General features: G+C 41.2%; 1 protein-coding gene across 6 annotated transcripts; it reads left to right on the forward strand.

The window, feature by feature from the left end:
- The first annotated feature begins 10,791 nt into the window (after positions 1-10,791).
- On the forward strand, positions 10,792-89,189 carry LOC124717119 (F-box/LRR-repeat protein 17-like). 6 transcript variants are annotated; one of them, XM_047243844.1, is made up of 8 exons: positions 10,792-10,940; positions 24,417-24,787; positions 35,306-35,474; positions 42,703-43,022; positions 55,773-55,961; positions 68,649-68,822; positions 79,976-80,200; positions 88,702-89,189. In XM_047243844.1, the coding sequence occupies exons 2-8, from the start codon at positions 24,420-24,422 to the stop codon at positions 88,832-88,834; spliced, it is 1,578 nt and encodes a 525-aa protein (XP_047099800.1). In that variant the 5' UTR covers positions 10,792-10,940; positions 24,417-24,419; the 3' UTR covers positions 88,835-89,189. The 6 variants fall into 6 exon arrangements, with proteins under 6 accessions (XP_047099800.1, XP_047099801.1, XP_047099802.1 ...); XM_047243845.1 differs by having other exon boundaries at positions 10,800-10,961; XM_047243846.1 differs by having other exon boundaries at positions 10,800-10,946.
- The last annotated feature ends 54,990 nt before the right edge of the window (positions 89,190-144,179 follow it).

The following is a 144,179-nucleotide window of genomic DNA, read 5'->3' on the forward strand; positions in this document are numbered from 1 at the left end:
AGAGGTTTTGTCGCCAGTATTTATCTTTGTGCCTGCAAAACGGCCTGTGTAGCGCTACATAATTCGACAGCAGAAGTTACTTGTGACAACACCTACCAACATTTTTCAGAGCTTCCGCTTACTTTGCACTCGATTCTAAGCCGCAGGTGGGTTTTTGGATTACAAAAACCGGAAAAAAAGTGCAGCTTAGATTCGAGTAAATACAGTACTCAACCCAACAAACCACCTTCTTAAATGTTGACCTCCACCTCAAAGATGGCTACATCAGTACATTTGTCCATATGAAACCTACTAACCACATGCAATAAATCTACTTTGACGGCTGCCACCCATTCCATACCAAAAAGTCCTTTCCATACAGCCTAGCCATATGTGATCATCACATCTGCAGTTACGAGCGGTTCCTCTTGAAATATACTGTGGGTATCACTGACACCTTCACAGACCGTAATTATCCTCCCAACCTTGTGCAAAAACAAATCTTCCATGCCTTATGTTTCCAGTCTCCCACAGCCCCCCGAAGTCTCGTCGTCTGACCACAGAGGAGAGTTTCCCTCATAACTCAGTACCACCTGGGACTGGAGCAGCTGAATTACATTCTCCACCAGGGTTTCTCATCGTGCCCTGAAATGAGAAATGTGCTGCCCGCTATCCTTCCCATCCGTCCCACAGTGGTAGTCCGCCATCTACTGAACCTACACAATATACTTGTCCATCCTTACACAACCTCTGCTGCCAACCCCTTACCTCATGGCTCATATCCCTATAACAGACCTAGATGTAAGATGTGTCCCATACATCCTCCCACCACCACCTTCTCCAGTCCAGTTACAAACATCACCTATCCCATCAAAGGCAGGGCTACCCGTGAAACCAGTCATGTAATCTACAGCCTAAGCTACAACCACTGTGCTGCATTCTATGTGAGCGTGACAACCAACAAGCTGTCTGTAACCATGAATGGCTACCAACAAACTGTCTCCAAGAATCGAGGGGACCACCCTTTTGCTGAGTACGCTGTCCAACACGGAATCCTTCATTCAATGACTGCTTCGCAGCCTGTGCCATAGGGATCCTTCCCACCAACACTAGCTTTTCTGAATTGCACAGGTGGGAACTCTCACTGCAGTATATCTTATGTTCCCATAACCCTCCTGGCCCCAGCCTTCATAAGTCATTTTTCTCACCCTTCCCTGTTCCCATTCTAGCACTATACAGCTCTCAGCCCACCAACACACCAAGTGCACTTTTTTGCAACCCCCCCCCCCCCCCTCCCTCCCACCTCTCCCTTGCCCACTGTCTAATTTCCCAACTGCACCTAGCTGCCCTACCCTCTATCCACCTCATTGTTGTGCATTCCCAACAGCAATTCACAGTCCCCCATCCCTACCCTCCTATCCCTCCCCCTCCCCGCCCTAGCATCCTCCTTATCCCCACCCAGTTGCCACTCCCATCATGCACTGCTGCTGCTCATAGTGTCTCTTCAGCTGCCAGTGTGTGTGTGTGTGTGTGTGTGTGTGTGTGTGTGTGTGTGTGTGTGTGTGTGTGTGTGTGTGTGTATGTATGGGCGCGCGCACGCACTCGCGTGCGTGGCCTTGTTGGCCAAAAGATTATATTGTGACAGTAATTTTGTTTGTGCCTATCTGTGGTTCTGCATCTCCACTATGTGGTGAGTAGCAACTTTCATGGAGAGGAAAAAAAAGAAAAAAAAAACACGTGGATTGGGATTTCCCAGTATGTTGACTGCTAGGCAACTTTCACAGTTCTTGCATAAGTGTTTTACAGGAGATGCAAGTAGGTTACCAGAAGTTCTGTGGTCATTAAAGTCGAAAATTCTGTCCAAGAACAACAGCAGTCAACAGATGACAGCTTCTCTGGACTCTCTTTATCATTAAAATTCAAAAGGAGAAGTCTTACAAAACAAAGCAGTGACCAGTGGTGAGAGACGAGTAGTCGTTGCCAACATGGTGACAAAATGGCAGACAGTCATGTGTGATCATATCACCTAGGGGCACAGCAAAAAAAGCTCACTAAACTGTCAGTTGAAGAGGTTATGGATACTGTCTTTTGTGAAATCAGAGGAATCTTGTTCATGAATTTTATAAAAAGTATAAGGACTCTTAATTCTAATGTCTGCTGTGACTCATTAGGAGATGTGAGAATAACCATTCAAAATAAGTGCAGTGGTCTCTCAAGTACTGGTGTCTCAGTTTAGGATAACAGTTCTTGACTGTATTCTGCCTGACAAATGTGAGAATTGTTGCATCAGTTCAAACAGGACACATTGGAACATGCTCCCTACAGTCAGACTTAGCTGTGACTGATTTCTACCTCTTCTCGAACTTAGAAAAGAGACTCGGCTAGAATGAATAACTTGAAGAAGCTGTAACAGGTCGATTGTAATATTTTAACTAGCTCAATTTCATGCAGAGACAATCTGTCAGTTCATTAAGAGATGGTGATTATGTATAGAAGTTAGGTGCTGTTTCAGGTGATTTTAATAAATGTGTTTTAACAAGTCCAGTATTTTGTTTATAGCCTCAAGAAGACTTCTTTGATAGCTTTCACATTTGATACAGCACAACATGTTCCTCAATAATAAGTGCTCCCCTGCCTCATGTTGTACACAGCACGAATAAAATTTTTGTAGAAGCCGTAATCTGACTTGTCTCCTTTAACCAGTGGAAGCTTCGGCTGAGTGTATTTATATTATACAGAATAAAAACTAACTGTGACAGTTCTTGATAATTATCGTGTCTCTTGTCTTGTACAGAGAGCTGGAGATAGACTACTGTGATGGAGACCAAGACGTGCTGAACAGAATTAGTGCCCAGATGCCAGACCTGAGGGTGAAGGGCACCCTCGAGGCACTCATCACAGATTATAGTTACGAAGAGAGTGACTACGTCACAGATGATAGTTACGAAGAGGGTGACTACGAGTGACACCATTTCCAGCATCTGCGCACACTCGGCACCTGGAGCTGGGGAGCTGTGGGACTGGCACACTGCTGGAAGCTGCGCGCTGGTGTTCCAAAGACCCTGACTACAAAACTCAGCCTGTGCTCCATTTTTTTAGTGTTGTCAGCTTCAGCAGGGTATTGGATGCCTGAAATAAGGAACGGGAAAAAAAGACAATATAACAATGGTGAAGATTTTAGTAACTGCAGATGTGTCAAGTGCCTCAGTTTTGTTTTAAATTATTCTATTTACTTATCAATGACTTGAGTGACTCTGTGTTATTGGAAATTCTACCAGCACAAATAAAAATTAGTTTTTGGAGTATTATGAGTGGCAGCCAATCTTTTTAATACTGTGTGGCTGAAAAATTTCCCTACATAATTCTATATTCGAGTTCTTGATTATGTAGTGATGTCTGCCTATTTTCACTAAATGATGTAATGATCACACTAAAAGGAAACTTGTGATTTATTATTATTTAAAAGACAAATAATTGTTTTCTTCCTTAAGGATTTTGTTGTGAGGTGACATTATTCAAAGCAACAAAGAAAATATATTTGAAGTTAAACGTAACAACAGTTGCCAAGGATGAACAGGCATGTGTTTGTGGTATGATTTGGTAGAGGGAAAGGGTTTGCACTCCTAGGCTTTGAGTGAAGGACCTCAAAGGATTAACTGTCTTCAGAGTCCCGTCTTGCCATATAAACTGTGATTTTTCCTAAATTGTAAAATCCTGTAGTTTCTGGAAAAGATTCCTACAAGAGTGCCTCGGTTTTTATTTTATTTATTTATTTTTTAAATGGCTGTAGGTGATGTATTTCACCACCTCTAATAGTTTTGCGCTCCTTATCATGATGAACTGCAATCAGTGTTTCTTCAGGTTTCCAGAATATCACCCATTGAGATAAAAATTTCCAATCTCTTTCCAGCCTCCATTGCCAGTTCAGACTTTCTGTGACAACTATATTTTGCCTTCTTACTTCAGTTACCGTTGTCTGGTTTTACACAGCTCTCCAACCTAGACTGTCCTCTGCTTTTCTCTTCATAACTGTGTAACTTGTGTGCCCTACATCCCCTCGAAGCTGTTAATTGTAGTCAAGCTTGGTTTTTCTTCAAAATATTAATACATTTCTCAGAAAAGTTTTTCATGCTGTTCCTAGTTTGTGTTTTATACTCTCTTTGTTTCTGACAGTTTCAGTTATTTTGCTGGACAAATACTAAAATTCATCTGCTGCAGGGTGACCAGTAGCAAATGGATCATTCTCAAATAAGCAGTAGCATGTTAATATTTAAGAAAAGGAAAATGTTATTTATTCAGTATCAGAAGTTAATGTTTGCTGTTATGTATATGGTCACTTACAAAAACTGTCATCCAAGTGGCAGCCAAACCGAAAGTTACTTATAAGTCAGGTCAACAGGCATTTGTCAATAAAATCTGTGTTGGCCATCCGAACTACTATAATTGTGAAGACCAAGACAGATCGCCAATTGTACGAGATTCGACCTCCGGTGTGCCAGGAACAAATAAACATTTATTAAGAAAATAAATGGAGAATAGATAATTGATAAGACCTGAGGCCAGTTAGCACTAGAGAATAGTTGACAAGGACTGTCTATAACCGCCAAGAAGTTATTGTTATGTAAGACATTCAGAAATTGTCATACGGTACACAGAGAATGAAGCAAAATCCAGTGCCTCTCACAGCTGGCATGCGAAGTCTTCGACAGCTGGTGTAAACACAGCAGCTGACAGTAAATGACCATCTTGGTTGCTGTCAGCCCCTCAGGAGGAGTATCTCAAAAAGTATTAACCCCGCAGCCCATGAAAGGTTAGATACTTACACAGTATAATTATTGAAGAAATGACATCAAATCCCTCCAACCCTAGTTGAATGGGTATAGTAACCAGAGTGGACCCATCTATAATTATGTTCGACAGTGAAATCAATGCTGATGGCTGTTTTCCTGTTTTTTATTTACCGATTGGATTAATATTCACAGTGTCATGAAAATTTAAGTTTCCTAACATTTATTGTGGCATAATTATTTGTAGACAGAAATACCATGAATGTTGGTGGACTTCGTATGTACTATGTAGATTCAGTTAATGTAATGCAACACCATTGAAAAAGTTATTTAAGTCAGATCTGTAGTGAAAATTTTCGAATTTTAAGTTAGTTGTCTTTATGTCAGTACGAGCGTGTTTATGAGCACCGAATAAATCTTTGTTTAAGCTATATTCAAAAGGCATTTATTCCTAACATTAAGTTCTTGAGTTTTCTTCTTGGAAGTAAAGGAAAAGTGTGGTAGAAGACGCCAGTGAGGTCTCGTCACTCACAAAAGCAAAGTTGTGCAATGGGGATGTGGGGAAACCTGAAGAATATAAGGAAATACACCCTTGCAATTGGTTGATTCCTTCAATGTTTGGCAGCGGCATTGGGGCGACAATTGGTTAATCCCATCAATGTTTGCCAGGAGCATTGAGGCAGAGGTGACAGGAGGTGAGGGTACTAGTGCTGCAATTGCACAGTTTCTACATTTATATATGTAACCATTTTCATCCATCATTATCACTTATTTTTTATTTCTGACATTCTGTTTTATGTTGTACCTATGACTGTTAAGATAACTTTGCTGTGGTGAGTGATGTTGTGGAAGAGACAAAATAGTTCAGGTGCAGATCATTTCTTTCCCTTACGAATCAGTAATTTTGTGTGACAAAGAAATCACGATCTCCATGCCTGTAACTTCCAGCAGGATGGTGTCGGGAGTGATTTGTTTACTTTTTCGTCAAGGCATTTTTGTACAGTGATGGACGTTTACCGTTGCCAAAGGTTGGCGTTCAGTAACATTATGGCTGCTGTTACGTTACTTTCTTAGGAGTATGAGAGGTCACTATTTATGAAATTAAAGTAAGTGTAATTCTCATCATTCTGCCTGAACAATATATCTTAGCTGAATTAATGAACAGAAGCTACTAACAGGTGGCAACCATGATTTCCCAAAACAACTACAGTTTTTGTTTCCTTCAAACATATGTTGTCAGCACCACAAGTGCACAAAATTTTCATAAACATTGTCATACAACATTTTATTGCACTTAGTTCCCTGCACTGGTTAAAAAAATCATAGGGACTAGTAGTACTTGTCAAGTATTGTGGTTTGTTCTCAGTGTGGAAACTTCGCGTACTCTGAAAGTGAGCAACATTTCAAACAAGTTTAAAAACTTATAAACAAAAGAGCTTTGTCAACATGCCTCAAGACACAAGGATTCTGTTATCAGATGTATTCTAGTATTATTATTATTATTATTTTACATTTAAGGCCATGGCCTTGGTATTACGCGAGAAACTGGCTGCTAAAAATGCAATAGATCTCAGAATTGACAGTGGAATGATGTTCTTGGACGAACACTTGAATTTAACATTTTTTGTGAAGTGTGAATATTGCCATCAAGGTAGTAATTGGAAAAACTGTGAAGAGCACTGTGTATATTTAGCATTGGGATGACAAAGTTTTCTCCCTTACTTTCTGTAATCTTACAGACACATATTTGTTCAAAAAACAAACTTATTGTAAGGATCTGATACAAATTGCCATTTCTGGAAAGAAACCAAACCAGATAAATCAATAGTGAGTATACTCGAAGAGCTGCATGTACTGTTAGTATAGGCTCATCCTTTGGAGAAGAAAGTTTTCAGCTGTTTTGGGGGAAAAAGGATTGGCATTGTCTGTTGACAACAGAAGGGCCTGGAATATCTATCTATCTTTCTCCCCCACCCCCACTCCCTCTTTCTGTTCCCCTCATCTGAGTCTCCAGGTATATTTAGTGATATTTTCTTTTGTATGTATTACAGTGTGTGTGTGTGTGTGTGTGTGTGTGTGTGTGTGTGTGTGTGTGAGAATGTAGATGGCCATTGTCAGAGTCAGTGAAATTCTTGTGTTTATCACCGCACTGTCCATCCTTCATTGGTGTTTTCATTATTTCTTTTCATTTGTGGATATGGACATTCTTAACTGATGTTTGCTGCCCATTTTCCATTCACGTATTTCTACCAGTGGCAAGTAGTAAAGCAATTATGATGTAGAGCTGCTTACTTGCTGCCTAGTGCCAGCTGAGACGTACCAGTACTCTCATGTACATGCGCCACTGTGGTCTCCTGCACACCTGTGTGTGCTGTTTCACGTAAACTGCTGTTCCACAGTGCTGTTGCTGCTTGTAGGCAAGACACTGGAAGTCAGAATTGTTCATGTTGGGGGGTCACCTGGCTGTTTCTGTCACCCCTCTAATCTTCCTCCTGGAGGTAAGAGGCAGTTTCATCAATACGCTGGCGCCTCAAACTTCTATCTGTCTGCCACACTCATCCTGGTAATCTGCCACTGCTGACATCTAGTATTGTCGTAGTCGGGTATATCTTTCATGTTCAGATATCCATAGCTAATGGGTTGCCCCATCTCACCTACATACATGAGTTTGCACTCACACCTGGTTTCATAAACTCTAGCAGCATTGTAGCTTGTCAACTGAACCTTTTGTTGAGCCAAGAACATCATCTGTTCTGTTGCTGCTTCGAAAAACCGGCTAGATACCTGCTCAGGAGAAAATTTTGGCCACATGTTCAGTGAACCCCTGAACATGTGGTGGTAGTGCGATGTTTCGTGCTTCCTTCTGGACTTCATTATTGCCTTCATGCTTTGCCACCATAGTTTTATCTAGCAGTCTCAACCTATCCAAAAAATCTACCTGAGGGTTTGGGGTTCAGCCTTCAAATGTTCTTCATTGTTTATCCTGTGGGCTCTCTTGGTTAAAGTGGGCAGGTTAGATTTCTTCTGCATAAGGTGATGGTGGGAGGAGGCATTTAGGTACCTTTCAGTGCTGGTGGCCTCTCTATATACTCTATGGCCAAGTCTACCCCATGGCTTTCAGTAAACCTACAAATTAAGGAAAGGCATTCTCTTCTGTCTCCATAGTGAACCATGGACCTTCCCGTCAGTGGGGTGGCTTTCATGCCTCAGCAATACAGATCGCTGTACCATAGGTACAACCGCCAGTAGTTGCAGGGGCAAGAGTCTTGATGATTGACTGATGTGGCTAATTTTTACCAAAGGCATGGACCTCTACTGTTTGCTTACATGATGACTGCATCCATTTGGGTAAAATATTCCAGATGTGAAATGGTCCCCCCATTCGGATCTCCAGGCGGAGACTACTCAGGAGGATGCCTTCACCAGGAAAAACAAAATTGGCATTCTGTGGAACACCCCTTTATCAGGCAGGTAGGCTAGAAAAATGAAATAGGGAAATGGATTGGTTGTGAATTAGTGAAGTTTGGTGGCGGGAGGAATAGGACTTGCGGTCATGTGAATACACGTTTATAAGTACAAAATTAAATAGGGGCAATGCAATTAACAATGAGTAACAAAACAGGAATGGGGGTAAGCTACTATGAAGAACATAGTGAATGCAATAATGCAGCCAAGATCCACATGAAGCCAACACCCACCACAGTTGTACAACTTCATATGCCAACTAGTTTCGCAGATGATGAAAAGATTGAAGAAGTGTATGGCAAATTAAAAGAAATTATTCTGATAGTTAGGTGAGACGAAAATTTGATAGTGATGAGAGACTGAAATTAGATAGGCCTAGTAGGAAAAGGAACAGAGGGAAAACCAGTAGGTGAATATGGACTGGGGGAAAGTAATGAAAGAGGAAGCCACCTGGGAGAGTTTTGCACAGTGCATAATTAAATCATTGCTAAATTTCTTTAAGAATCATAAAAGAAGGTTGTATGCATACAAGAGGCCTGGAGACACTGGAAGGCTTCAGATTGATTATATAGTGGTAAGACAAAGACATAAGAACCAAATTTTGAATTGCGAGATATTTCTAGGGGTAGATGTGGATTTGGACGACAAATTATTGGTTACGAACTGTAGATTAAAACTGGAAAACTGACAGACAGCACAGCAAAAAGTGAAAATAAATAGAAAATGTTTCTCTTTGACAACTCCTCCTATTCTGCAGATTATCTATTACTGTAATGGGTAAATGGTGATGGGCAGGAATTACTGACTAATGTATGCCTGTCTTTAGTTATGAAAAAAATAAAATAAATGTTGAGCACGGAGGCATATTTACAAAAGGGTGACGTCAATATACAAGACTCAGTACACATCATTACGGTTTATCATGCAACTGATACTTTGAACATGAAACTCACTAACTATTGGTATATCACATAGCATTGTTTAGCCTTATATACTTTGAAAAACTCAGAATGAAACTCAAAAGTAAAATTAAGCAGACGATCAAAGTAGGAATACATTCCAATTGAACTAGATTTGGGTATTCTCGAAAAACTCACAATGTTACTAGTGAGAGTTACTGGGGTAGGGGAGGGGGGGGGGGGAGGCAAATACGCTACTGTTGGAAAGGTAGGCCTACATCTTACACAGGTTAGACTATCATTACTAAAAACCTTAGGCCTACTTAGAAACATGTTAAAGCAAAATATCCATTTGACGGAGTCTTAAGCGATTTAGATCATTCCCTTACTTGCATTTATAGCATTCCACAATTCTGGAAGATGTTTAAAAAATGTCCTTTTTTACCATGTAATATGCTATACTTGGCCACATACTGAATCATGCCCCATATGTAAGATTTCAAAGTGAGAAGTCATCTAAACTACAGTGACACTAACGCACTGACAATCTAATAAAACAAGAACAATATTATGCAGGAAGGTACATATCTATGCAATTGTTTCTTTGAAATTTCAGTAATCATTCACTTTGAAATAATGTACACAAAACTAGTCACCATCAAGATATATAAAATAGGTTCTTCTAATGCAACTCATGACTGAGCAACAATTATTTATTTCGATTACAAGGCAAGTTGCGGACCTATTCTTCACCTGTTGCATGCTGCAAGTTCGTAAATTCTTCATCTAGTTGCCACGCAGAAGATAGATTGCAAGCCCTGATTCTTTCCTCACTGCACAAGTTTATGGGCTAACAAAGAACATGTAGTTATGTTTCTTTTTTTGCAAATGTAAACATTAAAAATGTGTGCCTGAGTTGAAAGCTGAAAATGTGACGAACAAGATGCAGTAGTAGTACACAAACAAGCATTGCTTCCAGAGTTGGTTGGTTTGTAGATTAAAGATACTAAACTGCAAGGTTATCAGTGCGTTTGAGGAGTTCGAGCGTCATTTGCTATTGATACAAACATAGTAAAAGTGAAATAATACGCATTACAAAGCCACCGTTTTCACAATACATAATTCTTGGTTAATCAAGTTACATCAACGAAGCCACATGTGTCGTATTACTCGATCAAATACACGTTCAAGAACAGAAAAAACGTTCGAAATTGCCTTCCTTACACTATGTTATTCATGTACGGACTGAAATTTTTAGTATTTAAATCAGCTGTTGTGTGCACACGACAAACATAATGGACAAGAAACAATCGCAAACGGTAGTATTCTAATGTTTCGGTCTGTTTAAGACGCCCGCAGGCCCCGCCCACTCCGGCTCTTGCAAAACAAGACGACCACCCATAGACGGAATTGGGAAATCGGTTTACGTTATCCGGTTTTGGGAGCCCCATGTAATCAGCATGACAGCGTAAGTCTAAAGCGCCACCTCCCTTTTTTATTACCTCCATCCCACGAACTGTCAAAAGTCATGCGCTTTTCGGCTTAATCAACTTTGCCGAAAGACGTGTAACAGAGGTGGCAACACTGATTAGCGCTTTGGTCGGCAACTGTGTTTGATATTCAACTTTTTCCCAAGACAGTGAGAGGGGGGGGTACAAAACAAGGGGAACCAAGGGTGAATCAGTTCTGCGAAAATATGACGCATGCGATAGCACGAACTTCATTTTGCGACATAGTGGAACCTTTTGCAATGTGGCACAAAGTATTTCTAGATAGTTTGCAGCTGTACTGCATCATAAGATAACAGACGGCAAGTGTACGCTGGTTGAATGTAGTTAGTTGAGAATCCGAAACCAAATTAGTTTTAAGAATAATCGAAACGTTTTGGTAGTCAGGTTAGCGTTGTTATAACTAACTAAGAATGACAAAGTTGCGAAGTGGAATGTAGTGTTAATTTCAATATTGGACGATTCTGTTATTTAAAGATGTTTCGATGAAAATGGGGTATTACGCTTAAGGAACTTGGCCGCATTTCCCCAACTTGGGCATGTTAAACCCTAACCCAAGCACCTTGGGTGACAGGTGTCACTTTCCGACGAGTTGTTGGCTTTTGGGAACGTGCCTTTCAGAAGTTGAATGGTTACTGTTTGTGTCTGCTGTGATTGCTGTAGCACGCTTGTGTTTACAGTCTACGGTTCGCAAGAAATAAATTCTCTCAGTAATACAATGTTTGGGTAACAATTGCCAACATTTAAACAAAATCTGGGCCCCGACCTACTCACACTCAATATTAGAAACGATCACTGTAACTTCATGGACTGAGGTTTGCCAGCAAATTTCAGTCATCAGTGACATCTCTCCCTACTGCAGAGTTTAAGGCCAGATAAAGATAAAATTTACTGCTTGCCCATGCTGCTCACTAGATAAGTGGCTCAGTGTTGCACTTACCAGTGAAAATTTTTTATGTGATTTGTTGTTGTGTATTAATATCATTTAATAACATCGCTTATCACTTATTTTTGTTTCATTTGTGCCGCAGTTAAATAATCCAGAGTGTGACAAAAATGCTAAGTTAAAATGTTTCTCCCTCCAAAGCAATTTACTTTGCAAACCTGTCTTTTCATATCGCAGTATGTTTTAAAATATAATATGTTACAAAGATCCTCATGAAATGACCTGACAATGTGATCTCCATGTAGTTTGCTGTGGGAAATAATAATAATAAATCTTTAGTGCATATCAGAGTCACATAAATACTGAATAGATTCATCCTTGTGGATAAAGTTAATATAGTTATATGCTATATTAGTAAAAAAAAAAAAAAAAAAAAAAAAAAAGGGGGGGGGGGGCAGAAAAAGAGGTAAATATTGTCTATATATACATAAAATGGGGTATGTTCCACTTAATATTGTGAAATATTATGTTTGGATTGTGAAATATTATTTGAACATATCTTAATGCCATGCATCAATACTGGATCAGGAAGCACACGAGATTGCTACTGACAGGTCCATAAAGTAGCTACTGACTGCTTTTATAAGGTTATGCAAATATAGTTGGAGCATCATTGTTCGTGGAAAATTAAATGACTTCCTGTCAGATAGCTGTGATCAAGCATTAATACTAGGTCTGGATTATTTGCCATGTAAAATTCCCAGCAGGAATGGAAGGAGTTAATGCAACAGCCATAGAAGGAGGGTGGGTGAGTATTTAATGTCCAGTCTACATTGGGGTAATTAGAAATGGAGCACATACTTGGAATGTTTCAGTAATGGAGAAGGAAACATACCCACATTGGGTTGAGTGATTTAGGTAAATCACAGAAAAACAGCCATGTGGGATATGTTTTTAGACTCATCACATCCACAGCTCATCTGATTCTAATGGGCAAATGTACACAGTAAAATATGCGTAATAGTTAAATATAGATCACAGAATAAAAGTCTGATGGCCCAGAATCATGAACAGTGATGCAATTATAGTTGTTTGAGAGAAGTTACATAAACTAGAATGAGAAATGGATAATTCATGTGGTTAAAGAATGTAGTTCAAGAAGAGACCTTTACGTGGTTGTGAAGAAAAGCTGTACTCTGTAGTTGAAACTCCATTACCATCAGTATTCTAAACTCATCCAGACCATTGTTAAAAATGAAAAGCAGAACATAGACATAAAGCTAAAAAATTAAAACACTAAAAAATGTGACTGCAGCAGTGTTGAATAATACGAGGTTTGTCCAGAAAATACGTATAAAAGTTGAATAATGTCTTTATGTTACAAGTTGCAGTCACTGCCAGGTGGGACTACTGCTGTAATCAATCCCATCAATGCTCAGTTCGAGTCAGAGCACTCTGCGTGAAGGTGGGAGTGTGCGGCAGCTTGTTGAGTTACCCTTTTTCCTGCCATCGGCATGGAGCTCTCTCTGATTGAGTAACAGCGCATCAACATCTTCTTGCAAAGCTAGGCAAGAATGGCCGTGAGATTTTTGAGTGTTTGAAACAGGTTTACGTAGACAATTCTCTGAAGGAACCAACCGTGAACAAGTGGTTAAAAAGGTTCCGGGATGGCCGAGAAGAAGTGAAAGATGACCATCGCCCAGGACGCCCGTTGACATAGAGTTCCGATGCAAATGTTGAATGAATTCGGGCTTGTGTTCTTAAAGACTGTAGATTGACAGTCAGAATGATTGCTGACGAGCTGTCAATCCCCAAAACAATCGTTCACGAAATCTTGAATTGAAGAAATTGTGTGTGAAAATCGTACCGAAGCTCTTGATGCCAGAACAGAAAGCAAAGAGGGTTGAGTGCTGTGAGGATTGGTTGGAAGCAGAGGAACGAGGGGACTTTCTCAACCGAGTCATCACTGGAGACGAGTCCTGGTTTTACGAATTCGATGTGGAGCTCAAATCTCAAAGCAAGGAATGGAAACTAGCAGGAGAACCGAGAACAAAAAAGTCGCAAAAATCAAGGTCCAATCTGAAGACAATGTTGATTGTTTTCTTTCATTCTAGGCGCATTGTTCGCAAGGAATTTGTCCCTCCCGGACAGAGAGTGAACGGAAATTTTTATGTTGAAGTTCTGACACGTCTCAGAGCTCGTGTGGCCCGAGTTCGACCGGAGTTGGCAAAAGGGGACAGGTGGATCCTTCATGACGACAATGCGCCCGCTCACACGTCGCTCGTTGTGCGCAAGTTTTTGCCTCGAAGCTCAATCACCGTGACAGACCACCCGCCTTATTCACCCGATTTAGCCCTGTGTGACTTCTTCATGTTCCCGAAATGCAAAATGGTGCTTTGGGGACGGCACTTGCGAGATGTGGAAGCCATCAAGGCGGAAACGACACGGCAACTGAACAACGTCACAAGACTTTCAGCAATGTTATTAACAGTGGAAACGACGTTGGCAGAAGTGTATCGCATCTCAGGGCGAGTACTTTGAAGGAAACCATATTGTAATACCCGAATAATTGTAAAATAAAGTTATTATTCAACTTTTGTACGTATTTTCCGGACAAACCTCGTATTAAGTAATAAACCATCAAAACTAGCACTCCTAATTAACTTCAGTGTTCAAAAAGTTGGTGTGACAGAAATCGTGACACTTTCAAATCATTTGCCACCAACTTCAGTTAGTATTCCTCTGTGACAGCAAACAGAGCGCCCACTAACGACCCCAAATACAGATGCATTGGATTTACTTGTGCAGGCACTGTGTGTATTGCAACAATACACCCCCTAAAGTGATTACGAGCACAAAATAGTTTTAATTTGCTGACACTGACGATATTTGGAGCAGAGTATTGAAAGTCTGATTCTGACTTGGTAGAATTACCCATAAGCAGTCTTAGTTATCAGTCAGCAGCTGCCTGCCGCTGTGGTCGAGCGGTTCTAGGTGCTTCAGTCTGGAAACGCGGTACTGTTACGGTTGCAGGCTCGAATCCTGCCTTGGGAATGGATGTGTGTGATGTCCTTAGGTTTTTTAGGTTTAAGTAGTTCTAAGTCCAGGGGACTGATGCTCTAGGATGTTAAGTCCCATGGTGCTTAGAGCCATTTGAACCATTTGAAGTCAGCAGCTTGGGGCTGCATGGGTACTTTACACTTTCACTGTGGCATCGGTACAGGCGTGCAACTCTCCAGTGCGGCCCTGCGAGTACGGGCTGGCAACGCTAGAGTGCGGGCCGGTAACACACTGAAACAGCTGGTACCACTCGGAGCCGACGCTCCTAAGCACACCTGAGCTACAGGCTGACGTCAAGACCTTGTAAGATCTGTAGGATCATGTTCTATACTGACTTAATGATGACACCTTAGGAGCATTACTTCAAATAAGCTTCGACTGTGTTGTGGTCATGTTTTAAAGTCTGTTTTCTATCTGATACCTGTAGGGGTCACAGGGATCATTCAGATGTTCGTGATTTGTTGATAATGTAACAAAAAATACAATTTCGATTCCAAATCGCATATTCTTAAGAAGGAAAAAGAAAGGAAAAAAGAAACTGGATTCATTTGAAATCATATTTACTTTAAATGCGCATTTTTAAGATTGACTCTGATATGAGGTCATCAATTTAGTAGCATGTTTGCTCCTGGTGTGAGAGAATTAGCCGTCTACATTTATCATAGATGCCCAGTGGATGCCCGGATGTGTAGAAATTAGTAAGTGAAACACTTTTCCTGCTCCTTTTCACATTGGAAGGTCCATTAACTGCCATTACAAACAATATACGTTCAATAACTGACCACACAAAACAAAAGTTTACACGCTTTGATGCTAGCTTAGACGCTGCAACTAGACTGAGTAATCTGACAGTGAGAGCAGACGCTTATAAGCGTCAGCCGCACTGGCTCATGGCTTGTTGTGACGCTTATAAGCGTCAGCTGCAGCGAAAGTGTTAAACATCTCTAAAAGTCATGGCTGCTGATAAATTTCGTCATTTTCAGGATTAAAAAACTGTTGTAGAAATGACAGTTATGTGGGAGTTTGCTTTAATGGATCTTTGACTGTAAAAGTGTCAACTCTCGTCTTCACAAGTAATAGTTTGAGCTTGGGGGGTAAGGGGGAGGGAGGGGGAAGCTAAGTACTTACAGCAGTATTCTTGTAAACAGTAGTCAATTTTTTGTAAAGCACTATTTGTATAGAACAGCTGTGACCAGCGCCGGCTTTAGGGTGGGGCGACTTGGGCGGTCGCCCAGGGCGCCGGGGCCCAAGGGGCGCCACGTATTAAACGCATGTAAAAAAAATTACAATTTACAATCACCCATTTCGCGAAATTAAAATATTATTCAGTCTCATTCAACATACGTCACTAATCTCACGAATGCGCGATGAATTTGGGGTAGCAGAAGAGAAATCATGCTGAATGCAATCTTCGTATTGTCTGCAACCATCCATGTTTGACGCAGGCTAGCACGGGCTCTACCAAAGCGCCTCTCTTATTTGTTTCAAGAACTGCAACAAGGAAGAGCCCATGCAGCCGCACCATCTCTCGTTCACAACAGAAACTACCGGTCGCTCCAAATAAAAGAAAATACAGACTGTGAAATATACATTACATTATGATTTAATTAATACGAATGTATTTATATCAAATATTTGTGACTTAATGACTTATGTACATTAATTAATAGATCATGCAATGCGTGCACTTCATTCATAGAGAATTCTCCCCTAACGTACTGAAATAATACAGCGCCACACAATGTTTGTTAGACTGCATATGTTGGCAGCGCTACGATTTGCACCCGCATGACAGTAATTATCAGTAAGAGTCGGAGGCAGCGGTCATGTTTTCGTGGCTGAATAATTGTGAGTGAAACGAGTGTCGTGACTGTGTCAACATTTTAATTTTCTGGTAAGTTCGAAAAACATTTTTATCTTTCAGTTCAGGTTTTTTTTCTAGTTACGTCTACTGATAGGTGAATTTCTTTATTTGTTATAGATCGAATATTGTGGTCGCGAAATACAGTAGTGTCCAAGCAATAATTTGTCAAATTATTAAATCATGCCAGAAGAGAAGGAAGTGATTAAAAAAAAGCTTTCTGGTTCAGAAAATCGGAAAAGAAAAGCTGAAAAAGAAAAAGTTCTTGAAGAAACTAAAAAGCATATGAATATTTATAAGTACCTTAAAGGAAATTCTAAGGCAAATACTTCAGATATTGAATCAAAAGTCAATGTATCAGCAAATATTTCTTCAGACTGTGAACAATTGTACACAAAAAATATACAATCACCTATTGAAGGTGATCAAATTGACCAGCGCAGTACATCTTTGCATGAATCCTCTGATATTTCTCAAAGTCAAAATCAACATATGACATCTGTGGTCGATGAAAGTATCAACGTTCTTGCAATAAAAGAATACAATGTTTCTGATGTAGGTACATGGCCAAAAGTACTTAATGCTAGAGATATAGATCGCATTATAATATGTGGACCCTCACAAGTATGTCTAAATAACTTTCCAAAAGATGAAAATGGGCGTCATTTCTCTTCAACTCATTACACAAGAAAACTATCAAACGAAGAAACTATCAGACGATGGTGGCTAATTTATTCTGTATCAAACGACTGTGTCTTTTGCTTTTGTTGTCGACTGTTTGATTTAAAGTCAACTACTAATTTGACTACCACTGTGGGTTTCAGAAATTGGAAACATTTAAGTGAAGCTCTGAAACTGCATGAAAATAGTCCTAACCACAAAAAAGCATTTACTCAATGGACTGAAGCTGAAATCAGGTTTAAAGCTGGATTAACTATTGACAAGGAAGAACAAAAGCAAATTTCTAAAGAAAGTTTACGATGGAGCAATGTGCTTCAAAGATTGATGCACATTACTTTGTATTTGGCTGAAAATAATACGGCATTCAGAGGGTTATCAGATAAATTATTTACCCCAAATAATGGAAAATTCTTAGGTCTTCTACAGTTATTGGCAAAGTTTGATCCAATCATGGAACAGCACGTCAGACTGGCATTGAGTGGTGATTTGGCTGACCATTATTGCGGCAAAAATATACAAAATGAATTAATAGAACTCAGGGCATCGCACCTTATGTCTACAATCGTATCCCGCATAAAGGGTTCAAAGTATTATGGAATCATAGCTGACTGTACTCCAGATATAAGCCACAAAGTACAACTTTCGATAACTTTAAGATGCGCCGACATAACAGAGGATGGCGCAAATGTAAAAGAACATTTCATCTCATTTCTGCAAATAGATGATACAACCGGTGAAGGTCTCACAGAAAGCATTTTAAAAACATTGAGTGATCTTGACCTTAACATTAATGACTGCAGAGGACAGGGCTACGATAACGGCGCGAACGTGAAGGGGAAAAATAAAGGCGTCCAGAACAGAATTAAGAAGTTAAATCCACTAGCTTTTTTTGTGCCATGTGGATGCCATAGTTATAATTTGGTATTGTGTGATGCGGCAAAATCATCAGTAAAATCCGTGACACTGTTCGGAATGTTACAAAAAATGTTTAATCTATTTGCTGGATCGGTAAATAGATGGAAAATTTTGACCGACCATTTGAAGATATACACCCTGAAAAATGTAAGTGACACACGCTGGGAAGCTCGAATTGATAGCGTCAAAGCGGTCCGTTATCAATTATGCGAAATGCATGACGCTTTGGTTTCCTTGGCCGATGCTACTGAACAAAGCGATGCTGCGGTGTCACACGAAGCGACAACACTAGGAGGACAATTAAGACTTCAGCTTCATTGTTTCTCTCGTGACATGGTATGATCTTCTGTTTCAAATTAACGTTGTGAGTAAAGCAAGTCAGTCACCCACAATCAACTTTGTCGAGTTTATGGGAATCCTTGACAAATGTTGCTCTTATTTGGAAACATATAGACAAACAGGTTTCGAACAAGCTATTGTAACAGCAACTGAACTGGCTTTGGATCTTGATACGCAGCCATCATTTAAACCACAAATGCGATTAAGACGTATTAAACGCAGGCCGGGTGAAGAGGCTGTTTATGATCAAATAACTGACCCAAAAAAGAAGTTTAAAGTAGAGTTTTTCAATGCGCTGTTGGACACCGTGCACATATCCATGAAAGAAAGATTTGAACAGATGCAAGAATTTTTTGCGACGTGGAGTTTCTTGTTTGACATTAAAAAAAATCAAAATAAAGAAGAACTAATACAATGCTGTTCTAAATTACAATAAAAGTTAACTGTCAACATGAAGTCAGATATTGATGGAAATTTGCTGTGCGACGAAATTTTAGGCCTGCAACACTATCTCGAAGACAGCCAGGCAACGCCTATTGAAGCCTTAAACTTCATAAAAAAGCATAATCTTCAAGAGGTATATCCCAACATCTGGATAACCTTACGTATTTTGCTAACGATACCAGTGACTGTCGCAAGCGGCGAACGCAGTTTTTCCAAACTGAAGTTGATAAAAACGTACTTGCGGTCTACAATGTCTCAAACAAGACTAACCAGTTTGGCCTCACTGTCCATTGAAAATGAAGTTGCAGAAAACCTGGACTTTGCTAATCTGATCAGAGACTTTGCCGACAGAAAAGCGAGAAAAGTAAAATTTTAGTCGTTTGTAATTGTTTTTCATTAGGTGTAATATGTTTTGTGTTCAGATGACTGACAGAAAATATAGGTTTATGGCTTACAGTTATATTAAATTCAATAAAAATATGCTACCCAATTCAAAATTAGTGTTTTTTCGTTATACATATTACCTCCTATATATAAAAATCAATTGTTGTGTGTTAGTCTCACCAAAACAAAGAAATGGCTTGACCAATTTGAATAATTTTTGTTTTGTTTTGTTCGCTTTAGTACAGGGGTGCTTCAGAAAAGAAAAGAAATATTTGGGATATACGAGCCTGTTTCAACCACATTTAACGCATCTTTTCTTTGTTTGGAACACGCAAAAACAATTTTCTGGAGTTTTTGTAGATGTACAGTGCAGTACTACGCAATATTTTTAGACAATTTCCCAAAACGTGAATGCCCAAACAATATATCACTGCTATACTGACTGTTACGGCAGCGACAGCAGCATGCTGGACTGACGTCACAGGCTACACAAGACTCACATGGAGCGTCTTAGCGGGCTTTCAGATTGTTTGGATTTCATTTCCATTTAAAAAAATAAAATACTCAAATTTACGATGGAAAAAACCATGTTATGATCATAAGATGACGCCATTAACCACTTAAGACGATTTCTAGAAAACAGTCAAATACCATGTTGCAAAGCACTGCCAGCTTCGCTATTTATACAATAAAGGGCGCCAACTGGACGACTCGCCCGGGGCACCTGGATGGCTAAGGCCGGCCCTGGCTGTGACTTCCCATCATTATAGATGATTAAGATAGCTTATTGCATCTCTGTATTGAACTTTCCACATAGTATTGCGTGTATAGGTATGATTAGGAACAATGTTGATATATTATTCCAGTTCTTAGAAACACCTTCAGTATGCCTCATATTTGTGGTACATATACTGCTGAGTGGAAGTAAAATTTAGTTCAGCCAATACCCAGGAATCATAATCCAAAAATACAAGGCACCTATAGACAGAGTAGCATATTGCATGCAGTATTTGAGCCTCAGAGTACATTCTTCATGACCAGCTGACAGATTACCTTAAAACAACCACGATAAATATCAAGCAGGCTTTGGAAATGAGCATAGTAAGTCAACTACGTTAATCAGTGTGACTGACAAAATCAAACATACTTTTGGACAGGTGTAAAGCAATCATTTTAACAACTTGATTGCCACATGTGTTAAACATAACCCAGGGAAAATTTTGTCTGTGTGCCACATGAACCCATGAGCGAGTGCGTGGTGTAATTTGTATACATGTAAAGAGTAGATTTCGTTATGTTACCATGGTAAACATGTATGGGCAAACTCAAGACTTTAATCTTAGTTTAATTAAACAGTGATAAAATAAACTTATGTAATATTGCCTAAGACGCTGCTTTGATTGAGTCACTGATGACACGGACAAGTATTACTCCACAGTAATAACCCATTTGAAGCATTAAACAGCACAGTTGCATCAGATCCCAGCCAATCACTTATTCAGTTACTAATTCTCTCATAGACAACTGCTTCATTGTAAGATTTTGCTGCTAACTCATAATTTGGGTCTTTTTCTCATATGGAACGTAAATTTTTTTCCCACCTAGCTCACTCTTTATTATATATTGCTGCTGCTTACATGGACATATGACAATACAATTTATCACTTTGTTAGCTGAGCAACCAGTAATGAAGGATTAGGCATGGGCTTGCCATTGCAAAAACAACAATGGAATGGTGCAAAACACTTTTATTTCCAGTTGGCGCACTTTATACGTAGGCCCGCCCACTCGAAGGTTAAGTAAATATGACTCACAGGTACATTTTCATTAAAGCTTCATGAAATAAAATTCCCCAGGGCATCAGGAACCTCAGTATGCCATGACAGCCAGACTGTTGCTTGATCTCAGCAGAGCCTTTGTTCTGTGTATTACGAAAATGAAGCAGCTGAATTTATGAAAGAGAGAAGTACTGTGGTTTGACAAATATCAGTAAATCCTTAGTGGATCAGAGAAGATGTCATGGGAACATATTTGCTGAGTTCTCTTGGGTTCTGTTAGTATCACTTACTTTCCTTACTGTACATCAATGATTTTGCATCTGTGCAACGTTTTTGTAACTACTACTTCTATGTCGACAACATCTAGTAATATTTTTGTGCCAGTCATAACAACATTGCTGCTGGTATATCAGTTATGATGGAAGACTTTTGTTCATTTTCACAATGGGTACAAAACTTTGGTTGTAAACTAAATGCTGAGAAGTTGCAGACAATCCTCATATGACAACAAAAGTTTGTCACTGGACCTTTTTGTGAAGTGATTCCTCCAATAATCTTTGATATCCAGTTACCTTATCCAAAATAGTAAAAGTTCTTGGTGTAATTGTGCATGAACATCTACATTGGGAAGAGTAAAGTATTGCACTGTGTTTGTGATAGTTTGTAGGAAATCTTTCTCTTGTATTCTTGCAATACGGTGGGATTTCCTTTGTGGAACAGATATATTTCTGGTAAGAGAGAACTTCTCTATACCTGCAGTTATTTACTTTTTTTTTACTGGCCATTGCAGCCAATGTGGATACTTTCGAAATTTGATTTAAATATTACAGAACTTAGAGAATTTTACATCTGCATTGTTATGTGTATAAACTTCAGCCCCGCTTTGGTCTAAAAATGCTCTTGAAAAATGAAAGCCCTCCAAAAAGGTCTTTTGAACATGTGTAGTCTGATGAGCTTTTGCGAGACAGCTTTTATTTTTATTAATTAGCTGAAATGATTAGCATCTAAAATCTTTCGCATGTACAACACTGTGTTCCCCGTCTCTGCTTGTAACTTGCAACAACGTGATTGATTACTATTTTAGGTTATTGGTACACACAAAGAATGGTCATTCCTTTTTTTTCCGTCGTTTGGTAGTTCAATACTTGAAATTCCAAAATGTCTCATCACTACCTGTGGTAAGGTCATGTCTGGGTTTGAACTGTGAAGCCTTTCTGGGGTATGTGCATGATCTTCTCCGTTTTAAGGAAGTCCAATAATAAGAGCTTATCCTTTCATATCAGGATAATGTTACTTGTTGGATTTCTGGATCTCTGTGCTTGTGTTTGTGTTGCAAATTGCTGTATATTTTAAGGACTTAAGTTCAATCTAATATTGCTGTATTTTATTATTTATTGTCTGAATATTCTGAAGAAAGATTGTTTGAGCTGTATGAATTCCAATATTGTGTAACCTTGTGTCCCCTGTCTGATTCTGATTTTTAACAAACAAGCTTTGTGCTGTGATGGAGTCTATCTTTTGTGAGCTGACTGTAGAAGTTTTTATGTTAATTGTCAAATTTTTCAAGCAGAGGCACATTTTGCATTTTTTTTTTTTTAAATACCCATTCCTCCAAACAGTGACATGCGTGACCTGAGTTCCACCTACTGTGCTCTCCTAATTTGCTCACCCATCCTCCCCTTGCAGTCGTGTGAGCTGCAGGCCCGACGTGAAGAGCCAACTGTCAGTAGTCCCAATTGGTACCAGTACAACATGCCCCAAGTCACCTGGCACAAGTGCCATCCTCAACCCTGCATCCAGCACTATTAAGGCATGGCCACTTGTGGCACTGGAACAATTCAGCAAAGTGCACATTGGTGTTTTTGTCTCACTGTTGTCTGTCAAGCATTCCCTATTGTTTCTCGTTCTTGCTCTGTCATTGATTTCCTTCAGTGCTGCCATTTCTGCTAGATGTGGCAAGCATTCCCTATTGTTTCTCGTTCTTGCTCTGTCATTGATTTCCTTCAGTGCTGCCATTTCTGCTAGATGTCATTATTGGCATCTTACAAGAACGTAATCAGGGAACATCAACACAATGTTAACATGACTGAAATTTCTGGAATTCCATGTATATTGATTATTATTATTACTGTTATTATTTACTGCTCGTGCTACACATATTGTACTGCTAACACATGTTGTAATGCCGTGGATGACTGGTCAGATAGTAGTGAGGGCATTAAGGCCCAAAGTTGCTTGGTGTGATAAATATGTAAGTAAATAAATGCATAAATGAAATAAGGGCAAGAGTGCTGGCGTATTTTACTTATTTTTTCCACTTATCTTATTGGATGGTGCACCTGAAATAAATATAGTGTTTATTCAGGGATGCTAACAGTAAGATTATAGTGTGGAGTAGATAACCTCACATCTTGCAGAAGCCTGTTGACGGATGTTTGAATTGTTGCACTCACTTCCCCGTGCATTCACTCTTTAATGGTTGTTTCTGACATTGAATACAGAAATGTGATGTACACAATCAGAATACAAGACAAAAATAATTTTCATGTAGACATTGCTTTCTGGAACAGGATTTGTGAGAAGCCATGTGCACTGGTAGTAAGACAACCATCAAGCACACATCCAACATAAAGAAATAAATTGGGAATAGCAACCAATTCAAAATAAAATTAAAAGCATAGCTCATTAATCACACTTTTTCTAATCTAGGCTAGAAATGTTCCATTAGCTACAGGGCAAACAGCAGTGATTGTAAAGGTGCATGACAAGAAGTGCTTAAACATGACTGATTATTTACAGATTCAGATAACTATATTTTTCAGAATTCCTGGTATAATAAGATAATTGATAAGCTCTCAGTAGGAGATAAAAGGGAGCCATTATGTATAAGTAAGGAGGCAGCAGCCGCTTTCGAAGTAGAGCTTTCTTGCTAATTTACTTAATCGAGTTTAGGTGGCATCAGCATCAATAGCAGTAATCAGCATAGTGATACTTTAATGTTAATACAGTACACAAATTAATTTTGTACACTTTCCTTGTCTTTTGTTAATATGTACCCTGGCCCATCCCACATCTCTGATGTTCTCCTTTTTGATGAGATCTGCAGAACATAATGAATGAACTGAATGCTTGGGGTCATAGCCTCACAGCAAATATTAGTCAACCTTATATGCTTGGTAAATAAATCAACTTTGGAGATAAATTATGCTTTCACCGTTAAGTCCTCACTGTATGGCAGGAAGGAAAATGGTGTCTCCTATCAGTGTAATCTGTACCACTGAATATTTATTTTGAATGGATTAAATACCACCTCATTTTCAATTGTGTTGCACAGAGTTTGTATTTACTTTTCTAAAATAAACCCTGTATTTACTTTTCTAAAATATGAAGCTATTCAACATGTTTGTGAAATCTATTTTGGTTATTACAGGTCATGGCCACAAGGTCTCCTACTACACCTTTGAAAATATCAGAGGATGCCGATACAGTGTTTAACAGCAGTGTCTCTCCTACATCTACTGCAGATGGGGATAACATATCAGGTGCGCCACTGGTTTCAGACCTCGAACTGAATGACAGAAGACATTCGGAAGGAGACAGTCGTTTAAGAGCGGCCAGTAGTGCTTCGAAACTGGATTGCAGAGGCACCACAGTAGATGACCTGCCAGATGAACTGATGCTGAAGATTTTCTCATATGTGAGCTTCAGTGAAAACATTAAAGTTTTACAGAAGGTGTGCACTCGCTGGAGGATTCTGGCCCAGGACGCTCATTTGTGGCTTCATGAGAAGTACGTTGTCAGGTAAGAAGCTACGATTTGGTGTCACTTGCAGACAGTGATGAGTTCAGAATGAGCCTTGTGAAGCTGAGTCTGTGCTGCAACATTGAGGTCTATTGTGGTGGCATTTCTGTATCAAATCACCTCACTGTTCAGACCACATCAGATTGGCGTTAAAATTTGAGCTTTCAAATATTAGCACTGTTTTCTTCGTCAGGAGAGGACTCTCTGCTAGGAGTAATATCCGCTTCCTTTATTGCATTTGTGCTCAACTCCTCATTGGCCAGGTGATGTCACCCATAGAACAGGGGTCGTGTGCACAAATGCAGGAAATCGCTAATGTGGTGGTACGCCTACTACTCCTTCGACAGGCCGTGATTGAGAAGCTGACAAGGAAGACTGTGTGACTTTTTGGAAAATCTCAAGTTATAACTCCAGTTTGACGCAGTCTGAACACCAAAAAGATGTTCTAGAGAGTCTGTGTTGTTTTGGAGCTTCCTGGCAGATTAAAATTGTGCACCAGAGCAGGAACTGAACCCAGAACCTTGCTTTTGTGGACATTTCCCTTACCGACTGAGCTACTGGGCATGATTCATAACCTATCCCTACAACTTCACTGTGAAAAAGACCTCTCCCAACCTGTCTCCAAAACTTTGCTTCCAACAGGGCTTCTTCCCTACTTTGCAAGTCCACAAAACTGCCCTGCATTCATTGTAGGACTAACAGCCCGGGAAGAAAAAATGTCGCAGAGAAGTGTCTTAGCCACAGGATAGAAGGAATGTTCCCATTTCCACAAGTAGTGCAAGAGAGCTATTGTGAAATCTGGAAATTAGGTGGTGATGTACTGGTGATACTAAAGCTTTGAGGGCAAGACTGGGACAAGGATTTGAGAAGCTATCAGGCAGACAATTTTAATCTGGCAGGAAGTTTAAAAAATGAAGTTTATCATGTTTTCACCAACTGAATCGATATTCATTCTCTCCTTACATATTTATATTGAATTAATATTGGTTCTTGGAGCTTCAGTGAACCTGTGCGTGATGTACTACTTCACTGCTATAAGTTGTGCAGGGTATGTCAACACTGAAATTAATATATCTGAAATAAATTGTTGTAGGTTCTTTGCGTTCATTCTGTTCTTGGACATTTGAGCTGTTTGATGTAGAAGAACGAAGACATCTGAAAAAGACTAATTTCTTATAACATGGTCATTTTGGATAACTCTATCCGAAAAAGTTCAGATCACTCTTTTTGTATAAATTTCTGTTTATTTTCTCTTCACAGGCCAGTAAATAAATTTTTAGCTGTCTAAAATGAGTGTACTTCTTTGGAAATAGTCTTCTCAGTTCTTTTCCTTGAGTAGTTTCATGTTGAATCAGAGTTTATTAAGTTCCAATACAGAGAATTGCTATCGACAGCTTTGATACAATTCAGTGACAGATCTGTATCTTTCAGCTGACAGGCAGGTATTGGCTTTCCCCCATTGCACACAACAAAGTTTGTTTACAATGACTATCTTTCTTATTTAATTTTGCAATAAAGAACTTAAGATATCATCAGAAAACAGCGGACATTTTCCTGCCGTCACTTCCTGTCGACTGAAAGATCTCTCTGTCTGACACTGCAAATGTCAAGTTCAATGAAAATAGTGATACTTCATCATCACTGCTCCCTTAGAGATTGTACCTAGGAACTGTCAGGGAAGGGCAGGTGTCCTCAGTCCTTACTGCCCTCCAGGAAGAAACACGTTACTGTGAGAGTACAACATGTGGCATTTGTAGTTTGTCAGCAGACACGAGTGCCTCAGAATAAGAGGTATTGAAGATAGCCAATGAAAACTATATGCAAAAATTTGCCTTTATGTCCACAAAGGAGCAGGTTGTGTAAGTTCCACCCAGAACCTTCTCTTTACGATACTCACAAACTGAACTTGGATTGTGCCCCACCTCACAGACAGGTGTATCAGTCTGAAGAAAGCCTGAAAAAGTAATGTACGCTGTCTAGTAGTAGCAACTGTACCCAGATGAATTTGGTGTAAAACTATTTCGCTCTTAACTGCTGTCCTTGCGATTGCAAATTCCACATGACTCTGTGTTCTAAAAGTTTCCAGTAATGTTATGGCTTCAGTTCACAGTGTTTTTTACTGTGTTTCCAGGCAGTGTCAAAAATGCAAAAAGATATGTGAATACAGAATATACTTGCATGTATCTGAGTTATCCACCTGACAGCAATATAATATGTAAAAACTGCACTGTCAGTTATGTGCATTGGAAGTATGAGGCATGTGTTACAAAATGGTAGAATATGTATGTTTGGTGATTGATAAACATAGTTTCAGTAGTTTCAAGTAATTGTGCTTTGTTTCCTCCACCACACCTACTTTCGTGAAACTAACGAGGACACAGCAGAAAGCAGAAAACCACAATGTCTCAATTATTTACTGAGAATGGGTAGCAGGTATAAACTGCTACAGAACATTCTTCGAGGAATGACACCTGGTAGCTGAACATCATCTTGTTTCAGAAACTTGTAGACATTGGTTTCACATACAACTGGGAAACTTTTTTGAGCAAGTAAAAGTGATTTAGTGATCACCATCTTATTGCAGGTTTTTTTTTTTTACTCACATAGAGCTTAAGACAATTAAGTTGCATCACCACATCCTCATTACCCTCCATGAGTGAGGTCTCCAGGGCCAATTCCCATTTTTTATCCAGAACTTCTTGTCTTGCTGTAATTTCCAGGTTCAAGTTGGTGCTTCCCACAGTATTCACCATATACAAGAGAATGGTGTCTGACAGGGCTCTGTATTGAGAGTTCTCATTTTTATAGCGGCTGTCAATGGTCTAGCTGCAACTATGGAATCTACAGTATCACCTTCCCTGTACGCTGATGACTTTTGCATCTACTGTTGCTCCTCAACTGTGAGTAGTGCAGAACACTGACAGTAGGGTGCCATATGAAAAGTGCAGTCGTGGGCTCTCGCCCACAGCTTTGGATATTCCATCGCGAGGACATGTCACCATTGTACTGTCCGTCCCCAACTAGACCTCTACCTCCACAATCAATTTCTGAATGTGGTAGAGTCTTATCAGTTTTTGGGATCGGTCTTTGAACCTCGTTTGACGTGGCTTCCCCATCTTCGCCAGCTTAAGCGAACGTGCTGGTCACACCTCAATACTTATCACTGCCTTAGCAATGCCATCTGGGGTGTGGAACGCTTTATACTTTTGCAGCTCTACAAATCTCTGATCCTGTTGTGTCTCAGTTATGGGATTGTGGTGTATGGATCAGCACTATCTTTAGCATTGCGGATGCTGTACCCGATACACCATTATGAGGTCTGACTTGTGATAGGTGCCTTTCGGACTGGCCTTACAAACAGTCAACTCACTGGGTCTGGCGTCCCTCCCCTACAGGTCGGGCACCGATAACTGCCGCTCAACAGCAATACACAATTGCTGGTCCCCTGAGCATCTGCACTAGTGTTTCCTTTTTCCTGGTAGGGAGACCTATCTCCCACAACAGAGGCCGTGGTCTGAAGGCATGATCACAGTTTGCATACAGGGTATCTACTCTGAGACCGAGCGAGGTGGCGCAGTGGTTAGACACTGGACTCGCATTCGGGAGGACGACGGTTCAATCCTGCGTCCGGCCATCCTGATTTAGGTTTTCCGTGATTTACCTAAATCGCTCCAGGCAAATGCCAGGATGGTTCCTTTGTAAGGGCACGGCCGACTTCCTTCCCCATCCTTCCCTAATCCGATGAGACCGATGACCTCGCTATCTGGTCTCCTTCCCCAAACAACCCAACCCTATCTACTCTGAACTGCACCTTCCCCCACTGTCACCTGTTGTCAGCACCCCCATGGTGTGTACCCACTCCTCAGATCTGCCTCGACTACTCCTTCAGACTGAAAGACTCAATAGACCATACGATTTTCCTCTGCCTGTTTCTGGGTGTCCTCAACTTATTTATGGGCTAGAATGTGGTATACACTGGCATCTCTATGGTCAACAGACAAACCATTTTGCCTTCCCACATCCAAGATGGAGTGAACTACCCCCTCTGCCAAATGGATGCTGTGTATTCACTGCAGAATTGGTGGCCATTGCTTGAGCCCTAAGCCACCTTTGTTCATGCACTGGCAAGTCATTCTTTTTGTTATCCTTGACACCTGTTGGTTGTGACTATCCAGGATCTCCTTTATGACCTCCACAATGTAGGACGGCAGGTCATTTTTGTACGGACAATTTGTCATGCTGGGATCCCAAGGAAATTGGTTGACTCTATGCCGACAATTCTTGTAGGCTTGTAATGCGGATTGGTGTGCCCTGGTTTCACCAGATAAAGTGCTAACAATAAAGGAGGCCATGAGCACATGGCAGCCTCTCTTTGTGCTTATCACAGGGAATCTACTGTCCTCTGTTGGCTTCGCATTGGCAACACTTGGCTGACCTATGGTCACACCCTACATAGTGAGGATCCACCCTACTCGATGTTGTGCCTGTCTCACATCTTACTGGACTGCCGTAATTTGGCCACCTTATAGCATAACCTTAAACTTGCTGACAGGTTCAAACCCCCCGCGCCTGACCATCACGATTTAGGTTTTCCATGATTTAAGGAAATCACTTTAAAAAAATGCCAGGGTGGTTCCTGTGAAAGGGCACGGCCAACTCCCTTCCCGATCCTTCCCTAATCTGATGGAATCGATGACCCCACTGTTTGGTCCTCTTCCCCAAACCGGCCAACCGACCGACCTTCCTGACAGGCTCTCTCTGGTGCTAGTGAATGATGCCAGAGTCGCTGAATTGGTTTCAATTTTTACCAGTGTAAATGGTTTCTACTCCTGTCTGTGCAATAGGGCACATTAGTCTTGTCAACTGCCTGAAGGATTGGAAGGGTGCCCCGTCACCTGATCTGACACGGGGTACCTATGGCTACCCTTGCTCAGTGGATGGTTCCAGCTTGCTGCTTGCTGCCCTTCCCATATTTTTAATTCTTCTTATTTTTTTACATCTGTCACTGGTTAACAGACTTGTCATGATTGTTCTCTGTCCTGAGATTTTACATTGTCTGTGTAGCTACTTTTATTGTGCTAATGATGTGGAAGCACCAGTCGGAGGCAGAGGGTGTTTCTCCTGTCGCATAATGCGTGCTGTGGACCTCCAGCTTTTTTCTGGGATGGGCAGCTGCCCCACCTAACCCTTCTATCCCTCTCTCACTTCTGCTTGCTTCCATCTCATCGGTCTGTCGATTCCCAGGTATAGTCGAATCCATTGGAATTTGTCTTTGGTGTAATTCATCTTGGGGAACTATTCCAGTTTGACACACAAAGGATTAACAGACCGATCACCTCGTAGTTCAGTCCCTTCAATCCCATTGATCAGTCATCCATTGCAGAATCCATTTATAACTGAATTCGTAATAGAAAAGTATTGTAATTAGAAAAGTTCAAGCATCTAGAAGTTTCAGGTGCACGTAGGAAAAATTTATGAAGACCAAACCGTGGTAGCTTGTGAGTGAGTTGTTGTGTTGTTATAATGCTATCAGAAGGTTACCTCATGGAAAGTACAGTTGTTTTAGAATAACCTATGTAAAAATTACTCTTGCAAGAAGAAAAATGGATTCACAGTTTATAAAATCATGTGGAATATTTTGCAATAAAAGAAACAGGAAATTGAAGTTGTTTCAATGTGATCTGGCTCACATCATTATTTCAGCACACTTGCCAACCTCTTCTGATTGAACTTCTTTCCTCGAGTGCTGCAGTTACTGTTTGAAGTTAAGAATACAATCCAAAATCCAGTTCTTCAAATAAATATGATGTTTCTCATAAGCAGCACATTGTGTATTCTTCTCTTGTTTAAAGCGACCATGTTGTACAAAAGTGCTTCATTATTCAGAACATTATACTGATAAGGACTGAGTTCAAAAAGCTCTGTCTTAATTCAGATCCCAGTTGTGTGAGTATGTCACAGTTTTCTCTTGATCCTGTGATGACAATGAAATTATCACGGTTCCTCTTGAGGCTAGTGCTTCCACAACTGTGGCATTCAGTAAGCCACTAATAAGCATGTGTCATGCTAAATGGCAAGCACCTCAGGCAGCTCAGCATTCACTTGTCAGGTACGGGTTTGACAAACATGAGTTTCCTCAGCTAGGGACTGGTAAGCATCACCAGTCCTACATAATCATAAACTCTGGGCAAAGTTTGGGAACCACTGTGTGCCACAACAGCGGAGTGTTGTGTCCCACAGGGACTGGTGATCTCGGCTTAGTCATCCTGATTGAGAGGATGGTCAAAACCCCTATGAAAGAAATACTCAGTCTCAAGGTGTGCCGTGTGCCCGTGAGATGAGTGGCTCTGGAGGTGGAACAGTTGTTTGTAGGCAACCTTTGAGCAACTTCGCACACTTGTTGTATAAGTTTTACTAAGGCAAGTGGGGCTCTGTGTGAGTGGACCTTTATTTCCCTGGCTGCTCACAGGACTGAGATGGAATCCTCGAACCCAAATTTATAGACTGTTAGCATGATGGGTGTGCCGTCTGGGAGTACTCACACACACTCATCCCCACAAATGAGGGAGGCTAGTCCTCCTGATAATGAAATTGTATTTAGTTATAAGGATCAAGGAGTTGCAAATCAAAATGTGTTTGTAGCGGAGTTGCACTCTACCAAAACCCTAGTTTGGTAGTTTTGGTATAGTACATAAATAACATGATATAATGTTAGGATTATTGCTAGCATTGATAGGCAAAGAAAAATGAATATAAGAGAGAGAAGGTGGCAGCCACTGACTTCTCTTTGTTTTTTGTTTGTTTCTTTGTTTTGCATATAATTAGAACCACACATTGATAAGTGTCAGTCCATTGTGTATTTTATGTCCTTACAAAATACAAATTATATTTTATAAGTATTAAAAAGTGGTCGATCACGTAACTTCCACAATCTTATTTAACCAAAGCAATTACTTTTGATGATTCCTGTACAGTTAACATGCACAAACATAAGAGAAGTATATAACTATTATTGTTATTTTGTACTCAATGGAACATTCTTCAGTATGATCAAAGGCAAGAGTTTCTTGTTATTATTGATAAGTGCAAAAGTTGTTTTCGAATTATGTTAACACGTTTTACGTAAGCTTGACAAAGTACTGAGTAGAGAAGCAGTGAGCAACCCACTATGAAGTGACAATAAACACCGCTGATTAGCACACAGCTGCTTGCAGTTAGGTAGCAGAAGCTCCACCCACTGCCTCCTGCATAACATCATTTACAACCAATAGTTTAATTTATACATTGTCTCATGTTTATATTTTTTGCCATTACATCTATAATAATTACACTTTACTGCAATCTTATTATGAAATTATGCCGTACTCCATAACCGTTGCCTGTAAATGACATTATGTGGGAGACAGTGCGCAGAGCCCCCGCTATCGACCTGCAAGCGGCTGTGTGGTGGTGGTGGTGGTGGTGGTGGTGGTGGTGGTGGTGGTCGGCTGTTTTTATCGTTGCTACATAACGGGCTGCTCCTAGCCCCATTCTCCAGTTGTCATCATCAGTAAATACGGAATCATATTTTAAATTTTTTTATGTAATTTATATTCATGCCTAAATCTTGTCCTCTGAAACTCTATATTAGTATTTTAACACGGTTTTAAGGTTTGGATGACGATTGTTCGACAATTGAGACCCGTTACCTGATTCATAAATTTTCTATTTTGGCAATGTGTGTTCTGTTCTAGACAGTTTGTATTTAAACACTTTTATTCTCATTTTTTAATCTTTGCTTCCCAGGAACAGTGTTTCAAAAGATAAATAATAGCATTGCCAATTATCTGAAATGAAAAAAAATTGTTCTAAAAATCTTTAGACTGAATGTTATATGTTTAGTATGTCACCACTAAATATGATCCAGTTTGAATTTTTTAGTACTGGACAACACATGGTTATTGCTGATTTTTTTAAAGCCTAGTACGAGGGCAGTTCAATAAGTAATGCAACACATTTTTTTTCTGAAACAGGGGTTGTTTTATTCAGCATTGAAATACACCAGGCTATTCCCCAATCTTTTAGCTACACAACACTATTTTTCAACGTAATCTCCATTCAATGCTACGGCCTTACGCCACCTTGAAATGAGGGCCTGTATGCCTGCACGGTGCCATTCCACTGGTCGATGTCGGAGCCAACGTCATACTGCATCAATAACTACTTCATCATCCGCGTAGTGCCTCCCACGGATTGCGTCCTTCATTGGGCCAAACATATGGAAATCCGACGGTGCAAGATCGGGGCTGTAGGGTGCACAAGGAAGAACAGTCCACTGAAGTTTTGTGAGCTCCTCTCGGGTGCGAAGACTTCTGTGAGGTCTTGCGTTGTCATGAAGAAGAAGTTCGTTCAGATTGTGTTGCATTACTTATTGAACTGCCCTTGTACGTAAATGTTGTCTTTGAATACCATATTTGCTCGAATCTAAGCCGCGCTTTTTTTCCAGTTTTTGTAATCCAAAAAACTGCCTGCGGCTTAGAATCGAGTGCAAAGTAGGCAGAAATTCTGAAAAATATTGGTAGGTGCCGCCACAACTAACTTCTGCCGTCGAATATATATAGCGCTACACAGGCATGTTTTACAGGCACAATGATAAATCCTGGCGCCAAAATCTCTGCGTCAGTAAATAAATTAAAAAAAAAAAGGTGGAAGACGAGCTTTTTTCTCCGCCCCGAGTTTCCACCACTGCATTTTCATACATTATTCAACAAAGTAAATACAAATTCCGTATTGGTCATCTTCGAATGTAGCAGCATTTCAATGTACTACGAAAATCCGACTGGCAAGACTGTTTGGGATATTTGTCAATATGGCCAACTTTACATTCTGAATTTTTTCCTACCTGTGAGAAGAGATAGTTGTGAATAGGAACTTTTTGAATTGTGAATCACATGCAGTATTCTCTTCACCGTAAGAATAATACGAATATAAACATTTTGCCATGTATTCTTTCGTGTTTGCTGCTATCTCATTTAAATCCTGTCTGCCTAATAAACTACGAAGCTAGACTGAGACAACAGCAAATGCGGAAGAATATACATATCATGTCATGTTTATATCTGTATTATTCTTATGCCTAATAGTGATAGAGTTAGAAATGAAGCATGGCAATTGACTAGATTTTTGAATCTAAGATGACCCTAATTTCTGTGCAGAATGTAATGTACTAAAGAGGCGTCTGCAAAGATTTTCAAACGGAGAAAAATTTTCGGTAAACTCTCGTTCAGAACATCTTCTATCATACGCATTCTATTATTTAGTTCTTGTTGATCATTATCAAAGAAAGCAGCAGTGTAAGTAACAACAAATGGCAGTCTCTTGCCATTGTTTCGCTAATGAGACGATTTCTCTCTCTCTCTCTCTCTCTTTTTTTTTAAAAAAAATTGTAAGCGGCGGTAGTGTGCACAAAAGCAAGCCATGCCACGAGCGGCGACAGGCCGTAAACGCTCATCATCAGAATGTGACAAACTATGCATGACACAGTACAATAATGCATTTTCAGCTTAGAGTGACATAAACGCCTATAACAAAAAGAATGGTACTTATCAGATCAAAGAAAAATAAGCAATCAATTCCAACCAGACAAAGCACGTAAAAAAGGAAGGGTACCCGTATAAATACGGACGGAGCGCCTGACGCATAGCAGTGGCTACGTAGTAAAGCTTAACTGCTAAGCTTACGACTTGAACCAAACTACTGTAGCTGTGTCGCCATTCATTTGACCTAAATTGTGTCTCATATTTCAATGGACCAACTTTGTTTCGATTTGGAGGTGCGGCCTAAAACTTTTCTCTCCCCTTGAATTTCAAGTCTCAAATTTCAGGTGCAGCTTAGATTTGGGAAATTTTTTTGTCCTTGATTTCGAGTCTCATTTTTCATGTGCGGCTTATCTTCGAGTGCGGCTTAGATTCGAGTAAATATGGTAATTGTGTGTTAGAATTATCTTTTTTATACTACATTTTGCTGGTGTAATTTTGTAAGATACCATTTGAAAATGGACTGGTAGCTACAAAACATTGTGAAAAAAAAAAAAGAAAGAAAGAAAGGGATAGAGAGAGAGAGAGAGAGAGAGAGAGAGAGAAACATGGTGAGGCAGAATTTTATGCACTGCATCTATGTCAAGGGTTGGTTGTAATAAGCACTGAATAACCAGTGGAAACACTTCTTTTATAGAATATGTTGTGAAAGTGTCTCCAAATATCTTCTTGTGAGGCTGCTTCCTGAATTAGGTTGTGAAAGGAACGAAGTTGTTAACAGAAGTATACTTGTATGGTCATCAGGTCACCTGAACCATTGTGAATCGGTTAATTATGCTGCTTTGAAAGTAAAGATATCTTAATTTCCCACTCATACTGTTGTGAACAGGCAGTGGACACAACTGTGTCAGTAAAGCTACATTTGTAGTTATGTGATTTTATTGCTGAAATTGTTGTGCTTGTGCAAATGAAACTAAAATCAAATCTACTACTCTCGGCACAGACAGGAAACGAGTGAAGAGGAGGCTGTTGCGACATTTTCTGCAGTGCCACAGCTGCGGACTGTGATCCTAGAAAAAAAAGTCTCACCTGGTTTCTTCCACGCTCTGTCTAGAAGCTGCCCACACCTCACCACCCTCAAGACTGACACTTGGCAGATGCTGACTTGCTTGGTAAGTGTCTCATATCGGTTCTGGAGAGGTCCCTGCTGAGGAGGAAGTATCACTCACTATGAGGGGTGTCTGAACAGTAATGAAATTATTTTTTTTCTTCTGATGCTCCCACTTATCTCGACCAATTTGGGTGATGTCTTATCTTCACAATGCTGTCTAGCTCGCGAGGGCAAACTTCCTCTCACTGATGTGATTCATATTGGCAGGCTGTGTAGAGCTTGACTAGGACTTCAACATATGCAAATAGCAAGACGCAACATGCAACTGTTTTTGAGAGAATCAAATTTGAACATTTTACGTGTGGTTACACGATTCATGTGGTGAAACGTAACCGAGGATTCTGAAGCCAGGTGAGTAAGCATGTAGTTTCATAAGCGTGAGGTCTGTGGATCAACTATCACTTCTCACATAATTCTAACAACAGATATATGTGATACGAGAACTGCTTACGAATGTAACCCAAATTTGTTATGCAATAGACACCCTGAAAAAGCCATACACATGCAAAGATTTGACATTCATTACAGTTGCTACATCTCACAATAATTAATGTGATCAGTATCCCCCTGATTCATACAGTGCTCCATAGGTTACACATTACACTTGCCACATTTAGATAAAATAATATAAATAAAATGACTGTTCTGAATTAATTGGAAGTTGCCTATCCATTTTTTGTTCTTATTATGAAGCTTTTTTCTTCTTTTTTTAGCATAAAGACTATGAAAATAATAAATGAATGATTCAGTAATGATGGTTTGGACAGTCATAATAATTATGTGGGAAGGGAAAAAAGTGCAGGCGGTGATATTCGATCCTTGGACCTTGCACTCCCAAAACCAACTGCTTAACACACTTACTGTGGACTTTGTTAGTACTAGTGGCCATACAAAATATATAAATATCTGTAGAATGTTCAAACACCATTTTCTCGAAAATGGTTGAGAGTTGCATCTTCGTATTTATGTGTGTTGAAATCATAGTCATGCCCCGCACATCCCATAAGAATCAAATCAGTAAAGGAAATTTGTACAGTTCCTTGTCAGTCAGCTTTAGACTTTGAGTATCAGTATTCCTGTTTCTGTGAATATCCTTACAGTTACATGTTGACACACACAGTGCAATTTATGGTCAATTAATGAGTCGCGATGAGTTCTGTCAAAAACTCAGAGTCCCTTTTTTATAATTGTCTTGATCACTTCAGTCAGAGTTATAACAGTTTATTGGATTTGATTCTTATAAGCCATTCCTAGAGTTAAAAAATACAGAAAAGGCGAAATGCAAAGTTACTATTAAATTAGAAAAAATTATGGTACAGGGCAAATAAGGGAATAAAAATATGGTCAATACCTTTCCCAAAAGTTACATGTCTGTTACATGCCTACATCACTCAGTTGACATCAAGTTGCACAGCTTGTTATATGTTGTACTTGTCAGGCTGAACAGTTATCTTCATAGAAAGTGGCATATAAGTTTGGAAAGATAAACTTAAAAACTACAATAGTCATGGTTTTTCAGTATTTTAATGTAATCCACTACAGTTTTCAGTATTTGAAGGAACTACAATGAATTATGAATAGACCACTCATCTGATAAGCAATGATTATGTTATAGGTGTTTTAAACATTCAGATTTTTAAGTAATTGTTCCATATGTGGAAGCCAAGTACAGTTGAAGCCCCTCTATGTACGTAGCTGTTCCACACATGAGCAGGTAAAGCAGCTGATGTCGAGTGACTGAGATGGGTGTGAGGTGACTGTTTGGCTTGTTAATTTTGTAATCAGATATTGGGTACATTTTCCTCTTTCTCTTGCAGTTTTTAATTTTGTTACTTTTAATAGTAACGTTTGAATTTTGTCATCGAGTCAGAACTCCAGTGGGATAGAGACAACTGTGAATGAAATTGAGAGACCAAAAGTATTTTCGAAAATAGATTGGGTGCACCAATTTGACAGTGGCAAATTTCACTCAAAGTATGGTGAGATATGATGTGATGTATGGAAAAAATATGACTCTGCTTCATGAAATTCTCAAGTTATTAAGCTATAAACATCTTTTCAGAGGTGTCAGGAAGACGTCAATGGTGAATCCCACTCTGAAGCCTCGTGCCAGCAAAAGTGATGAAATGTGTCACGTCTTCATAACCTTTCAAACGGTGGCTGTCAAATGACTATACAGATCATAGCAGAGGTGCTAAGTGTTCTGAAAACTACTACGCATGACACCGTTAGCCACAATTTGAACATGGAGAAAATGTGTGCTGTCAGTCCCCAAACTTCGACTGACTGCCCTGAGAATGACAGTACAGTGATGGTGAAAAAATATTGAAACACATTTGTGTGTGTGTGTGTGTGTGTGTGTGTGTGTGTGTGTGTGTGTGTGTGTGTGTGTGTGTGTGTGGAGGGTGGGGGGTTGGGGGGGGGGGGGAGGACACGACTATCATTATCACCAGTGAACTGTGGAGGCTCGGATACAACTACGAGACAGGGCACTAAAATTAGGACGGCCCCCCCGAAACACTCCTTGCCTCGAGGAGCCGAGAGTGAGTTGATCAAAAGTGAAGTTTCTACCAGTTGTCTATTTCTGCAGTGGTGGGGACATTTGCAAAGATTTTGTAGCCCGAGTACACAGAGGCAAGGCTGTCTACCACATATATGTTCTCGTGAGTTTAAGGAAAAGGGCCATCCAAACACAAAGGGTCAGCAACAGTGCCCACCAGTTGCACGGCGGCAATGCTCCAACTGCATGCCTCCTAGTTGTGGCCGAGTATGACTCGGCAGTGCTGCCACGTTTCCATCCCGTCCAGCGGTGGCAGGCATTTTCCAATTTCCTGCTGCTCAGAATTAAGGCCAGTCCGAATGGACTCAGTTTGTTGACAGCTGAAACAATCCAACATCTGTCATGGACAATTGAGGTACAGACTGTAAAAGTTGGCTATTGCCAACATTGTAGTCTGACAATGCTGTCCGGCAACATTGTGGCCACACATGAGAAGTAGCAATTTGTGGATGTGTTATTTATTAAGTAAATGAACTGCCAGATGAATGCCTTTTCTAGAATGCTGAAACACTATTTTGAATATATCATTTAAAAGCAATTAATCCAAAAATTGGTGAGACCGATACCAATATGAAATTGTTTCTACCAGTTAGAACCAGACTGGTGATCAACCTTCATTTCTCCACTGGCAGTGATTCATGCAAAAATTTGCTGTTCCTCTTTGAAGTGCCTTTTTCATCGGTAGGCCTCTTGGTTTGAGGCATTTGCATTGCTGTGGTGGAAGGAACCAAGGGATCGATTGAAGTATGAATTTGAAGGTGCAATATGAATGTGGGATTTTACTTTTGTGGTAGTTACAACGGCTCACTCAGATAAACTAAATATATTTTTCCAATGGAAAGAACAGTTAATAAGAACTATGTATCACCGTGTGGAGCCATTTAAGATAAAATAACTCTGTGAAGTTGGGAATCACAAATCACAGTTTTGTGTATTTTCCTCACCAGCAGAAAAAGCAGCAATAAAAATTCTGTCTGAGATTTACACATAATATCATACCTAAATAGAGGAATTCAGTAGTAGATTTTGAGACTTCAAGGGCAATAAAGTAAGTCTCAATCTCTTTTGCTCCCCTCTCTGCATAAGTGCAGACAAAGTCTCCAAAGATTTACATATGGCTTGTGAAGATTTTCAGTGTCACTCAGATTTGGAAAAAGTTTGAAAGTGTACCTCTATTGGAGTTCTGTCAAAAGTATGTGCTTAAGGAAAAATATTGCAGCCTTATTAGTGTGCTCTGTCTGTTTTGCATCACTTTTTTCTAATCACTGACACTCATGTGGAGAGTTGACTTAAGAGTTGTGTCAAACCAGATATTGGAAGCCTTTTTCAAGAGTAGCAGTGCCAGGCTCTCCCCTTAATTAATCAGTATTTCTTTCTTGTACTGTTATATTGAACTAGATATAGCCATAATAACTATTTACCTCAAATATATTGCACTGTGTATCAAAAGAAAAAAGGGAAGTTATCAAGGGAATCTGATACGATAAATTTTTAGGTGATTCAGCTTATTTTCACACTTCACCAGCAAAATATTTATCTTCATAATTCGTGATAGTATGAATTCAGTTACAAATCTGTTGCTATTTTAAAATTTTTGAATGATGCTTGTGGCAAATAACCTTTCAGTACGAGAAACAAGTGGTAGCTAACTAGTGCACTCCGCCAAGAGTGTCTTTCTGCCGTCCACCTAACCTTCGTAACCTGTTAGTTCATCCCTATGAAATCCCCAAACCACCTTCCCTACCCTCTGGCTCCTATCCTTGTAACCCGCCCCCGATGCAAAACCTGTCCCATGCACCCTCCCACCACCACCTACTCCAGTCCTGTAACCCGGAAGGTGTACACGATCAAAGGCAGAGCCACGTGTGAAAGCACCCACGTGATATACCAACTGACCTGCCTACACTGTGATGCATTCTATGTGGGAATGACCAGCAACAAACTGTCCATTCACATGAATGGACACAAGCAGACAGTGTTTGTTGGTAATGAGGATCACCCTGTGGCTAAACATGCCTTGGTGCACAGCCAGCACATCTTGGCACAGTGTTACACCGTCCGGGTTATCTGGATACTTCCCACCAACACCAACCTATCCGAACTCCGGAGATGGGAACTTGCCCTTCAGTATACCCTCTCTTCTCGTCATCCGCCAGGCCTCAGTCTCCGCTAATTTCAAGTTGCCGCCACTCATATCTCACCTGTCTTTCAACAACTTCTTTGCCTCTACACGTCTGCCTCGACTGACATCTCTGCCCAAACTCTTTGTCTTTAAATATGTCTGCTTGTGTCTGTATGTGTGGATGGATATGTGCGTGTGTGCGAGTGTATACCTGTCCTTTTTTCCCCCTAAGGTAAGTCTTTCCGCTCCCGGGATTGGAATGACTCCTTACCCTCTCCCTTAAAACCCACTTCCTTTCGTCTTCCCCTCTCCTTCCCTCTTTCCTGATGAGGCAACAGTTTGTTGCGAAAGCTTGAATTTTGTGTGTATGTTTGTGTTTGTTTGTGTGTCTATCGACCTGCCAGCACTTTCGTTCGGTAAGTCACCACATCTTTGTTTTTATATATAATTATTTAGTAAGCCGCTTTCACTCTCCCATTTTATTTGCCACACCCCTTCCCCTCCCTCCTCGCCCGTCTCTCTCTCTCTCTCTCTCTCTCTCTCTCTCTCTCTCTCTCTCTCTCTCTCTACCTCCCCCCCCCCCCCCTCCTCCACACACACATGGGTACAGTTTTTAAATAAATGATTAGAGGAAGTGAGAACAAAATGGCAGTATCTCCTTGTGGTCACAGGCCATCAGCTATATGCAACGTGCTGACTGGGATGGCAAGGATCTACTCCCAACACAGTATGTATATGAATCTGTGTTGTTATGATCCCCACTCATTCAACATCAAACACATTTTAAATAACCATTTTGTATTAATTCATAAATTATAAATATCAAAATTTTGTTAAACTTCTTTCATAAACCAATACCACAACAATAAGGAAAAAAAGACGCACCAGGACAGAAGGATCCAAATGGGATGAATTTGATAGCAGTAATGTAGTGTATAACAATCAAATGTTTACAATTTGAGAAAAATTGAATGATTTATTCAAGACAAAGAGAATCACAAATTGAGCAAGCCAATAATGCATTGGTCCAGCTGTGGTCCTTATGCTAGCAGCTAGCTTGGCATTGATTGAAAGTGGTGTTGGATGTCCTCCTGAGGCATATTGTGCAAACTTCCATCCGACTGACGCATTAGATCATCAAAATCTCAAGGTGGTCGGTGGGTCCTGCCCGAAATACTTGAAATGTTCTCAGTTGGGTAGGAATCCGGCAACCTTACTGGCCAAGGTAGGGTCTGGCAAGCACAAAGACAAGCTGTAGAAATTATCACACTGTGTGGGTGGGCATTATCTTGCTGAAATGCAAGCTCAGGGTTGTTTGCCATGAAGGGCAACAAATTGGGGTGTGAGATATCGTCAGTGTCCTTCTGTTCTGTAAGGGTGTTGCAGATGATGACCAAAAGGTCCTACTATGAAAAGAAATGGTGCCCCAGGCCATCACTCCTGGTTGTCAGGCCGTATAGTGGGCGACAATCAGGTTGGTATCACACCTTCGTCCATGTCACCTCGAGATACGTCTTCACTGCTCATCAGTGCTCAGTTTGAAGTGGAACTAATCACTGAAGACAGTTCTACTCCAGTCAATGTGATTCCCAGCCAAATGTACCCAACAGCACTGCAAATAGGCATGTCGATGTGCAGATGTCAATGGCAGTTGGTGCATGGGCTGCTGTGAGCTCAGCCCCCTTTGTGTAAGCCTCCTATTAATGATTTTTGCAGTCACTGAAGCACCAGTTGCACAATGGATCAACGACAATGATGAATTTGAGGCTCTTAGTGCCTCTCTGGCGATTGCTCGGCCGCCACATTCTGTCCTCTCTCTAGGTCACCGCTTCCTTTGTGACATTATGTTTTGCCACCATTCACCTATGCCTGCTGACATCTTCGAATAGTGGTATCACTCCATATTCAAATGTGGAACAATTCGCTGTTTATTCTGACCGGGTTCTTTGAGCCCAACTACATGTTCTCTCTCAAATCGCAACATGTGCATATATATATTCATGCTCTTGTCTGTGAGGCATAGTTGCTGTACAACTGAGTACACATAATGAAATTTGCGAAGACTTTGTGCCCTAGTATTGATATTCCTCTTTTTACTAGCCTTGCCAATTACATTACGACATTGTGCTGCAGCATTACACATCCATCTGTCAGCTGCCAAGGTCTACAGTTTTGCATCATTCGTCAATGCCTGTATGAACATCAATTTGTGACCAGTTTGCTTAACTTCTTTGTGGTGTCATTTTTTTGTCTTACTGTATTTTCATTACATCATTCAGATGGCAAGTACTGCAGTGTAACTGAAATTCAGTCACACGTAGCATAGACAGATACCCTTAATGATGTAATCCGTGTAATTTTGGAATTCTGGGGCAGTTTTGTCACCCTTTTTATCCTTCCCTGTGTCTAATGAGTTGATTTGTTAAGATGTGCAGTTTTGATGTCCTGTATATACGCAATTGACTTTGTTTTTGTACTCGTATCAGTTCTGCAAATTATCCATAGTGTATCATAAACCTGACTCGTGTCTGCTTCGCTTTGATTCAGGAAGCAGACAACCTCTTTGCTGGCTGTAGAAAGATCCGCACATTGTCCATTTCCGACAAGGGTATCCGGGCAAACGTGAGATTCTTGGACGCCGTGGCACGGCTGGCAGACCTGCGAGTGCTGCACATACGAGAAACTGAAGTTGCAGAGAAGGTGATTCCACTGCGCATTATAGCTGATGGCTGCCCACATTTAAGTGACTTGAACTTGGGGGACATGTACGGCCTATACTACCAGTATCAAGATGCCGAGTATTTCATCAGTTCCCATAAATGTGTGCTCAAGAGCCTGCGTATCAGGTGGACATCAGTCAACGGCAGGTGAGTCTAAAGTCGTGACACTCATCTCGTACGATGAATCGCTGCGTTGCCACCTCTGCTGTGCGCACACTTTCTATCCTCAAAGTGAGTTCTTCTCATCCTGGCATGTGACCTGTCCTTCCTGTTTAACCCTCGCCAAACTGTCCCTCCCCCCTTCCTGAGGAAGGAACTGTTGGTTTTGAAAGCTAGTAAGTGTATCAATTTTACTTCTGCATGCGTCTATCAGCAGTACTGATGCTAAGTGCTATCCAGCAATTTTGTCTAAAAAAAAAATTGCCTTTTCTTTTAAAAAAATCTTATTTTTTGATAAAACTGTATATATACTAAGGTAATCAGATGTAAACTTAAGCTTCTGTGTTTGATGTTTTGTAAATTATTTAGTATAGTCCTCCATGAGCTCGGTGCCCATCTCGGCAGGAAAATGTACAACTTTCAGTTTAAGAACTACATGTAGAGCATAATCAAAATGTTCATTTCTGTGCAAAGGACCTGTCTTAAAGAACTTGTCACTCAAATCAAAGCTTATGAAAAAAAAATACTTGTTTTATCATAAACAAAACAATTCAGTCCCATTACTAATCATTTCTGGAATTTGATTGATTCCTACTGTAATAATTTCATTTTTTTTGTGTGGAGGTTTTGCCTTACAATTTAATGTATTGGCTGTTTTCATTTATGTTTCAGAAGATTAATTAGGATAAAAGATGACTGAGTCAGTAGAATTGAAGACAGGTATCAACTACTATTAATTATTTTTCAGTTTTCATAGAGTCACTTGAGAGATATCATGTTTGCCAGTTTGCTGTTTACAAACTTTTGGAAGACTCTAAAATCCAAACACATTGCTTTGTCTTCAGAAGGGACACAGAATTATGCTTTGACACAGTGGTGATAAAGAAAATTGAAAAATAACAAACTGAATACTCCTCTTGTAGTCTTAATTTAAATTCATCTCAGGTACTTTTGACAATAAATAACTTTTGCCATCAACTATGACGAATATACTGTGGAGCACAGAAAGATATCTTACTCCACTAGACGGTGCTTTGGGGAAAGAGACCACAGTTAATACTAAAATTTCATTTTAACTGTCTTTTGTCTCCTCAGAATATCTGAATAAAAATTGATGATTTCAGACATATTGGTGTGATCTGAATATTCTGTGAACTTTACGTGCTAATTGATAATGGAGCAAGAGTTTTGGAATTTAGTCAAGCTTGGTATATTGGGACCTATATTTTTACTATTCAAATTGTCTTAAAAATGTTTGTGGAATTGAATTCACGCATCCAATGTGTAAAAGATAAATACAAAAAGTATTTTTCCAAAAAGTTTCCAGTTAAACCTCACATGCCTCCAAAAGTGGTGATATTTTTTGTCATAGTCTTTTTTACCTGCTCTCATCTGTCGGAAGTTAAATAACTGAATTATGTGCAAAATTATGGGCATTAACTGAGTAATAGATTTTACTTTTATTTTGAAATCCACTTATATGTAAAATTTAACACTGGAAAAACCTGAACGGAATAGCAGTGTGAATTAGGATAGGTTACTGCTCACCCCATTGAAGAGGCCTTGAGCCCCACAGTTTGGTTCAGCACCCAGAGACACCAGTGACCATGTGCGTGTTTAGTTGTTGTGATAGTATGGAGAGAGAGAGAGAGAGAGAGAGAGAGAGAGAGAGAGAGAGAGAGGGGGGGGGGGTTATAAATCTGAGTAAGGGCTTTGTCCCATAGCTTAGCCTACTTTTAAGTGTGCCCGTCTTCCGAACAACCCCTCCTCTGTGTGACTAGTACCACTCTGTCCTAATTCATACCTCTAAATTTTGGTTGGTTATCTTTACATTCCAAATTAGCCAAAGTGAAGTTTCACACATCATGCAGTCATTTCCAGAGAAGGCATGTACTTCTGATCATTACATATCACTGCGTTTATTGCTCAGTCTTTGACACAAACACGTTTTGTTGTGTCCATCCTCTATAAGTAAATGATAACCGCACAAAATTTTAGCAATTTTTCTGTCTGTTTTTCCATTTTATTGTACTCCAAAGTTTCAAAGTTTTGTTGTTTTTTACCATTGTGTTGGCACGAAATTACACTTTAATATTTGGAGAATAAATGAAATTTCTTTTTTCTCAAATGAAATGATACAATTTTCGAGACTTTTTTGATCTGATACAATTATTATTTTTATGAATTTGTTATCAGCCAATCTATGTGAAATTACATGGTTATATACTCTCTAGACCAGGGGTTACCAACAAAATTTTCTCGGACCCCCTCATTGAGCATGATTGGTACCTTGTCATATCACAGTATCAGGCACCTAAAAAAGCCAAATTAAAAGTCTTTTTATACATTTTCTATTTTTGGTACTTAGAAAAAAACATTGACATATTCATTATTGAAAAAATATTGAGCTTAAAACTTTTTCAATTTATTGTTATTGTTAAAGTTTTGATTATTGCTAGACGCAGAAGTTAGCGTTCGCTAAAGCTCTGCTCATGCAGGAAGTGGCCAAAGCAAAAACTCTACTACCATACGAAATATATTTAATATATTTTTTATTATAATAGCATCTCGCGGACCCCTCTGGCATAGCTCGCGGACCCCTGGGGGTCCGTGGACCGCCTGTTGGAAACCACTGCTCTAGACTATAGACTATAAAGAAAAATTTCACCCCCCAAAGGGGCCCACAGTCCTTTAGTAAGTACGTGTGTGTGTACGCACGGGCCCCCGAGCTATTGCAGTCTCCTTTCCTTTCCTTTCCTTTGAAGGCTGCATTACCATCCCTGTTCCTCTCCCTCCTTATCCTTGCTCCTTTGTTCGTGCCCCCTCTTTTCCCTCTTAGTTGTCTTCTTTATGTTGACCTGGCTATCCTCCTGGCTTTGTTTTGGTCTGTGCTATTGTTTAGTTTACTGTTTCCACGTCCTTTTCGGCGTGTTTTGTCCCCTTGGGGTTTGACCTCCATTTCCAAAATTTTCCATTCAGTGTGAGCCACTTGAAGATGAACTCCCTACCTAGCTTCCATGGTGCAGGTTCCTCTCCCCCTCCCCTCCCCTTTCCCTTTGCACCCTGGCCTCCCTCCTGCTAGGTCACCAGCATTGTAGCCAGTCCGTGTGGTGGGGCTGTTAAGTGCCCCTTGTCTTAGCCCCCCTGAAACCACAGGGATCACACTACTAGTACCTGAGCTGTTAATGCCTCGTGTATGCCCTGGAGTCGATGCTCATCATTTTGGGGCACCACAACTCCCTGTAATGGCCGCCGTGCCATATGGCTCTTGCTGCGACTGGGTGGCACCCACGGGGTGAGCCCCTGATCGGATTGGGTTGTACTAGGGCGAACGCCTTGTGCATGAAGCAACAAAAGCTTCACCATCATGGCCATCCTGTGGCCGTCTCTAAGAGTGGTAGCAGATGTGACACTCCTCCTTCTGATCCTTCAGCCTTCCCTCCCATGGCCACCCCGTGGGAGGAGGGTCAAACTCGCCAGCTTGGGTTGAAACCTTTCCCTCGGTACCTGGTTTGTACCAGGACGAATGGCAATAGTTTTGCCATGACCAAGCCTTTGTTTTTCATGGAGATGGTTGAAGATAAGTATGGCGAAGTAAAATCGATGAGTAAAATGCAGTCCAATGCTTTGCTCATCGAGACATCTTCTGCTGCCCAATCTGACGCCCTGTGTGCTTGTAACCATCTCGGTGACGTCCCAGTCTCCGTCACACCCCACCAATCTTTGAACTCAGTACAGGGCATTATTTTCCACCGAGATCTACTCCTGCAAACTGACGAGGAGCTCCATGCTAACCTCGAGTGGCGAGGCGTTCATTTTATCCGCCATGTGCGGCGAGGCCCTCCAGACAATCGCATCGCTGTGGCCGCCTTTGTCCTGGCCTTCGAGGGGAATGTTTTCTCAGAGAAGGTCAAGGTAATGGTGTATCAGTGTGATGAAAACCTTATATTCCACCACTGATGAGATGTTTTAAATGCTTAAGGTTTGGACACATGGCTTTCCGCTGCACCACTGATCACCTCTGTGGTGACTGTGGGTGCCCCCTCCATGAGGGGAGCGCGTGTGCTCCCCCGCCAATGTGTGTAAATTGAAATGGACAGCATTCTTCACACTCGCCTTACGCCCGGTGTTTGTGAAAGAAAGGAGGATTCAAGAGTACAAAACCTTAGATCGGCTCACCTACACTGAGGCTTGTCAAAAACATGACCGGCTCCATCCTGTGTCTATGACATCTATTTTTGCTTCAATTACGCCCATTCCCCCTCCTACTCCCTCCTCTTCCCATCCCCACCCCATTCGCCCCATGCCTTCAGCCTCCTCCCCCTCCCCTCTCCTCCTCCCCCTCCCCTCTCCTCCTCCCCCCCTCTCCCACTCCCCCTGCCTCTCAGTACCCATACCCACCCCTTCGGGTGCTGCTACTCCTCCCCCACCAGAGAAGTGCTCTCCTCCTTCGGAGGCCACCGGTACTGGAGCTCCCTCCCAGGACTCCTCTTCCCGGCATCCCCCCTGAAAGGCGATCCGCTACTCCACATCGTCAGGGTGATTCCTTGCCTGCCCTCGCTGAAGTCTGCCCTGCTCTTCCTTGCCAAGAGAAGAAGCAGAAATGCAGGAATGAGGTCAAGGCCCCTCTGGTACCCCCTGAGATGCAGCCTTCCCCTCCTACAGTCAATGAACCGACAGAGTCTGGCCCCACCTATATGGATATTACCCCATCCTTATCAGTGTCGGATAGTGACTCGGTGGCGTGACCGACTCCGGTCCATTCACTTCCATTTTGGACTCCGGCTTGAAAATCCTCCAGTGGAATTGTAATGGATATTTGCATCACCTTCCAGAGTTGCAGCTCCTTCTTTCCTTGTACTCTGCCGCTTATATTGTGCTCCAGGAGACCCATTTTGTCAATTCTTACTCACCCACCCTTCTTGGGTTCCACACTTTGTTGGAACCGAATTGGCACCTTGCGGGCTTCTGGTGGTGTTTGCACCTTGGTCCGTAAGGACATTGTTAGTAAATGGGTTCCCCTCCACACCACTCTGGAAGCCATTGCTGCCAGGGTCCATCTGGCCATTCCAATCACAATCTGTAATCTCTACCTCTCACCTGACAGGCCGCCAACATCCCATGCCCTCACCACCCTTCTTCAACAATCCCATTCTCCCTTCCTGTTATTAGGGGACTTTAATGCCCACAACCCTTTTTGGGGTAGTCACGTGACTACTGCCCTGGGCAGGACAGTTGAAGCTGTTCTGGCAGGGCTTGACCTCTGTTTACTAAACACAGGTGCTCCCACACACTTTAGTGTGGTGCACGGCACTTTCTCAACCATTGACCTCTCCGTCTGCAGTCCTGGCCTTCTTCCCTCCATTCAGTGGGGCGTCCACGGTTACTTATGAGACAGCGACCATTATCCGATTGTTTTGACCTTCGTTCAGTGTCTCTCGCTCTGTCACCCTCCCAGGTAGGCCATATCTAAGGCTGATTGGCGTGCTTTCTCCTCTGCTCCCATCCCCCCTGTATTGCCACACGACAGTGTTGATGAATCTACTCAGACTTTGACTGCCTCCATCGTTTCAGCAGCTGTTTCAGCAATCCCTTCTTCTTCAGGTTCCCCCCACTGGAAGATGGTCCCTTGATAGACTCCGGAAATTGCTGCAGCTGTGAAGGACCACTGCCGTGCACTTCAACACTTCAAGAGGCACCCTTCTACTGCTCTGGTCTTTAAACAACTCCGTGCCCGGGCCCACTACCTAATCAAATTTCAGAAACAGATTTGCTGGGAACGATATGTAGCTGCCATAGGTCCCCACACCCCCTCTTCACAAGTCTGGGTGAAACTCTGACGAATTTTTGGCCACTGTCCTCCCACTGGGGTTACAGGAATTTCTGTGCATGGTGTTGTCCTTACCAATCCGGACTTTGTGGCAGAAAATTTCGCTCAGCACTTTGCTCAAGCTTCGGCATCGACTCAGTATCCTTCTCCTGAAAGAGCGTTCAGAACGACTGCCTTTGTCTTTTGTTTCTCACTGCTCAGAGCCATATAATACTCAATTGAGTGAGTGGGAATTTACCAGTGCCCTCGCCCTTTGTCCAGGCATGGCTCCTGGATCGGATGGGATACATAACCAAATGCTCCAACACTTACCAGTGGCTGGCCACCGTTTTATACTGTCCCTCTTTAACCGTCTGTGGGGTGAGGGGGTATTTCCTACACAGTCACAGGAAAGCATTGTTGTAACCGTATTGAAGCCAGGGAAGTTGCCTCTTCAGTTGGATAGCTACCATCCAATTAGCCTTGCTAACACCCTCTGCAAGCTCCTTGAATGCATGGTGAGTCGGCAGCTGTTTTGGATCCTTGAATCCCACGATCTTTTGTCATTGACTCAAAATGGTTTTAGCTGTGGCTGCTCTACGGTGGATAACTTGGTCCACCTGGAGTTTGCTATTCGGTCAGCTTTTGCCCATCAGCAACACCTCCTTGTAGTCTTCTTTGATTTGCATAAAGATGACACCACCTGGTGCCACAACATCCTCACCACCCATCACGAATGGGGCTTCCGTGGTGCTCTGCCCATTTTTATCTGTAACTTCCTTTCTTGTCACTCTTTTCGGGTCCAAGTTGGCTCCTCCTACAGCTCTCCCCATCGGCAAAAAAATGGCATTCCACAGGGTTCTGTGCTGAGCGTCCCTCTCTCTCGTAGCCATTAATGGTCTGTTGACAGCTGTTGGGCTGACAGTGTCCCCCTCTTTGTATGTTGACGATTTTTGTGTCTACCTCGCCTCCTCCGTAATGGGCACTGCAGAACGCCATATACAGGGCGTAATCTGTCCGGCGCACTCATGGGCTCTCTCCCATGGCTTTCAGTTTTTGGGGGCCAAGACTTGTATCATGTATTTCTGCTGTCGCCGTGCAGTCCATCCCCATCCAGAACTGTTCCTCGATGGCCAGGACCTCGCGGTGGTGGACACTCATGCTTCTTGGGTCTGGTCTTCGATGCCCATTTGACATGGCTCCCTCACCTTCGCCAGCTGAAGAGGACGTGCTGGTCCCATCTCAATGTTCTTATGTGTATGTGCAATACCACATGGGGTGCAGACCGCTGTGTTCTCCTGAGATTGTATCAAGCGTTGGTCCAGTCTCGTTTAGACTATGAAAGTCCTGTCTGTGGTTCTGCGTTGCCTTCGACACTGCAGATACTAGACCCCATCCACCACTGTTGGGTCCGACTTGCGACTGGTGCCTTCCAGAGTAGCCCCATACTTAGCCTTCTCACAGAGACGGGGATTCCACCACTGCAAGTTTGGCGCCAGCAACGTCCAATATCTTATGCGCTCCGCATTCGCTGCACCCCAAAGCACGCTAATTATGGTCTCCTTTATCCAGACACGATCACCCTGCTGCAGTGGCGGCCACGATATGGGCTTACCATGGCTGTCTGCATTCAGTTGCTCTTTTCTGAGCTCCAGCAATTCAGGGTTCAGAAGTGATCTATACTGATGGCTCCATGGTTGTTGGCTGCACTGGTTTTGCTTACACCTATGCGCGACACATGGAACTTCATTCCTTGCCAGATGGCAGTAGTGTTTTTACTGCTCAATTGGTAGCCATCTTGCACGTACTGGACCATATCTGCTGCTGCTCAGGACTCCCCTTCACTATCTGTAGTGACTCATTGAGCAGTTTGAACGCTATTGGCCGGTGCTTCCCTCGTCACCCATTGGTCCCTTTGTCTCCTCGTTCAACGTGGATGCTTGGTGGTTTTAATTTGGACCCCAGACCATGTTCGGATTCCTGGCAATCAACTTGCCAGTCAACTCGCTAAATTAGCTACTACCTGGCCATCTCTTGCTATTGGCATTCCAGAAATAGACCTTCGCTTGGCATTACGACGTCAGGTTTTGGTCCTTTGGGGTGCAGAATGGATCACTCCTTCTTCACCGAACAAGCTCAGGGCAATTAAGGATTCTACAACTCGATGCCGGTCCTCCTTACGGGCCTCTTGTAAGACCTCTGTTGTCCTCTGCTGGCTCTGCATTGGCCATACTTTTTTTTTTGGACTCAGGGTTGTCTCCTCCGTCATGAGGACCCGCCTATCTGTCGTTGTGGATCAATGTTGACTGTGCCTCACATCTTATTGGACTGCCCAAACTTGGCCACCCTTCAACGGGCTTTAAGCTTTCCAGACTCGCTACCCCTTGTGTTGGCTGACAATGCCTCGGCGGCGGATCTCGTTTTATGTTTTATTTGTGATGGGGGTTTTTATCGCTTTATTTAAGGGAGGGACCTTCCACCTTATAGGTGTTGATTCCCCCTTCATCCAGACTGGATTGGCTTCAACTGGGCTTGGTGGTTCACCCAGGCCCCCTGCCTTCCCACTTACAGGGTCTGTTATGTCTTGAGCGTCTCTCTTATCTCGTGTGCTTCTTCCTTTCCACCCCTGTGGGAATGGAAGAAACCTCAACTTTTGTTATTTGTCCCTTTATATTTTTTGTTCGTGTAACAAATAATAGTTATTAATTTTTCCTTTAGAATGTAAAATTAATAATTGAAGATTTGAGAGGCCTGGATAATATACTTTTGATCTAACTGGAAATTTAATTGATTAAACTTAGAAATAGGTTCAATTACCAGTAATTTTTTCCTAAACAGTGCTACATACATTTTTTCCGAACAGAGCACAGATACTACTTTGTAAACGGGTAAGTTCTCCCCACTGATGTTTTAGGATGCTCAGCAACAAGCAGCACATGAGGAATGTGAACCTCTCATTTGGGCTAATGGAATGACGGCGAAGGTCCTCAGGAATGCGTAAACTGTGCAGTGACATCGTGTTGTGTTGTATTTAGCTCTATGATTGGCCGAAACATCCACAGTTCTAAATATTTAAAAGCTACATACCTTGCTGGTATCAAATTTTCTTCTCACACAAAAGATGCTAATTTATTCTTTGAGTTATATTACAAGGTGGTCTTGAGACATCACAACACTACTCCTCCTCCTTGCTTGCAGGTTCGCTAAAAACTCTCAAATGGTTTAAAGTTATGGAAACTTCTGCCTTCAGGATGTGTCTGAATTCTGAGGACCATTCTGCACAAGAAGAATTTGCCCAATTCTCTTCCAAAATAAAATGAAACTGAACTTCGGTGATGATAACGTGTTAAAACTGAAGCTAACTTGATGAAGATGAAGCTAACTTGATGAAGATAGTATTTGATGTTGTAGGGTCTTTGTGCTATCTTTCAGCTGTTCTTCTCGTGTCTTTTTAAAATTAATTTGTTTAATGGTCCCTCACAGTCATTACCAAAATAGTGGATTTTTTTAGCATTCTTCAATATTCTTTTAGATTAATTATAATGGGATGTACAGTGCACCAGTATCGCTGCGCTGTGTTCCTGGATAGTGAAAGAATAATTTTCGCTTGAGCCCACTGATATCCTGCCAACATTTAAATCGGATGATTCTTTAAGTGTCTTACAACATTTTGATTCCTTCCTACCCAATCAACACTTACAATGCATTGTCAGGTTCAGATTCATTGATAATAGTTTCACGACTTGGGCTCGTGACGGGAAAATCCTTGCTTGTATCTCCACTTCCTCTACATCTGCTCTGAAATCCACTTCACCTGGTCCTTCTCAGCTTACCAAGTCTTTTCTTATATGTAAAACTCAACCTCTTCGTTCATATCGAGTGGACCGATCACCAACTATCTCCACTTTGTAAACTGTCAGCCATTCCATCTCAAAAAGTGTCTTCCTTACAGTCTTACTGCATCTGCAAAGGAAAACAGGAGTTCGCTAAATGTAAAGATTACCTTACATACTTTACGCGATCAGGTCCAGAGGATCATGCACGGCTACGAGTCTCTTCTTCCATTGGAATCTGTTTTGTGCCTTCTGTCACCAGTCACCTTCTGTGATCTGCAGCAAGTTCTTGTACATTCCATTTCTCCACCTTTTCTTTGGTCTTTCTAGTGGTTTTCTTCCACATGAAGTAAAATCCACGGATTTCAAAGGCCTTCCATATTTACCCATCTGAGTGATATGTCCTGCCAATTCTAGCTGCTTGCTTCTCATCAGGTCTGCAATGTTTGGTCTGTTACAGATTTCAGCCACCTCACAATTATGTTGGATCTTCCATTCTCCAATGATCTTATCTTCTGCCAGACCATAGAGCTCTCGTAAGACTTTTTACTGGAAAATGAGAAGATTTTTCTGCATATTCCAAGTTTCACAACTCTACAGACCTCTGATTTCTGCCTTACACGATGTGTCATTCGTAAAGATTGCCCCCAGACATTTAAAATTATGATCCCATTTGTATGATCAGGTTCTGGCTATCAGAGGTTGGAGTGGGTCTCTCAAACAGGCATGGGTCGAGCTTATCACTGGATACTCTGTCTTCAATTTATTCACAAGGAGATCTATTCTACTCACTTCCACCTCCACCCTGTCGATCAACCGCATCAGTTCTCCCTTGGGTCTAGATGACAGGGCTGCAACATTGACAGATGGAGGTATGTGATTTTCTCAACATCTACCTCTGTCACTTCAATTTTTTATGGAAAGCTTCCCTATTATTTTTTTGAACACCAGGTCGAACAATGTCGGTGACACACCATTTTTTTGTCTGAACTCTGTTTTTATGTAAAAGTTCTCCTTTTATGTAAAAGCTCTCCTTGACTTGTTTCACAAGCTTCATTTTCCCATTGGAATCAGTGAGACAGGCTCGAACTAGGCTGATGAGTTTCTTGGGCATTGAAAATTTGGTTAGGCAACTCATAAGTCTCTCTCAGTGGATGCAGTATATCCGTTTGTAAAATCCCTGAATAGCACATGTAGGTCTTTGCCACATTCCCACGTGTTTTCGGTAAGCCGTTGCAGCACATAGATGTTGACGTATGAACAGCCCTTTCTGAAACCCCTCTGATACTCACCAGTCACTGCTTCTGCAAATAGCTGGATTCTATCCAGTATACAGTTAGACAAGATCTTACGAGAGGCACCCTCTGTAGTAGCTGCAATCCTTTTTCTCATCTTTCTTGTATACAGAGCAGACGACTGTTGTCTTCCAATCTTCTGGGATATCCTCCAAAATCCAGATCCTCTTGAGTAACTGTATTTTCTTCTGGAGTGTCTCTCCGTCAGCTTGAATGACATCTGCCTGGACTCAATCTTCTCCTGGACTTTAATTCTCCTTCAGTTTCATTATCTAAATATTCATTTCCTCCAATGTGGGTGATCTTAATTTCCCCAGCAATTTAAATCTACAATGTCAGGATGTTGAAATTCAAGCACATCTTTAGGATCAACACAGTTGAGGAGCTCCCTGAAGTATTGTTTCCATCTCACAGCAGTATTGAACTAATTGGTGAATGTGGTCCTGTTATTGTCCTTGATGAATTTTTGGCAACTCTGGTATCTGTTCTTGAAGAACGTGACTTTACAGCACATCTTTTGCACCTCTTTCCCCAAGAAATCTTGTTGAGCCTCCTCATTCCTTTGATGCACATTCTCTTTGCTCTCATCAGGATTGCTCAGTTATTTCTCGATATTTCTTTGAACTGTGCTTTGCCTCGAGCAATATGTGCGACTTGTAGCAAGCCTTTCTCGGCTTCTCTTCTCTTCGCAATGCCTTAATACATTCATCTCCAACCCAAATCTTGTTGCTCCTGATTTACTGGTTGACGACTGCATTTGCCATCTCTTCCTGCAGAATTTCAAAGCTTTCTCTGCAGCTGTCAAGGTTCATTTCCTCACTCTGAAAAATGTGAAAAGGTGAAGGACAAGGAATGGGAAAATAGAGCATTCTGAGATACACTTCATCTGGTTCTTCGATCGAGACCTGTCCGGCTCGGGAGACCCTCCCAGTAGCTATGCTACCGCTTAGCTCTTAGTGTCACACGAACATGCAAACCTCTCGACCCACACGAATAGTACTGCTTTAAACAGTCTCTCCTGGAGAGGTACTGATAAGCATACCAGAGGTTTTATTGACAGACTATTCTATCCAGTTCATCCACAATCAGATATCCACAGCAGCCTCCTCTAGTGACACCAGTAAATGTGTTAACTGACCACTGACCAGCACTTCTCTGATCACCCAGCGTCTCCTTGGCTTTGAAGAGCTCAATCCATCCTCCCCAGGGGTTCAGCTCTGAGATGAGGAATATCCTACATGCATCACCCAAAGCTGTGTTCTGCAGCCCACCAAACTTACAGAATATCCTTGTTCATCCTGCTCGCAACCCTGCTGCCGACCCTGCACCCCATGAGTCTTTCCCTCATAGTCAACCAAGGTGCAGTACTGTCCCAAAGACTACCTGTGACCTCCTACCATAGCTAGTCACTGGCTTTTCTTACCCTGTAAAAGGTGCGGTTATATTGAAAGGAGCCACATTATATATTAACCATGCAGCAATTACTGTACAAATTGTAGATCGTGTTTTGCTTCTTATGTTTAATCCCTGCTGCCTTAAGAATGTCAGACTGTCTATTCCAGATGGAATTGTTTCAAAATTACTTGAAATCTGTAAACACTATAATGTATATTTGCTTTTCTCCAATAGTTGAGTCATTGCTTCAGCTCTTCCTACATTTCTGTGGAATTTTCAGATGTCGATTGTGTGCTGACTCCCCACGTTTGACTGTTACAGAGTTGTGAATTTGACTGAGTTGTGTAGAAGGATTTACCTGTACACCTCATCAGCACATAAAGCCATATTGTGCTCTTCTCCGCAGGAGTATAGTTCCGCTGCTACTTGTGTGTGTCGACGTGCTGGAACACCTCGAGCTGATAATCAACCACAAGATCAGCATCGAGGAGGCCACAAAAACTCTCACCGCCCTGGGGAAACTCCACAACCTGCGGCATCTCCACTTCGGTGCCACTATTTGGGAAGTCCGACACTTGGTTCCTGCTGTGTTTGAGTGAGTTACACCAGATTAAATATCATACTTTTCTTTTAAAGTGGAGCTCGTCCATGCCCACAATTACACAGTGACCATTACAAAAAGATCTGTTAGTTCTGCCATGCACAGTGCTAGTATACCACTATAGGGCCATATCATACAGTTGGTCAAATTATCTGCATGTCTAGAATTGACTACCCATTAACGTGGTCCCATCTAGGAGATTGTGGACTCAGAGATTGAGGCCAAGGGAAAGAAAGAGCTGCAGCATTCGCTTTGGTGAAAATACCTCTGTGAGAGACCAGGACAAATGGTGGGACTAAAGTTATGTGCCACTCACAACAACTTGTACTCTGTACTAGGGTACATCAGTAATTGGATCTTCGGCACGTTGCCATAGTCGTCCGCACCTGTGAAGGCTCTTTTTTCTGTAAAAAGCCTGTCATCGTTGGAGTGACTAGTCTAGTTATAAAATTTGCTTCTTATTGTATTAGTTTGTAGGGGCTGTTCGAATGGCTGTGCATGGGACTACCCAAAAGTTCAATGCTGCACTGTGTGGAGCATCTGCAGCATGCAGTTCGCTCCCTGCTCTTTGCTCCCTCCTCCCTCCCCCCTGCCCCCCCCCCCCCCCCCCCTCCGCGTGCGCGCGCACACACACACACACACACACACACACACACACACACACACACAGAGAGAGAGAGAGAGAGAGAGAGAGAGAGAGAGAGAGAGAGAGATATGAATGGTCTGCAAATTTTTCTCTCCCTGTAGTGAGTTTTTTTGCTGCATTTGGTTCATTCTCTCATTTCTTACAGTGGAAAGATGAGTACAAGTGAAAAGCACCAGCTGTGAAATTTTGCTTCCCACTCTGGGAAAAATGCTTCTAAAGCTCTCGTGGAGTTGTAAAAGTTTGCAGAGTTGATGCTGTGTGGAAAACTTGAACGTACCAGTGCTTTGCTCATTTCTAATTTGGTGAAATGTTGATTGATGGCACACCTCATTCTAGACATCTGGCAGTTTCTACATTGTACAGTCCAGCAAAATGAGTGTCGACTGGAAGCGTGCTATGTTTCAACAGAATGTCACCAGACTGTCACAGATTTTTTTTCTAAAATAGTTATTATTAGTGTTTCTCAGTACTAGGGTAATGACATGCAACCTAAATGACAATTAAACAGATGGAAGATGTCAGTGCTGCCTCCCCAAGTGGACATGTGAAGTTAAGTCACACATTGAGGTAGTGGTGGTTTGTTTTTGTTTTTTGTGTGAGGAGAATAGTGAAATCAGAGTTTATTCCACCAGGTCAGACCATAATAAAGTTTCCTGTTTAGACATTAGGAGAGGACAAAAGTGTGCAGTAGAAATGTCTGATGTTTGTCAGCAAGTGACTGTTTTTCTCAGCATGACAGTGCCCCTGTCTATAGCAACTGCACACCCAAGTAAGTACATGCCTAAAGTGTAAATCACTTTAATGAGAAACAAGTTTAGAAGTTCCATTCACAGTCCAAGTGTAATGCCATGACAAATCTGATATGATGCAAAGAGCCCCAAGACTTGAGTCAAGTTAACATGAGCACACAAGATAACAGAATGAAGTTGTGAGCACTCCGTTCTGGGATTATATGGGATTGATTGCTCATTGCTCGTAAGCATCTCAAGGTGGCACCATCTATCGGCTGCACGTACTGTCCCCTATGCGTCCAATGTTTGATCGTGCTGCTGAGCACTGGAGCAGGTGAGTTGAATAGTGACAGTAGCAGTCACTGAGGTACGTTATGAGAGTTGACTTAGTGTTACCGCAGTCCTCTCCCCTTGAAGGTGTGACTGAGATGCTGCAAATCCCCCGGCAAGCTGTGTCTTTGCAGCAGTTTCGAGAGGACAATTAATGCACACTTTATGGTCAACACGTACCTCGTCCTGTGTCCATAAGAACTCATTGAAAAACTGGTGGGGGACAGTATTTTTCCATATTTGATGTGTCAGAGGCATATTTCCAACTACCACTAAGTGAGGAGTTCCTGCAGTTGCTTGGAGTCAACAGGCCCTTTGGTCTCTACAAGTACAGCGGATTATTTTTGGGATCTTGAGTGCTATGGCCTTTTTTCAACTTTATTTGGACCAACTGACAGAACAGGTCTCTTTTTGTATAGACTATCTAGCTGAAATTGTAGTCGTGAGTCCCATCACCAAGGAACACTTACGGAACCTTTGGCTTCTGTTTCAGACACGGCGTGATGTGGGTCTCGAGTGCAAACTGAATAAATCACATTTCTTTCAGCGATCTATTGAATACCTATGATGCATCATTTGCTTTCGGGAGGTCCAACTGACAGTCACGTCGAGGTTATAAAGGCCCTCCCTCAACCTGCTTATATCGAGGAGCTACACGCAGTTTTACGCAATGTTGCTTATTACCACAAATTCATTACACAGGCAGCTATTATGGCATATCCTCTAAAGCAGTTGCCCAAAAATGGCACATTGATTCTTTGGATGCCAGCATGTGAACAAGCACTCAACAGTTTGAAAGACAGTCATCATTTGGACTTGTGCTTGGCCACATTTGCTGGGCTGACAGTTTGTTGTGGCTACAGATGCATCTCGGTAAGGCTAGTGGGCTACACTGGTCCTTTGGAATCCCAACAATTCCTATCAGCCAATACTACTTGTCTCAGACACTTCTCAGATTGAACAGGAAGCCCTTGCCACTATTTACTCAATCAGAATGATTCATGTGTTTCTACATGGTGTGAAGTTTCACCTGGTCACGGATCACACGTCCTTAGTCTCTCTCTTTAGCTGCACGGTGCATCTGCCAGTCAAGATGGCACACAGGTTTCAACAGCAGGCCAGTTCCTCAGCTGTTACCAGTGTGAGATTCTGTTTTGCCTGATGGCTCAGCAGTCCAACCCAGATGGACTCTCATGTTTCCCAATGGGACCTGACCCCAGCTTTGACTGGGAAGAAATCCTCCACTTTTACCTTAACAAAGAAGCTCAGCAGACCATAGACGGGTTCCCTATTATGAGCTCATGCAGTCAGCTCAGATCTCATTCTCTGCCAGGTGAGGCAACATATCCATAGAGGGTGGGTGACCGGGTGGCCTCTGGCTCGAGCCTCAGACCCTGTCTGTAGTTATTTTCTTCTATGCCACAGACTGCCTCTTGTTGACAACAGAAGACACAGTGCCGCGGGCAGTGATTTGGACGTCCTTCCAGCAGAACAACCTGCGCATCCTGCACTGTGGCCACGAGGGGAGGGGGGCATCAAGGATGAAGATGATGGCTCATTGCCACGTCTGCTTGCTGTGGGCAATCATGGGATTGAACATTTACTCTCTGTTTGCCCCCAGTGTTCAGACCACCAACCTACTCTGCAGCAATGTTACTCACCATGAGCAGCACATACATAGCCTGAGGAATGTGTTCACCTGGATTTTCTCCTATCTGCACATATCTGTATATCCCATCGTGTAATATTCCAACACCCACTGCTAAATGTCACAAACATCTTTCATCTTCATAGAAGCTTGGGAGTGGGAGGTGCCATCCTAAAAATGTCATGTCAAACTTCAATACAGTGCAGTGATACTCCGAAAACTATAACACGCTGTGTCCAAAATTAAAGCAACAGATGGAAATTTTGCAATGCTGCATTTATTTTGCCACAAAACAGTATAAACATGTTATGGTAAAGTAGACACAAGGTAAAAAATACAGAATGTAAACAACTGCAACACAGATAAGAATAGATAAAAATGTTATTCACTTTTTCCAACTTAACGGATCTGCATACACATTTTGACAACTGATTAATGTTCTCAGTACAGGGTGTGACTACCACTGGCACCAATGCAGGCATGATGACAACGGGCCAAGCTGCAAATGATGTCATCGATCTCGTGTCGAAGTAGTAATGCATGCAAGTATCGGAGAGTGGTCAGTGAAAGTTTACGTGATGCAACCCCTCTCACCATGCATCCCAGACATGATCTGTGAGATTCAAATCGGGAGAGCAAGCAGGTCACGCCATGGGTGCAATATCTTCTTTTTCCAAGAGAACAACCACCCACGATCTATGACGTTGAGCGTTATCGTCTGTCAGTATGAAGTCCGGGCCCACAGCACCTCACAACAACCGTACGTGAGGTCTTGAGATCTCGTGACAATACCTGACGGCAGTTAAATCTTGCCAATTCACCCGTATAATTTCATGAAGAGGTGTTAGTGTGGCTAACATAATCCCTGCCCACACCATTAGTGATCCTCCGCGATATCAGTCTCATTTCACAGTGTTTCGGACCCGAAATTGAGTTCCACATTCCCTCCAGATGCGAATCCATTGAGACTCACTCTCCAGACCAAATCGGGACTTGTCTGTGGAAAAAACATCGGCCCACTGTTCGACTGTTCAGGTGGCATGCTGACAACTGCACTCTATACGTTCCCATCTGTGAGGTACACGTACGACTGGTCTCCGGCAGTAGAGGCCACTCTGCCGAAGCCTTCTGTGCACCGTCGGCCTCGATACGACACATCCAGTGGATGCTGTGGGGTCAGATGTCAGTTGCTGTGCAGCACTAAGCCAAATAACAATCCTCTCTTTCTGATGTCACAAATGGTAGCCCCTGACCTGGTGTTCGGGATACGGTTTCAGTCTCTCTAAACTGTTTCCACACTTGAGAAATAACGGAACAATTCACATTAAGCCTTTTCCACTGTCCTGCTTCCATTCTTCCTATGGCTCTCCACCGCAGAGAGTCAGGTAGGCGTCTTCTCTGTGCCGCAGTGCACCGTCTTTGACTGTGCACACAGCATATGTGGATGAGGGACTACCTGGAGAACACTATCCTGCTCGATAAGTGCCCTGGCCTCATTGTTGGTGGAATGCCATATTCTGTACACAACACGATCGTACAGATGTCTCTTGACAGTTTGTATGATTACATCGTGAATTAGACACAGAATAGAGAAACAGGGGTTTTTGCTTTAATTTTGGACACCGTATAATAGTCCTTTCAAACAAATACGTGCAAGTAGCAAAAATGTTAAAGTTTTGGCACTACAGACAGATCAAAGTCCGAGTTGGAAAACCCACTGCCTGGAATTACTGAAGCACCTTTTGTTCAGCATATGTTAGCATATGTGTGATAACTGCTATAGATGATTTAAAAATAAAGAAATGTATTTATGTAGTTATGTTCACCAGTGAGTTCTGGAACCTTTCTTTTGGGCAGAGGGGCTAGGTTCAACTTAAGGGGATAGTAGTTCCAGAAAACAGAATTGTGTTGCAATAATTATAACAGGTGTTTGTTCTAGGACATCTTGCTGAGATTCTTTTCATAGAACTTAGTATTTGAAAGCTATTTCACAAATAGATACATTTTTAATGTCCTTAGTCATTGCTAATACCTGTCTTTTCTCACAAAAAGAGGGGGAAAAAAAGAATTTGCCATCAGGACTAAAAATGATCTCTAGATTTAGATTAGTGCAGGAAGTAGTCAGGTTGGTGGCAGCACACGTATTCAACAACTTGCTGGAGTTTCAGACTGAAGTAAAGAACATTCTGTTGGGTAACCCCTCCTACTGCATTGCAAATATCTTCACAGAAACACTTAAAATTGAGGGTTAGGTTACTTTATAATCAAAATTAGCACTGTAATACAATAATGTTTTGTGGTAACGACTTAAGTGATGATAACACACGTAAGTAAAATGTACATGTTTGAGTACTTTTCACACCCCAGAGCTGCCTCTGTACAAGATCCATAAAATATAACTACTGTACAGTAATGTGTTGTGATGTAATAAACATTTTAATGCTTTTTCAAACCTGCCTGTTTCAGTCCACAACAAAAAAATTTCTCTTCCCATTGTTCAGCTGTTCCCTAGAGCCCTTCGAAGCACGATGTTCAAGCTTGGTGTACAGGAGAGACACTTTCCTGGTAAAAGGAGTTTGTTTTCTCACAGTTGAGGTGTGGCTAACAAGGATAGTGTGAATCGTAGGGATGTTTCGTGAAAAGTTACCAGTGGAGCTTATGGCGCTACGGCGATGTCAAGAGTATCAGCTGTCGACTGTTCACTCGCCATGGCTGGACTGTGTTTCATGTAGTGGCAATATTGGACCCACCGTACAGATTGGGTTAGGACCTGGTGGGAAGTTAATCTAAACAAAAAGTTTCCTATCATCTGTGATTAGAAATAGCCCTAGCCAAAGTAGATAATGTAGCTTATCCTACAGGATCCAAATATGGCTGCATTTTTCCATATGAATTTCAATTTTTGTTTCCTAACAATGTCTGTTGGTATGTTCCAAAGCTTTAATGTTTGCCAGTGGCACAACTGAGCTAATCTAATCAAACTGTTACCAGACTAGCTCAGAAGATAGCAGTATGAGCCTGAGAGTGCTTTGCCCCTAACAGTTTAAATCCTTATCTCTCACAACAGGGTTAGTCAGCACACTGGGCTCACATACAGGAGAGGACTGTAGTTCAAATCTGTTTCTGGCTATCCAGATTTAGGTTTTCCGCAATTTTCTTAAATCGCTCCCGGCAAATCCTGAGAGGGTTCCTTTGAATGGGCATGGTCTACTTCTTTTCCCATCCTTGAAGCAATCTGAGCTTGTGTTCTGTTTTTAATAACATCAATGTCAACAGGACATTAAACCCTGGTTTTATGTATACAAACTGAAGCGTCAAGTGAAAATTTGTACCATGAGTGGGAATTGAACTCGAGTCTCCTGCTTACTAGGCAGATGCATTAGCCACTAAGCCATCTTGACACAGCAGTTCACACAACTGCACGGATTACCCTGGCTCGCCTCTCCTCGATCCAAATTATCATTGCCGCTCCATACTAGTTTTAATTCCCCCCTTAAAAGTGAACAGAACTACAGAATTACTGAGGCTCCGTGTTTTGGAATACCACCTCAGCATCAAACGTAAATGGAGGATCCTGCCTGAAATGCAAGTGCAAGTACTAATGCAAATGACATGGCACAGTTTCAGAGACTTCGCTAGTCTCGTACAGGTACGATTTTTTTGTGTATATATACTGAAGCAGCGAGTGAAAATATGTATCAAGGCTGGGAATCAAACCTGGATCTCCTGCTTACTAAGCAGTTGTGTCAGACTGGGGCAGCAATGAGCAGTTAGATCGAGGAGGGGGGAGAGGGGGGGGGGGGGGGGGGAGGCATGCCAGGCTAATCTGTGCAGTTGTGTGAACCACTGTGCCAGAAGGGTTTATTGGCCAATGCGCCTGTATAGTAAGAAGACCTGGGTTTGACTCCCAGCCTCAGTACAAATTGTCACTTGCTGCTTCAGTCTACATACATAAAATCATATTTTTCTGAGGCCAGTAAAGACTCGGAAATAGTGTCATTTCATTTAAACCCTAGTCTTCATTCTTCCCTTCTTTATCTCAGAAATACTAATATTATTCAGTTTCAGACAAGTCAAAAGGCATGTTTGAACTGTGAGAAATCATTAATGACTGTACTCTAAATGAAACACACTGTGGAAATTCCTTTGTGTGGAGCTGCTTAACAAGTCAGGATGGAGTCGACACACAGATAAAATAAGCAAGAAACTCAGTTCAGTGTGTTTTGCCCTTAGAAGTCACTTCTGTATGTTGACCTAAAGACAAGAGTGTTGGTTTGTTTTGCATGGTTTCACTCCCTATCTTCTATAGCGGTTCACATAAAGTGAAGTAATTGTTTGTTCAACAGAAGTAATCAGTATGGATATTGTGTAAAGTAGATAATTGAGCAACTTGTAGAAGAGTTTCTAAGGATCTGGAAATTCTTACATTCAGTTCCCAATACATTTACTCCTGTACGCTTTTAGTTGTTGTTGTCAAGATATTTGAGAAGTTTCTATCTAAAGTAAACCAATAAATTGGGAATTCCTACCAATTGGAAAGAAAATTAAAAACATACCAATGTCTTGTGAAATGCACACAAGGAGAAGATCAGAGAAATGAGCCTTTATATGGAGATTCAGCAACATTCATTTTTTGCAGTTTGTGCGTGGAACAGGAAGGGGGGAAGAGAGATTGGTGGCAGAGATACCTCTGCCATACAATGTAAAGTGGCTTGAGGAGTATAATTGGACCCTGCAAGAAAAAAGAACTGTGTTCAGTGGCACGAGTTTATAATATGTGGGTATGTTCCATGATGTATCGACACACATACTGTCACTTTATTCCTTCTTCTTTCTGTGGCTTTGGCACATTCCATCCCCCACCAATTCTGTGAAGAACTTCCTAATGTCTTGTCATATCAGTTTACTTAAATGTTGAGTGTACGACAAACAATTACAGGGAAAAATCACAACACTATGTTGAGAAAGCAACTCACATAAAATTCAATTATATAAATGTATCACCAACTTCTGAAATTAAGAAAATTGTGTATTCCCTCAAAAATAAAAGCTCATCTGGTTTTGATGGTGTTTTCAGTAGCGTACTAATGATTTAATCACATACAATAAGCTCTGCCTTCTCTGAAATATGTTATCCATCACTAGCTCAAGAATTTCCAGAGAGAGAGTCTTAAAGAGGGGTTTAACAACGGCATATTTCAAAGACGATAAGAGATAACATCAATAATAATTGAGCAGTTTCAGTACTGACATTTTCTAAACTTTTTGACAAGTTGATTTATTATAGAATAATCTCTCATGTAAGCTCCAATAATATCTTCAGTAAATCACAGTTTGGATTTCAAAAGAGTTACTCTACTGAGAATGCCATTTACATGTTCACTCAGCAAAATTTACAAATGTTAAATAAGAGAACAGTGCCAGTTGGTATTTAGTACAACCAAAATAAGGCATTCGAGTTTGTGAATTACAGTACTGTCTTAGATAAACAGAACTTTTATTTAATTGATGGTATAGCCAAGCAATGGATAATGTCAGATCTAACCAAAAGAATCAACCATTTTAGTCTGGGGACATTGTTCTGATTGGGGAGAATCGCATATGGGTGTCCTCGAGGCTCAATGTTAGGTCTGCTATTATTCCTCATATGTGTAAGTGATCTTCCGTCTAATGTACATCAAACAGAAATAGTTATTTCTGCTAATGACTCTAGTGTTGTAATCACTCCAAGCATACATATAGCACCAAAAGAATGGTAAACATATAGTTATTTCTGCTATTGATTGTAGTGTTGTAATCACTCCAAGCATACATATAGCACCAGAAGAATGGTAAACAAGGTTCTTAAAAGTATCACTGAGTGGTTTTCTGTGACGGTATCACCTTGAATTAAAAAAATTTATTCAGTTTTGCACATCTTGGGGTTGCTACACCAACGGTAAGTGTAACATAATAAGGGGAATAATAAATAGATTGGACGGTTCAAAATTTGTAGGTATCCATGTTGATAAAAATTTAAATTGATAAAAGCACATTTTGGAACTCCTGAAACCACTTAAATCAGCCACATTTGCACTTAGAACCATCACAAATCTTGGGGAGAGACAGATCTGTAAGTGGATATATTTTGCATATTTTCATTCAAGAATTTAATATGGAATAATGTTGTGGGGTAATTCATCTATAAGAAAAGGAAGTCTTCATTACTGAAAAACATACTATGAGAATAATACGTGGTGCTCACGCATGATCGTCTTGTAGACATCTGTTTAAGGAGTTGGGCATTCTGACTAGTGCTTCACAGTATATTTATTCCCTCACGCAGTTTGTTTTGAAAAATCCAGCACTACTCAAAACGACAGAAGGAAAAATGAAATTCATTACTCCACATTAAGGTTGTCTTCAGCACAAAAAGAAATGCCCAATGCTACAACTAAAATTTTTGATAACTTACCCAGTGTTATAAAATGTCCGACTGGCAAAAAGAAAAATTTGAAAACAAAATAAAGTTTCTCATCGACAACTCCTTCTGTTTCATAAAAAAAATATTCTGTTATTATGATGTGTAAAAGGTGGTGGGCAGGAATTACTAACTCATAGATGTATATTTAAAAGTGATTGTAAGTACAGTTATAAATGTTCAGGATGAGCCATATTTACAAGCTATCTTGCAACGTGAACGAAAAATGACTCATTCCACTTTACAGTTTATGTTGCAGTTGAATTGTGGAACATGAAACTAACTAACTTGATTTTCAATACTTCCTATAGCATCACGGCTCAGCTGGATTCTCATCCTTTCCATAGAAAATACACCTACTGCTTGTAAAATTTGAATTAGTTAAATCTTAATTTCTTTGTTTTCTGGCCCTCCTGTTCCAGGAAGCTCCGCTCCTTATTGAGGACTGCAGAACACGACAAATGAATAAATGAGTTTCATATGACTGAGTATGAGTGTTTCATATATACTGGAAAAGAAGTCATTTCATGTCATAAAATTTTAATTAGTGTCTAACAAGGTACACTGGCAATAAACAACAGTGTATTGCGGTAGGAATTCCTTGTATCAGTGTAGGAATTCCTTACCAGCACAAAAAAAAGAATGTTTTACCATGTTACGTACCAGGAGCCACAGGCCTATCAACATACGTAAACTTATGATGTAGTTGTACACCTCCAAGTATTCCCCATGAGGCACATTACAGTGTGTGGTGGAGGGAACTGTCATTTCACCTCATACCTGTTCTGCTTGCAAACGGTGCACAGGGCATGTAATATAATACCTCATGCGAGGTCTAAATTCTCTTTATTTTCCAGTCACAATTATTTTACAAGCTGCGTGTGAGGAGGAAGCAGTATCTAGCTTTTCACTTCATGGAACAAATTTTCTCAAAATATTAACAGTAAGCTTCTGCACAGAGCAGAATGGCTCCTGTAACATCTGCCACTGGAATTCATAGGATTTCTGTTACAGTGTTGCACATACTATATAATGGAGAGAGAAAACTGGCTGGTCTTTGCTGGCTTTTCTCTATTTGCTCTTTTAAGGGGGGACATATGCGAAGTTGCAGTACTTTGAAAAAAATCTGAAGTTCTCAAGGCAATGTAACTAAATTTGGCACAGTTGTTAAAGAATGTCATATGGATACACACATATGTTTTCATGCTTATTGAAGTTATATGTTTTAATTATAAATAATTGAAATTTTTTCAACAAGATGAGTACAAATGTCCCTTCTATGAAATTCTGTCAGACTGGAATTAATGTTCTTGTGTACAAAGTTTGATATATCATTATTACAAATATCTGTGGAACAGAATATTGATACCTTCTTTTGCTAGATTTTTACAGCTATTCAAATTCCTATGAAAAAAAATCTTAGAGGTTTGCCTTAATAATAATAATAATAATAATAATAATAATAATAATAATAATAATAATAATAATAATAATAATTTTATTGTCATTCGGCCATTACAGCAATAGACAACGTCATATAGGCTACATACTAAAATACAATTAATAGTTTGAAAGAAACAACAGGTTTCTTGTTAACATTATAGTATTATATTACAGTTTACTATAGTAGTAAATGAAAATTCCTTCCACAGAATGTTTCACTATAGTAGTGACTGATTTACGCCAAATTTAATTACATAAAATTGGCAAAATGTAGATTATGGGAAGCTTGAGTTAAAGATTTGACAGTGTTTATGTTAGGCCTTACCTTATCAGTGCAAACTAGTGCAAAACATATGCTTTCTCCTTTTCATCCTCAAGTAGTCTTTACTTCGCTTGTCCTCTTAGGTTAATCTGATTTTCAAACTGAGTAACAGTAATGTCAGCAGCATCAATTCTCCTGCTTGTGATTTCCTTCAATGTCGCCAATGTGAAAGCTCTTGGATCAAATACTAGCCTCTCTAGAGTCTGTAGTCTGCAAGATTAGTACAGTTAAAAACTAAACAAGCATCATATGGTGCAAATTCATCAGCAGTTGTGGAAACAAATGTTGTCTTGGGGCATGGTTACCCTACCAGGGAGTTGGAAATTTCATTAGGATTTTGAGTTTTCCATGCGCATACTGAATTCGCTAAACACCAAAATATTCCCCACATTGTGGCTCCATAAAACTGGAAGAAAACACTGCTGGAATAAATAATATGTGGAAATACAGGACAACAAAGGGGCGTGGCCCATGCAAGCTTTTGTTAATTATTATTTTTATCACACTTAGAAGTGGAAATGGAAGATAATATTGAGGAACTGAAATTTCAGTTCCATGTAGTAAATGAAGAGCCAATAAAAAAAATTCTCATTGTTTTGGTCACTTTCATATACGTCCTCACTTAATGATACCCAGTGAAGGAATATGTAAGGTTCAGTCGATTCATTTCTTTTTTTAATCTTTTTTTTTTTCCTTCCTAGGAGTCATAACCTGGCATCTGCTTACAACAGAACTAACTTTTTATAGTCATTAATATTTTATTGTTCCAGATGTATACAATTAAATATTTTATTGTTGTTAACATTTTCACTGATTTATCACCAACAGCTTTACCGGACATTAATCAGTGTCTCTGCTTATTTATGTGTAGTATGTTACATTTATGTACATTAGTATTATCTTCCAGTCACTGCACGCATCACAGATCCTCTGAAATCTTCCTGCTTTGTGGTACTATACTCTGGGCTTGTGACCTCCCTGCAGACGAGAGTATTGTCTGAGAAAAGCCTCACAGAGTTTCCGACATTTTGCATTAGATAGTTTTTGTATGTTGTACATTTTGTTATAAGTCTAGTACACACCTGTTTACTGTCCCTTTAGGAACGGACGATTGCAGAAACTACAGCACCTTCAGCTGAGTTGCATAGTGCAGGATGAGACGGTGCGCACCGTGGTGCAGCACTGCCCGGACCTACGAGAACTTGAACTGCTCAGCTGTGCGCATCACACAGATGCTCTTTTTGAGCCACTCCACCAACTTAAAAAGCTGGAAACGTAAGTGTGAGCAACACGACAGTATGTTTGTTTTGCATTAAATGCTTGTAACTTCGCGTCCAATTTCGTTATATGGCACAGACTTTTATTCATACAAGATAGGTGAAAAGCAGAACTCGCACAAAATCTCTAGAGAAGGAACTTACACACATTGGTGGCAGTTTGAGGTACAGGCACCCGCATTCGTGCCCTAAAGCGTAGTTTGCTCCTAAAAGTCGGTGCACGTTAGCTACACTGCAACCTGCAATACTCACCTGCCTTTCATTCACTGCAAAAGTTCTCAGATTGTGGTGGAACATGCGTACACTTTGAATGAAATTACAGGATGGGGACGTGGACAGCTGGCCAGAAAGTAAGTACTCAACATGCCCAGAAAGAGCAGACTATATTGTTGAGGCCCTGTGCTCTAAACTAAGTTGGTATTCATTCTGCTGCGTTGAGTGTGTACACTTTGGTATCTGTGTGGTTGCATGTGTGAATGTGTGTACTCTTACTGCAAAATAATCGAGAGCTCAAAAGCTAATTTTAACCATTTTCTATTATGTGTTTGTGTGGCCAACACATCAATCATCTGTAGGTTGCGATGTTTTGCTTCTACTTTATCGCGATATTGGGTGGCAATGTAGATTAAGCTTGTGTATCAAATTTTATATTGTGAATTAATAGAGGGAAACATTCCACATGGGAAAAATATATCTAAAAACAAAGATGATGTGATTTACCAAATGAAAGCGCTGGCATGTCGATAGACACACAAACAAACACAAACATACACACAAAATTCAAGCTTTCGCAACAAACTGTTGCCTCATCAGGAAAGAGGGAAGGAGAGGGAAAGACGAAAGGATGTGGGTTTTAAGGGAGAGGGTAAGGAGTCATTCCAATCCCGGGAGCAATATGTCTGCTTGTGTCTGTATATGTGTGTGGATGGATATGTATGTGTGTGCGAGTGTATACCCGTCCTTTTTTCCCCCTAAGGTAAGTCTTTCCGCTCCCGGGATTGGAATGACTCCTTACCCTCTCCCTTAAAACCCACATCCTTTCGTCTTTCCCTCTCCTTCCCTCTTTCCTGATGAGGCAACAGTTCGTTGCAAAAGCTTGAATTTTGCGTGTGTGTGTTTGTGTTTGTTTGTGTGTCTATCGACGAGCCAGCGCTTTAGTTTGGTAAGTCACATCATCTTTGTTTTTAGATAAATTTTATATTCTCATTTATAATGACCGTGCATAATGAAGTTGGTTAATTATGCGGACAATTACAAATAGTTTGATACGGACTACATCCACAAATGGTCTGTGTTAGTTAACAGATTCCAACTGGATGTACAGATACAGGTTTTCCCTTCTCCCCACGATGTCATAGGCATTGTCACAGCCACTTTTCTTCCGTGGTTCACACTGTATCTCTAAGGCTGGACCTGACTACTAGGAATAAGCCGTCCGACTAGCAGTTACCACTGAGGCGTAATCTATTACATTCTCGAAAAATGATGGGATATTCCATCTGTCTAGTGAAAATGACAAAGACCAGTCTTTATTGTGAATTTGGTTAAAGTTGTACACTGTGATAAAGTATAAACCATAATGTATACAATGGCAGTGAAATACAGCACATAAATTTATTTTTCATGATCGATCTTTTAGATTTATAGCTGACACAGACTTTGCATCTTGGAGAAAGGAGTCTGCTGTCTTCAGATGTAACAACATGGCCAGGCTGGTAATATAGATAACCAATAGTGACCACAAAAATCTTTACACAGTCCACCTCTGTACTACGCTTGAACAATGGCAGGTGCATTACATTCGACCACGAATGGATTTAAGATGTCTGTCATTCGCTCAACTACCATATACGCTGTGTCGATCTGTCTTGTGATACGTGAGCATAAATGAAACGTACAGCCAAACGTCAGGTTATACAAATTCAGTACCCAACTAAACTTTTTACACTGGCAATCATCATTCATTTTTGCAGCACATCACTTCACCAAAGTCACACATTACGCTACAAGGTAAGTGGTTGCTTTTCACATATCTTACGTATTTTTCCATCCATGAGTTTTCATTATTGGTATACATATTTATCATATTCCAACTCAAAGATATATATGCATCATGTTATATATCATGTTATAATTTGAGGAACATTCATTGAACCAATAATTCTGAGTAACTGTCGCCCACTGTGCTTTCTATGAACTAGCAACACCAGTGGAAGATAAGCCAATGGGCCATCATTACACCTGCTCATGCAAAGGTTGCTATATGAAATATGATGCCATAAGGGACTTTATCTGTGAAACACTAGGATATTTAAGACACTGCTTGGCACCATTCACAATAAGATCCAGCTCTATTGTTGATTGTCCCCACTCAGTTATGACCATAAGGCGAAACACAATCATCTTCCACAATATACACTGCAAGATAGTGTCCATAGCCCATGTACCAATGCATTTGAGAGACATTGTGCAGTAGACTGTCATAGGTGTACATGGTTTTAGTTTGCAACATCAGATAAACTACCAATTCCGCTTAGAGCATCAGTGAGGTTGTGCTGCCTCAAGTGTCACTGTCTGCTCTCAGCCAATGTCGATCATGTTGAGCCTCAACGAACATCTGATGTCAGATACCTCACCTTGCATAACATTCATAATTCTTATTGTAAAATATTTTTATTGACCATTTCATGTCTATCTGCTTCAGTGTGCAGGGACAAGTCCATTCTACTGTTGCCAAGGAGTAGCTCTCCTCTCAAAACTGTATCTTCCTTTTAATTTAATGTTAGATGCTCCTATATCAACCTTCCAGAACATTCGGGGTGCCTCTTTCACTGCTCTCCAGAAACACAGTTTTCTCCAACCTCTAGTGGCCTCGCTTCTCCCACAGCCATTTTGTGCTTTCCTGAGTAACAGTGGTCAAACACAGTTGCCTCACACCTCCTCGAACTCTGCTGCCGTGCTCAATTGTGTTCAGAAATGAGTTTGGAAAGGGAAGAGTACATGTCTGCCCTATCTCATCCCACTTCCGCTAGTTTTAAAACGTACACAGTATTGGAAATTTTATTTATTATTTTATTCTTTTTTTATTTTTTATTTTGTTCTTTTTTTGTTTTGTTCTTATTTTTTGTTTTGTTCTTATTTTTTGTTTTGTTCTTATTTTTTGTTTTGTTCTTATTTTTTGTTTTGTTCTTATTTTTTATTTTATTCTTATTTTTTATTTTATTCTTATTTTTTGTTTTGTTCTTATTTTTTATTTTATTCTTATTTTTTATTTTTTAATTTATTCTTATTTTTTATTTTTTAATTTATTCTTATGACTGACTCTAAAGGATCATTCATTGCTATCCTAGACAAACTGTTATACCGGTATTTCTAGAAATTATTATCATCAATCTTTATCATGTCAGATAATGCCCCCCCCCCACCCCCACCCCTTCTAGAAATACCCCTGTTCCTTCTTAATCTCAGAAAAAAAGTTTCTTTGCAACATAGCTTGCACACACAATCAATCTCGAAAATTTTCTCACTATTGTACTTGGTTCAGTCACACTTCCAGCTCAACAACAACTGTGGCACAATCGTATCAAAAGGACTCTTCTGAACTCAAACAAAATCCATGCTGACCGAAAAGACAATTAGTGGCCCCGAAGTTAATGTCCAGAGTCTTGTGGTGAAACGGTAACTCATACTGAGTGTAGCAGAGCAAAAGCAGATATGTTGTACTGCAGTTTAAAACGTTTTTCACAAAGGAAATAACAGGAGGACTGCCCCAGTTCAATTCTCACACCGTTGAAAAGAAGAGTGATATAAATGTTAGTGTAATTGTCCTCGAGAAACAGCTGAAAGTGTTAGAGTGAACTAGTTCCGTGGAATCCTTGGGTTCTAGACAGAAATTATGTATGGGCCAGCACCTATTTTAGAGTAATTTACTGTGGATCACTCAAACAAGAAACTGCCTGTTGGTTAGAAGAAAGCATGGATCATACCATCTATATGATCGGTAGCAGAAGTGATTCGTGAAGCTGCCATCAGATCTCTCTGACATCCACCTATTGCAGAATTTTAGAACACATTTTGCACTCAAATGTAATGAGTTATCACAAACAGAATGGTTTTCTTTTGTGCCGACAAGCACGGATTACAAAAATACTTGTGATGCAAAACCTACCTTGTGTTTTTCCTACACGACAACTGGAAAGCCACTGATCTATCCAGTCAGCAGGACACTGTGTTCTGACTTTGGAAAAGCATTTCACTCAGTACTGTATTCACATTTATTAACCCATTGGCTTATACAGCTGGCTGCAGGTTTCAAGCTGCTGTTACATTGTTGGCTGGGAGTACAGTCAGCTATAGCTTCTTCTTAGTGTTTCTTATTTTCTGTCAATAGATGGTGTGTGGTGCATTATGTATCATTGGAAAGCTGAAAAAATGATCTATTTGGTGATGTATACCACATTTGATTTCTTTTGGTATTTTGGGAGTTACAAGCAATCATTTTCAGGCTTTTTCAGCAGCTGTGTAATAGCAAGCAATGCTGTATTGCAAAAAGTTTCTCTCGGACAAGGACATAAAAAATCTTTTGAATAAAAGTTACAGCAGTGTTTCTTGAAAGTAATATTTCTTGAATGTGATGTTTCTGATAGTTCTGATAATGGCTCATGGCTCATGGCTCTGAAGTCGATGGATATAAAAGAAGTAAATATTCTATCAACTATCCATACAGATATCAGTATGACGGCAACAGGAAAAACTGGCAGGAAAACCAAAACTCCAGTCCAGAAGTCCCAAGCAGTAACACAACACAAGTAAATCAATGAATGCAGTTGACAGACAAGACCAGCAGTTGTTATCTTTCTCCGTCATGAGAAGATATGCCAAAGGATAGAACAACATTTTCTTGTACCTGATGGACATTGGGATTTTCAATTCATATGTCACACTAAACTAAGCAACAGGAGAAAAATCTTGTTTTAATCAGTTTAGAAGTCAGCTGGCTGAGGACATAATAGAAACAGTCACTCTACCGCCAGACTATTCTAGACGTGGATGGCTTCATTATGGGATTACCCATTAAAAGTGCAAGCAGAAAATTGGGCACATTTTGCTAGGTTTATTCCCCTTCCCGCCAATGCCATCAAGAAAACATCCTCCAGAAACTGTATAATGTGCAGAGCAAGAGAGAAGAAAACTGACACACTGTATGGGGTGAGAAATGTCTAGTGATGTTGCACATGTCTGAACTTGGGACCTTTGTCTTTTGTGGACAAGTGCTCTAGCAATAAACCACAAAGTTGTAATCTGCAATAAAGTTTCATATCACCACACACTCCATTGCAGAGTGAAAATTTCATTCTGGTCACCATTAAAACTTGATACGGCAGCAGCAATGATCTCAGAGCTTGCGGTTTTTCCAGTTTCTTTATCATATTGGTACACACATTTCTGATGTGTGTTTGCATTTTCAGCTGTTTTGAATATTTAGTTTATTGTTGACAGTTGAATAGGTTGTACGTGTTTTCAAGTGCTTGGCAAATTTTTACTTTCAAAGCTGGATGGATCAAAGAGTATGCATTAAATTTCTCTTGAAAAATGGAATAAAGTGCAGCACCGAATTTGAATTGTTGACTGGATTTAGCAGATCTCGTCTGAGTCATATAAATGTTTCAAAGAGAGTTCAAAAGACGTTGAAGACAGTGACTGCCTTGGACACCTTAGCACATCAGTTACTGATGACAGTGTGGAAGAAGTAAGAAAATTATTTTTTTTCTGGAAAATCACTGAATCACCATCAGAGAGGTTACTGATGATGATGTGATTCCTGTGTCTCCATACTAAGCAGTTTTTTCAGATATTTTGGGCATGAAACATGTAGCAGCAAAGTTTGTTCTGAAATTCTTGAATTTCAACCAAAAACAGTATCAGGTGGACTCAGATGTAGTACTTAGGGAAGGTAGGATTCAGTGTGGACGGGGCGTTACTCAGTTACCGTTGGTGGCTCAGATTATTTTTTTTATTTTATTTTTTTAAAGTCACGTACACTTTATTTGGAACCAATTGTGAACAAGGTTGACAATAAGGAACAGTTATCAGATCTGGCTGGTAAGACACACTGTTTAATAAAAAATTCTTAAGCAAGTGGCACTCATGGCTGAAGGCCTTATTGACCAGAAATTCAAATTATTTTTTGGCTGAAGGCCTCAATAGTAATAACTCAGAATTAAAATATTTAGAAAAAATCATCACAATCTGATCAATCCAAGAGAGAAGTGGGCCTCAGACAGTGCTTCAAGGATTGGCGTGGGAAAGTCACTCAACTTTTCGTGACCGATGAGACAGGAAGCCAAGACTTGTGGTCACTTAACCGGACAGCAACTCAAACCAGCACTCTTGCAAAATCTACCTAATGTCTGCTAACCAACACAACGATGGAATAACCCTGGCAATGCAGAACCGGTAGACAGCATTACATCTTGAGAATCCGGTGTTTAGAACATCCAGAAGCATAAGGAACCACTACGGCCAAGGTAATCCAAAAGAACAAAATATCCGAACCACAATCAAGGAGGCTGTCGAAGTACATGCCTTACCATACAGCAGCGGCAAGGTGAGGAAAGGTACACTGCCGCGAAAATATGCTAACCCCCAGGGCAGGTAACTGGGGCATTGGCGGCCACTAGGCAGAAAAATACTGCTGGTTGAACTTCATCAACAAACACAAGGAATTCAATGCTTAATAATAAGAAGTGAAGGACGGCTAATTAATTTTGCCAACCGCAAACAGTCCACTCGTTAATCTTCATCTCAGCGAACCTGCTAGCAGCAGTGCATGAACAAAAGGCGTGATCTCATAATAGTGGAGGTTTCACTACTGGGTTAATGTTCACTCAACTCAAACGTCCTGGGTCTGGTGGACAATGAGGTTGTGGCCCTCGCAATTACAGCCCCTCGATCCGGCAATGCCTCTGTGCTGCCAGTGGTCCCGGCATGTCCTTGCGCTGCCGGACCTCACTGCTGCTCTGTCCCAACCGAACTGCCGACACACCCGACCCATGAAACACTTCGCTTCCTTCCAAAGATAGTACCACGGTACTAGATATCGCTAATGCTGCTGCTGCCACTTCCGGACAGACAACGCCAGCAAACGTAGTGGCGCCAGTAAACACAAGAAGAAAACGAGATGCCAATATCCCTATTACACGATACCAACCTACCAACGGCACCAACACGAGTCGCAACACAGCTCATGTACATTGCTAAGGAATTGCTGAATCATGTTGACAATAATCCAGAAATTCTAAAGTTGCTTTTTAACAGGTGATAAAACATGTATACACAGGTGTGACATCAAAACTGACACCCAATCCTACCATTGGACATTGCCTGAAGAGCCAAGACCGAAAATAAATTTGAGAAGTTCGATCACATGCAAAGGTTCTTCTCATTTTTTTCTTCAGTTGCCATGGGATAGTGCATCGTGAGTTTCCCGCCTTATGGTTGTATGGTCAATAAGGAGTATTTCCTGGAAGTTGTACACCATTTGCATCAAGCAATCTGAAGAAAATTTAATCACAATAATTCTCCCCACTCACACTTTCACACTTGTTCGTGATTATTCCCCCCTCCCCCCTCCCCCCCTTGCAACCACAAAAAAAACTAAAATCTAAAACAAAACTGTTACATTGTCTCAGCCACCATATTAGCCGGACATGGCCCCCTACAATTTCTTTCATTTCCCACCATTGATGAGATAAAAACAGAATCACTGAAGGAGCTGAATATCATAACGAAAAGTGTGTTCCAGAAGGGCTTCCAAGTTTGGAAAAAGTGTTGCCACAAGCATATTGTATCCGAGGGGGATTATTTAGAAAGGAACAAGGTTGATGCTGATGAATGAATAAAGATTCTTTAAGAAAAACAAAAATTCCCATTACATTTTTTTATCACACCTTGTAGACCACAAATGAAATATTGTTGATATACAGTGGCAAAAGCAATCAACCAAGGACTTAAACCCATTGGGGGACTCCAGAGAGTCACATCTGTGATTTCCCTAAATTGCTCCAGGCTAATGCTGGGGTGGTTCCTTTGAAAGGGCACGACTGATTTCCTTCTCCATCCTTGATGCAATTCGAGCTTGTGCTCCATCTCTAATGTCCTCGATATTGGCAGGACTTTAAACCAAACATTCTTCTTCCAGAGATCCACATTTCCACAATGAAATCTCCAACCCTTAGACAGCTCATGGACACATGTTTTTCAGGTAGCCATTGAACTACTGTACTACACTGTTTGAGCCTTTACACCTGCTATTCGTCCATTCATTAAAAAGCAGATTGACATCCCAGCTGCCAGACATAAAAAATTTGGCACATTATGACAATTATATAACATATTGCCAGTGAAGGCATATGTGTGTTCAAAACCTCTACGCAAAAGATGTTTTATACAGTATGAGAATTCATTAGGTTTCCTGGAAAGTCTGTTAAGCAGGCGTGGCTTGTAGTAAAATGGTCTGCGGTGGAGCCTCTCCAGAGCATGTATTAAAATATATTTCTCGGTAATGAATTACAGAGCTGAAATCACCAAGACACATTTTGTGTGCTTACCACAAGGGTGTAAATAATGACAGTAAATGTTTTTGGAACTGTTGACATCGAGTGACGTTTTTCGAACAGGTAGTAGCTAAGTGATAAGGGTGCGCATTGAAATTCCAATTAGCTCTATGTATCAGAAGTTTGGGTTCCTAAGTCCCATGTAGTACAGCTCATATGGATCCATTGAACACTCTGTTCGTCCTGCCTAAGGGTCTCCTACCATCACCTCACGTACTTATGATGAAAGGGAATCAACAGAGCAGCAGAAGCTTTGTTATCAAATCTCTGGCTCTGTACATTTTTATTATACTTTGATGGGTCATTAACCTACATTCAATATTAATGTTTCCATTATGTAGAAAACAGTTTTTTGTTCCCGACATTGGCTTTTAGATCCCTTGCTGGAAAGACACACGAAGTTGTAAATGGCTCACTAGAGTTCACTAGAATATGGTAACATAGGTGGCACCATCTAATGAGATTTTCATGAATAATTAGATGAAGTAAGCATGCAAAATGTGTCCCATCACTGATAGTTACCAACAATTTCTTCACTCACTGATGTCATTCCTTTTTGTGAACGTATTGTTCCCGAGTTATAGTGCGTTTTATTTTATTGTGAGTACCTATAGCATACCATGAGTCTGAAAATAGCACAACATGAATTCAGTGTACAATTTATTAGGTAAAATTTGAAACAAGAGCTTAGGGAAACTGAAGAAACTTGGAACACTCGTACCTGACCAAACATCAAACAAGATCAAAAAACAGTGTATATCCATGCAAGGGTATAATAAGTAATATCAATAATCAATGTACAGTAGCATGTTTGGTCACCAATGTCACACTTCCTGATACTTCAGCTCAACAAAAAAGGTATTAAAAAAGATGCCTTTTGCAAAGATCTTTAATGTGGTGTATCACCTAAACTGCATATATTTGCAATACATAAGCATTGATTAAAAACCCGACAGATACAGTACATTTGCTTTACAAATGCTTAAATCATTAAATATTTCAGATTCAGAACTGAAAACATGAAAAACATTAAGTTCACAGCAGAGCTAACCTATGCCACATGAAAGATCTCTCCAGAATGTGTTTGTCATGATAAAATGTCGGAAAATGTGGCTTTAGTGTTGTAACATAATATCTATAGATCATATCTCAGATTTAGCTTTTGGTGCTATTTAGTAGTTGATTACAAAAAGCAAAGGAGATGCAGTTTGTAAGCTCCTCAAAGAGTCCTGGCCCCATAGTTCTACTCTTTAAATGTTGCAGCCTTCCCCAGTATGGAAACTGATAGTGGAATCTGATTCTGAGTTCTAATGCTGTTTCATTTATATTGTTCATGTATGTGAGTACGTAATAAATGTCATGTATTGTACAATGGAGTAGCAGTATTTTGTGATATTTAAAACTGTCCCAGCTTATAGACTGTAGTATCTATATTGGTAATAGCAGCAGATAACGTGCGTACATACAGGGTATTCATTTAACCTTTTGCTACTTGAGAGGGCTCCTGTGAAAAAAATGTGATCATAGGATGATGAAACTTTGTGGAAACATTTGTAAGGGCATGCAGAAGAGAAATAACAAATAAATCATTGAAAGAAACACATCTTAATTTCTGCATGAGAGGGTAACATTTGTTAATTGCATACCATGTTAAGTTCCGGGTTACAAAGTGTTGCTCAGTGTGATGACCATCTGCATACACAACAGCCAGGAACTTTGTATGGATACCATTTCATAGTTGTTCGCAGCACTTTTCAAATGGTGGACTGTGGAATGTTCAGCTGTCTTGACACAGCTCGTGCACTGCTCGAAAATAGCACATTGAATTTGGCATACTCAGCCGTGGCAACATAACTTCTTCAAAAATTTGCACCACAGTTGGCCTCTCCGAGGAGCAATTCCCAAATCACCAGTTATTTTGAATATATGAATAATATTCCTCAACCCCAGTGTGGAAAGAGGACTTCTCCATATTCCTTAAATGCATTGATACTTGTGAAGAGTAGCAGCACTATTACTGTTGTTTTGATAAAACAGCCTTACAAATAAAGCCCCGCGTGCCTTGTCCAGACTGTCTTCAGCTGTAATGCACTATCAGTACTGGCATATATTGACAAATCACGACACTAATACTGCTAACATCACAAATCCTGTAGCGCGCAGTTTGAACATAATTCGTAGAAAGTTGGGTTCCCATACAGTAAATAATTTTGTCACTACTGGATCAAGTAGCAAAAGTTTAATTATAACCCCACTGTTTTTCACTGTATCCTTTTCATAATGCACATGTGTTTGTGTGCATGTATGTGTACACAAAATGGTGAAATTGAGTGCATTTAAACGCTTAATGATAGATTATAGATAGGTAAAAATTGCTTCTTTTACACTGTTACTTGATTTAACAATGACTTGAACTACTGACAACAGTGTACTATTTATATTATCCTAAAAATCTGTATAAACTTTACTAAAAAGGTTTTTGCTCAAATATATCCTGTTAGCAGTCTTACAGAAATATAATTTTGCTGTGTTTCAGATTGAAAATTTCTTATTGTCAATGTCTTGGTGGAAAAGCAATATCATACATAGCTCAGGTGTCAGCATTGCACACTTTGGAGTTCAGTTATATTAAATTTTATAGATTAAAGCCCTATGTGGACTGCATTCTCGAAATGTCAGAGCTCCGCAGGCTTTTCTTCAAGTATTGTATTTGCTGGGCCATACCGTTTGACAAGTTTCCTGGCAGACTGGTGAACCTCAGGTAACACTACATTCATACTAGTGTAGTAGTCTAGCTAACAGGTGTGTGTGTGGGGGGTAGGGGGGGGGGGGCGGCAACTTCCACAAACACCTTGGAGTGTTATACAGGAGATGCAAGCAGGTTACCGGAAGTTCTGTTGTCATTGAATTCCAAAAATTCTTTCTATGAACCACAGCAGCACTCAACAGGTGACTTCTTCTCTGGACCTCTGTGATCATTAAAATGTGAAAGGGGAAGTCTTACAAAACGAAATTGTGACCAGTGGTAAGAGTCGATCCCAACAGGGAACTAAATGGATGACCATCATGTGAGGTCATACTGCCTACCGTAACAAAACAGGAAAAAGGACACTAAACCCTGTCAGTTGGAGAGTTTATGGATACTATCTTTTTGGGACATCAAAGGAATCTTGTTCTGGATTTTATGAAATGTGAATGGCAGTTAATTCTCAAGTCTACTGCTGAAGATTAGATGGGTAAATCACATAACTAATGAGGAGGTGTTGAATAGAAATGGGGAGAAGAGGAGTTTGTGGCACAACTTGACTAAAAGAAAGGATTGGTTGGTAGGACATGTTCTGAGGCATCAAGGGATCACCAATTTAGTATTGGAGGGCAGTGTGGAGGGTAAAAATCATAGAGGGAGACCAAGAGATGAATACACTAAGCAGATTCAGAAGGATGTAGGTTGCAGTAGGAACTGGGAGATGAAGAAGCTTGCACAGGATAGAGTAGCATGGAGAGCTGCATCAAACCACTCTCAGGACTGAAGACCACAACAACAACTACTACTACTATTACTACTACTACTACTGTGAGCTACCGAGATAAGTGAAAATAACAATTCAATATAAGTGCTGTGGTCTCTAGGGTACTGGTGTCTCAATTTAAGATGACAGTTTTTGGCTGAATTCTGCCCAACAAATGTGAGAATTGTTGCATCAGTTCAAATGGGACATTTTTGAACATATACCCTACAGCCCAGACTTCACTCTAACTGGTTTCCATCTCTTCATGGACTCTGAACAGAGGCTCGGCTACAATAAAGAACTTGAAGATACTGTAACAGCCCGGTTGTAATCTTAGCTAACAGGGTTTCATGCAGAGAGAATCTGTTGCTCATTAACTATTTGTGCATGGTATTTAGAGAAAAATTGGGAAAAATGAATATTTACTATATATGTTGTACATACGCCATATGCTTTGCTGAAGTTGTTCTGATGCTACTGGTTAAAAAGTAAAGTAATTATTCTAAATGGCATCATTGTCATTGAAATTCATCATAAGTGTTACTTAGATTTAAAGTAATTAGTATAAATACATAAACTAATTTCTTATTTATTTTATTAGAAAGTGTTAAAACTTTTTACTGTTTAGTTAAGGAATAAAACAGCATGTTTCTTTGAATCTTACATTTATTTTTAACCGAAAATTGTTCTACAAAATTGATTTTTTACTGATTTATTTTTAATCAAAACTTCTGAAACAGTTGTTTTGTTTGTTAAAACACAATGCAACATTGCATCTGGAGCATTTGACTGTTGAATAGGCCTTTTTACAAAGTCTGCATCTTGATTCTGAATCTAAATGCTCAGGCCAGTATCCGATTTGGTCAAAGTGCACGTCAGCAACTGGGCAGATTGCCTTAGGCTTTCTTTTGGGAGCAGCTGGGCTTAGAGAATCTGTGATTGGGCGGCCCCTCTTTCTTTCTGGTGTACCAGTTCCTTTCTTCAGTGAGGCACTTGCTGCGTCTGCTACTTCTCATTTTTCTGACCACAATGTCCTCTCTAAAACAGCCAAGCATTTACACAAGCCACGTCTATGGAATGGAAAATACACTCCTGGAAATGGAAAAAAGAACACATTGACACCGGTGTGTCAGACCCACCATACTTGCTCCGGACACTGCGAGAGGGCTGTACAAGCAATGATCACACGCACGGCACAGCGGACACACCAGGAACCGCGGTGTTGGCCGTCGAATGGCGCTAGCTGCGCAGCATTTGTGCACCGCCGCCGTCAGTGTCAGCCAGTTTGCCGTGGCATACGGAGCTCCATCGCAGTCTTTAACACTGGTAGCATGCCGCGACAGCGTGGACGTGAACCGTATGTGCGGTTGACGGACTTTGAGCGAGGGCGTATAGTGGGCATGCGGGAGGTCGGGTGGACGTACCGCCGAATTGCTCAACACGTGGGGCGTGAGGTCTCCACAGTACATCGATGTTGTCGCCAGTGGTCGGCGGAAGGTGCACGTGCCCGTCGACCTGGGACCGGACTGCAGCGTCGCACGGATGCACGCCAAGACCGTAGGATCCTACGCAGTGCCGTAGGGGACCGCACCGCCACTTCCCAGCAAATTAGGGACACTGTTGCTCCTGGGGTATCGGCGAGGACCATTCGCAACCGTCTCCATGAAGCTGGGCTACGGTCCCGCACACCGTTAGGCCGTCTTCCGCTCACGCCCCAACATCGTGCAGCCCGCCTCCTGTGGTGTCGCGACAGGCGTGAATGGAGGGACGAATGGAGACGTGTCGTCTTCAGCGATGAGAGTTGCTTCTGCCTTGGTGCCAATGATGGTCGTATGCGTGTTTGGCGCCGTGCAGGTGAGCGCCACAATCAGGACTGCATACGACCGAGGCACACAGGGCCAACACCCGGCATCATGGTGTGGGGAGCGATCTCCTACACTGGCCGTACACCACTGGTGATCGTCGAGGGGACACTGAATAGTGCACGGTACATCCAAACCGTCATCGAACCCATCGTTCTACCATTCCTAGACCGGCAAGGGAACTTGCTGTTCCAACAGGACAATGCACGTCCGCATGTATCCCGTGCCACCCAACGTGCTCTAGAAGGTATAAGTCAACTACCCTGGCCAGCAAGATCTCCGGATCTGTCCCCCATTGAGCATGTTTGGGACTGGATGAAGCGTCGTCTCACGCGTTCTGCACATCCAGCACGAACGCTGGTCCAACTGAGGCGCCAGGTGGAAATGGCATGGCAAGCCGTTCCACAGGACTACATCCAGCATCTCTACGATCGTCTCCATGGGAGAATAGCAGCCTGCATTGCTGCGAAAGGTGGATATACACTGTACTAGTGCCGACATTGTGCATGCTCTGTTGCCTGTGTCTATGTGCCTGTGGTTCTGTCAGTGTGATCATGTGATGTATCTGACCCCAGGAATGTGTCATTAAAGTTTCCCCTTCCTGGACAATGAATTCACGGTGTTCTTATTTCAATTTCCAGGAGTGTAGTTCTCAGGTAGTACCTTTTGCTTTTTATGTTTATTCAGTATATCAGGATGGACATATTCCTCCTGTGGGCATATTATACTCCAGCACAATGTTCTGACATAGAACTTCTATGTACGATCTGTTTATTTTTCTCCAGTGTTCCACATTTGCAACAGGTTCCTTGCCTTTATAAAGAGAAGTCAGGTGGACAGCTTTATTGTCAAACCATTTCAAAACTATAATTTTGTTTTCTTCATGTACCCTATAATCACAGGTGCCTTTGGCTGCTTTTTTCATCTCTGCATCAGTTTTCTGTTTGCATCCACCCAGTTTGATTTTTCTGGTGGTTCCCACAACATATATTCCTTCATTTCTAAGCTTTGCTGCTGCATTAAGGGATGCAAACCAGTTGTCTGTAAAGACTTTGTGAATGTGCCTACGCATGTCAATTTCAGTCAGCCACATCACTACACTTCCACTCATTCCTAACTCAGGATTACATGCAGTGTTTGTTCCCTTCCCAACATACACTTTAAAATCATAAATGTAGCCACTTGCACCAGCTCAAACAAATACTTTTATGTCTTATCTGTGGGGCTTTGATTTTATATACTGGCACATAGAAGTGTGTAATTTTAAAGGCGCAATAAGTTCATCAATGCCATTGTATTCTTCAACTTCAGTTTTGAGAAAATTGTTCTTTAGTTGATCTAAAGATGGCTTCACCTTGGACAATTTGTATGCTGTGTGTCACATCTGGGCAACATATTTGCACTGTCGTTCACATGCAAATACTTCCTCAACTTTCAAATAACTTCCGGGAATTCAGCCGGGTAACACTTTCAGCGACCGCCGATATTTCGGTGGGAGAACAGCGCGCCATTTTCAATGCAAACTGCAATGGACAGGCGGCATACATGCAAATTTAAAACCTCTGTTCTTGGACTAAAGCAGGAAAGATAATACACACACTGAACACTAGTGCCACCAAAGATGACCTAAGTCAGAGCTAGTGATAGTAAGACTATGAATGCCCAGGTGAGGTAACATTGACTCTGTCCCTCTGTTTTTTTACAAGGGAGAGAGCTGGATTCCAAACAGAGTTTAAACAGAAACCTCCATCCCTGTTAATGAGGTTGCTCGCTAATTTAATCTCAACTGCCTCGCTAATAACACTGTCCCAATAGCTGGACGTGCATGCCAATATCTCGGTGTTATTATATAACATGGGGTGACCAGTATCCAAGCAATGTTCAGCAATAGCAGATCTACTTGGCTGCTGTAATTGTGTGTGCCGTTTATGTTCAGTACATCGGTCCTCCATGGTCCTGATAGTTTGACCAATATATGCCATGCCGCAGCTACAAGGAATACGATATACACCCGCCTTATGCAGTCCACGATCATCCTTAACGGAACTCAGAAGTGCTCTAATTTTAGATGGAGGTCAGAAAACACATTTCACATCGTATTTCTGTAAAATACGGCCGATCTTGTTGGATTTGTTTCCTACGTAAGGCAAAAAGGCAGTAAACTTAGGTGTTGACTCAGAATTATCATCAGTCACCCGATGTTCAGTTGGTCGATAGCGCAACGCACGTTCAATCTGTCTAACACTATAACCATTTTGACAAAATGTAACTTCAGCGTCAGAAACGACATGTGCCCTGTGTACCAAGGTACGAAGTACCCCTTCACGCTGAGCCGGATGGTGACAACTATTAGCCTGTAAGTACAAGTCGGTGTGAGTATGTTTCCTGTAGACTATCCCAATGATCCATCATCCTTCCTCCTAACCAATACGTCAAGAAAGGGAATGAAACCATCCTTTTCCTCGTAAAATGAATGTACGGGTGGATCGAGTTCAGATGTTCTAGAAAGAGATTCAAATTCTCCCCACCATGAGGCCAAACAACGAAGGTATCGTCAATGTATCTAAAGAAACAGGCGGGTTTCAAAGGCGCCGACTCCAATGCACATTCCTCGAAGTCTTCCACAAACAAATTTGTGATCACAGGAGACAATGGACTACCCATCGCAATTCCATCTGTCTGCTCGTTGAGATTAAATTAGCAAGCACCTCGTTAACAGGGATGGACGTTTCTGTTTAAACTCTATTTGGAATCTGGCTCTCTCCCTTGTCAAAAAACAGAGGGACAGAGTCAATGCTACCTCACCTGCGCATTCATAGTCTCACTATCAATAGCTCTGTCTTTGGTCATCTTTGGTGCTTTAGTCCGAGAACCGAGGTTTTAAATTTGCTCATATGCCGCCTGTCCGTTTCAGTTTGCCTTGACAATGGCAGGGTGTTCTCCCACCGAAATATCTGCGGTCGCTGAAAGTGTTACCTGGCTGAATTCCCGGAAGTTATTTAAAAGTTGTATACACCAGGAGAAACTCAGGTCTCACTTCCTCAACTTGTAGAATTGACAGAGTGGCATCGTGTCAGCTATCTGTTTATAGCTTGTCTCATTTGCTTAATTCATCTTGTAAATGGGAACACTCACAATACCACTTACTAAATGAATGTCAATGAACTGTCTCATTGCATTGGCACTAGCATTTATACTTTGCCTTACCCTTGAGTTGAGTATACATTAGTCTGTGTAACTAAATTGTAAATTATAGTCTCATCAATAAAACTTTCAAAATATTGGAAGGGGGTATGTTCTTCACTTAGTGGATCTGAAAACTGCACAGCACACTGTACATCCATGGCCTGCAGATCCTTGCGTACCCACACACAGCACAGGCAATTTGCATTTACAGCTCCTAAAGTTTCTATCCATAACAGCTATAGGCGTTTCATCATTAGTACGAGGATCATCAAAACTCTCCAGTTCAACTTCTGTCTGTTGAGGCAATGCTTGCTGCACTGGTGGTTCATCATCAATTTCACCACCCAAAATAATTTCGTCACCTGATATTTCAGATTCATCACAACGCCGAAGAAGAATTTCACTATCCTGTAGAGCCTTGATTTGTCCATGCTTAACCCATAAAGAAAATATGATGCAAGAATGAAAACTACAAAATGTTATATAAGAACAAAAACAATACACTCTCATGATACAAATTCATCCTTGTGTACCCCATACGTATTAACACATGAATGACTCCAAATGGTGACATTAGTAATTAAGTAATAATTAGAGGTAAAAATGCATACATAACTCTATTGTATACTCATAGTTTTTTCCCCTTCCCCTTTAGGAACAAAGTAAAGTTGTTTCCGTAGCCTACAGTTTCAGTATACACAGAACAAAATGAAACAAAACGTGCTGTTCACTGACAAATGCAATAGCAAAACTCACGACTCTTCTGTGCTCTGTACATCAAACAAACGACAAGTCACAAAACCAAACGCCACTGTAATCTGTTAGCCGAATGGTGAATATTTAAATCTGAATGGTGATTGTATAGAGAAATAAACTGTAGTTTTAAGGATGGTTTTAATAGATGTGATTCAACTATTCCAGTATTTTATTCATATCCGAGTGAAGCATCTTTTTTGATAGCTCTCACATTTGATGCAGCACAACATATTCCTCAATAATAAGTAGCTTTCCTGCCTCGTGTTGCCCACAGCACGAATAAAATTTTGGTAGAAGCAGTAATCTGACTTGTCTCCTTTAACTAATGGAAGCTTTGAATGAGTGTATTTACAGGGTGTTTTAAAAATGACCGGTATATTTGAAACGGCAATAAAAACTAAACGAGCAGCGATAGAAATACACCGTTTGTTGCAATATGCTTGGGACAACAGTACATTTTCAGGCGGACAAACTTTCGAAATTACAGTAGTTACAATTTTCAACAACAGATGGCGCTGCAAGTGATGTGAAAGATATAGAAGACAACGCAGTCTGTGGGTGTGCCATTCTGTACGTCGTCTTTCTGCTGTAAGCGTGTGCTGTTCACAACATGGTTTATTCCTTAGAACAGAGGATTTTTCTGGTGTTGGAATTCCACCGCCTAGAACACAGTGTTGTTGCAACAAGACGAAGTTTTCAACGGAGGTTTAATGTAACCAAAGGACCGAAAAGCGATACAATAAAGGATCTGTTTGAAAAATTTCAACGGCCTGGGAACGTGACGGATGAACGTGCTGGAAAGGTAGGGCGACCGCGTACGGCAACCACAGAGGCAAACGCGCAGCTAGTGCAGCAGGTGATCCAACAGCGGCCTCGGGTTTCCGTTCGCCGTGTTGCAGCTGCGGTCCACATGACGCCAACGTCCACGTATCGTCTCATGCGCCAGAGTTTACACCTCTATCCATACAAAATTCAAACGCGGCAACCCCTCAGCGCCGCTACCATTGCTGCACGAGAGACGTTCGCTAACGATATAGTGCACAGGATTGATGACGGCGATATGCATGTGGGCAGCATTTGGTTTACTGACGAAGCTTATTTTTACCTGGACAGCTTCGTCAATAAACAGAACTGGCACAAATGGGGAACCGAAAAGCCCCATGTTGCAGTCCCATCGTCCCTGCATCCTCAAAAAGTACTGGTCTGGGCTGCCATTTCTTCCAAAGGAATCATTGGCCCATTTTTCAGATCCGAAATGATTACTGCATCACGCTATCTGGACATTCTTCGTGAATTTGTGGCGGTACAAACTGCCTTAGACGACACTGCGAACACCTCGTGGTTTATGCAAGATGGTGCCCGGCCACATCGCGCGGCCGACGTCTCTAATTTCCTGAATGAATATTTCGATGATCGTGTGATTGCTTTGGGCTATCCGAAACATACAGGAGGCGGCGTGGATTGGCCTCCCTATTCGCCAGACATGAACCCCTGTGACTTCTTTCTGTGGGGACACTTGAAAGACCAGGTGTACCGCCAGAATCCAGAAACAATTGAACAGCTGAAGCAGTACATCTCATCTGCATGTGAAGCCATTCCGCCAGACACGTTGTCAAAGGTTTCGGGTAATTTCATTCAGAGACTACGCCATATTATTGCTACGCATGGTGGATATGTGGAAAATATCGTACTATAGAGTTTCCCAGACCGCAACGCCATCTGTTGTTGAAAATTGTAACTACTGTAATTTCGAAAGTTTGTCTGCCTGAAAATGTACTGTTGTCCCAAGCATATTGCAACAAACGGTGTATTTCTATCGCTGCTCGTTTAGTTTTTGTTGCCGTTTCAAATATACCGGTCATTTTTGAAACACCCTGTATATTACGCAGGATAAAAATTGACTGTGGCAACTCTTGATAATTACCGTGTCTCTTGTCTTGTGCAAACAGAGAGCTGGAATTTGACTACTGTGATGGAGATCCGAGCGCACTGGACAGAATCAGTGCCCAGATGCCAGACCTGAGGGTGGAGGGCTCACTCGGGGCACAAATGACAGATGATAGTCACGATGAATACGAATAATATGAAGAGGGTAACTTCGAGTGACACCATTTCCAGGGTCTGCACACAGTCGGCACATGGAGTGGGATAGCTATGGGATCGACACACTGATGGAAGTTGCACTCGTGTTCTAAAGACCCTGACTACAAAACTCAGCCACTGCCTCCATTTCCTTACTGTCAGCTTCAACAGGGCATTGGATGCCCAAAATATGGAAATGAGAAGAGGAAAACAACTGACAATACGTGAACAAAGATTTTAGTAATTGCACATGTCTCGAGTGTCTCAGTTTTGTTTTAAATTATTACATTTAGTTATTGATGTATGTTACTGGAAGGTCTGCTGATACAAATAAAAATTAGTTTTTGCAATATTACGAATGGCACGCAATGTTTTTAATACTGTGTGGCTGAAAATATTTCTTTCCATGATTGCATATTCCAGTTTTTGGTATGTAGTAGTGTCTGACTACATATGTTGGTTACACTAAAAGAAAACTTGTGATTTTTATTATTCCTTGTGCATTTTGTTGTGTGGTGATGTTACTCAAAGCAACAAATGATATGATATGAATTTAATCGTAAAAGTTGATGCCAGTGATGTGCATGTGTGTGTTTGTGGTACAGTTTGGTAGAGAAAAAAAGATTTGGATCCCTATGACGAGTGAAGGACCTCAAAGGATTAACAATCTTCAGTCCTGTGTCACCGTTGAAGCTGTAATTTTTCCTAACTCATAAAATCCTATAGTTTCCAGAACAGATTTCTGCATGAGTGCGTCAGCTTTTATTTTATTTTTTATTTTTTATAAATGGCTGTAGATGATGTGCTCCATCTCTAATGATCTTGTCCTCCTTATCATGATGAACTGCAGTCAGTGTTTCTTCAGGCTTTCAGAATATCACTACAATCTAGATAAAAATTTCCAAACTCTTTTCAGCCTCCATTGCCAGTTCAGACTTCCTATAACAACTATAATTATGTCTGCTTACTTCAGTTACTGTTGTAGTCGTGGGACTGAAGACTGGTTTTACACAGCCCTCCAAGTTATTCTCTCCTGTGCTTTCCTCTTCATAAATGTGTTTGTGTACCCTACATCCCCTTGAAACTGTAAACTGTAGTCAAGCCTTGGTCTTTTCTAGCTATTAATACATTTCTCTTTTCCCAGAAAAGTTTTTATTGCTGTTACTAGTCTGTGTTGTATACTCTTTTTACTTCTGGCAGTGTCAGTTATCTTGCTGGCCAAATACCAAAATTCACCTGCTGCAGGGTGACCAGTAGCAAATGGATCATCTTCAAATGAGCAGTATGTTAATATTTAAGAAAAGAAACAGCTTATTTATTCAATATCAGAAGTTAATGTTTTTTTATTATCTATATGGCCACTTAAAAAAATGTCCAAGTGGCAGCCCTTCTCTTCAACACAATTTTCAGCTCTCAACTAGAGGTTACTTAGAACTCGGGTATTGGTCAATAAAATCCGTGCTGGCATCCGAACAATTGTAGCTGTCAATACCGAGACACACAGCCAGTTGTATGAGTTTCAAATTCTGGTGTTCCAGGAACGAATAAACATTTGTTAACCAAATAAACACAGAATAGATAATGGATAAGACCTGAGGCTAGTTAGCGCTAGAGAAGAGTTTGACAAGAACTGTCTATAACTGCCAAGAAATTATCATCATAAAATATTCATGAAATGTCAATGTACACAGAGAACAAAACAAAATCCAGTACCTGTCACAACTGGTGTGCAAAGTCTTTTACAGCTGGTGTAAACACAACAGCTGACAGTAAGTGACAATCTCGGTCACTAAGTCAGCCCCTCAGCAGAAGTGGAGTGCTGTCAAAAAATCTCGCCGGTAAATGCACTCGGCATATGGAGTGTGTTCTGCAGTCAGGTAGCAGGTCTACTGTGAGTGGATGCTGTTACACTCAAATAGTTGAACAGAATGGGTAGTGCCTTGAAAGGAGGTTATGAGATGCATATCAACAAAAGCAAAATAATATTAATAACTGGTGAGGCAGAACGGATGTACGTTTTTAGAACAGGCAGTATTCAGGCTGAGGTAGTAGGAGAGTGGGACTGATGTGGTCATATATTTGGTAGCTCCTGCCATTTTGTTTAGTTGGGTCACGGAGCTGCGGACTGTGCAGCATCATGTGTTTGCTTATGATAGTTTTGTGGGCAATAATGAGTCTACCATTGCAGTTCAGCACGAGTTTAGCGCTCAAGGCTTCATTTGTTCTCCAGTGAACAAAATAGTGAAGGATCGCATATCTATCTGTATTCTTCTGTTTATATTGCCGCCCAAAGACGACGAGTTACCTTATTTAGGAAATTCCACCGTCACTATGCGACGCCTTATTATACATTAATCATTCTTTATAAACAAGTATTTGCCTTCTGGCTGAAAGTATTTATTATTTGCTGTTTTAATGAAGCCAAAAATAGCGAATATCACATCACCTCCCATGAGGAGAGAGGGAATGCCGAAGGATTACCTCGATCCTCATGTCCTCATGAGATATTCGTGATTTTTGGTGTGACATTTACATAATGTTACTGGCGTACTAAGTACATAAATTGAAATTACATTTATAAAAAAATATATCAGATATTTTCATTTTTCAAAACAAAGTTTTTCACTCTTTGTTCATCAGTCACTTCATTCCATAATACCAAGATTAACACTTATGTGCATATTTAAGTTTGGTCCATATTTGCTTATAACAATAAGTGAACGTTCATTTCACACTTCAGGGGATAGAATTCAGAAATTACACTCTCTTGAGCTTAACAACTAATACATGAGTACAGTGAGTGCTTATTTTCACTAAACTAGAGTGGACAATGTTTGAGCTTCTGTTGACTCATTGTGGTTCAATTACAGTTTAATAACGTAGCACTACACTTTGTGAAGCTTTCACTTTCTGTGCTAGCTGTCTACGGCGTTCATCATGCAGTACATCTGTCCTTTCCACTGTGGTGCCAGGAATTCAAGTGGCTTCCCGGGTTTTTATTTACAATATGAAACAGAAGAAGTGGAAAATTATTAGTATAACTTACAACCTATTGGATACATTTGTTAAGGATCAGGACTGGTCTGGAGTTCAGGGTCTTCCTATAGTGCACATTAATTTTCTTTGTCCATCAAGAGACAGGATTATAATTCATTTTAGCAGTGTTCAGGAGTGCCGGTATTAATGGCTTTAAGGTCTGAGCAATATGACAATCTACTTCTCACTCATCTTAACTTCAACTCAAGAAAATTGCTTAATTTACGTATGAAAATGTAGTCACACAAGTGTGCAAATGTCTTTCCTCCAGTATGTACGATTGTGGTCATGGCGGTTAGCAGTTTAAAGTTTGGATTGTTTCGTCACCCACACGTCAGCCACTCAAAGTGGCTGCACAGTGTTGCGTGAGCTCCAATACTCAGTATCCGTTCGCGCTCAGGCTGTAACAGAGCTTCTGGTCGTCGATCGCCCGTTTTTTTTTTTTTTTTTTGGGAACTTAGTAACACGCGAGTGCATCGATACACACACCTCGCGCGCGTTTTCCATCGGAGCAGCCGGACACTGAAGCTGCCTCCATACTTCCCTGTCAACTGCCTCCCGTGAGGCTCACAGGTAAGTGACGACGAATATTGTAGCTGTCGCTGCACTTAGAACAACACTGAACTTTGCGTTTCACCTATTGTCGTAGTCTTGACTTATTTTTACACTTGCAGTATAACACTGCCACTAATACACACTGAACAGTTATTATGCACGTCGCACTTTAGTGTGCATCTTCACACAGCATTCGTGCTCAGTTCCTTCGTCGATAGTGTTCATTTACAAAACAATCAAATTTTGCAGGTTTCCTCCATTGATACAGAAAGACTTATATTCTACTATTTACAAAGGATCACTTACGAGCTAATATTTACAATTAATGGTCACTCCTTTCGTTAAGTCTAGTGAACAACTGCTTTATGAATGGACCCTTTGTTTCTCAAGGTTTACTTTCACTATTGAACCTAAAAATATTCTTTCAAACTTCCTTTTAAGGGCTCATCTCCTCATTATGAAAACTACAGATTGCGCAAGACTCATTGCATTTATTCTTTAGTTCACCCAAGATCATTTTCTACTGCCACGTAGCATATCTACTACTTAATGAGTACGCATTTAACGCTGTACCCTTTCTTTTGTGCTTTCCTTTGTGCTTTCAAAAATTTTTATATGTGAGGGCAGACTGGATAACAATAGGTCTCCCTCTTTGCTTCATGTACTCAGCAATCGTTCTCTGTAAAAAAATAGGGTAACGCGTGTCTACTATTTTTTGCATGAATGAAATTACCCACATTTCATTGGGTTTACGCAACCTGTCCATAAAAAAAAACATTACCAAAGCTAGCGAAGTTCATCCCACTACTTGTCTCATTTCTCATAAGCACTGCTTTGCCTCCAAGCACACGTGCCTTTTACAAGTCGACGCTTGGTCTAAGTTAATGAACCAGGATCAAAAGGAACGGGCACAAGGAAAATGGATTTCATAAGAGGAGTGTCTTAGGAGACATTTTTACAATAAAATCTGCATGTAAATAAAATTATCATAATAAACATAGGCACATATATAAATTTTAACCTATTTCATTACAGCATGCTTTGCTACTTCTACATCTGACTCTCATTATAATCAGTATTAAGTTTAAACATCACTGCATTGCTTGGTCTTTAGATTAGCCTTCAATTTGTCAGCTAACATTCGAAAAATTCGGAGTAGGTATTAAAATCCATGGAGAAGAAATAAAAACTTTGAGGTTCGCCGATGACATTGTAATTCTGTCAGAGACAGCAAAGGACTTGGAAGAGCAGTTGAACGGAATGGACAGTGTCTTGAAAGGAGGATATAAGATGAACATCAACAAAAGCAAAACGAGGATAATGGAATGTAGTCAAATTAAATCGGGTGATGCTGAGGGGATTAGATTGGGAAATGAGACACTTAAAGTAGTAAAGGAGTTTTGCTATTTAGGGAGTAAAATAACTGATGATGGTCGGATAGGATAGAGTAGCATGGAGAGCTGCATCAAACCAGTCTCAGGACTGAAGACAACAACAACAACAACAACAACAACAACAGCTAACATTCCTCATATACTCTTTAGATTGGGCTCAGATCACAGGGAAACAGTTTACTTTCATAGCAATTAATGGCCTCGTGGAGTATTTGCGCTACATTATTGATGCTTCATGGTTTGCCTCTATTTGTACTGTATTTCACCTAACTTAGTGTACTACAGCTTATTGTCTCCTTGCGTGAACACATGTGGGTTACCACTTGTTTTCTCATTTAACAGTACGCTGTAACTGAACTTTAAGCTAAGATATTTCCTCCACTCCTGTTCACTGTCTGGACGTTTTGAACATGTATTTTTTTAAAGCAGGTAATTGGGACTTTTACAACAGAACTTCAAGTACTTACATTACTAAAAATAAATCTATAAATCTTCTTGTACCTTGAGAGAAGTGCTTATTTACGCACCCTCCTCCATTTCTCACCTGTACATATTTATATAGCTCCGGGCAATCACCTCACAAGCACTTTTTTTTGTATACTAACTTAAAGTTAAATGGAAATTCTTTCTGCAACCTAAATTTCCTGCTTCAGCTTGTTGAAGAAATATCAGTTCATGTCCATCACTATAAACAATTTTTCCATACTTAACATTTAATACTTAAAGTTTACATGTAGTAGCCATTACCATGAAGTCCGTGCGCTGTTCAACACAATACTTATCATTAACAGTTCACACAAGGAAATTTCCAGTATGCAAGAGGCAAGAAACTGAAACAGATTCTATCTGCAGTTGAAGCTGTGTCTGTAAACTAACTCTCTGTTTCAATGGACCAATCGCTCCCGATATGGAGCAGCCCTGAATCGGCAATGATAAAACTTTTGAAACAGAAGACACCTGTCTGAAGAGACATGGTGACATGACATTGATGTTTGCTCATGTATCAACAACGGCTGTGAAAGGAATGTTGGCAATAGAAATCTTAATCGAAGCCTGGACCTGTTCATCATAAATGTTGTTAATGTCTTGAGCTTCTTTGTCACGTGCAAGGTCATCTCGTAAGTCGGTCTCATGGTCGTACCGTATCGCATTAACAAACTCAGAATCAGAGTATTTGTTAGTGCCCCACTCAAAATCCGCAGCGACCTCTTGGAGGCTGAAAGGCGTTGCCTCTAATTTTCCGCAGGATGTTTAGTCTGTTTGTCATTCATAGCCTTAATTGTTTGTTCCGTTTCATATAGTGCTGGTTATGTGGTACAAATGCCGGTGTAAAGGGGTAAAATCCACTGGGTGCATTCACTTGTGAATAGAATACTTGAGACGGCTGCTGTCGCCCGATCTTTTGGTTACCGGCAAAACCATTTCCTTGTGAAGGAAAGATCGCATTTGGTGCTGTTTGAAAATTGTTCCGCGGTCCTCTATCCCAGGAAAAGTTGTTTTGGTGTTGTGCTGGGTGGCCTCCGCCTTGCCCATGCCACTTGTTATTTTTCGACCTATAAGTTTGATTGTACACTGGCCCATTTGAAAAATTACTACTCGTTTGTGGAGAATTTCCATACTGCTCAGGCGCTGAATTAAAGGGTGGGTTTCCGTATTGATGTTGTACCTGGTGGTTGTAAATTGGGTGGTATCTCTGATGACTACTGTAATTGGTTTTCTGCTTCCATTTAAAATTATTGCCGTTTGTGTTTTCATAACGGCTGGCAGGTTGGTACCAGCGATCGCAGTAGCTCGCTCTCTCCTTCGGCGCATTGTTGTCCGCGTGCGTTGCATTCTGCTGGCTGCCAGGGAAGAATTTGCCGCTGCCAACTTTGGAACGCACACCCTCGCTAATTAATTCTAAGGAATCCAGCACAGAAAGGAATACATCCGTGTCTTCTTCGGACACATTTACTAGTTTCTCTCTAATTGACAGAGGGAGTTTGCTTTTGAGAATCATAATTACGCCCTTGGAAGAAATCGGAGAATCCCAGAATTTAATTTTTGATAGATACTTCTCGAAGTATCGCCGGAGACTTCCACGCTTCTCATTGAAAATTTCCGCACTATACACCTCCTTCCTTAATCTCTGCTGTACCCCATTATTCCAAAATTTTGCCAAGAACATTTTCTCAAACTCTTTATAATTCCTACACGTGTCTACCATTTCCGTTCCCCATAATGCTGCATCACCGGAAATAAAGCCAGTGACGAACTGAATATGCTGTCTGTCTGTCCAGCTCCTGGGGAATATGCCGGAAAAATTCTTTAGGAACACGATGGGGTGTATTTCTCGCTTCTGCGGATGAAAAACAGGAAAAGTGCGATGCTTAATCACACTTTCCTCTTGCATTAAACTCACATATGTGGGCGGATCATTTATTTTCCCCTCTCGAGGCTCAGCAGGACTGTTGTTTTGCATGTAATCAGGTGGTGAACCATAAGGAGTTGACTGACATTCGTCACCGTCTAAAGAGTTGTTCCCTATAGCTTGCGTATGCTTGTGCGGATTTTCCACCCAGTTTCTCAGAAATCTGACTTTGTCCACTACTTGCTGCTTCCACTCAGGAAGATCCCGTATAAGTGTCCTTCGAATCTGTCCCAATTCAGAAACCACTGTGTCTCCCGACTTACCAGGAGCAGCTAAGATTTCATATGTTACGTGCTTGACAATCTCTCTAAGCTCCTCCCTGACCTTCTTTTCGATAAAAATATCTTTACCCTTTATCCATTCACCGTAGTGTTCCGACAATGCCTCCGCGTGTGCTTTCACAGTGCTCTTAACCTGTTCTTCGATATTGATTGAGTCTATCTGCCTCGACAGATCCTCTGCTACACCTTCAATGTCAGATACCGCATTTCTAACTGAGTTTATTTCTTTGGTAGCTGCCTAAATTTTTGTGATTAATGTTACAGATGCTTCAGCTATTTCACTTTTCGCCTGTTTCTGCATTTTCAGAATTTGATCACTGAACTTAGTTTGCACCTCACCCAAATGGGTATTTAATTCAGCCGTAATTTCTTTATGCACATCTGTTTTGATTGTGCCTACCTGTGTTTTTACTGATTCGCTTACAGCATCTAATCGGGCGTTAACAGCCTCAATTTGTGTTTTTACTGATTCGCTCACAGCATCTAATCGGGCGTTAACAGTCTCATTCTGTGTTTTTACAGTCTCATTTACTGCGTCAAACTGTTGTTTCAGCATTTCCATTAACGCACCGAGGTCATTTGTAGCTGCAGCGGGAGGAGTTTGGACTTCAGGGTCACTTCCCCCTGTTACAGACGTAGTTAGTTCAGTTTCCACAGGGGAACCTCCCGTTGGCGATCGTAAAGGGTATGGAATACTGTTAACGTCTTCACTCCCGTCTCCTGTTGTCACCTGTCTCTGTTTACTATCTGCCATTTTCGTCAGTAAATCACGTGCTACGCAAGGCTTTTGCCGTTTGTCTGTGACGTGGTGAGTCCGCTAAGAGCACCGCTCTCGCGTGAGCAACAAATGAAATTCTATCTGGCGAGAATACAAGATGGAACCTAAACGTTTCAGACAAATGAATGAAGATGCTCTTCACTGCAAATTGCACACAATATCCACCATGTTGAAAATGTAATACAGCTCTACTAACAATGGAGAAAAATAATTTCTATTATCAGACTACGAAGAATTTTACTTTGAAAGATAAAATAAAGCAGATTTTCTATAGAGGGAAGGAGATAGAAGGGATGTGGATCGACTTGGAAAAGCAACGTTGCTACTGAAGCACTACACTGCGTATGCAAAATTCTGACTTACTTTTTGATGGCTTGGTTACCGCTATGTTGTCTCAGCAAATTCGCGTCTCTTTTCTTTTCTTTTCTCTAGGTAATTAAACTGCGTTATCGATCAGCGTATTTTCCATCTTTCTCTCAGAGGGATGATGTGTAAATGAAACGACAGAACATTTATTAACATAAGCACATAGAAAATTTTCCAAGCATTTGAACTAAATTTTGGTCAGGTCCCTGTTCGGGCGCTAAGTGTGATGTAACAAAAGAAAAGTGATGTTGTTATTCAGTTAAAAAGTTGGTGTTTGAGATTTCGCTTACTGTTTTATCAATCACAATTGGCGTAAGAATCATGGATTGACCATTGTCATAAAATATTGCATAATGAAATGTGAATAGTTTTTACTTGCAGTTTCGTGTGGTTTGAGGCAGTCACAACTGGCGTGCTATTGATTAAGAAATTGCGTTATCGTCTTTCTAATTACTTCATGATCGTAGATACGATCATACCCGGTCGTGAGGTTATTGTTATGAGAAAACAATTTCCTAAGGGACCAGAAAGTTCTTAATGGCGCAAAAACAACTGTAACATCACACAAAAGGGAAATTCAGTATTAAAGCGGATGCAAGAAGACGATAAAACAGTTTTCTTTTTATCAATGTAACACGCACATTGGACTGCTGATCTTGGTGTCTGTAATCTTAGCAAAATGCATAATTAAAATTGGTTTGAAAGCTACTTAAAAGACAGACAGCAATGTGTTGTCTGCGTAAATGAAAAATCTTCCTGGAAACATGTTTCCTCGGGAGTGCCACAAGGATCAGTCTTAGGACCACTTTTGTTTTCTTTATATGTCAACGATATTTCGTCGGTTCTGTCCTCCTGTAAATATCATTTCTATGCCGACGACCTCCAGCTCTACCTAAGCGTCAGACCTGAAGATGTAAACACTGCAATCGCTCAGATGAATGATGATCTGTCTTCAGTAGTGAGATGGGCGAAAAACCTGGGGCTTAAACTAAATGCAAAAAAGACGCAAGTAATCTTAATAGCCCATCAGAAATTAATAAGTACAGATTTCCACGAACGGCTACCTCCTATTCTGCTCGATGGTACTCCAATACCATATCAGAAAACAGTGAAGAACTTGGGTGTAACTTTGGATGAGCATCTCAACTGGGCGGAGAATACAGTCACAGTGTGCCGAAAGACGTCTGCTTGTCTCTATGCTCTCAAAAAGTTTCGGAACATATTTCCACAGGACTTGAAACGCCAGCTCGTGCAAGCACTCGTTCTACCGAACCTCCACTATTGTGATGTGATTCAACAAGGCATGAGTAGTGAAAACAAAAGACGGCTAGAGCTAACCATGAATGCCTGTGTGCGTTACACCTGCAACATTCGCCGATATGATCATGTTAGTGCTTCATACTCCGAGCTAGGGTGGCTGCGGCCGGACAAATTGCGTGACTACCACACTCTATGTCTACTCCACCGACTCCTCATCGCGCAAGCACCCCAGTACCTTGCTTCAGAGATTAAAAACCTGTCTTGTCATCATAATCGAAACACGAGGTCACTCTTATTTGGTACCCTAACTGTGCCCACTCACAAAACAAAAACTTCTGCAAACTCCTTCTCAGTTGCCGCTGTCCGCCTCTGGAACAAACTGCCCCTGACCTTGCGCAAAATTCGATCTCCTGCTGCTTTTAAGAAGAAGTTGAAGCATTTCCTACTATCATCCTCACAAAGTTCTCCACAAAATTAATGTACAAGGACAATCCCCTCATCTGTCAAATAGCAAAGCTAGCGTCTCCTATCTTGCTCCTGAGATGCCTTCCTCTTCATCTTTCTCTATTAGCCACGCAATCTTCTTTTCCTTTATATTTCCTTAATTATGTTTCATCATGTCTCTATTCTTCTCCTCCCTTCACCATGAGTCTCCCTCATACTCCCTGCTGCTGGCACTCCTATCTAAAATCTGTCTCTTCAATAATGTCTAATTATAACAGTACTTGTGACCTAAGAATATAAACTCTATATGTATGTATTTTTCCAGGTGTACCTTTCAAATTGTTTATTTCACTTTTTGTACTAGATGTAGTTTAACATGCCTACTAAAACATATGAATGTAAAATAAGTAGAATGCCTGGTTAGATGTAAGAGAGGGCCTGATGGCCCTAATCTTGCCAGGTTAAATAAATAAATAAATAAATAAATAAATAAATAATACTGAGGAGATGATAGGAATGAGCACTGCTAAATGATTCAGTATTCCCAGAACAAATATTTATTATAACTGAAACATATATCGTACCTTAAGCTTAGTACTACAATGACGGTAGATTTTTATGTCCGTTTCATGTCTATTGAGCGCTCTTTTATATAGCCATTGTCCTCTTTGTGCCGCTCGTGTGTCGTCACGGTAAGTTATAACAGTTCTTCTTTTTACACTTCACTCAAACTTAGACGGAACATGTTTTTATTTATTTAGTAAAAAATTAGATCAGACCGCCACAAATCTGCGTCCGTCTTACTTAAGAAAAACAGTACAAGTGTTTAGCGCTCAAGGCCTCATTTGTTCTCCAGCGAACAAAATAGTGAAGGATCGCGTATCTATCCGTATTCTTCTGTTTATATTGCCGCCCAAAGACGACGAGTTATCTTATTTAGGAAATTCCACCATCACTATGCGACGCCTTATTATACATTAATCATTCTTTATAAACAAGTATTTGCCTTCTGGCTGAAAGTATTTACTATTTGCTGTTTTAATGAAGCCAAAAATGGCGAATGTCACAACATGATAGTGTTCCCACTTGCAACACCATTTTACATTGGGCTGAATCATTTCTTTTATGAGGAACAGTGACGAGTGGCAAGCCACCAGGGATGCCTCACTCGGAACGCACTGCAGAAAATGTAGAAAGAGTTTGGCAAGTCGTACTAGCTGGTCGTCGATCCGCTAGGAGACATTCTGCTGAGCTGAACCTCAGTAATCAGTCAATAAAGCGTATTTTGTATATTGACGTAGGATTTTATTCTTACAAAATGGCCGTAGCGCAACAATTGAACCCTAGACATTATGCACAGCAGCTAAATTTTGCTCAAGAAATGGAATTCGTAGTTGAGCAAAATGGCAGCATTATTTTGCTCGAGTGCTAAAGCTCATTTTTATTTGAGCATGGTAAATCAGCGGAACTGTCATTAATGTGCCAGTGAAAACCCAAAACTAACGCACGAGAGACCATTAAATAGTCCCAAGGTGACTGACCGGTGTGCTGTAACTGATACAAATGTTACTGATCCATACTTTTTCCAAGGCAACGGGAACACTGTAACTGTAACCTCAGAATATTATAGCCGGATGATCACTGAATTCTTCCTACCTGAACTAAGAGGAAAATGTATTCCTATCCGGTGAGTCTGGTTTCAGCAGAAGGGGACCACAGCTGACACAGCAAGAATGTCAGTGAAAGTTTTTTGGGCTGTTTTTCGTGGTCACGCCATTTCCCGGTTTGGTAACATTAGTTGGCCTCCTCTTTCGCCAGACCCATCCGTGTGCAATTACTTTTTGTGGCGTTACCTCAAGTCACATGTAAATGATCTTAAACCACCTACACTTGACCTGAAAAAGCAATTCATGTGGAAGTTGTTCACATTGACAGAACAATATCAGAGAGAGTGGAAGCCAACTTCGAAGAGTGGCTCCAGAAGTGTACTGCTGAAAACGGCCATCACCTGGCAGATGTTATTTTCGAGCATTAATTTTGTGAAATGGCAACATCATTTGAGTGGTATTCTGTAAATAAAATTTTTTTTGAAGCACAAGTAACAATATATTTTTTTACCATCTGTACATTATGGCTCACCCTTTAGAATGTAGCCAAATTACATCAGACAATGAGGAGGAAATGAGGTTAGAAAATGCAACAAAGTAGCTGATGATGGCTGAAGCAGAGAGAATACAGTAAACACCAAGGTTGGTGATAAGAACAAAATCATTTCTGAGAAATTATAGTCACAAAACTATAGTAATGAAAATCACTAAACATACAGTACTTTTAAGTCACTAATGAAATTGATGTCGGAAAGAAGGGTTGTGCAGCTTTTGCTGGTGTGTATATATCATCCTCCATAAAAGCGATGAAGAACCTATATCTGATAATAAAAAATATGGGATAGAAGGTCCCTCGACAATAGCCTGTACTGAACCGAGAGTTTGAATACTAACAAATTACAATCACATCCTAGTGACAGACCCCACACGGTCTACACTGAGTGCACAGCAAATCACCGGTACTCGGAGCTTAGTGCTTTTGTTGTAGTTGGCCAAACCTTTGCTGGCTGTTTACAGGTATGCGGGATGAGGTTAACCTATTGCTTCTCCCATTGCACAGTTGCACTATTGACACCAGCTGTGACAAGCCCTAAGCTCAGAGTACCGATGCTTTGCTGCACAGTCATTGTGGTCGTCATGTAGTCACTGTACATGTGGGCTGTCATTAAGATGTGCTGGATAGTCTATAAGTAATAAAATTGTTGATTTGCTATGGGCTATTGTCCAGGGTCCATCTATTCCATATTTTCTTCCTCTTTTTATGGAGGGTGATGTAAGGACCGTTTGGGCCATTTTATAACTGACTATCTGCATTTGGCAGGCAATGCCAATTTACCATTGAAGGTTGAGTCGCTCTCTTTCCTACAGCAATGTCTTTTAACTCCTTAGCTTTTAACTTAATAGTTTTTTTACTATTTATTTCTTTTTTTCAAATGATGTTCCAAAAAATAATATTTTTTGATTGAAGGAAAACTTCCCATAATGAATGACATTACATAAAGACTTATAAAGATGGCTTTTAAACCTCAAAATAATGAGTTACAAAATTTTGAAAATCACCAGTAACTCGTGCAATGCACTTTGACTAAAATGCACTGTGCACGACTCAGTGACCTCGATTTAACAAAGTTGGAGGAGCTACCAAACACGTGACCTCATCAGTCCTCCTACTCCTACTACCTGAGCCTGAATGCTATCTGTTCTAAAAATGTCCGTCATTTCTGCCTCTTCCTTTATTTATGGCAAAATAGCTCCTGACGGTTATAAAACGCTGTGAGCATCCACAGTATAAATAATATAATTTACGAATTAAAATGAATCCAAATCTGGCCAGGATTTAGTTAGTATCGCATATTTCTTTAACTGCGTGAAAGATCTGTCAGATCCTGACTTCTTACAGTATCTCCCTCAAACAGTGTCGGTCACTGAATTTGTACGAGATTGTGTGACTTAGGTATCACACCTGAGAAGTGTTGTCTTAAGAAAGGTTAATACTCTAAACTGAAGTTGAATGAGTCTTTCACCTAATAATAATGTTATAAAATTTGAGAATACATAAAATGAAGTTATTATGGTGTTTTGCACGGGGTTGTAAGAAAATTCGAAGAAAATCTGTAATATCAATTGTAACAAAATGTTTGATTAAGAGAATTTTTCAGTATCAAAGAAAATAGTAAGACAATTTACAAGAACCTTTGTCACGCCAGCACAGGTGCACAATCCCGGCACCTGCTGCAGGAGTCTGTACGCAACAACTCCGTTGAGGAGACAGTGTTGGTAGCCCCTCGGTTAATGTGGGCAGTCATTTGCTCAACAGTTGCACTTCTATTCACCCATACACATGACTGCAGTCATCACTCACTCCTGTCATATATGGCCCATTGGACAGTACAGTTGTCTCAGCTCCGGTTTAGGATAGTGCTGTTTTTCCATGCTGGGTACACTTTAATCACAGCAGCACACGAACAAATCAGAAACTTAGCCGTGGCCTGAAAAGCCAGTCACCCTGCCCTACTGGACATTGGATAAACCACTCCATTTACGTATTACAACAATGGCTGCTCTGATTTCTGTGTCCCATTAACACGTTTTGTGCACCCTCCATTGCTACTGCTGTCACCAGCCATCTATGAGTAGTTATTGCATGTTGATGTCAAACTTAGGTGGTGGTCACATCAATGTGACTGGACCATGTTTTACCTCCAGTATGACTCATTGAAAATAGAAGGGGTGGACAAAAACATGGTAACAGCACATTACCCACCTAATACAGTGTAGGAAAAGCATTGAATTTCATAACACTTTGTTGTATCTGAATGGGTAAATACAGGTCCTGTACGGTTTCCCAAGAAACATTATACCATGTTTCGTGCAAAACAACGGGAAGTGCTAGTAGCGATGTTTGAGGTGGATAGCAATCACGCGTCTTTTTCTTCAATAATATTGAGAGTTAGCTGTGGTAGCCAGGGAGATGGGGCAATTCATCCTGGTGCTCACAAAACCTGTCCTGGGGAAAGTGGGCTGTGTGAATAGGGACCCTGTCGTCCCAGGACACAGCATCGCCAATGGGAGACAAATAGTGTACACTGGAATGCACACAAATAGTGTACACTGGAATGCACGTGATCAGCCAAAATAGTCAAATAATGATAGTACTGTAACCTTGGGGTCTACACATGACCATGATATGCTGCCCAAATCATCACTGAACCGTGTTTCACTCTTAGAATGTAAACTCGGCCAGAAGTTGGAAACAGTGTGAAAAAAGACTCACCCGCCAAAATGACTTTCTTCCATTGTTCTGCAGTCCAGGTTTTATAGATTCAGGCATTTGTATCACTGGTTTTGGAATTCCAGCTCACCATGAAAATCCTAGCTTGTGTTGTCTTAGTGATGAACGGGTTCATCAGTGTGACATTCTGCAGTGACATATGCAATGGTCATCCTCTTACGTTTTCACATTCATTGAGCATCTGTCACAGTCAGTCCCTGACATATGCAATGGTCATCCTCTTACGTTTTCACATTCATTGAGCATCTGTCACAGTCAGTCCCCCTCTCTCTTTCTCTCTCTCTCTCTCTCTCTCTCTCTCTCTCTCTCTCTCTCTCTCACGCACACACACACACACACACACACACACACACACACACACACAGCAATGTCACTTAGTGGATGAAGTTTTTCCACATTCCCTGTATGTCATGCAAATCCTCGATATGGGACCTCTTGCAACACCAAAAACTTGGGCTACATTGGTCATGGAAATGCCCATATCTCACCATATGAGCACTAACAATTTGCCCACATTTGTATCCACTTATCTCTGTAATAATACACTCACACCTACACAGAAAACTGTTCTTACCACGCCTGACACTTGCAATGTATTGCACAAATTGCACAGGTGCCATTCGTGGTGAAATACATTTCTCGTGATGTTTCTGTGGTTTTGTCCACCCCTCTATAATATGTGGGCACGAGGAAAAGATAATGAGAGCTTGGAGGCTTCTGACTTGCATTTTCCAGCAAGAAAAACCGAAATGACTTTAGAACTCTTAAAATAAACATTTCTTTATCTGATCAATTCCAAGATTTCCAGAATGTGAACAAAATGATAGTAAATGACTAATATTTCACTATTTCTTGCGTTCATCAACCGAGTATGCTGCTTCAAGCCAGACTGTTGTATAATCCACACTGTAGCCCCACAGGAATAGTATTCACTTTTCGTTTGTTTCATGTTACTTTACTTCACCTCCTTCGCCTCATATGGGCAGGGGTGAGTTGTCAACAGATGTTGTACTCACTTTAGCCAAGTGCAAACTAACAAACTAAAAGTGCTGCTTTCGTGTCAAGAATTATGTCTCATTATAGTTGTAGGCTATTGTGTTTCACGTCAGTTGCTCAGAATTAAAATTTTGCCTTGGGTGTTATGTGTGAGCACGTGTTTTACAGTATGGTGTAATGCGTTGTTGCTGCCTGTTTGTTTTATATGCTCCGTATGCCTGCCTCACCTGATATTACCTAACATCTATAGGAACCACTACACAACAGGACGTCGGCTGCACAATGTGGCCATTTGATAATTCCGTGATTATGGTATGTAAGTGAATTATTTCAAGAATGATGATGACAATCGTTAAAATAACATTCTTTGGTTTGTGTGATTCCATGTCTTGATGTAGGTCATAAATGAAGTCAATATAATTGCCTGTGGTCGGTGGCCCCATGAAGTGAGAGTCAATTTAGACACGGTTAATTCACCAACACCTTCACCTATATCATGGTGCTCAGAGGTTGAGTGGCAATGGAATTCTCCATCAATTTTAATTTGTGAGATTCGATGGCTCTGATAGTAATATCTGAAGTGTTAAGATTTGATGAAATATGTTATTAGCGTCGTTTACACAACCCAAATAATGTGCGGTGAATTTTCAGATATATCGGTTATGCTTGGTCTTTCGATCAGTTGGCTGTCTTGCAAAATCTGTAGACAGCAAAAGCGATTAATCTTTTATTATAAATCAACAGTCTTGGAATTGGCCACTAATTGCAGATTGCATACGTAATGACTATCTGGGGCAACAAATATTTGATCTTTATTTCGCGTAATAATTGGGCGAATTTAAAAAATTTAAAATGCTTCCATAATCAAATCGTTAAAGAGGTAAATTCTTATGTTAAAAGTTTAACACAAAAACAAGCATTACTGTTAGAAAGTGAGTGTTTGCCTTCAGGCATCAAGTGAGGTAGCACAGTTGTTAGAACTCTGGACTTGCATTCGGGAGGACAATGGTTCAAATTGGCATCCGGTTTGAAAGGACACGGTCGACATCCTTCCCCATCGTTCCCTAATCCAGTGGGACAGATGACCTTGCTGTTTGGTCCCCTCCTCCAAAGCAACTAAACAGCTTGAGGCAGTGTAACTAGTGGTGTGCAAATACCCGGCCTTTATTCATTCACTATATGAGAACGAGAGCTCTTAGCATTTTCCAACGAACTTTATATATAATTTAAAATCTTTACAAAACTTGTTCTTGCTGATATCCCCCATAAAATGGTGAAAGTAAGTTTATCACTTACTACATTTTCGCTATTCATGCAGTAATACTTCAGTATCAGACATGACGTTTAATTTTTTACTTCTTTACTACCGACTGTACTCGACTTTGAGGACAGATCTACGTATATCACTGAATGTACCTGGAAGATTACAGAAGTGTCTGCGATAGCATGTGTAAATAGGCAGCCTGGACTCGCAATGGATCATCGTCATTTGCAAGAATGGTAGCCATGCTATAGGCCACGATATGAAAATACGTTCATGAGGCACATGGAATTTGCTGTAAAAGACTGTATTCACAGTGGTAGTTAGATACTGTCGGCAGAGGTAACCCAATAACATCAGACGATGGTGTGGTTGAAAAATATGGTAAAGGTAATATTCAATCAAATGAAGTTGACATTCAGAGTGGTGGCTGATGGTTCCAACTGTAAGAGGGAAATGCCTTTACGGTCCCTCCTATCAGCCACTGCACCAAGTGTGAACTTTGTTTTCACGTATAGTATGTCCACATGATACCCCTTTCATTGCGTGCAATTGCAGATGCATGGGGATAAAAGGGCAAGCACTAAAATTTGTGGAAAGAATGCATGTACACATGGATGTTCTCGTGTCCACACATTGCCTCATTGTGCATTAAGCAATATGTTATGAATCCCCTTCTTTGCTTGGGAGCTTATTTTGTGTTTCTTGTGCTGAAAAGGCAACAGAACAAGAAAACACAAATGCCACTGTAGCTAAAGAACAACAGAGGTATGAGAAATACAAAGTAATGATAATGTTTTGTCTGGAAATTTCAGGAGGAGGTTACAACCGGGTTTTAGATTTTCTGCTTGGGAATAAAATGTCCTCAGCTAGTGACTACTTTTATACCTGTTTGAATTATTTACTCCTCATTTGAAAACAAAGGATCTCAGTTTTATCAAATTTGTAACTTGTAATGTGGAATAATTGTAATTTATTATGTGATTGTTTTGTACCTCTTTTCACTGTAAGAAATGCCTAAGCTTGTAATGATTAGCACATTTTGTTCCTATGCAATATTACAATTTATACCTATTTGCATCAATAAGTATTGTGCTCATGTATAATTACATATGATCCATCCCATATCCATGCTGTTCTATTGCAAATAGATCAATGGAACACGAATAAATAAATAAAAATGATTATTCCTGAAACTGAGGACTCAGTCATTATGTTCAATTTACTTTGAATGTGTCAGCTGCATTTAATCATGAATTATTATACTGTAATATGGGGTAAAATAGGACACCTTTTTTTTTCTTCTAGTGATTTCTCCAATTTAACTAAAGTATACCTATGAACTTTTTATGCCCAAAATCCTGGTGACTTTGTAGCCCCTATATTTTGTGAACATTTTCAATTTAGTTTCACATCTGACAGTGTTTTGAAATGAAAATTCATGTGTCCTATGTTAACCCACAGATAGGGGTAACATATGACATTGGCATTTTATTTTACAAAAAAGCTGTTGTTTGTGTGTTTTCCAACGGAAGGCTAATGAAAGGTATTCAGAATCAAGTAATAATGAAGAAAAAAGAATTTTGTTTTATTTTAATACCAAGCATTGGTCATAATTTCAAATTTTCATCGATAAAAAAACTGAAACAGATCGTAGTTTAAATTGAAACTTGTAACATCCTCTAATTCAATTTTTGATGTCATTTCCACTTTCATTAAATCACCATCATCTGGGAAAACTTGTTTTGTTACATTTTAATGATTTCATCAAGAACTTGCCTCCTTCTTAGTGTCCTTGTTGTACAGAAGTTTTATGACTACAAATGCACCTTCTGGTACTCAGCTTGGGGAAAACTTTATACTTTCAGATGGAAATTGGTTTTCTTCATTTTCTCCTGCTGTCTCCTCTACAGATGTTTCAAGAAGGGACATGTTACCATCTGGGTCAGAGTCATGAACTGAATACATCTCACATTGATCACTACATGATGTGTCGGGTTTCTTATCTTTGTTGCTGTTGACATGTTTCTTTAAAGTCCCAGGAACTGTAGGTGTAGTGTAATCACTTGGTGATACAGTTTTTCCTGCAGGAAAACGTATTCTTTTCCTTTTACTTCGGAGGGGTTGTGTTTCTTTTCTTCTGGTTTGCTCAAGAAACTTTTCTATGGTTTGAATCCATTCTGGTTCATTTCCCTCAAGATTTAAACTGGTGATTTTGGGTCCAGACAATTTTCTCAGCACTTCTTCTCTGTCTATAAGATCAATGCCTGTACTTCTGAACCCTGATTTCAGATGCTTTCCACAATTGTCACCAAATTCATCAAGACATTGTTTTAGCAGTCCAGGAAACCTGCCTTTTGGAATAATTCTTCTCTTCTTCTGTGTCCAGTCATCAACAACAGTTTTCCGCTTAATTTATAAAGTCTTTAACATAATGCAGCGCTTCAGCAACTGTGAATTGTTCAGACAAGAAGAAATTCAGCATTCAGTTGCAAGTTAAAAAAGTTTTACCTTGCAACTGAAGGCTGAATTTCTTATTGTTTAATTTTTAAAGGCCTGGAAAAGCCAACATTAAGTGGTCGGCATAAGGCCGTGCCTTTGGGAGGAAGTAAAACAAATCTGATATTTCCAGAATGAGATTTTCACTCTGCAGTGGAGTTTGCGCTGATATGAAACTTCCTGGCAGATTAAAACTGTGTGCTGGACGGTTACTCAAACTTGGGACATTTGCCTATCGCAGGCAAGAGCTTCTGTGAAGTTTGGAAAGTAGGAGACAAGGTACTGGCAGAATTGAAGCTGTGGGGATGGGTCGTGAGTTGTGCTTGGGTGTCTCAGATGGTAGAGCACTTGCCCACAAAAGGCAAAGGTTCTGAGTTCTAGTCTCAGTCCGGCACCTAGTTTTAATCTGCCAGTAAGTTTCAAAACCGGTGTTGTTATTCTGACATTCAGATATTACCTTTGCTGATATGTGGCTGCTTAAATTGACTCTAATGAAATTTTTTTGGAGATTCAGCCCTGAATTGTTTGAAATAAGGCAAAGCTACCATTTCAAACCAATGTTCATAAATTTCCACATTTCCCTTAATTATAAACTGTTCCTTTTGTACTGCCCCCCCCCCTCTCCCAAAAACATGACCAAAACAGTCGATTTAGTTGAATCGACAATTCTTTCGGGATGTCAGCAGCCACGTTTGATAGTGGCTGATTTTCTTCCTGTGTCATCAGTCATATTGGTGTCGTCATAGTTTACAGTAAGATGTGGTTTTATTCAAGGGATTGTTGTAATTCATCAAAATATTGGTTTACTATTTCTGAAGTGACTTGAGCTCTTGATCTTTGCCCATTCTGAGACAATCTTTGTGGGAGTTTTCGTTTGTGACAAGATAAAACTGGTAAAACCAAATCTTTGCCTGGTAAATTATTGTTGAATCTCCTCTCAATAATTCCTCTTTGGTCAAGGAATGGTTTCACAACTAGATGAACGTCTAAAGGTATCAAAGGGAAGCTGCAGTCTCCTGCAGAAATTATACAAGACACGAGGACACACTTATCATCTTCAGCTTGTATATGAAGGTCTACAGTGGATCTGGTCACCTCATATTTTTCAGCAGCTCTTCTTAGAGGTATACCTTTATTTTTCATTTCGTCAATCGCTTTCTGTAGTTGTTCATGAGTGAAACGACGATATTTATGTGGCCCAGGCTTCCTTTTTGGATTTCCAATCATACTGATTCTCCTAAAATAGAAAAAATGCTATTAATATGTTGAAATTGCACTTACAAATAACAAGAGAGGTAACATTGGACACTGCCCCATGTTACCCCATCATTGCTCCTTCAAAAAATTTTCGCAGGGAGCCTTACTTGTTTTGGCAGCACTGAAATTTCAAGTGTGCTACTGTAACAGCAATATTTGAGGTTGTGTTATGGACGCATTGGTACTGACTCAATAATGGTCATTTCAGAACAGTCAAAGTTTCTTGAGGCATATTTTAACAGTAATTTATTCACATGACGTTAATAAATAAGTTCAAACTCAGCTTCACCAAATGAAGCAACTTTTTTTTTCTTAAACAAACCAGCACTTTTCTGACAACGTCCTCATAACATAAGCAGTATCACTAGATCACCAGTGTCGCCACAATGTGCACTTAACACAATCGATGTCAACATGGCTCATGTTACCCCACTGTTCTATATTACCCCATTTTGCAGTATATGGACTAATACTCGACAAATTTGGAATTTTATAGACGACAGAATCCACTAGAACGGTCGTCGTGTTTTTCAGTTTCATATTTTTTTCATCATCACATACTGGTACATCACTTCATTTGTTCAAATGTAAGGCTTGTCAGTTGTTCTTTTAATTGGATGCAGTGTGAATACAATTCCATAGTTTTCATGTACACTTTTCATTTATTTTCAGCTTAATCTTCTCAGTTTTACTACTTATGGTACTACTTATGGTGCACTGTTCTTTATAGAAATGTGATTGGAGACTTTTTATCTAATACTTGATGCTCAGGGCAACATACTCAAGATTTTATTCAAATAATCTTCAGATGCAGCATTCCATACAACTTTTAATTTTGTGTGTAATCATCTATAAACTTATGCTTGCTTCTTTTTGAGTCAACAGAGAATATTGCACATAAATCACTGTACAGCATAACCTCAACACACTACGCAGTCACCCCGTTAACATGGGGCTCCTAACACCCGAATCGTAACCCAATTTTCAAATACCGCTTCCAGGTGATCTTGTAAACATTTCAAAATCGATTCTGGAAATCCGCTTCTGGTTGCTGATTTTCCAACTGCGCAATCGATTTTCAGTACCATGTAAATTCAATCAGTTTTGAGACATTCTTGAACTGTCAGGTTTCGTCATGTTTTAAAAAATTTTCAGCTAATATGGACAAATTGTTTTTTTTACAGTGATGGGTAAGTAGAAATATGAGGCTGGAGCTGTTTACACCACGTCTAATCTCAGAGAAATATAGATGGCACTGAATAAATCATACACTGTAACAGCTGTTTTCCAGTCGCCATATTTAAGGCCATTCGCACACGCAGTGACTGAAAAGCAACGCAACGGGTCGGCGATGTCTGATTGCAGACTGGCTTGCAACGCAGCTCCGCACATGGTGCAACTCTGCAATGTGAAACTACAGGTTGCTGTTTGCAAAGGGCTTGGCGGAGAAGGAGTATTGTTTCTTGTACCTGAGCATCTTTTGATTATAGGCCATGTCGAGCACAGAAGATGTGATCCTCTGTTATTATTATTGCTTATGAATTTCTTCCATACATTCACAGAAATATAAACTGTACTTGAATGTTCCTTTCATGTCGACTATAATTAAATTACGTGAATGAATGAAACCTACATTCTTCACTTTGATGTGTTGTCGATTACTGTTATTTTGAAACCCTGCACTTGATTACATTTATACACATGGAAACGTGGTGATAGTGGTTTATGATTTTTAAATCATTTGTATTTGAGCACCACTGTATTTAACACATATAGTAGATTTAAGGCATCTTTGTCTTTTCCGCCGTTTTCAGGTTTGTTTGCGCACAACAACGTAACGGCACTGTCACACAAAGAATACTCCAAGTAAGAATTATCTATTTTTTTTTATATTTGTTCCCAATGATTTACTGGTAATTTTATTATAAACAATAGATATGCAGTACATTACATACCTGTCATGTGAACTTCTTTTCCGACATGTCTGTGAAATCTCTCTTGCACCAGCCTGGACGCTTGTAATTATATAAAATGGACTGTTTGTCTACTTCCCGCACAGAAGTAATGTTTAAAAACTTGTTCGTTCATCCTCATAATCACGTAAAACAAAGCTGATGTCGTGGACACGACGCAACTCAGATCGCTTGCAACGCGGGCGCCGAGTCCCACGCAACTGGTTGACAACGCGTTGGGAGCGTTGATGTACCGGTGAGTCGCCCCGTCTGCGGAGCCCCATTTGACAATATAGGAAACGGCTTGGTTGGCAACTGGCGTCGGCAGTGGGTTGCATTTGAGTCGCTGCGTGTGCAAAGGGTCTAACTGGACTAGCAAATCCGCTTCAGACCTTAACATGTAAACACGACAGCAAAAAATTGTTTCCGAAATTTGGTTTTCGTCTTTCGGAAGATGTGTCCCACGTAAACGCACATATGGACCCCAGCTATCCGACATCTGGTGAAAAGCGTGGATTCCCACTGAAGGCAGGTATCAACGCGCTATATGCACAGCCTCCATTTCCAATTGTGCATCCGTAGTTGCGCTGTTGGAATGTGTGAACACACGTTAAACAATACTTGGAACAAAGTGTTTTGGAGAGATCCTTAATGTGATGTATCATTGAAGCCAGGTACATATTTCGTAATACACACGCATAAACATGAAAGACATCAAGGATACTAATCGGTGGTGGGAGAAGGAAAGTTGTCTCACAGAGTTAAAGCGTTTTTTAACTTCCGTGGCATGGCATTTTCCCCCTCATCTATTCGTAAAACTCGAAATTCCAATAACTGACGACAGTGTGTACAGTACTCGCCAAGTTCTTTTCAAGACATAAATATCTCATTTAGAGGCATTCGACCTCTTTTTTAATAGCAAACGCCGCACTGCAGAACTCATTTCGAACCACGGAGGAATCGTGGTATCCATCCCACACTCAGAGGTTAAAATCTAACCTAATTCTTGCATTTAACAGGTTCTAACCTCACCTCCTCGGACCCACCCAGAACTGACGGAGATCGGACGCACTCTATAGCCCTATCACCATCCAGAGTTGGTGACACTGATTAGTTCTTTGGTCAGCGACTGTGTTAAGCCCTTTCTACACACGACTTACGAGCTTGCAAGATTACTCATGATGCACAATTTCCGCCGTCGCTTACCGTGTAGAGGGTCCTACTTGCACGAGCTTCACGCGTACAATCGCTAGAAGACAGAATAGGATTGATCCTATTCTCACGCGTATGTAGGTGCTGTGTGCATGTGCAAACGTCCAAGTACGTAGCGCAACTGACAAACCGCTCGAAGTTCTTTGCGAATTGTGTCTCCTGCTCAACGAAACGTTGTAGTTCGTTCATCTTATAAAAAGAGTTAATGGGGTCGAACTTTGGCTATAAGCATTCAGTGGAATTTAAACGATAAGACGCTTGTATGAAGAAGTGAATGTAAACCAGTGATCCGGGTCTATCTGGAATTGCTCTTAAGAAAAATGTTCTCGTTCACTCGCATATGCACATGCACTCGCACAAAAGCCATAAAGTGTCTTTTAATGAAAGGAAAAACGAAAGTTAATCTAGTAAATTAATATTGGCAACAGAAAAGCAACATTTCTATTAGTTTATCCATGATTTCCATCTCTTACAGTGAGGTCGTTTACACATGTAAGTGATTTACTTTTATATAAACTGCACGAAAACAGCTAAATACAGCGTCACAATGTCCATCTGAAATAGTTAAACATAGTAATCATTACAAAAGGACATAGAATACTTGATAGTCACGAAAAGTAAATTTAAGCCGTCGGTTCACTTGCTGGCAGTTGACAACAAAAACAGTACATACGTAGAGCACACGGCTAGACAGGCATGTACCCGCGTAACCACTATTTTATAGTTGAACCGTCTGTCGCGTGGAGCGCTGCGGTAGACGGCGGCTTTTTTGTTCATGTCGCACGTCCTGTGTAAAACGGACTAAGTTTTTCAACTTTTTCTTACGAACAGACTACAAAGAAAGTTGACACTCGGCCCTGTAGATGGTGGGGGCAGCGGAATCGACCACTTTCTAGCGTGCTAGCTGTGTGGTTTCCTTGGACGAATCGAAGACACCGACACAGTCCAGAGTAATTTCCATTCCAAGTACTCTAAAGATCCTCCTAGAGTGGCATAAATGATTTGTAGAAATAGAGTGCTCGGTAAGACATGGGAAATCATCAGGTTGTCCAAGCACATCTGACGACGTCGTTAGGAGAGTGAGGCAACGTTTCGTCAGCAGCCCTTCGAAATCGACCCGGCGTGCATCTCGCGAACTGCAAATCCCACATACGACCGTTTGACGTGTGTTGAGAAACTGTTTGTATTTGAAACCGTGCAGACTGACGATTGTGTAAGCAATGAAAGACACTGATAAAATTGCTCTCAAGAACTTCTGTGCAGATATGTTAGGTCGATAACATGAGCATAAACATTTCCTGAATAAAATCATCTTTTCTGACGAGTCGACTTTTCACTTAAGTGTCAAGGTTTACACACATAACTGTAGGATTTGGGGCAGTGAAAATCCACATCAAACATTGCAACATGTTCGTGATAGTGCTAAACTGAACGTTTTACATGCATTGTGCAAGAACAAAGTGTACAGCCTTTTTTTTCCGTGAGAGAGCCTCAACGGGATAGCGTACCTGGATATGTTACAGCAGTTTTTGATACCACAGCCCCACTACCTGGCTAACGTCCGGGGTTTCCTCAGTGACCGTTTCCCAGGTCAACGGATGGGCCGTGGTGCGCCATTTGCATGGCCCCCACATTTCCCAGACCTGACACCACTCGATTTTTTTATGGGGATTCATCAAGGATATCGTGTTTATACCTCCTGTGCCGGCTTCTCTAACTGAACTTAGAGCACGAATTGACGCCGCCACTGAGCAAGTTACACCTGCAATGCTACAGCGAGTTTGGGAAGAAATTGACTTCCGATCGAATGTGTGCAGGATAACCAACGGAAGCCACATACAACATCTCTAGTTTAAAGTTAAAAAAAAAACTTGATGTGTTTCCCTACAAAATAACACTAAACCCAGTTCTCTATCTTCTTTCGATAAAATTATATGAATTTTTAAAATTGTAAAGTCCTTTTGAAACGCCCTGTATGTGAACTGTTGCGAAAAGCTGCCCAAGTATAAATTTTGACTGCTGTAGTAACGCTCACCGGCTACAATGACGCCCATTTCTTCATAAAATCTGGAAGTTCTTGGGGAAATGCCCCACCGTAAAATCACATTCCATGGTTTGAGCATTCCAGGTTGTAAAATGGACATTGAGGATTTTGGAACCTTTGAGTGTTATCGACCTTACTAGCACACCGAAAACTGGTGTTCATCGTAACAACGCACTTTTAATAAGTTTTGAAATTATGAAATTTTCAACAGGTTTCCGTGAACAGTTGTTTAAAGTAACGTATTCTTTAATGGAATCGTGGGAGGCCAACATTTTCTTCAAGTCACATCGATGGAGACCACAATTTGCTATTTCTCTACAATTTGTTGATGCCTTGCACAGTCTAGTGCCCCAATACGTAGATGGAAGGCAAATATATCAAACTTGAAATACATAGACTAAAAAAACAAAACTACTATATTTCATGCCTAAAGTTAACAGATAGTTTTGTCTGAACCTCAAATTAGAGAATTTGCTTAATGAAGATGATGATAACGTGGAATGTGAAGTGTTGGGACAAGTCCCAACTATGTGTGGTGCATTAAGTGTCTATTATTTATGTTCTGATTCCAGTTTTACATTGATTACAAATCATACTACAGTTAAAAGACGCAATTGCCTCTAGCCTATATATACAAAATTTATAGATCAACAATAATAACAAATATTAAATGATATTAAAAAACAAGACCGGTGGTTTCCCTACAAATTTGATTTTTACAAATATCTGTTTTTCTCTAAACTTTCCATATGTGCTTTGGGCCCTCATGGTTCTCAATGGCTGAATTGTGATCATAGTTCAAGCTAGTAAGTGAAAGAATCACAGACTACCTTTAAAGTTCACCGCAATATGACACATAGTACACTCGTAATGTTACGGAATAGCTGTAGTTCCTAATAGCAAGTATTGAATCGTAGGGGATGGGGTTTTGAATGGACACATACTAGCATGTAACACAACAACCGCAAAATGAAATAACAGCCACACATAGGAAACGTAAGCAGGGCAGAAGCAGGAAATAACGAGAAAGCAACACAGAATTTCTAAAAGAACAGTCCCTACATACGTAACGAAAAAATGACAAATCTTGGAATCGATAACCCAGAAGTGAGCTGTATAGCTCATTTCTAGTTGTCGATTCCAAGGTTATTTAACGCTTTTTTTGCAGTAGTACAGGAAGCGATACCATACAAGTAAATCCTAAAAGGAAATAGGGAGCCACGCCTAATGAAAATGACATAATAATGGAACGTGCAATCGACAATTAGAACGGTATCACCCATGAAAATTTTAAAAGCGTGCACAGTTATACGATTTCTGTTTTCGTGTTACTTTATGTACTGCTGCTGGTACCGTAGGTGTGCACTGTGCATTCTTTGAGAATTGCCATGTATGGTGTCACTCCAACTGTTGATTCCACGTTCCGTTATTTTTCATGGTTTTTATTGGCTGTTAATTATTTCGTCAAAAGTTTAACTTTTTCACATCACTCGCTATGCTACTGGATGAACGAGAAAAATAACTAACTTTGGAATCCACAACTAGACTTGACCTATAGAGACAAGAAGTAAATAAATAAATACGGTAATCCTAAAAGAAATAACAACAAACACTTACTGAAAAATCACGAAAAACAACGAACCGTGGGATGAACAACTAGAATTGACCTATATAAGTGTCCTCTTAGGTTGCTGCCTAATCTCACCCTCGGCAATCGTGGCAAATTGAAGAAAAACAGCCAAATATTTATGAGAAGTAAGATTATGTACCAGCAACTGCAGCTGTGCTCTTAAGTTTGTGGCCAATTCAGCCTTAGGAAAAGGTGCCACATTCGGAAAAAATTAGTCATATATATTTATGATTGCTACTTGATTCACGAGCATACATACATACATGCATACATACATTAATCCTTGTTCCATAGATCATGAATACGACATTTCGTAATGATGTGGAATGTGTCACTTTAACATGAGTTTTCTTTACACAAAATAACTAATTAATTTATTTTTCAGTTACTACTTCATATCTAAGAATTCATCTATTGAGTAGAAGGAGTTGTCATTCAAAAAATTCTTTTCTTAAGCGGTGCACTTAGGTTTCTGCTTAACCACAACCTGGGAAATGGCGATATATTCGTAATAAACTGCATAGCTTACGACAGTTACTAAGACAACCACAGATAAAATTTATAACAAGCCACTTTCATCTTTCGCATCGTAAACTCATGGCGTCGTTCACTCGCGATGTTCAAAGCTGACAGGTGGAATCGGACACTAGATTTGACTGAAAATAGAGCTCAATACCTGAAATTCATCTAAAATACACTAGAAAGTCTTATAGAAACATATTATTTCTTACGATAGGACCATGGAAAACGTGTATTTGGTGAAGTACTAAACTTATCGAACGTTATCTACACGAGCGAATACAGCAAGCAATTGGCATGGGCATCTTCGTAGGATCACGTTTAATTTGTCGTATTCAGATCTTACTCTAATTACAAGATTTATGAAGTTAATGGTTCTCCAACACAAACTGCTTTAGACGAACCGCGTAAAATTAAATCAGCTCGAATATAACTGCTGTGTTGAAGATCCCCATTCTCATTCAAAATACGTGATGTCAGAATTAATGTTATGCATCCGCAGAAAGGTGCAACCAATTTAAAGCCTGTCTTTTTGCTGCTATGGATTGGTGGAAATCAGACGCTGTTTAATGGCATTCCAGAGACCGCTATCGTTGCCCATACGGCATTTCAGTATTTATTAAGATTTTGCTGAATGCGGACACCACTATTCACGTTGCTCACCATCCGACTCGACCCAGACTGTTTCTAAGAAACGACACGGGACGTCTAAGCGACCCCTGTATTGTTGAAAACTGCTTCACATCGTGAATGCTGCTGTTTACTTTAAGAGTGTATGCGGACAATTATCACCGTATAATTAAAGGAACTGTACAGCTGGTCTGGACGAACACTTCCTGAATGAGAAGACGTAACAAGAAGTGTACAGCCACCCATCACGAACTCAACCAAACTCCTAAACTACCTCTCTACACAGGCACACTTCAACGCTACTTGCTCGACATAAGATGTGGGAGTGGAAATCCGGCACCAGCATCGTAACTGGTACCACTTCTGACACCACTGTTGCGGGGCGTGGATGGTCGAACCCAAGGCTCCAGATGGCTCAGCTGCAGCCAGGACCCACTGGGCCGCTTCCTGTCAGGAGGCCGAGCAAGTTCAACAGCGTGAAAGGGCAGTGTAGAGTGATACAGCGGAATTCACATAACTGACAGTACTACAATGGATACAGTTTAGTGTCGGCGTGCCGCCCGCAGCATTGTCCCTCAAGTCCAGCTGGCTCAGCAACTCCTGGTATGGCGACACCGCTGCTGTCGTCTGCAAGGCCGTTCAGTTGGAAGCCGGCCGCGCTCTGCCCGGTCGCCGCCTGCCAATGCTTCGCACCTTGAGTCACGTAGCTGCCCACGATTCCGGAGACTGTTACAGTCCCTGGTCCCCACCGCCTTCTGCCCAGTTGGGCCTGCTCTGTCTGACCATGGGACAGAGGTGGACATGCTGGTCACCCGTGGCCCTCGGGCCACCGCTGCTCTCCGGACAGGACTGGACTCGAGCCCACGCCCTCCTGAATGCTGTGCTGCAACTTGCCGCTAATGGTGCTTGCCGGATGGCAACACCCGCTGCCGTCTCCTGCGCCGCTGCAGCACTGCCACACCTCCAGCAGAGTATGCCTCGCCCAGACCCCGGCACGCCAGGTGGGAAGCAAACGTCACCCCTCCTGGACCCGGGGCAGACTGCTGTCACTGTACTCCTTCAGGCTGACTGTGCAGTGTCCAAGTACCTGGCTGCCGTTCCATCCCACCCCGGTGTTGTGTCCCTGGAGGCAGAATACAGCCCGAACAAGTACATAGAAATAAAGTGCAGGTTACACAGAATATTTACAACCTCGCTGCCAGACTGGCTCCTGTAAGCATAGAACAGTACGTGTCCGACTTGACTCTTGACAGACCTGGCACATACTTTTCTCTAGGTAATTTTTTTAAATTTTTTTATTGAATTTCGATTCCCCCCGAAGGGGGCGGGCTGGCAGCAGCTTAGTATGCCGCTCTTCAGCCTACAGAATGTGTTTTAAAAAGGTGAAGATAATACATAATAAAAAACAGGCGATAAAATCGAAGACTTAAAGGTTAACATGGCGAAAAAATCGTGGAACTTAAAACTGAACAAAGGAATGATTATGTTAATAAAAATACATAAGAAGCAGACAGGTAAAATAATAGGCAGACAATTAAAAAAACACAGCGACAGTTTGGTTTCTGTTCGCAAAGGACATAAAATTCACACCCAGCGACAGCATGGTTTCTGCTCGCAACACGGGAAAAGATGAAACAACACTGTACGTTCACTGGAACACTGCACTAAAATATGACATACCACAGCTGAGAGCACATGGGGGGAAACTAGACAGATGATGGGAAGATAAGAAAGGGGGGAAGGTGAGGAAAAGCGAAGGGGGGTAGGGGGAAAGGAGCTAATGGAGGATGAGGACCCATAAGAGGGGTGGGGGGTGCTGGGCAGATGCGACAGGGAGTGGGGAAGGCAGAGGATGGGAATACAAAGGGACTCGGGGGCGGGGGGAGAAGGGAGGTAGGGAGAGGTTAGGTGGGGAGAAACGCAGGTTGGAAGGGGGGGGAGAAGAGGGAGCCCAGGGAAAGGATGGAGGAAAGGAGGGGGGTGAGGATCAGAGTTGAGATAAGAAAGGGGGGAAGGTGACGAAAAGCGAAGGGGGGTAGGGGGAAAGGAGCTAATGGAGGATGAGGACCCATAAGAGGGGTGGGGGGTGCTGGGCAGATGCGACAGGGGGTGGGGAAGGCAGAGGATGGGAATACAAAGGGACTCGGGGGCGGGGGGGGGGAGAAGGGAGGTAGGGAGAGGTTAGGTGGGGAGAAACGCAGGTTGGAAGGGGGGGGGAAGAGGGAGCCCAGGGAAAGGATGGCGGAAAGGAGGGGGGTGAGGATCAGAGTTGAGATAAGAAAGGGGGGAAGGTGACGAAAAGCGAAGGGGGGTAGGGGGAAAGGAGCTAATGGAGGATGAGGACCCATAAGAGGGGTGGGGGGTGCTGGGCAGATGCGACAGGGAGTGGGGAAGGCAGAGGATGGGAATACAAAGGGACTCGGGGGCGGGGGGGGGGAGAAGGGAGGTAGGGAGAGGTTAGGTGGGGAGAAACGCAGGTTGGAAGGGGGGGGGGGGAAGAGGGAGCCCAGGGAAAGGATGGAGGAAAGGAGGGGGGTGAGAATTAGAGTTGATAGGATGGATAGATGGATGGAGAGAGGGCATCATCTGGGAGGCGGAGTTGATGGAAGCCACCTTGGGAAAGGAGATGAAGGGTGTAGAGATGGAGGGTAGGGGGGACACAACAGTGAAGACATGGCAGGGGGCTGGGAGGGGAGAGGAGAGGAGCAACAAGCGGGTGAGGGGTATCAAGGCGGTGGGAGGTGTAGAGGATGTGGATATGGTCTCTAGCTAAAATTGCCTGGCTATTTATACTGCTTTCCCACTCGCTTCTGACAGAGAGAAACTATGGCAGGGGTAAATTCCCTTACATCAGTCACTTACACATCACCGTCCTGGCTCTGGCGTAGTGTCCCACCTCATGCATCGCAATAACTTCAAGCAACGCTGCAGTTCCCTGCCTCGCTGTTGCTCAAATCGTACGTACAATACGCCGCTGCAGCTCCGTGGCATCTTTACTCTGTCTGGCCTACTAGCTGCCAACTATTTCCACACACTGTCAGCGGCCCCAGATTTCACTGCTCAACCACGCCTTTACTGAATTTCAACAAAATTCCTCTTTCCTACGACTAAGACTAATACTAATGCAGAACTCTGCTGCAAAGTGAAAATTTCGCTTTGGAAAGTAATTTATTTATTTTTATTTTATTTTACACGTTTAGTCCATTAGGACCAAACTGACTGGCAAATCTCTGTGATCATGGAACCAGGAAGTACATGAAATTAACATCTGAGACTTTGACCACAGGTAACGTTTACACGAATCGTATGAAAATTGCAAGCTGATGAGCAATAACTAGCATAATCCACAATATAACAAATGAATTTTCTTTCTTTTATCTAGGAACTCCCCGACACACTACAAGGAGTGAGCTGTTTTCTTCATGGCAGCCTACTGAAAATTAATCCACCGGAATACTGCAAGCCTTTCTGCACAATAGTAAAGGAGGTGCGATCCAAATGCAGACTGGATTTCTCCCTAGCATTAACTGAGCGGAAAGCTGCTACTTCTCGTGAATAAGCTCATACTGTTAACAGCGAACGGAATTGGAGAAAACATCAATTGAGAGGCCAGTGTCGGAATTCCAAGACTCCTGAGCAGGCGTCGACAACAGGTTCGCGACCGTGTGCAACGATTTGCTCGAACGGCCAGTTTCTGAGCCCAAAATTCCCTTTGAGGATGGAAAGAGATACCCCAGAAAGTAATACCGTACGCCATAAATGACTGAAAATAAACGAAGTAGACTAATTTCCATATTCGACTATCACTTATTGCAGATACAGTTGTAATAGTAAATATAGCAGCATCATGTTTTTGAAAAGGATGCTTTCCATGACAGCTTAGCAAGTGTCCAAACTCTTATAGGAATTTCGAGAGTTCACATTCACTTATCATGTGTCCTGTCTGCATAATCGGAACGACAGTTTTAATTTAATTGTGTGATAGAAACTGCAAAATCTGAGTCTTATTGTGATTTAGCATCAATTTTGTTTCTACAAGCTATGAACTTGCGTCCTGAACTGTATCATTAGATAATTTGCCTATGTTACAAGCAACATCCTTCACTGTGAAACTAGTGTCATCAGTAAACGGAAATATCTCATAATCATTTGTCATATAAAAAGTCATATCAGTTACGTATGTAAGAAACAGGAACGGTCCCTGAACCGCTGAAAAACCCCCTCTCCTCTCTCGCCCCCCCCTCCCCCCCGCCACTCTCACACAGTGTGACTCGCGCAAGTGGCGATTCTCTATGGCACAGGCACCAGCCCGCATCTTTGCACCTGCGGTGCTTTTGCCCTGACTGTGGCTTATTCGGACGACACAGCACCCCCCGTCAGAATCCATGTCATACCCGCTCTTATTACTGTGGATATATGATCTCTCCCCTGTATGTTCTTAAGACATGAGTGGAACCAGTTGTGTGTTACTCATCTTATTCTATAATTGCCAAACTTCTGTAGTAACATCTTGTGACCAAAACAGTCAAGCACCTTAGTTAAGTCAAAGAAGCAGCCTGGTATTCGCGAATTTTTATAATCCGTCTAGGGCGTCACAGAGAAAAAGTAATACAGAATTTGCAGTTATTAAACCGCTTCTAAAACTAAGCTGATCGTTTGGCAGCAAATTTTGTAGCCAGAAACTGTCTACATTACCCCTTTCTCATTTTTTATAAAGTGGTTTCACTTTTGAGTACTTTAATCGTTCAGGAAACTAATGGAATAACATATATGCCTGAGCACTGGGATAGCCGGCTGAAGTGGCCGAGCGGTTCTAGGCGCTGCAGTCTGGAACCGCGCAGGTTCGAATCCTGTCTCGGGCATGGATGTGTGTGATGTCCTTAGGTTAGTTAGGTTTAAGTAGTTCTAAGTTATAGGGGACTGATGACCTCAGAAGTTAAGTCCCATAGTGCTCAGAGCCATTTGAATTTTTGAGCGCTGGGTAACATATGCACCACAGTGCTTTTTGTATTCTGCTACGTAGCACATTATATCTGCGAGACTCCTTAGTCTGCACCGATGTAATTATTGACTCAGCTCCCCTTTGTCAGTATCACGGAGGTGTGTTTCAGAGACCACTCTTAGAAAGTCACTGTCAATGAGAGTTACGAACGATGATGTGATTCTTCATAGAAAGTAAATTTTTGTTTAATTCACTTGCTATGTTGGTCATGTGGTTTTAATTTTATCCTGAGAATTAGGTGTTCTATTTGCATATCACGCTTTTTGCCTTTCTAATAAAACTTTTAAGCACTTAACAGTTCTGTTTGTAATGGGCTACTGTACTCGACTGTGGCTGTTTCTGACATTATAAATACCCATTAGTCAGCCACCTACGTTGTCTGTTAGTGGTAGTACCCTGTTTTCAACTTGTAATGGAAAACAACTTTAAAACAGCATGAGAAATGTGTTAAGGGAAGCGTTATATTTATCAGTCGTCTATGTTATCAGCACTATAAACGTCCTGCCAATCTTGTTCTTTGATGAGGTTCGAAAAAGCTCATGTTGCCATTGGATTAACTTTTCTAAATAGTTTGCAGTTATGTTTAACATTTGTGTAGGCACAAATTTCTTTTAGTGTTAAAATTTGTGCGTCGTTTATTGAAAGGCCATTCGCCCTTTCACTAACAGAATACCCCTCCAACAATCAAGAACGAACCAAAATGTTGCCTGTGGTACTGCTACCGTACCCCTGCACTCTGATCAGAAACAAATTAATCTGCATCGGACGACATGAATTTAGGAGATTTTTCAGCATTGTGTTTGTCGCACAGTCACTTGTAAAATTAATATTAGTCACCACATAAATTAATTTTTGGGACTTTCTGTAAACTGAATCAAGAACTCTCTCTAGCTTGAACGGAAATGTCCTGAAATCAGAATTAGGAGACCTATCAATAACTGTAACTAAAAGGTACGATAAGTTTCACTAAATTCAACTGCTTCCGCACAACATTCGAAGATGTATGCGGTGCAGTGCTTTGATGCGTAAACAGACTTAAATGGAATTCCGTCTTTCACGTACATGACCACACGCCCACCCCGAAAAGAGATCCTCGAAAAGCAGTCTGTAGCCCGTAAAGGACGCATATGAACTGTCACATTATTTAAGTGATGCTCTGATACATCAACAATGGCAGAGTCAACATCTATAAGCATTTCACTAACTTTAACTCTATTACTTCTTACATATTGATGAAGTGTCCTAATTCTTTCATAGCTTAGATACGTGACTTTTTCTGAAGGTAAATCCATTATTAGAGACACTTCCATTAAGCAGAGATACACTATGTGATCAAAAGTGTCCAGATACTCCCAAAAAACATACGTCTTTCATATTAGGTGCATTGTGCTGCCACCTACTGCCAGGTATTACATATCAGCGACCTCAGTAATCATTAGATATCGTGAGAGAGCAGAATGGGGCGTTCCACGGAACTCACGGACTTCGAACGTGGTCAGGAGGTTGGATGTCACTTGTGTCATACGTCTGTACGCGAGATTTCCACAGTCCTGAACATCCCTAGGTCCACTGTTTCCGATGTAATAGTGAAGTGGAAACGTGAAGGGACACGTACAGCACAAAAGTGTACAGGCCGACCTCGTATGTTGACTGACAGATATTGCCGACAGTTGAAGAGGGTCGTTATGTCTAATAGGCAGACATCTATCCAGACCATCACACAGGAATTCCAAACTGCATTAGGATACACTGCAAGTACTATGACAGGCGGGAGGTGAGAAAACTTGGATTTCATGGTCGAGCAGCTGCCCATAAGCCACACCTCACGCTGGTAAATGTCAAACGACGTCTCGCTTGGTGTAAGGAGCGTAAGCATTGGATGATTGAATAACGGAAAAACGTTGTGAGGAGTCATGAATCACGGTACACAATGTGGCGATCCGATGGCAGAGTGTGTGTATGGTGAATGCCCTGTGAACGTTGTAAGTAGGCTGTTTAGGTTTTTATATTGGTGACGCCACGTAGCACTCTATTTGAAAATCACTGACTGTGCTGTGTGCAGTCTGTGACTGGTTTGCATTGTTGGAATTTTCCATTGTAGTGTTGGGCAGTTGGCTGTTAATAGCGCGTAGCGTTGCGCAGTTGGAGGTGAGCCGCCAGCAGTGGTGGATGTGGCGAGAGAGATGGCGGAGTTTTGAGAGCGGATGATCTGGACGTGTGTCCATCAGAGACAGTAAATTTGTAAGACTGGATGTCATGAACTGATATATATTATGACTTTTGAGCACTGTTAAGGTAAATACATTGTTCTTTATCAAAATCTTTCATTTGCTAACTATGCCTATCAGTAGTTAGTGCCTTCAGTAGTTAGAATCTTTTATTTAGTTGGCAGTAGTGGCGCTCGCTGTATTGCAGTAGTTCGAGTAACGAAGATTTTTGTGAGGTAAGTGATTTGTGAAAGGTATAGTTTAATGTTAGTTGGTTGGTTTGGGGAAGGAGACCAGACAGCGTGGTCATCGGTCTCATCGGATTAGGGAAGGATTGGGAAGGAAGTCGGCCGTGCCCTTTCAGAGAAACCATCCCGGCATTTGCCTGGAGTGATTTAGGGAAATCACGGAAAACCTAAATCAGGATGGCCGGACGCGGGATTGAACCGTCGTCCTCCCGAATGCGAGTCCAGTGTCTAACCACTGCGCCACCCCGCTCGGTTTAATGTTAGTCAGGACCATTCTTTTGTAGGGATTATTGAAAGTCAGATTGCGTTGTGCTAAAAATATTGTGTGTGAGTTTAGTGTTGATTAGAATAAGTAAAGAGCGAAATGTCTGAGTACATTCAGTTCTGCTCAGCTGTTTGAAAAGCAAATAACGTAAGGGGTTTACCAGCACAGTAATTTATTAATTTTTCTAAGGGGACGTTACATATGTCGACCCTTAGCCGAGGATACCTCACTGGAATCTTCTGATTTTTCTTGTAGTTTGTGTAATTAGTGTAGCTTTTGTTTATTCCTAGCGCGTAATTGTAGAGAGAATATTCTTTGTAGTTGTAGTTTTTCATTGTTGTACAGTAAAACAGTTGTGGCATGCTTGTAGATTAGCACCAAGTATTTTGCAGCTGCGCTTGCAATTAACTAGATATTATTTTCAGTGCTATGTTAATGTGTTTTCTTATTTTGCTCTTCCAATTGTGCTTTTCTGTGTTATCGTGTGAAATATTGTGACAATTATACTAGGCTCCAAAGTAAAGTGGGAAATGACAGTGAAAACGAAAGCAGTGTGTTAGCGCCACCGTGTAATGAATTAACTAATGTTCAACATAGTAATTTGGTAACTGTGCATAGGGAAATGGAGCGGGCGACAAATAATGGTGTAGACAGTGAAACAATTAGTGAACAGGGAAGCATTATCGATCGATCGGTCAGCAACAGTTCGCCTCGGGATTCCGAAATGACAGGACACAATCTTGCAAATACTGCAGATTCAGGTTTTGGGTCCTCACCGTTTTCTCAAATAAGTCAAGACACATTTTCTGCTTGTCAAAATGTGAATGTTGCCACTGCAAATTCACTGCCGAAAAGCACTAATGAACATGTTTCAGACACCAGTGCATTGTTATTACAATTTGTTATTACAAAAGCTTCAAAAGTTAGACACAATGGAACAAAATCTTCGAAAGTTAGACACAATGGAACAAACATGTAAAGATTTAACTGCAGAGTTACTTAAAATCAAGTATAAATGGAACAAACACGTAAAGATTTAACTGCAGAGTTACTTAAAATCAAGTATAAATGTCGAAAAGTCTGAAATGACGTAAAAACACAAATTTGTGAGGATTTTCAACCTATGTTTTCGCGTCATGAAAATGCATTACAGAATCACGAAGCAGCCATAAAAGAACTACAAACTATTGTTCATGCAAATCGCGACACCTTACAAGCCAAAATTGACCCAGCTGCATCTACCGATTCGGTTACGCAACTTGCAAAAACTCAGGAAAACTTAAAGGACAAAGTAGATACGATTTCAACACAAATGGACACTCTGAAACTTGGTTCAGAAAAGCACACTTAGGAAATCAGTTCCCTGTCGGAGAAAGTAGCCGAACTTTCGGATCAGTCCACTAACTTATCTACAAAGGTAGATGATGATCTGAATGACACAAGACCCTTAGCCTCCACTGACACAGAAGTGTATGAACAAATTCGAAAATTCAAACAAAATCAAAATCAAATCAATACACAGTATAAAAGAGAAATCCGGGAAGTACAAGATCAGTTGACACAGGTAACACAAGAATTACATATTTCAGAGGAGACTCGCGCTCCAACACGGGAAGAGGGACTTAGAAATACGGAACAGCCACAAAGTAATAACACAGGGCACTTCGGAAATTATGAAAGAAACTGGCAAGGTACACCGAAATTTGAGATGGAACCACCGAAAAGAAGTAACAATGACCGATGTGCGAATCGCCGACATCATGATTTTGATTATAAGCTGTTCATTACTACACGTAAATTCAAACCATTTAAGAATTCTGGCAACGACATTTATCCACAAGCATGGCTCCATCAATTCTCTCATTGCTTTCCTCCCAACTCGTCATAAGAGCACAGGTTAGAATTTATGTGTGGCTATTTAGAAAATGAACCAGCTGTAAGAATGCGATCGGTCATTCACGATTGTCACAGTGAAGGAGAATTTTATCATGCCTTCCTTTCAGCATATTGGTCTCAAGTTACACAAGACCGAGTAAAACATAGCATCATAATGATGAAACATTTCGAACAATCTGAATTTTCCAGTCTTGTGAAAAATTTTGAAGACATGTTGCACAAGAATCATTACATGTCAAACCCATACAGCCCCTCACAACTCATCCGCATTTGCTTAATCAAATTGCGTGAAGATTTACGACATATTATTTTGGCAGGACGTTGCAAAGACGACATTGAAGCTTTTCAGGGACTGTTACAAGAACTGGAAATTGACACTAAGAATCGCGGGACACGAAACAGGAACACAACAATTACAGGTCACGTTGTTGTTGTTGTTGTCTTCAGTCCTGAGACTGGTTTGATGCTGCTCTCCATGCTACTCTATCCTGTGCAAGCTTATCATCTCCCAGTACTTACTGCAACCTACATCCTTCTGAATCCGCTTAGTGTATTCATCTCTTGGTCTCCCTCTACGGTTTTTACCCTCCACGCTGATCCGTCACAATTCTGTGACGAAAGAAATAATAACTGGACACGACAAGGCTATTCTTACAACGTAAATTGTGACCAAAACAGACATCACCCATATGACAACCCTTGGCAGAGTAGAAATAATTACAGAGAAAGATCGCATTTCCATAGTAATGAATGTGACAGAGACAACCATAGAAACAGACAATATGGCAACCAGAACTATTATTATCATGGGAGACAGAATAACTTCAGACGCAACGGTCCACCATACAGTGATAATTCAGGGAGAAATTCTCCATCACTTAACCGACAAGAAAGAAACTATAGGAACTACCGACATGACGACAGACGATATAATCATAACGACAGACCTGAATTTCATCAGAACTGGCGGAATTTCAAACAGGGCAGGGCCTTCTCATCAAGGTGAATTTGTAGAAGTTAGGTCTCCTAATCCCAATAACAACGCACGCCAACAAAGAGATAGCAGACAATGACTCGCACCGCAGGCAGCCATGTGCGCCGGCTGGCTCAGACAAAAATAACATAGACACTAACCTTGAGAAAAATTTGAGCATTCTTTACCGACGTACCATATACCACATGATAATTCCGTTGAAGATGGAGCTCTGCGTAGTAGGAAGAGTAAAGGCTTGCACCACATTTCACATGTAAAACCGTTTATTGAAAGATAATCTGCTTTTTAACTTTATCTTTGCCATAAAACGTTTCACTTCACGTTACTAATATGCTTTGTCACACTTAGAAACTGTTAACATGCCACAATGTTTTAAAGTTAACTATCCAGTCAAGAAGCTAGGGAACTTATTTAGACAGTAATTACGAATGCATTGTTATAGTGAACAGACGACACAGTGTTATTGTGTGTGTACATTCTTGCTTCTTAGTTGTACGATTACGTAACAACTATAAGGCTCACATACTTAGAACATATACCAGTACTGCTAACGAGATTTTAATGCAACATTTTGGTTTACTTGAGAATACATTCTGCGAGATTAAAGATGACTTAGCATTTGGTTTCTTTGACAGCTACACGATTATGTCACGACGCTACTAATGTGTGACACAATTTACATTGTTGCTTTTGTGCTGTATCTGTTTTATATCTGCACAGTTTTTCTGAATTCTTCTGGAAAGTAAAACATGTTTTAGTAGTATCTTTGTGGTATAGCTACAATGAGACAGCCTTTTTCATAGCACAACAATACGTTACAGTATAGTACTTTTTTGATACGGTACTGTACATAATAACTACGATATCTATACACATAGCATTTCACTTTCGTTTATTACAAGGTAAGTACATTAACTTCCACAGAACTTTGCTTACGGACGACGATAATTACGACACTTGGCACATTTTTTACCCTTAAGTAATGGAGTTTGCTGGTCTCCCATCGGGCGCCTTCCCAGGTGGCGGATAGAGGAATGCTCACCAGATATGGTGGGTACTGGGGAAATAAAATACCCGGGGTAGACCAAAACTAGCAACTGCTGCCTTGTAGTATGATATTGGCTCATCAAAGGCTAAAGGAAGAAAACCTTGAGTAAAAATTACCTGGTCATCCGGGTTGGGGGTTGTGCAGTGGGCCAGCTCCTCACTCACATATAAACATAAAAATGCTAAAAAACCTAATAATATGCCTCAGAAAAATTGGAACTTTGGATGACGAACTGGCAATGAGAAACGGAAAATGATGTTTGGATACTGTAATGTGCAAGGTATTTCCACTAAAAGAAATTTACTACCTGCAGAACTTGACATGTTCAACATGGATGTTGTCGTACGCTCTGAAACAAAGAAGAAAGGCCAAGGAGAAGAAGAACTGGATAATTATGTACATATCTGGAGTTGGGTATTAAAAGCAGTAAGAGCCACAGCAGGAGTCTCCATTATGATAAAGAAATCATGGAAAGAAAGAATCATAAATTGGACATTCATCAATCAACGTATTATAACTGTTGAAATGACATTATTTGCTAGGGAAGTTGTGATTATTGGCGTATATGCACCCACGAACGACACAAAAGATAAGGAGAAAGATACATTCTGGGACACCCTCAGGGAGACTATTGAAAAAATCCCACGAAGAAAGAAGCTGATTATCATGGGAGATCTGAATGGAAGGGTAGGAATTAGAGAATCCTGTAGAATAGTAGGAAAACATGGAGAGGACGAATATAATGACAATGGGGAACGATTGCAATTTGTGAACAATTTGATTTAAAAATTACCAACACATTTTTCAAACATAAGGACATCCATAAATATACTTGGCAACAGAACACTAAAGAACTTCGTTCTATAATAGATTATAATTAGGCAAACAAGTAGTTTCAAGGCAGTAGATGTCAGATCTTATAGAGGAGCCCAGTGTGGATCAGACCACTATCTAGTAAAAATGAAGTCTTTCTGGCCATGGAAGAATGCAAGGGATGATACAAGTAATATAAATAAAACGAACCAAACTGAGAAAGATGAAAATTTACCTTTTAGTATTGACAGCCTACAAGATGAAAGTATCAGAACACTCTTTGCGGTGAGGATGGAAAGGAAACTGGTTGACTCATTTGCAGGAAGTACTGAGGAAATATATGACTATATAAAAACTAATGTGAAAATCATAGCAACAGAGGTGTTGGATAAGATAGCAACCACAACCGTGCAGCAGTGTGGTGGTCAGAGGAACTAGAGGTCCTCGTTAGAGAAAAACGAAATGCGTTCCTTCAGTGGTTGAATGATAAATCGGAAGAAACAAGATCAATATACAAGGAAAAGAAGAATGAAGTCATGAAAAAAATAAGGATGGTAAAAAATGAAGCATGGGAAAGAACATGTGCCAAGATGAATAGCAAGTTAGGATTTGGGAGAGCAAAAGAAGCATGGTCAGTATTAAAAGGGCTTCGACAGGATACGAAAAGCAAAACTAATCTCCAACTGATAACACAAAAGGAATGGGAAGAGTATTTCCAAAAATCATTAAATGAGGACAGAGAAGAATATCTAGAAGAAGGAACAGCTGAAAAAAAGGACATGAAGTTGATGAGATCCAGATTTTAGAAAGTGAAGTATTTCAGGCGTTGAGAAAAGGAAAGAGTGGTAAATCACCGGGACCAGGCAATATCAGTCTGGAGTGTCTGAAATATGGGGGTGACAAAATTCTGAAACTGATGACACAGCTCTTCAACAAAATGATACATGGAGATTCAGTACCCAACAAGATGAAGCTAGGTTACATTAATACAGTATTTAAGAAAGGGGATCGCAAAATTTGCTCAAACTATCGAGGAATTTGTGTTACAAACACATAAATGAGAATTTTTGCGAAAGTAATTAAAAACAAACTGGAAAGAAATTTTAGAACCCAAGAAGAACAATGTGGATTCACGGCTGGGACATCATGTGTAGACCATATTTTCACATTAAGACAGTTTTTGGAGAAACATAGGGAAAAATCAAAAATATAGGATTAATTTTCATAGATCTAGAAAAAGCGTATGATACTGTCCCAAGAAAATTACTTTGAAGAGTACTACATATGGCAAATATAAGCCCTTCCTTGATTAAAATAATACAACAGATGTATAAAGATAACATTTGCCAAGTGAAAGTTGGTAATAAACTTTCACAGAAATTTATAACAAGCAAAGGCCTTTTACGGGGCTGTCCCATGTCACCATCATTATTTAAAATCTATATAGATATTAGGCTTAGAACATGGTCTCATAAATGTAAGAGTATGGGATTAGAAATAAGAGATGGAGTTTACCTGCATCATTTATTGTTTGTTGATGATCAAGTAGTCATAGCACAAGATGGGGAGGATGCTAACTATATGTGCAATCAACTAGCAGTAGCATACAAAACTTGGGGTTTGAAGATTAATTACCAAAAAACAGAATACATGGCTAATGATTCAGATGAGCTATACATCGAAGGAAAGAAAATCAAAAAGATAAACACTTTTTGTTATTTGGGATCCATTTTAGAAATCGAGGGAAAATCAGAGTCAGAAATCAATAAAAGAATTAGTAGCGGACTGAGAGTCATTGGGATGCTTAACTCAGTCTTATGGAGCAGGAATGTAATGAGCAGAACTAAAAAATTTATATACAAATCCATATTAGAGAGGGTAGTTCTGTATGGAACGGAGACCTGGACAATTAACATGAAGCACGTTAAAAAATTACAAGCTCTAGAGATGGACTTCTGGAGAAAATCGTCAAGAATCTCCAGGAAAGAAAAGATAAGGAACACCGAAATAATAAGGAGAATGGAAATAAAAGAAAGAATATATGACGTGATGGATAGGAAGAAATTACAGTGGTACGGGCATGTACGACGACCAAAATTGATACTGGAGTGGGAACCGGAGGGGAGAAGAAGAAGAGGACGACCAGTGACCACCTGGCTCCAAAATGTACAGCACACAATGAGGAGAATGGGCGCAGAGGAAGAGGACACACAAGATCGAAACACCTGGAGGAATATTTTGAAAATGTAGTTTAAGAACGTTTATTGTTTGTATTGTAATTTCCAAGTAAATTATTATGTTGGAGAGAAGCCTCTGTACTGAGGAAAGCTCAAATAATAATAATAATAATAATAATAATAATAATAATAATAATAAGTAATGACAGAGATTATCTTACAACAAGACGCACAGTTTAGCGCTACAGTACATGTATTTGAATGATTAATTTTGTACGTAAGACATTTATTTTTAAAGATTTTTCAATTACAAAGATACAAAAGTTTTCCGTGATACATTTCATTCCATTGCTGTAATCTGTAACACCTGAGGGTATAATTACATTAATCCCCAGGGGGGTACACACCTACTTTGTGTACCATGTGTTTGGCAAGCACAAGGAGCCCTAGCTAATATGGTATTTGCTTATACAACTTTACACATCGGTACCATATCTCTCTAACACAGAATTACGCAGCTATCTGATTATTTAACAGAGAAACAAAAATTTTTTTACTATGTCAGTGACACATGTTTACGCAATTACACAGTTGGATAACTTCGCATTTATGAAATTGTATTTTGTCTGTACTTTGTGAACTGTTCACATTTTTTCGGAACCATTGTGAGACTATGAGAGCTTTGAAAGATGTATTTGGTATGGGATCATGATTTTTAAAGTACGTTTGAGGTAGATGACACTATTGAAATGAGCAGAGAATTTTTTTTAGGTTTTGAAATTATTGCAGAAAGCTACGACGTTTTTGAGATTTGACTGAGGTGTTATGATGTTATTTTTACGATGACTATGTGTATTATGCTGTTGCGGTATGTTTATGATCAATAAGCTGATGCTATATGAGGAATTTGATTATGCTACGTATCTGTTATGATGAAATATTGAAAAAGCGTCGACGAATAAGGTAAGGAATAATGAGTAGTGGTTAGGGACTCTGGTTTGTGAAAAAGGTTGTTGGAAACCAAGAATCGTACTTTAAGAGTTATGAAATGTATGTAAATGCGTGAATGTATCACAATGCCGGCGAAAATTTTTTGGGCACTGTTAATTTATAGAATTTTGTTTCTACACATTTGTAACGCAAATTCTCGACCTGTGAAATTTTTATATGAGACTGTCACTGTAGCGGAAACTGCTGTCGTAAATATTTCGGTAAGAAAGGTAAGTGATCGTGACGTAATGCGTTGTGAGCGGCCAGGTGTGCCAGCCGCCTTGAGAAAAAGCCATTAGGTGGAGAAAAAAAGAGACCATTAACCTCGCTATTGACATGTCTTTGTAGAAAGCATCGCAAATACGACACGCTCAAATTTGAAAACATATGATTATACTGTGGAGCTCTTAATTTATGATGTTTACTAAAATGCCTGATGAAATGATGAGAAACATTTCACATCTATTGCCTTGCTAGTTGAAAGATTGTTTACTGCATTATGAAATGCCATATGGCTATTGAATGACGTTTCACGCCTTGCTTTGACTATTGTGTTCAATATCTAGTTTCTAGCTGCACTGCAGCATTGGTTAAAATAAAATTTTATAGATGTACTAATATAAATATTTTCTGTCTACAGATCGAGTAAATAATAATTTTTTCAAAAAAATGAGGGTGCACAAAAAGACATTTACCTTCACAGGAACTGCATTCATAATTTTCTTTTCAAGTACTTGGTAATTTATTTTGTAGAATAAGTTTTGGTGCACCACTTTAATGACATAGATATTAAGATGTGAATAGACATTTCCCTTATCTGCATTGTTGTCTTTACTGTAATATTTTTCTGCTTGAGCTTTGTCATGTTTAGATATAATTTATTGCTTTTGCTTCTGCTGTTTGCCAGGCATAGTGCTACTAAATTTCACTTTACATTACTCTGTTAAACCAGTTTTACTACTGATTTATTTTTCTTGTTTGCTGCTCATTGCGTAATATTAGTTGTAATATTGCTGCTTGCTTGGCCAATTTGAATATTTTGTCATGGCTGTTTGTGTTAATTGTTTTGTACTGCTGCATTGCCTCGTCCCTTAGTTTAGCATCTGAGCTCAGTAGATTTAAGTTAGCTTAAGACGGGGTAGGCTATATGAGAGAACGAGTTGTGATGAATTGGAAGAAATGCATTGAGAAGCTGTAAGAAAATGGTTTGGCCAAAAAAAAGTATTTTGAAAGAGAACATGAACCAAAAAAGTAGGGTTTAGGGACAACAGGTTTAGGTAGGATTTTCTTGGAAATAAATAATGAGGTAAGAAATATGTGAACATATAAATACAGAAAGCATGCTTGGATAGGATTTTTTTGGTGGAAACAAATGTTGAAATAAGACGAAAGTTCTATGGAATGAAGTTTTGGGTTGGACTGCAGTACCAAATGTTACACTGAAAACAAACCCTGTCCTTTCCTCCTGTGTTATTCTGGTATGTGTTTGTGCACTCTTGTGTATTTGTGTTTTTCCTGTCTTTATGTGTTTATCTGATAAGAGATATGTTGTAGAATTTTTCAAATACTATGTTATTTTCTTTGTAAAGATGTTTAGACATTATTTATTCTGTTTTGTTTTAATGCTCATGTGTGAAGTTGATGTTTTGAAAGTTATTCTGATCTTTTATGTATGTACTCATGTCATAATTCCTGTAACACTGACGTATACGTTATTTCGATTCTTTTGTAATGCCTGTACTAATAATGTTCTCTGTATTGTTAAGTTCTTTAATGATGTATTTTGTACCTTTGTAATTGTATTCTTATGTTATAAAATTGTAATTGACACCAGGTCATCAAATTAAGTAACTTGTAAGTTCCATTTCACTGCACACGTTTCTGTTGGTCATAGTATACGGACAATATGTGAGAAGTAGGGACTGTTAGTGTTTACACGTGTGTTAATAATCCAGCAAGGGACTGGATAACAGCATTGCTGGTTCTAAGGAAAATTAAAAAACTTTGTGAGTGCACAAGTGGTGGTTTATGGACTTGCTATATTGTCCGCAAGACTCTTAGATGGTGATTGTGCACCTGCACATTTGCAACAGATGGCTGCTGGCCGTCTCTACAAGGACTACAGTGGGTCTGCACCTTTGATGACCCACCAATACCATTATTTCTACAAGGACTACAGTGGGTCTGCGTCTTTGCTGACTCACCAGTACCATTATTTCTACAAGGACTGCAGTGGGTCTGCGCCTCTGGTGGCCCACCAATACCGTAATCTCTACCAGGACTACAGTGGGTCTGCTCTGTGATGACCTACCTACCAATATTCTTCAAAACGTCGACTGACTCTGCTGTGGGTTTGCTCTGTTGTGGACCAATACCTGTCTGCATGTCAAGAGTCAGCACTGTCTTTCCATTGGAAGGACAACACTACTTCTTCAAGATTGCATAGAAATCCACTTCTTCCGTGTGCATTTTCTTTTACTGCTCAGACTTTGAGAAAAACACTGCAATGTTACTGTGATGAATGATCAGGACTGTCTTTATGGACTGTGAGAAAATTTTAGCTTTTGACCAACATTGTCTCAATAAGTGTGTGCCTTTGATTTCTTTGTTATTGTAATTATGAAAAATTTTATCAAATCGTTATTGGCCACTGCCCAAAACAATTTGTAAAATTTTTTTGTGGGGAGCATGGGGGCTATGTAAATAGACTGTTTATGTTTTCTTATTGGCAACGTTACGTAGCGCTCTGTATGAAAATCACTGGCTGTGCTGTGTGCAGTCTGTGGCTAGTTTGCATTGTTGTCTGCCATTGTAGTGTTGGGCAGCTGGATGTGAACAGCGCGTAGCGTTGCGCAGTTGGAGGTGAGCCGCCAGCAGTGGTGGATGTGGGGAGAGAAATGGCGGAGTTTTGATATTTGTAAGAATGGATGTTGAACTCCTATGTGTATTATGATCTTTCAACACTATTAAGGTAAATACATTGTTTGTTCTCTACTAAAATCTTTCATTTCCTAACTATGCCTATCAGTAGTTAGTGCCTTCCGTAGTTTGAATCTTTTATTTAGCTGGCAGTAGTGGCGCTCGCTGTTTTGCAGTAGTTCGAGTAACGAAGATTTTTGGTGAGGTAAGTGATTTGTGAAAGGTATAGGTTAATGTTAGTCAGGGCCATTCTTTTGTAGGGATTTTTGAAAGTCAGATAGCGTTGCGCTAAAAATATTGTGTCAGGATAAGCACAGTCTTGTATAATTGTTGAAAGGGGACGTTTCAAGTGTAACAATGAGATCCTGTGTAGTGATAGGGGCATTGAGTTCCGTGTGTGCAATGTTGTCCAAGTACTGGAAACCAGGACCGAGGGGGGGGACAGAGGTGTCAGTTCGATCGCAGACATCCGGGAAGAGGGAGTAATCGAACTGGGGATCATCGGGGATGGAAAAGACATCGGAGAGGTAAGAGGCAAGGTGATTGGCCTTACTAAGGGAGTCAGGGAAGGGGTGATCATCATGGAGAAGAGGATAGTAGGGGGAGGGTTTAGTTCCGGTAAGGTGACGGAAGGCTGACCAGAACTTGGACGAGTTTAAGGGTAGGGTTGCATTTAAACGGGTGCATGTCTGTCGCCAGTCCCGGCGTTTCTTAGCCGCGAGCAAATTACGAATGTGTCGCTGGAGTTGCTGGTGACGTCAGAGTGTGTACGGGTCACGCGTGCAGAGGAAGGCATGGTAGAGACAGCGGGATTCACAGAGGGGGAGGACGGCCTGTGGGGGTAAGGTAGGACGGTGGGGGTGGATGGCGACAGTAGGGATGCGGGCCTCCACGGCCTCAGACAAGGTCTGCTGGAGAAAGGGGGTGGCATGGGTTACATCGTCAGGGTGGTTGTAGGTGAAGGGGTGGCTATCAAGCTGGGTGGAAAGGGTATCCTGGTAGGCATTCCAGTTGGCATGGGAATAGTCATGGATGTACTTAGGGGGAGGGTCATTACGAGGGTCAGGGCGGGGGCGACGACCATCTGAAACGGTGAGGAGGACAGAGAGATGGTCGCTACCAATGGGCTCCAGAACATCCACTGTTATGCAACCAAGGAGGTTGGGGGAGGAAAGGATAACATTGGGAGTGGAGTTGGATTCGGGACGGGTGTGCTGGGGGATGGGGATGAGGTCGCCTTGAAGGGAGGAGAGGAACCGATGCCACCACCGTAACTGGGCAGCGGAACGACTACGGATGTTGAGGTCGGCGGCGATCACATAGGATGAGAAGGTGTGGTCAATGTGGAAGTCGAAGGGAATAGGGGCTTTAGGGCGGACATAGATGGTGGCGCAGGTAACGGTAAGGCCAGAGAAGAAGAGACTAAGGATCAGGTGTTCGGTGGGGTCGGGAGGGAGAGGTTGGAGCCGAACGGGGATCTGGCGGTGGTGACCAATGGCAACTCTACCACACGCAATCAGGAGGGGATTATCGGAGTGGTGGAGGAGGTAGGGCGAAGTGTGGACGGTGTGGTGGGGTTGGAGGAAGGTTTCATTGAGGAGGAAGGCATCCACGCGGTGGGTGGCAAGGGTGTGCAGGAAGAGGTTCTTGTTGGTGGGAAGGGAGCGGATGTTGTTGAAAAGGATACGGTGCTGTTGCGCCATGACAAGAAGTTAAACGAGGGTGTCAAGATGGGAGAAGGTGAAATGGGTCTGGTTGTTGGAGTAGGTGGTGTACATTTTTAATTGGAAAATGGAACGGGCGGCGAGGGAGGTCTGTTGGAGGGTGTGCGGGCGCTGAAAAGGATGAACATTCTGAAGGACGATGGTGAGGAATCTGATGATGTCCTCAGCGGTAGGGGGTGGGCGAAGGGAATTGCCGGGAGGGGTGGGGGCGTCCAGAGGGCGGACAGGAACGGTGAGTTCAGGAGTGGTAGGAGGGGGTCGGGCCTTACATTTCTGGGAGTAGGTAGGATGAGGGCGGTTACAGGTATTACAGGAGGGGGGGTGGGAATGGAGATTGGGGCACTGCCGTAAAATGTGGGCTTGCCTACAGTGCGGGCAGGTGGGGGCCTCATGGCACTCAGATGTCGGTTGTGCCTTATACCGCAAGCACCTTTGGCAGTGGAGGGATTGAGGAGGGGAACGGGAGGGGACAACTTTATAACGTTGGTCAAAATGGAGGGCACCCTCTTTCAGGAGCCGGTCTATGGAGGGGGCGTGCTCGGAAAAGACCCGCGTAAGGTGGGTGGGGCTGGCAGCGTTGTGTATGTGATGAACCGCACGCACCTCCAGATGGGGATGTGCCTGAAGCTCTGCCAACACCTCCTCCTCCGTGATCGTCAGACTGAGCTGAGTGATCACGGCAGTGAGGGTCGGCGGGCGACGTAGGGGTTGGGGTTGGCGGGAGAGAGGCGAGGAAGGAGCAGGGGTGAGGGAGGCATTAGGGCCAAGGCGGATGACAGGGATGTGGGGAAGGAGGTCTGTGTGGGGGGTAGGGCTGGGGGAGGAGATGAGCACCGAATCACGGCGAGGAGTGAGGAGGGAGATGGGGGCACCAGGAAGATTCTGGCGAAGGAAGAGGATGAGGTTCCGGGCTTCAAGAAGGATCAGGACGGGAGAGGAGGTAGCGGTAGGAGGAGGGGGTAGAGGAGGAGGAGGAGGGGGCAGAGACAGGCGGGGAGACATCCATGGCATCATGGGTGGGGGAAGGGGGACGAGGCAGAGCCTTTTTGGGAGTAGAGGAGGCAGGGGTGCCACTGGGGGGCTTGACGGCAATGGAGGAGGTGTGGGGGATGGGAGCGACTGGAAGGTGGCGGGGAGTGGCAGGTCCCGGTGCTGGAGGCAGTGCCGGAGATGGTGAGTACGATGGCGAAGGATACGGTGAAGACAATGACAATGAAGGCGAAGGGGAGAGTGGAGCATGGGCCGTAGCCCTCCGGGCGACCGCCCGAGCAGGGGCTGCAGAAATGGAAGGAGCAGAGGGAGGGAGTGGAGGGAAGGGGTCAGAGGAGGTGCGGGAGGGAGGAACCGGGGATGGGGCGACAAATAGCGAGGGAGAGTGAGGAGTGGGGGGATGGACTGAGGGGGAGTGTGATGTGACACACCACGTGATAGTGGTGGCGGCGGCGGAGGGGGACGTGTAAATGATGGCAGTGGTGGTGGCAGTAGTGGCGGTGGTGGGGGTCGACATTACGAGAAGGGGAAAAGTACAGGACAGGACAAAGAAGGCGAGGAGAAACACAGAGTAGAAGGGACTGAGAAACTATGAAGGAGACTGGGGCCGAAGCCCCACTCTGCTGCTGCTGGCGGGGGCGGCGACGCTATTGCTGCTGCTGCTGCTGCTGCTGGACGCTGGCTGGGACTGCAGCTGGACGCTGGCTGCTGGGAAGAACCGCTGCTGGACGCTGGCTGCTGGCAGGAACCACTGCTGGACGCTGGCTGCTGGCAGGAACCGCTGCTGGCTGTTGGACGCTGGCTGCAGGCTGCTGGGAGGAACCGCTGCTGGCTGCTGGACGTTGGCTGGGACCGGTGCTGGGCGCTGGCTGCTGGCTGCTGGCAGGAACCGCTGATGGGTGCTGGCAGGAACCGCTGCTGGCTGCCGACGGGGACCGCTACTGGCTGGACTGCTGCACGTTGTCGAGCTGGCGGGCACCTGTAACACCTATCGCTTCGATAGATACCATAATAGCACACTCGAAGGGCGGTATTCAAACGAATTACCCCCGGAGATAGGCCCTGGCTGAGCGAGAGGCTGGCGCTTAAGTACGCTATCGGGGGCGCCGCTATTGGCCGCTGGAACCACGTGTTCCACTGTGGCGCCCTTACTCTAAATACGGGCCACGAGGTGCGCGCCGCCACAGCTTACAGCGACCTCTATGGGTCTTCAACGTCCATGACGTCTGGCGGGGATTCAAATTCCACGGCGCGCGGTACCAGACTTTAGATATGAGTGGAGGACATCCTCGTATCAATCACTAGTTGTTATAAAAGTTAATTTGTGTACCATTAGCCGGCCTGTGTGGCCGAGGGGTTCTAGGAGCTTCAGTCTGGAACCGCGTGACCGCTACGGTCGCAGGTTCGAATCCTGTCTCGGGCATGGATGTGTGTGATGTCCTTAGGTTAGTTAGGTTTAAGTAGTTCTAGGGGACTGATGACCTCAGATGTTAAGTCCCATAGTGCTCAGAGCCATTTGTGCACCATTAGGAATACATTGTTGGAATTGGAGCATTGCTGTAGTGATGAGAAAGTAGATGTTCAATGTGTATCAGAGCACTGACTGGGGAGTAATGAGGTAAAGTTCTTTATTTCTCAGGTATACAGGGTGAGTCACTACCTATTGTCGCTTAGAATTACTTTGAAAGTATGATAGTAGCTGAAAAGTTTGTGGGACAAATGTTGCATGGGACAACAGGGGCCATAATATGACATTGTTTTTTGTTGCTACATTGGGTCGCATCAGGGATATGAAGGTCAACTTTGTTTTTTTAAATGGGATGATATAGTTTGCTACTTATTTTCTGGTAGCGTCTATCAAGACGAATCCAATGATGTATAACAGTAAGGTCCTTGAAGGTAAACGGTCAAACAGGTGCCATGAACGTCCATTTACAGAAGGTGTTCGACGTGATGACCATTGCTATCAATGCAGTGCTGCAATCTTCTTATCTGGATTCAGTGGTATTTCTTATCACTTCAGTACCTATCGAAGCACATGCTCTGACAATTCTCTGTCGTATATTGTGCAAATAGTAAATATTCACCGAATATGGGATATCCAGCAAACGTGCCATTGACACGTAAACACTGTTCGACGGTTTCGCAGTACAACGCTAATAGCAACGGTAAGAGTAGTATCGTCGAATCAACCGAATGTGAATGATGTATTCCTTCGAAGAACGAGTCGTTATGCTTCTCATTTACAGAGAATGCCAATGAAATTCAGTGAGAGCCAGAGATTTATAGGCTAAAAGACATCCTCAGCGTACTCACCTTACACGTCGTACATTTAAATACGTGTATGATAAATTCAGAACAACTGGATCTTTAACGCATCAGAAACATATCCGGCAAAGGAAAGTTACTAACGAGAAAGCGGAAACTGGTACTCTTGGCACTCTGGTTCGAGATCCTTGTGTTAGTTCGCGTAAAATCGCAGGGGAATCAGGCATGAGCCAGAGTAGTGTTGTTCGTGGCTGTTGATATACTTTCCGGGATATGAGGTCGTGGTCCAAGAACTTTTCTGCTCCTTACGTTTCGCCCAGAACTGCGCTGGACTTCCTCAGAGGAAGTCCAGCGCAGTTCTGGGCGAAACGTAAGGAGCAGAAAAGTTCTTGGACCATGACCTCATATCCCGGAAAGTATATCAACAGCCATGTCACCCGGTCGTGAAAGCATTCATTCTACAGTGTTGTTCGTGTTGTGCATCGCCATAAATATCATCCTTACCATGTCATTCTCCACCAAGAATTAAATGGTACGGATTGTATGCGACGCACTGAATTCTGCCGATGGGCTCAACTTAAGATTCAGAGGGATGACACATTTATTAATTTGATTTCATTTACTGACGAGGCTACATTCACAAACCATGGAAATGTTAATTTGCAATAACATGCATTATTGGGCAACTGAAAATCCGTATTGGCTGTGCCAAGTTGCACATATAAAACCGTGGTCGGTGAATGTATGGTGTGGGATTCTGGAGGACAGAAATATAGGCCCCCTATTTCATCGCAGGAAATCTTAATGGTAGGAAGTACACCACATTCCTGCATGAAAAATTAGGTCTGTTATTGGAAGAAGTACGTTTAAGAACATGGAACAGAATGGGGTATCAACAGGGTGGGTGTCCGGCACATTTTATGCTGATGGCTAGAAACGAGTTGCAGAGACAATTCCCAAATAGTTGGACGCGTATGAGATGTGTCGTGGCCGGCCCGTTATCCAGACTTGACGCCTGTGGATATTTTTCTTGTGGGGTTTCGTAAAAGACATTGTTTATAAAGATTACACGTGAATATATGTGAGAGAGAATTGTCAGAGCATGTGTTTCGATAAGTGTTTAATACTTCACTTTCGTAATTTTATGTTTGCAGTAGAAACAGGGATGTATTACGAAGTCGAAGAAGAAAATTTCAGCTGTTTTTGCTCTGTTGAAGAATGTTAAATAGTGCCGATACCATAAGGAATCAATCCTTGATAAAAATATTGCAGCACTGCATTGATACCAATGGTCATCAGTTGGAACACCTTCTGTAAATGGACATTTATGCCACCTTTGTGACCTCACTTTTACACATCATTGGATTCGTCTCGATATCCTCCACCAGAAAATAAGTACCAAACTATAGCGTCCTATTTAAAAAAAAAAGAAAACGAAGTTGACTTTCATATCTCTGACGCGATCTCACATAACAACAAAAAACCAACGACATATTACGGCCCTCGTTGTCCCACGCAACTTTTGCCCCACAAAGTTTACACCTCCTATCATACATTCGGAGTTATTCTTGGTGGCAATAGTTAGTGACTCACCCTGTATGTTGCTGCAGATGTAATGTGCGGGAAAAAGAAAGTTGTGGGACAGCTATAGTTGTTAAAGAGGGTACAAGATTCACAAAAATTGATATTGGTACATACTGTTTCGAAACGGACGGGGATTCAAGTGTGTAAACCTTGCGGATAATAAAGTGACGAATATAAGTCTCTACAGATCTCCAAATGGTCACATGGATGGTTCCTTTGAGAATTTTGAATTCATAATGAAAAAGTCCTTAAGATTAACACCAAAAATCGCTCTTAAATGTAGATATGGGAAACGAGAGTGAGCAAGTCACTAACAAGGAACTCTTGAGTGCGATGTCGCAAAAGCAGTGACGTTTACAACATATTCTCTACGATGCAGCTACAAAACTGTCTGCTAATGGCAACAAGGGGCTGAACTAGGCAGTATGAGGCTGCGGAGTGAACTGCTCAGCTAGTGGTTTTGATACAAAGCAGAGTAAAGAAAGCAACGTTTGTATTGTATCTACAACAGCTGCCAAAGTTAACATTCCTTCAGAAAGGAATCCAACGACTTACGCAGTGTGAGAGATGTGGCAGATGAAATATTAGGGTTTCTGCAAGATGATTCAGTGGAATGTGTGGTGTCGTGTATGCTCGACTGTGCAAACAACGTACATGAGGAGTACAATGATGACGCCAGGTGCTCAACAAATGAAAGTGATACTGAAACAGAAGTCGAGTCATGTAATTCATCATCCTTGTCGGACAGGGAGCCACAAATTCCGTCTCCAGTGAAGTATTGTAAAGGATAATCGTCG

This window comes from Schistocerca piceifrons, chromosome 9 (genome assembly GCF_021461385.2).
Source record: "Schistocerca piceifrons isolate TAMUIC-IGC-003096 chromosome 9, iqSchPice1.1, whole genome shotgun sequence".
Taxonomy (NCBI): Eukaryota; Metazoa; Arthropoda; class Insecta; order Orthoptera; family Acrididae; genus Schistocerca; species Schistocerca piceifrons.

Coding starts and splice junctions, on each gene's coding strand:
- LOC124717119 (XM_047243843.1), top strand. CDS start 12,294: ATGGAAGGAGTTAATGCAACAGCCATAGAAGGAGGGTGG. Junction 68,823..79,975: donor CAACTTAAAAAGCTGGAAAC/GTAAGTGTGAGC, acceptor GCTGTGTTTCAG/ATTGAAAATTTCTTATTGTC. Junction 80,201..88,701: donor GGCAGACTGGTGAACCTCAG/GTAACACTACAT, acceptor TTGTGCAAACAG/AGAGCTGGAATTTGACTACT.